The 121,896-nt window shown below is 38.6% G+C and overlaps 2 long non-coding RNA genes across 8 annotated transcripts; one reads left to right on the top strand and one right to left on the bottom strand.

Annotated features, from left to right (window-relative positions):
* Positions 1 to 589: 589 nt before the first annotated feature.
* On the bottom strand, positions 590 to 63,560 carry LOC148116461 (uncharacterized). Of its 7 annotated transcripts, none has more exons than XR_015729538.1 (8): positions 61,004 to 61,495; positions 60,805 to 60,870; positions 55,480 to 55,783; positions 54,434 to 54,499; positions 21,790 to 23,579; positions 19,367 to 19,467; positions 3,975 to 4,082; positions 590 to 3,614 (listed from the first exon to the last, which is right to left on the bottom strand). It is a non-coding gene; the product is annotated as an uncharacterized LOC148116461 (long non-coding RNA). The 7 variants fall into 7 exon arrangements; XR_015729541.1 differs by lacking the exon at positions 19,367 to 19,467 and having other exon boundaries at positions 590 to 2,228; positions 3,405 to 3,614; positions 61,004 to 61,493; XR_015729536.1 differs by lacking the exons at positions 19,367 to 19,467; positions 61,004 to 61,495 and adding an exon at positions 63,528 to 63,560.
* A 1,309-nt stretch (positions 63,561 to 64,869) lies between these two features.
* On the top strand, positions 64,870 to 74,951 carry LOC148116460 (uncharacterized). The gene is made up of 3 exons (XR_015729533.1): positions 64,870 to 64,944; positions 65,342 to 65,514; positions 73,584 to 74,951. It is a non-coding gene; the product is annotated as an uncharacterized LOC148116460 (long non-coding RNA).
* Positions 74,952 to 121,896: the final 46,945 nt, after the last annotated feature.

Below are 121,896 nucleotides of genomic sequence, written 5' to 3'. Positions count from 1 at the left end.
TAACATATTTAATACTCCTTCTTCCTCCTTTCCCCACAACAATAACCCTGTGAGGTGAGGTGAACTGAGAGAGAGAGTTACTGGGCCAAGATCACCCAGTTGGATTTTATGGCTAAGGTAGAGCTAAAACTCACAGATTTGTTTTTCAGGTTCTGTTAGGGAAATGTTCTTTTATGAGCATTTGAGGAGGAAGTTCAGGAAAGGCTAGAGTGAGTTTTCTCATGATTCTCTTGAGATTCAAGTTTGTGAAACGGGACTAGCAAAATGACCTCACGGTGTAACCTACTTATTTTTATCCATTCCAACATGAATTCATGTCTAGTGAGTTAACCTGATGAAAACAGTTTAGAAGAACACAAGGCAGCCATTATCATCAAGAAGATAAAGAAGAGGAAATCAAACTAATTAACTAATTAACTAACACAATCCTACTGTGGAAGAAAATATAATCTAGAATGGAATCATTAGGAATCCCCAGTATTAACACAAAATTATGTTCTCCTGTGAAATTAAATCAATCTTTTTATTCTCTCATATAGGCAATTTCTGTAAAATATACCAGGTAGAAGGCAACATCAAAACACCATACTCTGAAAAAACTCTGTTTATTTCAAAAACATTTTTTAAAATCAATATTACTTTTCAACTGTTTATATCATTTGAAATTAATGTGACATAAGCAAACTAGCATGGTGCAGTTCGGCCTGTTTATTGAAAGAAAGAACCAAAGAGAAGACTAAACCAAACCAAACATAAAAGTACATAAAAATGCAAAGAAAGAACAAGGCAGTCACATAAAATTATGTATTATGTGACCACATGTCAAACTTATATTGAAATGGCTTCATTGGTAAATGGAAAACCAAAGCTAGACTCAATGCTCAGATTTGCAGCCTTATGCAAAAAAACTCTGATTTGTTGGAAAATATGATCCCGTCTCGCACCAGAGTTTTTGGAACATTTTCATATGAGGGTTTTGAATAGTTGGGTCTGGCCACTGAATTCATGAAAGATCCATTCTGTCCTGACACTGGAAGCTTTCAAAAATTAGCAGAACTAATCTCATAGACAAGTGTTGGAGGTGAACCTCTTGGTAGAGCAAAGTGGAAACCTGACTAAAGCACAATACTGAAAATGTCTTGATGAAAGGGAATATCTGGTTTTGCAAATAACTGCTGCCAAACTGTTTTCCATGTCTGGCGCTGGTGGGTTGTTCAAGCCAACTTTTTTTAAATTTTCCCCACTGCTGGCTGAAAACCAAGAAGCTATACCACTTACAAGAAAAGCTATGCCAGAACTCTAAACATTAATGAAAGATGTATATACATTTTTATTCTGAAGAGTGACATAATGTTTATAGAAAGGTACTTGTTTAGCGTCCTTCCCACAGACTGAAACAGTGGCTCCACATCATTATAACATTGGGAAACAGAGTGCTGATGGAATATATATTTATTAACCACATACTAGAGTGTGATATAGGAGAATTGTTCTGAGGTTTTGCAAAATCAGCTTAAGACTTTGCCCATTACTCACTCACTTGTATAGTTACTGAATATATTAATATATCAGCCTTCAAAGGTTGCAGGTTGGCCCATTCTAGGAATTTTGGGAGGAGAAAATTGGTTGCTTTTGATACTGATCAACTTCAGAAACTTTTCTCCCTTCTGTTCAATTGTGTCCAATTCTTGGAGATTGCCTGGACAAGTCCACGCAGTTGTTTTGAAAAGGATTTTCAGGATTGGTTTGCCATTGCCTCCTCCCTGGAGCAGAGAGAAAGTGACTAGTCCAAGGTCACCCAATTTAGGCTTTCTGGGGCTAGAACTCATGGTCTCCTGGTTTCTAATTTGATTGTCCTAATGACTATACCAAACTGGCTCTCTCATACATCATGTATACTTCACGCTTAATCATATATGTGGAACAGAGATTTACTACTTGGTCTGTTGGGACCGCATATATAAATTCAGCATAGAAATATCTATAACTGCTTCCAAACAGCAACATAAAACCTCACTGAATTGCATTGTACAGACATTGTGTATATGCCATAGATAATGAAAGTCCACGTATCATCACTCCAGAAACACTGTAAATCACAAATTATTTTTAGATCACATATCCTTTCCCTATTGCCCCATTCTCACTGGAGAGACAATTGTGTCCTGAATTTTCTCACTGAAATCTCTGTGAAGGACTGCCAAGGTTCTCCATACTTCCGTGTTTTCCTGAAAATAAGACCCTGTCTTATACTTTTTTGAACCCTGAAATAAGCGCTTGGCCTTATTGCCATGCACTCAAAAGCCTGATTGGGCTTATTATCAGGAGATGTCTTATTTTGGGAGAAACAGGGTATTTTTAAAAAACAATTATCTCCAACTGACATTATCAACATTACCCTCTCAGAATCCCCTAACAAATTATACTTTGTCATAATAATATACTTTTATTATTTGGGATCATATCCTGACATGCTGTATAGAATAAAACAGGGGTGTCAAACTCAATTTCATTGAAGGCCACATCAGTTTGACCTGGGTGGGCTGGGGTGGGCATGGCCAGGGTATGTGTGGCCAGTGGCCAGCTCAACGTCACTCATGTCAGTGGTACCTGTGGTGGCCCAAGTGCTCTGCCAGCAAAAATATGCTCCTGAGCTCCGTTTCCAGCTGCAATGGCCTCCTGCAACTCTCTGCCAGTGAAAACGGAGCTCGTGAGGGCCGCATGCAGCCCTCCTGAGCTTTGTTTTCGCTGGCAGAGGCAGCGCAGTCCATTCCTTCACTGGGCGGCTCCATGGGCCAGATCTGAACACCCGGTAGGCCGGATCCAGCCCACAGGCCTTGAGTTTGATACCCCTGGAATAAAGAAATGGCATGCCATATTAATTAAAAACAAGAAAATTATTATATAAGCAAACATGAATAAACATGCTGATTAGAAAGGAACCTGATGCTATAACTCTCCACTTTCTTGTTATTCAAATGTATTCAAATGAACAGAACTACCTTAAGACCAAACTTTCATAAAAATTTCATGAATCAAGTAATGACTCCACTGGCTCTGGAAGGAGTACAAATGAAAATAGAACTTTGAGGGAATGCCTCCACTTTTAATATTGCTATGTACCTTTAGGTTTGCTTTAATGGTAAAGTGTGTTTTTACTAAAAGCTGAGAGTTTAATAAAAGCAAAACAAAGATCTTCTAGGCCAGGAGTGTCAAACTCACATCATCACGGTGGCATCATGTGATGTATCACTACTTTCCCCCCTCGCTAAACCGGGCATGGGCGTGGCCAGCTCGAGATGCATCCAGCCTGCAGGCTGTGAGTTTGACATCCCTGTTCTAGGCTAAGCCAGCAGAGAGATAGGACAGTAACGAATAAAATAGTCTTATCTCTTCCCACTCACCCCAGTGTCCTTTGTCTTGTGAAATTTCATATGCAGAGGATCAATGATACCTCACTTTGTTCTTGTTTATGTCCTTCTGCAGGTTATGAAAAGGGGATGAAAATGAACTGCCAAGCCCTCATCATAGTCTTCCTTCTCAGTCAGATGCACCACTGACAGTAGAAATGAAACGAGTGGAAAGGCTATTTAAAAAGACAGCAGAGGTTTCACCTAATCATAAAAAAAAAATCAGATTTCTTAAGTTAACTGCTTTTATTTAATGTTCTGGGCGACAACATTTTGTGAAATTTCGATTGCACTGAGTCAAAAAGTAGCAACATGAAAGAATTGTATGTACTGTCTTAATATTATGACCATGAGGAACACATGTTTCTTTATTATGAGTAAAAGGTGATGCCTAATAATACCAGAATCAACTGGACTGTCTACAGTTCACTAGATTTCTCTGTCTTTCTCCTCTCCTCTCCTCCTCCTCCGCTCCCTCCCTTCTTCTCTCTTCCCCATTTTACCATAACTTTTCAAAAATAATACTTAAAACTTGGCTTGACTATCAGATAATTCTTTCAATACCTCACTATATAGTTCATCTTGTCCTACAGATGTCGTATTTCTTCAAATAAAGGGATATTTCTTGACCTTATTTCTATTACTTTCAAACTTCAGTTCTGCCTCTTCATCCTTTGGAGATAAAATTAAAAAAAACATAGATGATTAAGAAAAGCAGAATTACCATCAGTGGGAGAACAAATTATCCACAAGTTCTAGAGTGGCAAAGGAAAAGGCCAGCTTTTCTCCCTTTTCAAATAAACTGGTAAAAAAATCACAAAAAAGCTAATCTATCTCTTCAAATGAGTTAATATTATCTGACCAGACAAAGCCATAGTCAGTTGTGAACCATACAAAATCCTCTAATATCTGGAGACCCAAATTTCAAGATAAATGACTCAGGATGTATTTCAGATACCAACCTATAGAATCTTAAATGCCACATGAAGCAATAAGCTATGGAATGCACTATAGAAATAAAATCTAATTTGGGCCAAGTGTTAATTTCTGATGTCCAGTTTGTTCGTGCTGCATATCTTGTAACTTGAAGAGAAAGTAATAACAAACTGAGAATGATGGTCTATCAACCTAATATAAGGAAACTGTTCCAAATTTCTATCACTGTGTTTTCAAATATTCTAAAATGAACTTCGATTTTGTTCTTTAATGAAAAACTTTCAACTTTTGGATATGTTTCTCTTTCTTCACTTAGTAACTAGCAAAACAGATGGCATGTAGAAAATGAGATGTAACTACAGAATATTTTCCCTCTGGAGACAAAACCACTTCTTAGTGCTCACCACTCTTTCAAGGTGACACTTGATATATATATATATATATATATAGATAGATAGATAGATAGATGATAGATAGATAGATAGATAGATAGATAGATAGATAGATAGATATAGATATAGATAGATAGATAGATAGATAGATAGATAGATAGATAGATATAGATATAGATATAGATATATATAGATAGATATAGATAGATATAGATAGATATATTAGATAGATATATTAGATAGATAGATATAGATAGATATATATGAATATCATTCCTTCTGTGTAAGGCACGTATCCCAAATGCTTCCAGGCCACCTGAACAAAACTAAATTCGCATCATTATACTGATCCATTTTTTGTCTGAATGAATCATATCACTTGGAACAGGGCAATAGACAAATTGTTCCACACACAAGTAACACATCCTTAAGAAAGCAAACTGCATTCATACAAAACTTTCTCCCCTGTACTGTTATATCACATGTTTTTGATGCCAAATAATGTATTGGAATTCAACATCAGGAAATCCATTAACATTTTGTAAATGTTCATGAAAAGTTGCAATCAGAATAGCAGGTGGTCTGTTTAATAAATCATTAATAAATAAAAGAACTGTGACTGTCAACCCTTCATCCATGAATGTTTTTAACTTTAGGAGCTGAGAGAAATAGATGATATATTTTAAGGAGACCTAGATCAAAATGAGGTAGTCAATTAATCATAGAAGCAAAAAACCAACAGAAGAATGGTCTTTAACTACAGCTAAAGGGTTTCCACCTCTGCAGCAAATGAGAATAACCAATAGAAGGAAATAATTGGAAGTTTTTTTCAACAGAAAATATAAAAGGCTGGTAGCCTGAAGAATTAACATTGTTGGAGGAATGGAACCCCTGAAGCACTTTCGTTGAATCCAGATGAAGGCAGAAAAGAGGCCCTGCTGTATGAGCCCATTTATAAGAAAGACCTCTTTGAATATTTTCTTATAATTTGGTTCTATAATGCAATCAAAATATCACACGCACTTACACACAATTAACGTTATATTAATTTGATAAGGAAATTCTGATAAATTAGATTTGCCACATGTGACCATCGCTCTTGCCAGAAAGCTCAGCATGAACCAGAACGTGAATGCAAGATGAACATTTCTGAAGGCCTTCTTTTGTGCCCTCTGATTATTTATGGGATTCTTCTGACTTAAATTATGTCTGTGACAATTCAGCTATTAAGCCCTGTCTACTTTTGGAGAATTCATTAATCCTCTGGCAATTTGCCATTGGTAGCTGAGGGTGATAGAACAGGATCAGAATATAAAACTTAAGAGACTGGCCTGGAGACCCTAAAGAATTCTGAATATGAGAGGCTTATGGAGAAGTCAGAAATGGACAAGCTCATATTCGTATTCACACAGCCCTCCATGACCTCACTACCACCATGTTTATCTAACAAAGACAGGTCCTTAAATACTCTATTAAGACAGAAATGCCTTTGAGTTGAGCTCAGTTCCTGGTGAATATACTGTACTGATAAGACTATGCCCTTTTCTTATAAAAAATTCCAAAATGTGTTTTTAGTGTATTACTGCACTACAGTATGTTTTTATTTACTTACTTACTTACTTACTTACTTACTTATTTATTTATTTATTTATTTATTTATTCATTCATTCATTTATTTATTTATTTATTTATTTATTTTTAAATTTGTATACCGCCCTTCTCCCTGAGGACTCAGGGCAGTGAACAGCCAAGTAAAATCATAAACTACAAACATTAAAATACAATTAAAAAGATATATATAAATTTGGCCCCATGATTAAAAACAATAGCAAACAATTAAAAACATTTTAAAAAGTGTTAGGCCAGCCCGGCTTGCTGGAAAAAGAAGGTTTTAAGGGCACGGCGGAAGGCACCAAGGTCTTGGATTCTCCTTATCTCTGGGGGCAGCTGATTCCAGAGGGTAGGTGCCCCCACAGAGAAGGCCCTGCCCCTGGGGGTCACCAGCCTACATTGTTTGGCTGATGGCACCCTGAGGAGGCCCTCTCTGTGGGAGCGCATAGGTCAATTGGAGGCCGTCGGTAGCAGCAGGCAGTCTCGAAGATAACTAGGTCCTATGCCATGGAGCGCTTTAAAGATGATAACCAACACCTTGAAGCGCACCCGGAAGACCACTGGGAGCCAGTGCAGCTCATGCAGGAGAGGTGTTGTATGGGAGCGCCATGCAGCTCCCGTGACTACCTGCGTGGCCACATTCTGGACCAGTTGGAGCCTCCGGGTGCTCTTTAAGGGGAGCCCCATGTAGAGAGCGTTGCAGTAATCCAGGCGAGAGGTGACGAGGGCATGAGGTGCACAGGGAATCCCGATCAAGAAAGGGACGCAACTGGCGGATCAGGCGAACCTGACCAAAAGTCCCCCTGGCAACAGCTGTCAGATGTTCCTCCAAGGACAGCTGCATATCCAGGAGGACTCCCAGATTGCGAGCCCTCTCCGAGGGGGCCAAAGACTCGCCCCCAATAGTCAGTGATGGAATCAACTGACTATATCGGGATGCCGGGAACCACAGCCACTCAGTCTTGGAAGGGTTGAGCTTGAGCCTGTGTCTCCCCATCCAGATCCGCACAGCCTCCAGGCACCGGGACATCACTTCAAGGGCATCATTGGGGTGGCCTGGGGTGGAGATGTACAGCTGGGTGTCATCAGCGTACTGATGGTACTTCACCCCAAAGCCACGGATGATCTCGCCCAGCGGCTTCACATAAATGTTGAACAGAAGAGGCGAGAGGACCGACCCCTGTGGCACTCCACATATAAGAGGCCTCGAAGTCGACCTCTGCCCCCCTGCCAACACGAACTGCGACCGGTCTGAGATAAAGGAGGAGAACCACCATAACACGGTGCCCCTCATCCCCAACTCTTCCAACCGGTGCAGCATGATATCATGGTCGATGGTATCAAAAGCCGCTGAGAGGTCTAACAGGGCCAGAACAGCAACCCCTGTCCCGAGCCCTCCAGAGATCATCTACCAACGCGACCAATGCCGTTTCCATGCTGTGCCCGGGCCTGAAATCCGACTGGAACGGATCTAGATAAGAAATATAAGATAAGAAAAATAAGTTTTATTCAGTTTCGCTTTATTCAGTTTAGGACTAGTCAATAGTCCTAAAATTCCCTGATTATCCTGCATCCAAGTAGTAACTAGGGATAATTGCTTAGCTTCAGACAACCAGCTGACGCTACCTGCTAAGCTAAATAAGGAAAATATTATATTTGAAGGAATATGATTATACAAATTCAGGAATTAAGTTAAATAGTGCTATTATGATTACTGACAAATGTTATTTAATTTTGGTAGAGTTGCAGAACTCAACTTATATAATCATTAATAACTGAAAGTAATAACATGGATTAAAATACACTTAAATACAAGTAGTACAATAGTAAAATTAAATACTTAAAATTAATTTAGTATAAAATTTACTTTGCAAAGAATGCCAAGATTCTTTTAAATTATAAATTTTTAAACTGTTAAAATGACATAAGTTTTTGTAGTGGTTAAAGCCATAAAGCTATAAACCAGAAGACTGTGATTTCTAGCCTTGCCTTGTCTACAGAGCCAGCTGGGTGACCTTGAGCCAGCTACCAACCCCAGGAATATTACCAAGGAGAAGGAATACAGGAGTGGAATACAGAAGAATTCTGGGTTGAATTCTTATCATCTTTAATGGACTTTAATTTCTCCAAAATTAACTAAAAGGCCAATTAAAGAAGTTACATTTATTTCAGTCATTAAATGACAGACTGTGGGAGTTAACACCTAAATCTTTAACACTGAAAAGATCTTCAGAATGTAGCAGAATAGAAGACAATGCTTTTTCATACCCGTTACGAAGCATTTTCACAGTTCTTCTTTGTGTAACTTGTAAAGTGGGCTAGTGGCCATTGCACAATTATTTAAAAGGTAAAATATGTTTTGAGCCCAGTTCTATTCCTAGTTATTTCATGTAGGTTTTGGGCAACAGGATTGCCCCCTTTCTGTAAGAAGTAGAATTAGTCTTGCTTTCTTACATTTACATCAGGGGTGAAATACTCCCGGTTCGGACCGGATCACCCGATCCGGTAGTGATGGCAGCAGGTGGTTCGGAGAACCGGTAGCAAAAATCCCTCCGTCCCCTCCCCCCATGCCCAGCTGAGCTGCACGATCATCAGAGGCTGTTTTTTTTTACTTTTAAAAGCATATTTTCTACAACCTCTTCAGCCAAAAAAATGCTTTTAAAAGCCTCTGACAATCCCAGCTGAGTTGCCTGATCGTCAGAGGCTTTTAAAAGCATTTTTTTCTGCAACCTCTTTGGCCAAAGAAGTTGTAAAAAAAATGCTTTTAAAAGTTAAAAAAAAAAAGTTGGCCATGCCCCCCCAGTCACATTACCCCCCCAAGCCACGTCCACAGAACTGGTAGTAACAAATTTTAGATTTCACCCCTGATTTACATCATTCTGTTTCAATGAAAATCCACCTGGTCTTTCATTGTTCCAGCCTGTCTCCTGTTTTGTGGTAAGAATGAAAAGGTATTTGAGCTGGGGTATAATTCAAATTCTGGATGGTGATGTGACAAATCGGTTTATTCAATCTGCTGGGAAGGCTAATTTGATAGCAGTGGACATTGGAAATTTACAATTTATATGCATATGCCCAAACTTGTTTGTCACTTTCTTTTGAAATACTATAAACTGAACCACTTACAACAGTTTCAGATTGTGATTCCCATCAGGAGGATATCATCTCCTACTTGCTCCATCTCCTACTTCAGCCTCGATCTGCTTCTTTTATTCAGAGGTTACTTGGGAAATGATGGGAGGGGGGTGAGGAGAAGGAAGCAGTCCTTACAGAACAAATAGTCTGATCTTGTCAGCATCCAAAAATCTCACTCATGCATCTAAAATCCACTGCAGATTTTAAAGACTTTACAACATATGAGGGATCCAACTTAGATGTAACTATAGCACATATAAGGGATGCGGTGGCTCAGAGGCTAAGATGCTGAGCTTGTTGATTGAAAGGTTGGCAGTTCAGCAGTTTGAATCTCTAGTGCTGCATAACGGGGTGAGCTCAGTAGTGAAATCTAAAATTTGTTACTACCAGTTCTGTGGGCATGGCTTGGTGGTGGGGTAATGTGACTGGGTGGGCGTGGCCAATTTTTTTTTTACTTTTAAAACCATTTTTTACATGTAAAACCATGTAAAAATGCTTTCAAAAGGCTCTGACGATCCCAGCTGAATTGCCTGATCATCAGAGGGTTTTTATAAAACCCTTTGCCGATCAGGCAACTCAACTGGGATCATCACAGCTTAGATCGTCAGAGCCATTTAAAAGAAAAAAAACTTTTTTTCTTTTAAATGGCTCTGACAATCCCAGCTGAGTTGCCTGATTGGCAGGCAACTCAGCTGGGATCGTCAGAACTTGGCTCGTCAGAGCTTGGCTCGTCAGAGGCTTTTAAAAGAAAAAAAGCCTCTGAGGATCGCGTGGCTCAGCTGGGCATGGGGGGTGGGGGTAGGGATTTTTTCTACTGGTTCTCCGAACTGCCCGCGGCCATCGCTACCTACTTGCCCAAGCCGGTCCGAACCGGGAGCATTTCACCCCTGGGTGAGCTCCTGTTACTTGTCCCAGCTTCTGCCAAGCTAGCAGTTCGAAAGCACATAAAAAATGCAAGTAGAAAAATAGGGACCACCTTTGGTGGGAATGTAACAGCATTCTGTGCGCCTTTGGCATTTAGTCATGCCAGCCACATGATCACGGAGACGTTTTCGAACAGTGCTGGCTCTTCGACTTTGAAACAGAGATGAGCACCGCCACCTAGAGTTGGGAACAACTAGCACATATGTGCGAGGGGAACCTTTACCTTTACCAGCACATATAATCATGGCCAGATCTGACTTCATCAAGAACTGTTGGACCTAGTATATCAGTTTAAGCCAAGCAAAGGTACTTATTTGCCAACTGAGCTTCCAATTGCAAAGTTGAACCTGATTATAATCCTAGAGTACAAGCCAGATTTTCAGAGAGATACTTCTCTGAAATCCTATTCCCATCTTGCTACTTCCTTAATCAGGAACGATTCTGTCTTGTGAGACTTCTTGATCAAGCCTCACTCGCTCTTGAAAGACATTCGTTTCATAATAGACGTTTTGTTTTATTTCAACTTGCTTACCTTTTAATTTCTTTATAGTAATTGAAGTATAGCTAATTTTGCTGGCTACTTTTGAACAACTTCCTTTCCTTTTCCCAAGAATGCCTCGCATATTCAGTAGCTCATGCATATTGTCTGTCTGTGTGTATATGTACAGTAAAATAGTAGCTTTCATGAGAAAGTACCAAGATGGAACTATTACATGGGTATATCAAATCAAGCCCAAATCCTGATAACTATCTGGAGAAAAGCTTGTCTCCAGTACGACTGTATAGCTTTTTCAAAGGCATTCCAATCATTCCCTTTATGCACCCATCCTCCATATTGGTTACTTTCTCATTCTACTTCCCTTAGACTTGCCAACAAACATTATTTTTTTTAGTCTATCATCTCTTCGCATCATCTGCCAAAAGTACATAGTTTGTTGCTTGTTGACCATTCCCTCAAGGAAGCAGCTGGTCTTTATTTGGCTCAGGACTGACTGATTCCTCTTATATATCTCTAGCACATTGTTAATCTCAACCTATTCATCACCTTAAGGAAGCAAAACTATCCATCACATTCATTTTTTCTCCACCAACTTTGATTTCACTAAACATTATTTTTAGGCAACAAAGTGGTGGTCCATATCTTAGTATATTCACCTCATTTTTGATTCTAATTATCTCTGCCAATCTTATCATTCCTTATTATAGTCACCAGGCAGTGTAGGTATCACAAAATAGAGAACTCTCTTTCCTACTCTGAACCATTCTATTTCTCTAAGTTCAGTTCTTATAATAGCTTCTTACTCTTTGTATTGGTTCTCCACAGATTTTCTGGCACATGCATTAGTCTTAATATTTTCCACATTCTGGCATGATCTAAACAATCAAAGGACTTGCTTTCATCCAAAAGCAAAGATTAACTTCTGGGGACTTCTAGGGAACAAATGGCTAACTGAAGACAGCTCTGTGAAAAGTGGAGCCAAGAACTAAGGTGGAGTGAAGAACCAGAGAATAGATCAGGTATTTATAATTCCTTTCTGGACAAGGAAAGGTTGTAATATTGCCCACAAGTGCTCCGAATAATTGTTTCTTGTGAGAAGATCAAAAGATAGTGGTCTCTGGTGGGCTTACAGCTCTGAGAGATGAGAGAATACTCATATTTTTGCTCAAGCCACCTTCAAAAGGACACTGGGTTTTCATTCTTTTCCATAAACTTTCTGAAATTGCTTGTTAACTGCTTTTCAGCTATTAGGAACTTGTCGATTGACATGTCTGAAAATACCAGATTTCAATCCTTAGTGAAACAGTTCCATTCCATAGCACCTTTCCCCTATAATTTTGAAATGCATTCAGCCTGATTTGGTGGCACTTTTGCTTCTGCCATTGTCCCACCAAACATCCCTTTTCACTACAGAATTGTGATCCTGCTATCTCTATAGGAACTAATTCAGCTAATAGCATCTCTGCCTCTTGTGGGAGCTCCTTCAGACACATCTGCTACTCCCTACTTCTCTATGTACACCAAAATGTCCTCTTTTCCCTCTTGCAATACTGATGCTTCTCCCTGTTGCTACTTTTTCTACAAAAAGAGTCTTTCTGTGCAATGAGAGTAGAGTAGTTCATACTAGCAGTGGACCTAGCGATGAAGTGAGGCTATGATGAACTCCCCACTGCCGTTGCCTGAAAATACCTCAAGACTAAATCTTATTTTTGAATGGGCAACTCAGCACATGTGTGCAATAAAAATACACTCTAAGTACCCAGTGTACATATGTTTATTTATTTATTTATAAAATTTGTATGCTGCCCTATCTCCAAGGACTCAGGGCGGCTCACAACAACAATCGACCAAGCAACTGTTAAAATCAACAAATATACACAAAAAATATGAAAAGTTTTAAAATTTTAAAAATATACTATCCCATCAGTCCAGGCTGGGGGACATAAATAGCCAGGTTTTCAATTCACGGCGGAAGGTGCGAAGGTCAGGGGCCAACCAGAGCCCCAAGGGAAGTTGATTCCAAAGGGTGGCCTAAGCCATGAAGGGCTTTATAGGTTAACACCAGCACCTTGAATCTCACCCGGCAGGCAACCGGCAACCAATGCAAGCCGTGCAGGAGAGGTGTAATATGGGAGTATCGGGTCCCTCCCGCAACAACCCGCGCGGCCGCATTCTGTACCAACTGAAGCCTCCGGGTGGTCTTCATGGGCAGCCCCAGGTAGAGAGCATTGCAGTAGTCGATCCGGGAGGTGACTAGCGCATTAGTGACTGTGTGTAAGGCATCTTGGTCCAAGTATGGGCGCAACTGGCGCACCAGGCGAACCTGGGCAAATGCCCCCCTGGTCCTGGCTGTGATATGACCCTCCAAACTCAGCCGTGAATCCAAGAAGACACCCAAGTTGTGCGCCCTGTCTATGGGGGGGGGGCAACACCTCGCCCCCAATAGATAGAATTGGAACTTCTCACTCAGCCCGAGATGCCGGTATTCACAGCCACTCGGTTTTGGCCGGGTTGAGTCGAAGCCTGTTACTCCCCATCCAGAGTACCCCGTACCACTTCCAGGCACCGGGACATCACGTCGACGGCATCACTGGGCTGGTTCGGGGTGGATATAAAAAGCTGGGTATCATATGTTACTATACTACAATCACAAAAGGCCCATTGAAACAGAATAATGAAGAATATAATGTGAGAAATAAATTACTGATACACTTATTAGTGAAAGCACTAAAGACAGTACATAAAATTTGATTCAACTGAAAACAATATAACAACTATGCCCAAAATTCAAGGGGAGGGAAGGAGGAAGCACACTGCTACACAGCTGGATTCGAAGACACAAGGCAGATGAAGAACAACAGAAAATGTCTTTTAAAGAATTCTATAGATCTGTTGGGGTTCAGTGCCATTATTAAATAATTGTTAAATGTTAATTGCAATTGACTAACATGAATGGAAGAGGACAAAGGGCAGAAGGTAAGTGTGAGAATTGACTCCTAGGGATTTCAGAGACATTTCCATGTCATTTTTCTTGGCCACAATATGGAAGTGTTTTGTATCTGCCTTCTTTCAATATGGAAGAAGGAATATTAATATTTGCAAACATGCTGTCTGCCTTTCTGCAGTCCTCTCATATATCATCTCACCATCATTTTATTACTTTTTAATTAGTGATACTCTTTATTAGATCTGGATAAAAGGAATTATGCCTTTTGCTGGACACTCCAGAATATTTTGAAAATTGATCCAATTTTGAGTTAAGGTTCAAGATTTGTCCTAAATATACCTATATGCAAATGCTGCTTTACCTCATTCTTTAAAAAAAAAAAAAAGATGGGTAAGCCATATTGTACATTGTAAATCTTTATACCAATCTTACTAGAAAGACTATTTCTTGTTATCATACCTCTAAAAGGATAATGCAGAATGGGCAATTAAAATGATTGAAGGGCTGAGCAATTACCTTATGAAAAAAAATTAATATATATATGGTTCTAGAGAAAAGCAGTGAGTACCCAGAGGAGTGTGAGGAGTTTCCTTATTCTCTAAAAGTTGTAGAACTAGATGACAGCTAGTAATTCTAAATGACTGAGACTTCAGTACAATAAAAGATTAAAAACAACTTCAAATTCCACAAAATTTATATTAAGGAATAAGGTGTAGAATGCAGTTGAGTGAGAACTTATGACCCCAGGTAATGCTGCTATTTAGAGAGCTGCATTGATTCCTGTAGGCTTCTAAGGCCATTCAAAGTTCTGGCCAGATTCTTTGTGAGACCACCTGCTCCAATTATCTCTGTTTATCCCATGAGATGGGCGTGCTTTGGGTTCCTTCTCTGAAACAATGGCTTCTCTGTTCTAGTGCCTAGCTTATGGACCTGATTTGGATGGCTCTGACCCTGCTGGCCTTCCATAAGACCCTGAAAATTTGTTTGTCCCCTGGGCATTGAGCCAGATCATTGGATGAGCCCATCCAAAATGAAAGACCTTGAATGGAATTTGAAATGGTTGACTCCAGTCTGTTATTCAGTCTATTTTGGGAATTCGTTGTGTTTTGTTTTTAGTGCCTTTGGTTTTTATTATAAGTCACCCAGAGGGACTTTTACAAGTTTGATGATCACATAAATCAATCAATCAAAGGAGGGACTCCAATTTTGATTATTTTATTTCAATTATTTCAGACAAATTAATAAAGCCAAGCTGTATGTGGTTTCAGAGTGGTACTACATTCTTCATCTATTATCATCTATTCATCTATTATCTAAGAGGATGCCATTATGAATTTAATTTTGAGCTCCTTTTTTAAAAAAACTAATGCTTTATTAGGTCTGCTCCAACAGGGTTTTAAAGCAAAGCAGGAAATAAAAAATGCTATAAATATAAGAAGTAAGTTTTACATTCTCCTCTACATATGGGTCATTTAAGGAATTGTTCTTTTTTTATCCTATCGTAAAAGAGATCCAATTTGGTTAAGGGGCTGGACCAGAAACTGGGAGACACTTAGTTCTCACAGAAATCAGCTGGGTGACTTCAGATTTTTAGTCCCACATAACTCACAGGATTGTTGTGGGGAAAATAAGAGGGGTTATGATATCTGCCACTTTGAGTTGTACAAATGAATTCGGGTTATAAATCTAATGAATAAATCAATCTTGTGCAGCACTATTTCTTCTTCGGTGAGAAGATAATCCATTCTTTGTCCATTTGCCAAGGAGTTCGTGAAGGCTATTTTAATCCACCAGAATTCAATTGCCACAGAAAAGGTAGATCAGTCTTCGGCAGTATGGTGATTTCCAGATGTGTTCTGGGAAATGCTGGTGTTGCAATCCCAACATATCCAGAGAGTGTGAGGTTGGTATAAAAGATGGTAATATTATTTATAAGGTCTGTGTGCCAAGCAGCAGAACCAGCTAAGAAAATTGTTTCCTTTAAAATGTATGGTTCTATTTCCTTTCTAGGAAATGACTTGTAACTCTTAATGAGTTTCTAAGGAGACCCTTCCCCTTAGCGGAACCCTAAAGGCATAATATTTGCCTTAAAATGCAATTGTGCAGTGCTGTTTATGTAACACTAAAGCGAATCTCCATGTCTTGTAAAAGAAAGGGATATGAAGTGGAATTGATTTGCTCTAGTCATATAGTTCCACGCTGCAGATAAACAGAGATAGGATTGTTCAAACAAGGCTGGTTCAGTATTGATTCAGTTCCTTCCAGGCACAACACAGAGCTCTTTAGTTAATCTAAATTAGACAAGAGAAGAAGAATATTGAATGGAAGCTACTCAGTCTGTTCTCTTCCGAGCTCCAAAAATCCTCAAAGTCACATTTTCCTGCTCTTCTTAACTGAATAAGGAAATTTAAAACCCATTGGTTTTTTTATCCCTAGTTTTCTGCTACTTTTATGCAAAATCAATGTTTCGCTCCGTTTTATATAATAGGTCCATATATTAAGATAAAGAAAAAATAACTTTGTGGATATAAATGTTTCATGCAAGAGTGTTTTCAGGCCAAATTATTTTAACAATGGAGGACCTAAGAAAACCAGACTAGAGACAGATCATTTTGGAGAAAATCAATCTATATGTTCACTAGGAGTTGACTGTAATTTGATGGCACATAAACAACTAAAAGTTATTTTAATGCTAACCCAGAATCACTATAAAAATCCCAGATTTATATTTTTGGCCAGAATGCTTCTACTGAGGGTTAATTTGAAATACCATTTTCACACTGCTGATTTATATTCAATTTGTTATCAACATCTTTTAAACAAGAATTGTTATTTAGCAAGCCACGTTTTATTACTTGCATATTTGATTTCACAAAAGTTTCCTAAGTTAAAAACTATGTATTCATATTTTATTAAATTTAATTCTGTTATTTTCACTCTTCCTTTCTAACTAGTGAAAATTGTTCTGAATTTTATTGTCACCTTTTACTGTATCTGTCATATCCAATTTGGGCTCATTTGCTGATTTATTAAACATGCTCTTTATTTCTTCATCCAAATCATTAATGAAACTGTTCAAGAGTACATATTCCAAGATTGAATTTAAGAATCCTTCTCTCCTTTGATGGGAAATAATTTATTCCCTTCTCCTTTGATGAAAAATAACTGATGAAATTCATAACATATGAATGTTGGCACCAGCTATGTATTATTGAATTATCATGTCATTAAACCCATAATTACTGATCCCATTAATCCGAATGTACCTAGCCAAATATTTCAGAATTTGAATTGATCTGTATTGATCAACTTGGCAATTTATATAAGAATCAATCTTCTTTTTTGCTATATATTTTTTTAAAAAAAACTTTAAAAAAATCTTTTTATATTACATTAAATTGGGATAAACATGACCCGGATGACAGAATCTCCATAGATATCTATCACTGAAGGCTTTCAAAAATAGATTGGCCATCCATTTGTCCAGAATGGTATAGGATCTCCTGCTTGAGTAGGAGGTTGGACTAGAAGACCTTCAAGGTCCCTTCCAAGTCTGTTATTCTGATATTTTTTAAAAAATATTTCTTTTCAAATAAGCAGTACATTTCTTGAAATTGTTTATCTACTGTAGACAATCGGTGTAGACAATCAGTAGCATTAGTCTGCTGAGCCTGAGTGGCGCAGCAGACTAATGCTACTGTTAAAGGTAGTATTTATCTTCCAGCTGCCTGCAATTACTGCAAGTTCAATTCTCACCAGGCTCAAGGTTGACTCAGCCTTCCATCCTTTCTAAGGTAGGTAAAATGAGAACCCAGTTTGTGGGGGCAATAAGCTGACTTTGTATAAAAATATACAAAAGTATGAAGGCTATTGCTTAACGCCTTGTAAGCTGCTCTGAGTCTCCGGAGAAGGGCGGCATATAAATCAAAATAAAATAAATAATAAAAAAAATCAGTTTGCCATCTCAGTTTATTTTATATTCTTGCTAGACCTGTTTTTGGATTTGAATTATTGAATCATAGGCCATAGCTCCCTGTATTACAGAATATAATTAGCATTTTAATCTGTTTGTTTCTAGGGACATTGTGTTTTCTAATGAACAACATTCCAGTGCATATAGCAATACATGAGTTATACTCTTGTGTTTGCATATTGGGAGAGACAGAAAAATATTTGCAAAGAAAGGGAAAGACATCTCTAAGACACAGAAGGTATCAATTATTACCTTCTTTCTGTAACATTCTCCTGACTGTAGATATCTTTACAATGGATACAAATAAAATGTTCTGTTTCTAATTGCTATATTTAATTTAAAACTACAGTAATTGTGAATAAAATAGGAATTATTTTCATTTTAGAACCTATGGGTAAGGCACCTGGGATAGCATTGATGTTGCTATGTTGCATTGCCAGAACTGTTTGATACAGCAGAAGAGCAATAATGTGCTAAGATAATGACATGACAATGCTCCTGAATATACAAACATTGATATCTCAACTAGACAAATGATTGATGGATGACAAACCCCATTGATTACAAAACTTGAGTCTAACAACAAGAGATCTTATCAACAAAGGCTGAATGCACACACAAATATATAACTCTAAAGTGCCAAGCAACAGAAAAGCAAAGTTAATCATGATGCAGCCACCTTGGTTCACCATTTTGTAAACAGTCTTGGATTTCCCTCGAATGGGCCATACCTGAGGGCAGACTTCCTGGAAAGGAAATGTCTGCTCTTCACATCTGGGACTGATTTCTCTGGAGACACTGAGGGCTGCTACTGTGCTCTTAATGGAAATGCACCTGTGAAAACCTTGAGGTTAGACGAGTAAGTCCTGATCTGATAAATGGAATGTGGATATCCACACTTGTAAAAGAGATAATATATTTTAAGATATTTCTGCCAATCACATTAATTATGTCAAAGAGTGCTGTCATCAGCTATTCCAGAGAGGTGTCTTAAGATTCCCCAGAGAAGGTATTTTCTTCTTCTAATATTTTTATTAGCTCAACTTCTAAGTCTTCCTACTCACTGAATGACTTTGGGTGGCTTACAGATTGTTAAAAAAACAGCAGATCAAGACTAATATGGGATTTAAATGGAAGTAAGATGGGAGATGACTCCTATGTCAGTTTAGCTATTCCATGCATCTGATGAAGTAAAACTGTAGCTCACAAAAGCTAACAAAACTGTTTCGTAGGAAAAGGTGACATCCAATTCCTCCTAACTTTTTATCTGCATAGACTAAGGTGGCTCTACTTCAAAAATGTCTTGGACAAAATTGAATTGACATCTCAATGAATCTAATCAGATGACTCATCTCTGATTATATAACAGTTCATTGACAAAACATTGCACTTTATATATTAATGACAGATGCATTTACATATTAAAGTTAAAGTTATTAAATGCATATTAAACTATCTACTTTTATGTGACAGAACATGATCAACTGAGCAGACTGACATTTGAAAAGAAACTGCCTAGAACAGGGTTGTCAAACTCACATCGTCACATGATGTATTCGGATTCCCCCCCTTCGCTAAACCGGGCATGGGCGTGGCCAGCACATGACACATCCGCGGGCCGGGAGTTTGACAGCCCTGGCCTAGAAAATAAGTACACACTTTGTATCAGGAAAAACAGAGAATATGTTTTAATGGCAGATGAAGAGTATTTTGATTTTGGAATATCAAGCATTTACTTTTGAGGGGATGTATAAGTTGTCTGCAATTTCTTGTCGCGTTAAACTCTAGTTAGGTGTTTATTGTTTGTGGATGAGCATCAAGTTCTGTCTTAAAAGCCTTTTCACCAGCATATCTCATCTTTCTTTAAAAATCAGTCTAGAATTGGATATGTTTGCTTCTTCTCCATGTGATTTTGATTCCACTCATTAAAGTTAATTTGATAAGAGAAAGGAACAGCAAGCAAAGAAATTTAAGACAAAATTGGGTGGAAATAGAAGAAGACATTGTAAATGAACAAAAAAAAAGGGGGGGGGAGAAAAGAGGATACCCAGCTACTTTGTTTATTTTGGGGCTGTGGTTCATATTAAGCTGCAAATATGATTAATTCTATCTATCTTGGCCCTTATTTATGTCTTCTCTGAGTACCATCAACATTTCCAAATTGGTCATTTTTTAAAAAAGGTAATAAGAAAATGCAGAAAGGATGAACACTATCTTTCATTCATGGCAAATGATTAATTAACAGCACCTAATAAGGGAAATTATTTTTTATCCTAAAATGATTAGCAGCTTTATTAATATTCATGGAGGAACTTCCTGTTCTTAAAGTGAATTACAATCTCCTGGCAGACATATTGCGGAGTGCTGGCAACATTTTTGGTTCTGGCAGATTAGGAAACAACTCTAGTTATTTGTTTCCAACTGGTGCATCAAGATGTGCTGGAATCACCATTCTGGAAGTTTGGGGTCAGCTTCGGGGTGGTATTCACTACCAGTTTGCAAATGTGAGTGCTCCACCCACCTCCATGCATGCACAGGGACTTCAGCACATGCACAGATTATTAAAAATGGGATCTGATAACATCTGGGTGAGTGGGCGCAGGGGTGGGTTCCACTTACCTTTACTACTGGTTTGCAATGGGAGCTTCTGCGCATGTGCAGATTGTTCATTATGACGTCCTGGCGTATGGACGGAACCTCCCACCGCTTTTACTACCGGTTCGCAAGAACCAGACAGAACCGGGAGCAACCCACCACTGGGTGGGCGGAGCCCCCTGCAGCCACCGCTACCAGTTCGCCTGAGCCAGATAGAACCGACTGAATACTACCACTGATCAGCATCATTGGAATGCATGATACACTTTTCATGGTGAACTGAACAATGGTTAACTCAGTTAAGCCGGTGTTCTAGCTTTGTAAGACACCTTGAACTATAAACCAACATGCTAGGCTAAAATATAATCATTTCTGTTTAACATTATGATTAGCATGTGTTTTAAATATTTATTTACCTAATTATATGCCACCTATGTCACTATTGAAGCACTCTTGGCTGTAGGTTGTCAATTGATTCACTTAGGTTTAGGTTTAAGTTTATTTGGATTTATATATCACCCTTCTCCCAAAAGACTCAGGGCGGTGAATAGCCAAAGATAAAACACATACAATATAAAATTTAAAACAATTTAAAACATATTAAACAAATTTGGCCCATACTAATTAAAGCACTCCCTTTTTAAAAGCAAATTAAAATTAAGCAATTAAAAAGAGTTAGGCCAGCCCAGCTTGTTGGAATAAAAAAGTCTTGAGGCCACAGCGGAAAGTGCGTAAATCTGGGATTCTCCGTATCTCCGGGGGGAGCTCGTTCCAAAGGGCAGGTGCCCCCACAGAGAAGGCTCTCCCCCTGGGGGCTGCCAGTTGACACTGTTTGACCAACGGCACCCTGAGGAGCCCCTCTCTGTGGGAGCGTACTGGCCGGTGAGAGGCTACCGGTGGCAGAAGGCGGTCTCGTAGGTACCCAGGTCCTAAACCATGGAGTGCTCTAAAGGTGGTAACCAATACCTTGAAGTGCACCCAGAAGACCACCAGGAGCCAGTGCAGCTCGCGCACTTAAACATGCTGGGTGACCAACAGCTTTTTACTACTACTTTATACACCATTTGCTTGAAAAATACCAGTAATCCATTATGCTGAGAGTCATTTCTACACATATTCCTATATTCAGATGGCTTGCCTGGTTTGTGGAAAATACCAGGTTAGGAAAGGCTGAACTAAGATTTAATTTAGGAGGAAAGTTGGGGATGGGGAAAACTGTGTTTGTCTCAGAGGAAGGGTGTGTAACAGCATGCCACAATGGATGAACTTTCTTGATTGCAAGAGAGTTTCCCATCTGAATTCTTCAATAGGCAGGACTGTTTCACTTCAATTGCTCTAGCTGTCAGCCTCTATTTGTGATTCCTCACCTGCTCCGGCACCCACTGAAAACTTTTTTTTTTCTCATGATGCTGGAAAGTTCTGTTTCCTCTCATCCAGAAAGAAGGAAGATGTTTTGAGTCAATGTTTTTCCTGTTATGTTATGGCAGCAATCAGTGCTTTTGTGTCCTCCCTCCTCTCCCAGTCCTCTCTGGAGGAGAAAGAAGACTTTATCATGAAAGGTGTAACAGATGGAAAGAAATGCTTTTTATATCCCATTTCTAGACTGGTGGGGGACTCACAGGGCTGCAGTAGATGTTTTAATTTAAATTGGAATTGTACTGTTAGGTCTTCATACACAAGAAGCTAAATCTGATTACTGCATTCACTCCTTTTCTTGATCCCATAATTCGCTGAAGTAATGATTTTATGGTCATATAACACCATGAGCCAAACCAAAATTAATTCCATGCTTACACGGCTTTAAAAAATAATAATCATTGTAATGCCTTTAATTGACTTAATTAAGCATACTGTTTGATTGTGGCTTTTTACTAACTTCTTATTACTACAATCTTATTCACACTTGTGTGGGAATAAGCCCATTAGACCAAGTGAGGCTCATTTCTTATAAAAAAACACACATTTAAATAACAAGGACAAGTATTCCTTGAAGTAAATTGGAAATGTTAAATAACAGTGTAAAACATAATGGTAAAAACAACATATTATTCAGTTATAAACCAGTAAAAAAAAGTTGCAAAATAATTTCTAAAAAAGCCTTCAGATTATGGCTTTGATATAATTCTAGCATAGGCTCAATGGCAATTGAGCCATTGAGCCGAAAAATGTTCGTCTGCAAACTATGGAGGGGATGTAACATCAGAAAATTTATTTACAGTGGTCAAAAGCTTGAGGTGATCAATAACTATATCGCTAGAAATTGCTCCAGCACATAGTAATAATGCCAAATTCCAGATTAGGCAGTATCTAAACAAGATTGATGTTCTGCTGGAAAATTAATACTCGAAAGATAAATTCAGATTTATCAGAAGTGTTTGAGAACCTCATTGTAATGCAGTCACTTTGAGACATAGAATGGCATTCATGATTTTCTTTCAAAAAGCAGCATAATGTCAGGAATGGATACCATGCCACAAAGACAGTGAGGTTTTGTGTTTAGCATCATTATTTTGACGGTTTGCATTGCATACTGACTATAAATTACCCAACTACATTTTGTTTTAGATTATTGTGTGAACCTAGGCAGTGTGATTTATGTTTGTTTGGCAAGCAACCTAGAAAATTAAGTTACTTGATGTTTAACCATGGGTAGGTGGGCCGTGCAGACATAGTTTATAGAATTCTCTGGCTCACTCAACAACAATCTGGAGTTGAATCAGTGGTGGGATTCAGCCAGTTCGCACCACTTCGGGAGAACCGGTTGTTAACTTTCTGATCAGTTTGGCAAACTGGTTGTTGGAAGAAATCATTAGAGCAGAGACCGGTTGTTAAATTACTTGAATCCCACCACTGAGTTGAATCCACAGCTATGACAGATTATCACATAACCATTGTTAGATTATTCAGTCTTTAAATCATTTTCTTCTTCTCAGTGTATGGGCCCATAGGTTTTCTTGGAAAAACAATACAGCAAAAGCAAACAATTGCAGAAATTATAAAAGCTAGCCAAAGCTCTCTTATCTTTTACTAAGTGGATGTTAGAATTCTCCTGAATTAGGCTTCTCAGACGTTTTAGCGATATGGTGCCACTTCCAAGAAGGTTGTGTCATAGCTAATTAGAGTTCTTCAGATATTGGCCTCCATCTCCATAGTCCGCCTGCGTCAAGTAGGAGTGGAAATGAGAGAGATAACACATTAGATATGTATAGTAATAGCACTTAGACTTATAAACAGTTTCATAGTACTTTATAGCCCTCTCTAAGCGATTTATAGACTCAGCATATTGCCCCAACAATCTGGATCTTCATTTTACCGACCTCGGAAGGATGGAAGTCTGAGTCATCCTTAAGCCAGTCAGGATTGAATTTCTGGCAGCGAGAAGTTAGTTAGCCTGCAATACTGCATTCTAATCACCATGCCAGCATGGTGCCTTTATGTTATATGCTGCTTTCCCTGCTACATACTTGCCTATGTGACATCAAATCAGTGTTGACTCTTAGCAGCCACATAGATTGTTTTTCTACACAACAATCTGTTCTTAACCTGGTTCTTCAAGTCTTCCAATAATGTGCTCACTGCCAGTATAATAAAGTCCAACCTCTTTACTGCCGATCATGCTTTTATTCTCTTTTCTTTTATCTTTTCAGCATTCTCTGGACAGCTAGGCCTTTGCATATGTGTCTAAATCTCAGATACTAATATTTAGAGACTAATATAAATAAAACCATGTGATGCCACCCATGTAAACCACCCAGAAACATTGACTGAGTTAGGTGGTTATAGAAATTGATTTAATGAATGAATGAATGAATATTAAAACAAAGGCTACATCATTTACCACTGTCATCAAATACCAATTCAGCAAATCAATCTATAAATATCTAAATAAATATAATTTTTGCCTTCTAATACAGGTAGTTCTTGACTTACACCAGTTTGTTTAGTGACCATTCAAAGTTACAACAGCACTGAAAAAAGTGACTTATAACCAATTTTCACCCTTATGACCATTGCAGCATCCCCATGGTCACATGATCAAAATTCAGATGCTTGACAACTGACCCATATTTATGATGGTTATAGTGTCCCAGGGTCACGTGATCACCTTTTGCAACCTTCTGACGAGCAAAATCAATGAGAAAAACCAGATTTACTTAACAACCATGTTACTAACTCAACAACTCCAATGATTCACTTAATTGTGGCAAGAAAGGATATAAACTGAGGCAAAACTCACTTAACAAATGTCTCACTTAGCAACAGAAATGTTGGGCTCAATTGTGGTCGTAAATAAAAAATTACCTGTACAAGGATAAAAAAAGAAAGAGCTATCTAACATCCTTTAGTAGAACTTCCCTTCCAATTCTTAGAAGCAGCCACAGGGAAAACATTCTAGTCTAATAACAGGGAGCCAGGATGCCTTCTAAATCAGGGGTCTCCATCCTTGGAAACTTTAAGCCTGGCGGACTTCAACTCCCAGAATTCCCCAGCCAGCAAAGCCAAGGTTGGAGACCCCTGTTCTAAATAGAAGTAATTCCAGTGAAGACATTGGTAGACATTTCCCCATAACATCTGTGTAGGAAAGTTCTCTTCCCCTGCTATTATCGTCTTGAATAATCCATCCTTATAAAATTAAGCAAGGTTCTTCCTACATTCTTTCATGCTCCTTCAAAGAGAAGAAAATATTTTTGCAAGCATAGCTAAGGATAATTATAGAATCAATATGAGAATGACTTTTTCCCCTTGCCATTGTTCAATGTGATACACAGCACATCCTCTGGAACTGGCAAAGCAACAGGAATTACCAAAAGCCCAGCTGTTGCAAGATCAGGAAAGGAGCCCCAGACCTTCTGCTAGTTAGTACATGTTCTTATGACTCCATATGGCAGGTGAACCATTATCGCTTGCCCATTGACTTAATGTTTTACAAGAGACAGGGGTCTGTTTCCCATTAGCCCTAGCATACAATGAAAATTAACTCATTTATGTCACTGTGAATAGGCTGGGGGCCACATCTGAGTTATATTTTTGGGAAACATGCAGATGGAACATAGATCAGAGCCTTGCAACTCCTAATGCATGTTTGATCAGAAGTAAAATGACTACAATACAACTTCCTAAAGGAAATGAGTGGAGAGTTTCATTTAGTTTCACTTTCTTTATAAATTGGTGAGAAAAAGAGAATTTAACCTGGGGAATACAGTATAGCCTTGAAGCCTGGTGGTTAATGAGTCAGTAATTTTGTCAGCAATTTTTTTAAAATGGGAATATCATTACCCTCTTCAACAAGCTTCCCTTTGCATAGGGGCTGAAGCAAAAGGAGAGCAAGGCTTCATAACTCATGAGCTTGTGATGTTTATCTCGACAAAGCAAAGTTCAGACACTGACCAGAAACTTTTCAAAGAAAAATCTTATGAGGGTGAGAAGAATAGGTGTAAAGTTCTACTCCTCCAAGGTGTTTAGCTTTGTCAAGAGAATTCTAGTGATAGTCACTGTGTTCCTACAACAAGGTTAAACAGGCCAGGTAAAGGCTGAAATATTACATTTGCAGCGTGCAAAACCTGGTTAGTGTTAAGTATGGTTATTTTTTTCTGACTTAAAATTTTATGCTAATCCCAACTATTTTTTAGTTCAAGGTATCATGCCAAGCATCATGGGAAAAAAATAAAATTGTAACTGTTTGCTACTTCCTAGTGAACATCTAGATTTTGGCAGCCCCCATCTAGTAACTCTAAACCATGGCTTGGATAGATGTTCAATAAGTTAATTAATAAAATATTAAGCAGTACAGTTCTGCAGTGTTTGGAATGTGCCAGTTATCATTTATTCATAGCACTACTCTTATTTCATTTATCAGATACCAACTTCTAAAATAGGATGTCCAAATATCTTGGATGTTTCCTATACAATAAAATCATATTCCCAGTGTATTTGCCGCGGGTAATCTGCAGTAAAATGGGTGATTGTAACTGTATTATTGAAGAATATTTTTTAAAGAAAGGTGAACATTCCTGTGTATCTAGGATCCAAACCCCTGTGCCTATTTACCTGAAAGATGGCAAGTTTTACTTTCTCAAAACTATACTTTGCCTACAAAGTGCATTTAGTCCCACTAAAGGTTAAAATACACAAATTGGATTTATCACAGTAGTCAGTAGGCAACATAAAGCTTCCAGTTTCTAAACCTTGCTTGGAGACATTTGAATCAGATTAGATGGATTGATTCCAAGTTCAGTGTGAGTCACATTAAGTTATTTTTCAAAAAGCCACATTAGAATCTGAGCTGGATAATGTGGTCATTGTACCCCCTAACGATTATGAGTTTTTAATGATAAAGGAGATGCTATAAACATACACAACTTTTTTATTATATAGATAAATACGTAATATCAGTTGAGAAGTACATTGATTTTATGTAGAAATAGAAGTATTGATTAATTTACTGTATATATCACTGATCATAGTTAATGAATAAAATTGCATTGTCACAATTTTTCTCTGAACAAACTATTCTCATGCCAAGTATTAAATTTTAATGCAGAAATTGCATGCACCTAGTGTTATTTTATTGCAGCAATATATTTAGCTGCCTTAACAACAAAATGGTGCTTGTAAAATGTACATCAGCCAAATTCTCTTCACAAAGAGAGGGTAAAAACCGATACAAACTGGTTTTGATTTGGATTAACAAAGAACAAGCCACACTTCCCTTGCACAGGGCCAAGTTTCCCATTACTAAAGGGATGAAACATCTCTATACGAATTAGTGGTTGGCTGAAGAACTGAAATTTGTAACTTGGAACAAGTCCCTAACTGTTGCATAAAAATGATATGGTTTTACTTCAAAGAATGACTAAGAGTGTTAAGATTTGCAAAGAAATCAACAAATCAAAATAGAGGGAGAATAGTAACCAGTGAGGCCTGGATGCATGTTTCAACTCATCTTGCTTCTGAAGCCTTGCTGCTTCAGCATATATAATCAGTGATAAAGTTATTTTATCTGTTGGGTCATCCCTTCAGGTTTAAACAACATCTACTTCAGCACTATAGTGGTCATTTGGTTTATGGAAAACTCGCTGCAGAAAATAGATGGAAATACCATTCTCCGTAATACGGTTTGTTGCACATTTAGCCAGACATTTAGACTGGGTTTGGCAATTGTATTCACCTATCAAGTCCTTCCCAAAGATTTGGGATAGGCAGATATTGTTGTTTCATGGTGTCTCTATATTATTATTATTATGGTTGGTCAGAGAATATTTTTTTTAACCTGTCAATATTGATGCTTGGTGATCCCTTGGACAAGTCCCTACAGTTTTCTTGGCAAGTTTTCAGAAGTGGTTTTTCCATTTACTGGTTTCTAGGCCTGAGTGAGACTGGTCCAATTGTCCTTTGTGTCTAAGGCTGTCTCCCATTTTCTAGCCTTAACCAGTACACCACCACTATACCACCACTATACCACTATACCATCTGGCTGTCCTCCATAATCTAGCTCCAGGAAAATTCCCTGATTCAACTTAGTTCAAAGATGAAAGGCTGTCTGATACAACTGAGTTACTGATATGCTTTCAGCACTGACAAACCAGTTTTTTGGGATGTGAGTACTACAACTCCTCAACAGTCTGTCAATCATAACTATTAGTCTATAGCAACAGCACTTAGACTTATATACTGCTTCATAGAATAGAATAGAAAAGAATTCTTTATTGGCCACGTGTGAATTGGACACACAAGGAATTTGTCTTGGTGCATACGCTCTCAGTGTACATAAAAGAAAAGATATGTTCATCAAGAATCACAAGGTACAACACTTAATGATAGTCATAGGGAACAAATAAGCAATCAAATCATATTAGGAAACAGTCAATATAAATCGATAGGATACCAGCAACAAGGTTACAGTCATACAGTCATAAGCGGGAGGAGATGGGTGATAGGAACGATGAGAAGATTAATAGTAATGCAGACTTAATAACTAGTTTGATAGTGTTGAGGGAATTATTTGTTTAGCAGAGTGATGGCGTTCAGGAAAAAACTGTTCTTGTGTCTAGTTGTTCTGGTGTACAGTACTCTATAGCATCATTTTGAGGGTAGGAGTTGAAACAGTTTATGTCCAGGATGCTAGGGGTCTGTAAATATTTTCACAGCCCTCTTTTTGACTTGTGCAGTATACAGAACCTCAATGGAAGGCAGGTTGATAGTAATTGTTTTTTATGGCAGTTCTAATTATACTCTGAAGTCTATGTCTGTCTTGTTGGGTTGCAGAACCAAACCAAACAGTTATAGATAATGCTTTGCATCCCTCTCTAAGTGGTTTACAGAGTCAGAATATTGCACCCAAAAATCTGGTCCTCATTTTACCAACCTCAGAAGGATGGAAGGCAGAATCAACCTTGAGCTAGTGAAAATCAAACTGTTGGCAGTCGGCAGAATTAGACTGCAATAGTGCATTCTAACCACTGCACCACCATGGCTCTTGCAGCTTCTCCAATTATCTGAATGGCAAATATTATCACAAGGAGTACTGGTGGCTTCTGAAAGCCACCATACAATGCTCATAAGTGAATGGCTGAATAATAGAAATGTATCTAAGTTGTTTGTCCACCTGTTATAACACAACTTTCTCAGGCAATTTATAACAGTATAAAAAAAGATAATATGACATACACTAATGTAAAGAGACACAAACTACACCAACAAAGCACAAGAAAGTGTCTAATAATGGCCACAGGTGGTCAAATGTCAAAGGAAAAAAGTGCTCCAAACAAAGAATTTTCAGCATGTTACTGAATTGTAAAAAAAATTTCTTTTGAGTATTTATACTTGGTTCTACAATTTGGAGGACTGTTTGTTAGTCTTCCTGTTTACAAGTAACAAAACACAGAAAAAAAAAAAGATGGGGATGGAAAAGATAAATGTGATAACATGAGGGCTGGTTCTTAATGTTAGGGTGCCTGACACAATTATGCCAGCTGTTAACAACAGTGAGGGGAATTGGCAGGTCCTTGTAACCTGCTACGCAGTGGTGAAATCCAATTTTTTTTCCTACTGGTTCTATGGGCGTGGCTTGGTGGGTGTGGTGTGGCTTGGTGGGGGTGACTTGGTGGGGGTGGATACTGCAAAATCTCCATTCCCACCCCATTCTGGGGCCAGCCAGAGGTGGTATTTGCCAATTATCCGAACTACTCAACATTTCTGCTACCATTTCTCCAGAACCTGTCAGAACCTGCTGCTATACTTTCTCTTGTATAGGGCAGTGGGTACAAATAGGAGTAATGTCTTTATTATCAAGGATATCAGATCTAAAAAAGAGATAGCTGTAGAGAACTATGAAGATAATATGAGATGTTTTGAGGCAATCCATGCTAAATATTAAAGTGATGGGGTTGTATAAAGTCCCTTCAGTAGCTTATGATACAATAGAGAGGATAGGGATGATTGGAGTAAGAAAAAAGATTGCATGAATACTCTGTAGTTGTGAATTTAGACCACTGTTTTCTGTCAGGAATTTCCAGAAGTCTGACTACTATGGATGAGGTAAATTTTAATAAAAACTCAATAAATTTAACCTTTACAACAGAACCCATTACTTTCTTCAATGATTTTATATGATATCAAAAATCATATCTGCTGGATATGGAATTGATTTAGAGAAATGGCAAAAATTGTGGTCGCAAAATTATAAAATGACAATGTCAACTGCATATAAAGAAAATTTGTATAATGTTTTACAGGTGGCATCTACTCCCGATGAGAATAGCCAGAATGTTCAAGAATAAATCTGAAAAATGTTGGAAATATCATCAGATACCGGGTTCATATTACCATATGTGGTGGACATGTGCAGAAGCCAAAAGATACTGACTAAAATCCACACATGGTTAGAAAAAATGACAAAAAAAAAAAAAAAACCACATAGATTTTAAACCAGAGATTTTTTTATTGGGGATTATACCTGAAATATATAATAAAGAATTGAGATATCTGACTGTGAATATATTAACAGTGGCTAGGATTGTGTGTGCTAAAAATTGGAAAAATGAGAAAATACCAACGCAGGATGAAGTTATTAAGAAAATAATGGAATGTGCTGAAATGAGCAAATTGACATTTGAAATTAGAGAACAAGAAGATAAACAATATTATAAGATATGGGACCTATTTTATCAATGGTTAGATAAAAAATATGAAATGAAATATGGTAGAGACTTTCACAATACAAGAATTGTAGAACTATGTGAAATATAACATACAGAGGTATTATTATTGGATAGATTCAGGAGGATGAAATGAATGTTATAATAAAAATTAACTCAAATCTTAGAATATTTTGAATGATAATGAGGGAAGAAATAGCCATAGTCAAATAAACGATTAATGAGAATAACAATATATAGATATATATTAGGTCAATGATATGAGAAGCTAGGTAAACTGTAAATTGTAAGCTATGAATTTGTTGAATGACGCACAAAAGACTTGTAACCAACCGACACACTGTTTGCAATTGAAGATGGTTTTATGTATGTTTGTTTAAAAATAAAAAATATTTTCAAAAAAAAATCATATCTGCTGGCAACTGCTATGAATCTTTAAAAGAGTCTGAATTTCAAACTCAGATGATGACAGCTGATTTTAGGGTGGGTTTGAAAGACTGATTGTTCCTTTACCACATGCCTTTTTCTCTTCTGAAGGCCAATTACTGCTTACTGTTCATGGTATATGTGTGGCTATCTCTCCTGCATTGAAATAATTATTCAGCTGCAGAATGGCAGTTCCCCTGCTAGAAATGGGACTTGTAAATTTTTTTCTGTGTTCAGTCAAATACACACATTAAGTACATATATTTCTCTGATCTGCACAGTCTACCCCTGTCACAAATTTGGGACACTTTTTAAACCAAATTACAGTTTCCTGAATATCAAAGGAAGAAAAAGAAGAAGAAAAACAAAGCAAAGTAAAACCCATCACTTTTGTTTTGTATGAAATTTCTTGTATTTCTCCAGACCACAATTTAGAGCTGACTACTGCAGGTCCAAGATTTGTGCCTGAATAATATCATTTTGATAGCCTAAGAGGCTCTGTGTCTCCTTTTGTTAGACTAGCGAGGGTCAGCTTACCATTTGCAGGTCTTCGGGGGTGGGGGTGGGAGTGGAAAGAGAGCAAGAGATGCAATTTGGGACTATCAAAGTGAATGACTGTAGCTTTTAAGGAGCTGGGTTTAGGAGAGATTGTTTCCAGGTGACTCTTGACTAACTCAAGATTCTGTCTCTTATAGAGCAAATCAGTCTGGTGGGGATTTAAGAGAACAAGATGAAAGGGATGGACCAGTGTCTTGTGTTAGTACTGGACTATAGGTGAAGTAGCTTAGGAGGAACCTGTAACATAATTGGAACAATTATCTCTTTCCCCCAATCTCTCTTACAATTATATAATAGGAATACCACCAGGAAACTTATATCAAATCAGCACTCTCCCTTCCTTTAGAAAAGAGCTGCTGAAAGAATACAATCAGAAGCACTTTTAAGGGATCTCTTGCATGTATATAAATCATGATAGATAAATGTTTTAAAGAATGCTTTATGATGCTTGAAGACAGCCTCCTTCAACCAAGCGTTCCTTAGATATATTAAATTATACTTCCTTTATCCCTAATCAGTGAGGTCAATGTAGGTACTGAAATTATGAGCTTTGGAATCCAGCAAACCAGGGAACGCCAGATTGGGAAACTGACTCTAAAGAGTAATAGAATTGTTTCAAATGATTTCATTCCGTAAGACACATTGTCATTTTAAAGCATGAGAATATGGAGAAACTAATTTATTGTTTGCAACTGTCTTTACAGCAAAAATAGACAGATACCTTAAGCCTGCTCAGGCTTTCTCAGGGAAAGATTCAGATCAAGTAAAGCAAGCTGAAGTAACAAGAAAATATATTCTGAGATGTCTTAAAAGCTACACTGTAAAAATAATCAGGTTCTGGTGGCAACCATTCCAGGGCCTAAATAACTCTAATGCCAAAGATGTTTGGTCTCTTAGCAAGAGCCTTGATAGTATAGTGGTCTACGCACCCTGTTATTAACACAGCTGCCTGCAATTTACTGCTGGTTCGAATCTTTCCAAGGCTCAAGGTTGACTCAGCCTTCCATCCTTTCTAAGGTAGGTGAAATGAGGACCCAGTTTGTGGGGGCAGTAAGCTGACTTTGTATAAATATACAAAAGTATGAAGGCTATTGCTTAACGCATTGTAAGTCGCCCTGAGTCTCCGGAGAAGGGCGGCATATAAATCTAATTAAAAAAAAAAAAAGAATATGTGAACCCCCCTCTCTCTCATTAGACTCTGTATCAGAGTACTGGAAGGTAGCCAACATCTCACCAATTTTTAAAAAGGAATCATGGGAAATTCCAGGAGGTTATGAGTCAGTCAGGAAAAAATATTCTTTTCAGGCGATTGGTAAAATGGTGAAAAAAAAACCTAGTCAAAATACAACACTGGTTACAAGATTTAACAAACTGCCAAATTGAATTAATTCTGGAAACATTTCTCCTGGGTATACTAAAAACCAAATATGATTAAAAAAAAAAACCAAGTTATTTGATTCTGCATATACTCACAGCAGCAAGAATTGCATTTGCGCAATATTGGAAAGACCACAACTTACCACCAGAGGGATTGATTATTCAAAAAATATTCAAATGTGCTGAAATGAATAAACTAACCTTAGAATTAAAAGAAAAAGAGGATTCAGAATACTATGCGGTGTGGGATAAATGGTATGGGTGGATAGATAATAGAAATAAAAATAGGTAATGTTTATAAGGAAGCTGAAGATGTATATATATATATATATATATATATATATATATATATATATATATATGTATATAATGTAGATTCCATATGAACTGTTAATCCAATTTTTTTTTTTAAAAAAAAATGACACTGTCTGCTTGGTTATGTATTAGAGTTTTGAAAAAGAAAATTACAATAAAAACAATTTTAAAAAAATCTAGTCACTTAGAGGGAGGGAAAAAGGAACTGCAAGCAAAAGCAAATTCTGTCCCAACCTTTTAGCAACAATACTTTTTAATGTGTCCATAAGTGAGCTTGATTTAGGGTTAAGCAGAAAACTGACTAAGTTAATTAGCCAGAATAAAAATGCCATCATTATAATACCTTTATACAAATCCACACTATGGCTATACATGGAATACACTGTACAGTTCTAGTTGTCAAACATGAAAAAGAATGTCATGGAATTGGAACAAGTACAAAATAGACAACCAAAATGATTGGGGAATTTGAACGGAAATTTGAACCCCATCAGAAAATAAAATGGGAACTCTTTAGCACGGGAAAAAGGCAAATAAAGTAGTAATGATCAAAATGTATTAAAACACAAATGGCATGGGAAAAGTGGACAGGGAGAAGTAGGGTTTTTTTCTTCTTCTCTCAAAATATTAAAACCACAGGCCATCCAATGAAGCTGACTGGGAAAAGATTTAAAACAGACCAAAGGAAGTACTTTTTCACCCACACGTAATTAACCTGTGGAATTTATTACCACATAATGTGGAGATGCCCACTAACTTGGATGGCTTTAAAAGGGAATTGAATAAAGTCATGTACTGTCAAGGACACTTTGTCTTGAAGTCTAATTGTTACCTCTGGGGTGATGGCAGCACGCCTTCAAATGCCAATTATAGGGAAGAGTGGTGGGAGTGTAATATGTCTCCATCTCCTACTTTTGAGCGTCCCAGCAACATTTGGTTAGCCACATGAAAAAGAAAATGCTGAGCTAAGATGGGACTTGGTTTGATCTTGAATGGCTGGTCTTATGTTCTTAAATGTTAATGTTAATTGGGGAGTTTAAGGTTTATTCCTTGTCATGGGCACATCATTACATGGCAGAATAAGGGTTTCTACTAAGGTCTATACCAAAGTGGATAATGTATCCCCGGAAGCTGATATACCTTAATGCTTTCTTATTACATGGCTATTAGTAAATATTTGGTGTTAAGGGTTTGGTTGGCAAAGAGAATAATGGAAATCATGTGTAATCCATCATGCTGGTGCTCAGTATCATCTACCTGGCATTTCTCTGCCTGCCCTTGTCAATATATTAACATTTTTCAAGCTACAGCACTGCTGGTCAGCAGCTGAAACACCGATGGTGATGTTGTTTGTGTTGCAAGCACTGAGGACAATCATGAGGCTTATTTGTCCAACTTGAAGGTTACCTGTAGTAATTAGGCTTCAAATGATTTTTTTCATCTAAGAACTGAAGCAGAATCTAGAAACTATTTCAGCTAGTGCTTGGGAACATAGACCAATGAAACTAAGGTATTGATCTAGCTTTCATTTCTCTTAAATTCATTTCCAGTTAGGATTACTGGCTTTTAACATACCAATTATGGACAACCAAGCCATTCACAGAATGAGTGGGATATAATGGATATAATGTAAAGCTTGAACAATGGGAGAATATGTGGAAGAAAGATCTAAAATTTACATTAAATTATAACTGAAAAGAAAATGTCTGTAAAATGATGCATCATTCGTATTTAACTCCAGACAAGTTGTCAAGAATGTATAAAGGCATTTCAATTAAATGTTGGAATTGTAAATGTAAAGAAATGAGCTTTTTATCATTTATGGTGGACGTGTGATAAAGCGAAGAAATATTGGAGTACGATTCATACCTTAATACAGAAAATTTTTAAAAGTGAATATAAACAGAAAACCAGAGAGTTTTCTTTTGGGTTTAATGGGTTTTTCTAGGTTGGACTACTGTAACACCCTCTACATGGGGCTGCCCTTGGGATGCGTCCGGAGGCTCCAACTAGTCCAGAACGCAGCCGCGTGGGTAGTTACGGGGGCGTCTGGATACTCCCGTGTAACACCTCTCCTGTGTGAGCTGCACTGGCTGCCGGTGGCGCTCCAGATACATTTCAAGGTGCTGGTGCTCACCTATAAAGCCCTTCATGGCTTAGGCCCGGGGTACTTGCAGGACCATCTCCAGCCGCTCTCCCACCGTCCTGTGCACTCTCACAGAGTTGGCCTCCTCAGGGTACCGTCGGCCAAACAATGTCGGCTGATGGCCCCCAGGAGGAGAACATTCTCTGTGGGAGCCCTGACCCTCTGGAATGGATTGCCCACCGAGCTCAGGACAGCCCCTGACCTTCTTTCCTTTCGTTATGAGCTGAAGACGTGGCTCTTTCGTCAATTCAACTGATCCGTTTGGGGGTACACTGTCATAATTTTAAACTGTTTTTAATAGGGTCTCTGATTTTAATTTTATTTCATTGTGATTTGTATTGGAATTTGTCATTTTGTAAGCCGCCTTGAGTCCCCAGGGAGAAAGGCGGCATATAAATCGCAATAATAAATAAATAAATAAATAATAATGGAAAAAGACTTGGAAAAACATTTGGAACATTGATGTTATGCATATTGATGGCAGCAAGACTACTCTACGCACAGAAATGGAAGGTAACCTCGATCCCCACAATGGACAAATGGCTGCAAAACCTGATGGAGTTAGCAGAGATGGCTAAATTGACTGCTTTGATCAAAGAAAAAATTACAAATACTTTTATTTCTTCTTGGAAACCGCTTCTGGACTTTATGCTTGAGGTGGAAAAAAATTGAAACATTGATTTTGGGTTTTACCAATTAGATGGATTTGTTGTTATAGAAATGTTTAGTTACATGCATCTGATACAGTGGTGGTATTCAGCCAGTTCGGGCAAACCAGTAGGGGCGACTGCAGGATGCCCCGCCCACCCATGCAGACATCCCATTTTTTGACGTTTTTGAGGCTCTGTGCATGCACAGAAAATGGTGCGTGCATGCATGCACATTTGCAAACCAGTAGGGAAGGTAAGTGAATACCACCCCTGATCTGATAGAATAATAGTTCCATGCCTAATAGAAACTATTATGTAAAAGTAAAACGTTGAGGTTTGATGTTAATGCCTCATTCTACTGCACCGAAGGGAGTTGGAAGTCAATGCCTTTTCTTTCTTTTTCTACTTTTCTTTCCCCCATCTTTCTCTTTCCCTTTTCATTTCCTCTCTTTTCTATTATTTACTTTTGTATTTTCTTTGTATGTTTCATTATAAACTAATACAAATCGTTAATAAAAAAAAGGATTACTGTCTTTTAACATCCCAATTATGGACAACCAAGCCATTTACAGAATGAGTGGAACATCAAGCAGAAGAATACTTGAGTAATCTGCTCTTTGTGAATTGCTGCTGCCCAGAATGACTACATCTGCCCCGTCAGAAGGCAGAAGTTAGCTGTTCCTCAGATTTTGTACTTCTCCAAATGTCATAAAGCTTCAGGATCAGAAAATACATATTTCAATAGAACTGGCATATGCATTTAAGACATACTAATACACTTATGGAATTTCAGGTAGAATAATTAGAATCATGGAAAAGATGTGTGTTGAAACTAGCAAGCGGTTGAAATTAGACTTGACTTAATGTAGGCCTGGGAAGACTTATTTGCAAGTCTTTTCATAGCCATGAAACTTGTACAAAAATTTGGAATGATCATTATGGATAATGAGGTGGCAAGGAAAAAAAAAGATTATATCCTAGGGTTGGGCAATACTTTGTATTTGATTACCGAAAGTTCTCCTCTATATGAATGTAGTACCTGTCAGGAACTCTTGAAAATGTCTAGTGAGGGCAATCTTTGCAATCAAAGGAAAAGATATGGTTGCTTAATGGATTTCCAGACATGTGATATGTTTGGAATCCTAACTTAGTTTTGATATTATATCTGAAAGATTCTATACTTTATCATAGTGTTGCTCTCTAGATTTTATAAGCTACAGAAATCTACAATTTGACACAGTGATCAGCTAAATATTGATAACCTCTGTTAGTAATATGCTTTGGTTTGTTTAATATAGATAAAGGCACTAAGATATTAACAGTCCGTAATAAAAATTCACAAATGACATCAGGGAGGCTACTCATACTTGAGTATTACCATTTTTAGGTAAGGATAGCCAGCCTATTTTCTATTGAAATCTGCTTTCCCAGACGAACAATGTGTTAGGGCTGTATTGCATATCAGTGTTGGGTCTGAAGAAAACAGATAAGTTTAGAGCAAATTTTATCACTGCTCCCCTTGTTTCTTTTTCTGACATCCACTTTTCTCACACTTTTTGGCATTCTTTTTTTCTCTTCTTCTTTGCAAAGCAAACTATTAGAAAAGGATATAGATTAGTGATCTATTAGTGATCCTTTTCTGGACTGAGTGGCCAAAGCCCATGTGAGCAAATGCGCACACGTGTGCCCGAATCCCCAAAATGCAATGCGTGTGCATCACGCACGCATGTGCCCCACTCCGCGTATGTGTGCACACACCCACATGCAGCCCTGCGCATGTGCACACGGCACCCCTGCATGCATCCTGCACCCCATGGGGCACGCGCCCCTCCCCCTGCACATGCACACGCACCCCTGCATGCATCCTGCACCCCATGCATGCGAGTGCGCCCCCCGCACACACCCCACCCCCTGCGCATGCACGGCAAAAACCCGAAGACCAGCTGGCCGGTGGGAGGCACGCGCGCATGTGCGACAGAGCTGAACTGGGGTGATGGCTTGCATGCCCACAAAGAGGGCACTGCATGCCACCTCTGGCACGCGTGCCATAGGTTCACCATCATGGATATAGATAGTTCTTTCTAAACTTGTAAACTGCTTATTTGCAAAAAAACTTTGAGCATAGCTTGAAGGCCACAAATAGCTCCATGACTACAGGTTGCCCATCCATTTTAATACAAATTCTTTTCATGTACTTCTCATATTTCCGGATTCAAGGAGCAATGGCAATGGTCTGCTTTGTATCTTAGTCCTTTTCAGTTTGCTTCTAGGAATGACAGCTGTTTTTTTACGTCATAAATAAAGATACCTGTTCAAGCAACCTCCACAGACATTTTACATACATATTATGTTATAGTGGCTGTTTTGTAATTGTTTTTGCTGCAGCTCATACTTGAGGTTTATTCTCCCTTTTATGCAATATTGTATGCATTCACCTCTACCCCAGTATGATTAAACTGCAGAAGACTTGATTGATTATAGTATCCAAGCGAGCTTCAAGGGTTGGCATTTGCTTGGTTTTAAAATTCAGAGTTAAGTCCTATGCATAAAAGATGAACGTTCTCACCTCTCACCACCCTCCAGAACGGTACTTAAATTGTATAAGGCACAGAAAGGACAGTCTTGACCAAAATACAAAAAAAAGTGTGAGGCAGATTCTGCTATGTCACAAACTGATCTTTCACAGATGCTGAAAAGTTAGGAAGTGCAATTATGGGGAAATTGCACTAAGGCAAACAAGTACATGCCAAGGGCTGCCAGTTCCCATTATTTACCTGAACCTACTGATTGTGGCAGACACACAACATCTGTATGTGCTTTGTGGGGGAAAATATTCTCAAAAATGGCAATTGGATGAAGAAAAAGGAGATGAGAATGAGTTGTTTTCAAAAAATAGAAGGTACCTCTATCGCAAAAGGAGCTGTTGATGGACTTAAACTAAAACTGTACAGTGAATGACCACCTAGGTTAACATGGCTCAACAGCCCACCATTGTTGTCTTCTTGGTGCTGTTCTTGACAAGCCCTGTTTCTTCTTCTGCACAAAAAGGCTCATAATGTACTGTATGCTTGAAAGGCTATGTTTGACTTGGTTCATAGCAAGGTGTACTTCTATTTGATAGCAGCAATAAGTATGCCAACATGATAAGGGTTTATCAAAAGTCATGTAATGTAGTCTTAAAAGAATTCTAATGCCATTTGTGAACACTGAGATTTTTGAGAATTCCCCATTTCTAGAACTGAAAGTATTTCCCCCTCAATGGCTGTAAGAATGGCTATGCTTTATTTTTAACTGCCCTTGAAATAGTTTTGGATCTGCAGTGCTTGGTATGCACAACTGCATAGTCGGTACAATGCAGCTCCGGAGCCAAATACGGCTCTTTGGGCCCTCTGCTGTGGTTCCCTGTTAGGTGATCCCACCACTGGCTGGTCCCACCCCTCGCCCTCCCCTCCCAGTCACTCCTCGCCTGGCCTGAGAAGGTAAGGGCGACGGTGGGGGATGGAGAAGCTGCCAAGGCAGAGACAGGGAGATACAGAGAGAGGGGGAGAGAGAGAGACATAGAGAGTTATAGAGAGAGGGGGAGAGAGGGAGGGAGGAAGGGAAGGGAGAGAGAGAGTTGTCAGGATTTTGTGGTTCCTGGTGTTTTTTAACAACAGGTTCTCTGCCCTAATGACCGGCTGAGTAGGTGTGGCTAGGGGGGTTATGTGACTGATGGAAGTGAGTTGGCCACACCCACCCAGGTTTTGTGGCTCCTGGTGTTTTCTTTTCTGTGGGAAATGGGTCCAAATGGCTCATTGAGTATTTAAGGTTGCAGATCCCTGGTATAATGCATCTGTCGCATATGTAAATTCAATACCGATGGAAATAAATATATACACTGAACTAGAATCGATCCACTCTACAGTCATGATAAATAGCATGTTCATGTTGATTGACATGAACATCATTACAACATAATTTTGAAGAATTGTACTTTAAATAAGTAAATAAAACTATATAAAATAATTCTGCAGAAAAATATATATTTTAGATTTTTTTAAAAAAGCATTTTGTTTAACTACTCACTTTATCTGTGTATCATAAATATATAATTTGTAAGTTGGAAGGGGTACCTTTGAGTCAGTGTTGACTTTTGGTGACTGTCTGGACTGGTCCTTACAGTTTTCTTAATATGATTTTGGAAGTGGTTTGCCATTGCTTCCTTCTTAGAGCTGAGAGAGTGGCTGGCCCAAAGTTACCTAGTTGGCTTTGCGCCTAAGCTGAGACTAGAACTCCCAGTTTCTGTCTGATGCTTTAATCACTACACCAAACTGACCTCTAATTTATAAGCTCATAATGTATAAAAAAATGCATCACTGGAATCATTGCTATTTTGGGACTTTTTTTTTTAGTAATTTCATTCATTCTTGTTTACGTGCCTCCCATCTCAAAATGGATTGTTTTCATCTTGTCACTGTAATGCCGTCTTATGTACAGTAAGATGTAGCAGAATAGAAATTCTGTTCAGAACATCACATATATCCCCTATGTACATTTAAGAAGCATACCCAAAAGTACTAATTCCAACTTTATTGTAAATTTACATTAACAAAATCTTGCAAGTCTGAAGTACACCTCTCCTTCCTTGCCGTTACAATTCATCTGAATAACAGAGTTGGAAGGGAACTTGGGGGTCTTCTAGTCCAACCTCCTGCTCAGGCAGGAAACCCTACACCATTTCAGACAAATGGTTATCCAATCTCTTCTTAAAAAGCTCCAGTGTTGGAGCACCCACAACTTCTGGAGGCAAGTCATCCCACTGATTAATTTTTCTAATTGTCAGGAAATGTCTCCTTAGCAATAGCAATAGCACTTAGACTTATATATTGTTTCATAGTCCTTTACAGCCCTCTCTAAGTTTACAGGGTCAGCATATTGCCCCCAACAATCTGGATCCTCATTTTACCGACCTTGGAAGAATGGAAGGCTGAATCAACCTTGAGGCAGTGAAACTTGAACTGCCAATCTGCAGGCAGCCGGCAGCCAGCAGAAGTAGCCTGCAGTACTGCAGTCTAACCACTGCACCACCATAGCTCATTCTCCTTAGTTCTAGGTTGCTTCTCTCCTTATTAATTTCCATCCATTGCTTCTTTTTCTGCCTTCAGAATAAGAATAGCTTGACTCCCTGCAACAAACTAGGGAGGTTCCCTTCTGAGACATTTGCCATGCCCCCATTTCTTCTGTAGTCTCAGCTGCTGCTTGTCTCACTGTTTTTTAGTCTGTGACTCTTCCTTTCTCTCAAGATCATTCTTACATACCAGGGGCGGGTTTCAAAACCTGTCGCTACTAGTTTGCTCATGGCTGCGTGTGCGCTCGCTTGTGCGACACTTCTGCACATGCACAGAAGCATCCGGGTGGAGCCTGCCACCGCTGCCGCTACCGGTTCATCTGAACCGGGGTGAACTGGTAGCAACCCACCACTGCTATATTCCATTACACTGCTGGGATAATTTGCTTATTTGAGTGACTTTTTGCCTAAGGTGAGACTGAAACTCATGGTCTCCCAGTTTTTAGCTTCTTGTCTTAACCCCTACACCAAGTCAGCTGTTACTTAATAATACCCTGTATTTTATGGACACTATCTCTGAAGGCATGGATGATCCCTACTCTATAAACATTCTGAAAACTAGCCGAAGCAGTCTTGTTCCACCAGGCAATTAGTAGTTTAATTAAATGGTGCATATGATATGTTCAGGTTTTTTTTACTGATGATTATTATCTGGATATACTTTTTAATGTCTCCTTTTCCCCCCTTTTGTTGTATGCAGCCCATTGTACGTTGGGATTGGAGTGCACTCTAAATATTACAAACTAAATAAAATACAATTTAATATATGCAGATTTTAATAATAATTAGTAACAATATTTTATTGAATTTATCCACTCTACAGTCATGATAAATAGCAATGTTTATCAATGTTTATAGCAACAAATAGCAAACCTGACTCTCAGAAATTCTTTATAGTTAGTTTAAACAACATTTAAGAGATTTCTCATGTTCTCAAGACATGGTAAGGTTATCTCCTAGCAAAGTAAGTCTTCACAAATGAATATTAACTTAGGGATAGCTTATGGATATACTGTATGGGTGTATATTTTGTGTAAGGATTGCAGGACTCCCTCTACAGGGCAATTCGCCTGCATGTTGCACGCCCATTGTTTGACCTCAATCCAATTTGTTTTTTAGGATTAAAATGAAAGTTCTTAGCACTGGATAGGAAGAAGTTATCGCAGCTACTGTACGTATATATTCTCTACTTTGCTAACGATAGTAGTCCTGCTGTTGGTTACAAATTGTCAATTTGCTCTTGGAAGGGCTTGCTTTGACAGGATATTTTCTTCTCCTTCACTTGGCTAAAGCATTTGTGGAATTTTGTTAATGCAACCATCATTTCCCTTCACAAAGAAGTAAGCAAAGGATGGATGTCAAGTGAGAATTAATTCTCATTGACACGGCACCCTCTGTCACTGAATTGGACATAGATTTCCTCTACAGCATAGTTCCAAAAAGGTTGGTAGGTCTCCTGAATAAGCAAAAGAAAATAGGGGAAGATGATACCTTCTTCTTTAGACAAGCAATCAAAAGAAGAGTAAAAAGACAGCTGAGCTAATAATGCTTTTTTTCTTTGTCCCTGCTGATGAAATTACCAGAACATCATTTGTCTGCACCTACATCAAAAATATTTTTGAGAATGGGGAGTCATTCCCCTTCCTGTTGTTATGCTGATTCGGCATGAAAAAGGAGCAGACTAGTCAGGTTATGCCTATATGGGAGATGATGTCAATGTTCTTTCAGCTGTGCTGGAACTATAAGTGGAAAAGGAGCTGCTGTACAGCTGTAAAGGGGGCCTCTATAGCTGTCCAAATTCACAAATCCTATAGCCCCCTCTAAAAGACTATCATATACATTTTCCTAGGAGCCATTCCAAACAGGCAATATTTAGTTGTTTGTTTAGATATTTAGTAATATTACAAAATTTATATTAAGATTATATGTATTATGGTCGATCAAGTTAAATATATGTACTTGTTTAAAACGATGCTTCCATTTCAAAGTGTGAAAAGTGTTTTTCTGGATTGGGATGCTTGAAAATGATATCCTACAGATACTACTGATACCCCACTGATATCAGGTACCACTGATATACCAGATACCACTGATTTATCAGATACCACTGATATCCCACTGATATCAGGAACCACGAGTCAATGAAGAATTGCAGAGTTGTAGCCAGTGGTGGGATTCAATTTTTTTAACAACCGGTTCTGTGGGTGTGGCTTAGTTGGGGTGTGGCTAGCTGGTCATATGATTGGGTGGGCGTGGCTAGCTGGTCATGTGACTGGGTGGCCGTGGCTAGCTGGTCATGTGACTGGGTGGGCGTGGCTATCTGCATAGGGACTACAGAGGGCTGAAAAAAGTCATTTCTGACTCGCACTTTTGACCGGTCCTCGCACTTATGACCATCCTCACATTTATGCCCGTTGCGGCATTCTTAACAACCATGTCACTCATTTCACAACTGCTTCTCTTCACCATGGTGACAAGATAGGGCAAAAATGTAAAATGTGAGGACAGTCGTAAGTTCGAGGACTGGTCAAAAGTGCGAGGACCAGTCAGAAATAATTTTTTCAGCCCTCTGAGTAGTCCATATGCATAAAAGGATACAGGAATAGAGAGGGATGAAGGAAGGGAAGGGAAATTAGAGTAGGAGGGAGGGTAAGAGAGGGAGGAAGAGAGGAGGAGAAGGAGAAAGGAAGAGGAAGTAGGGAGGAGAAGAAGAAGGGGAGGAAGAGAAAGTAAGAAGGAAAGAAAAGAGAGAGGTGGTAGGTTTGAGGAGAAAGATTGCTGTACAATAAAAAAGATGAAAGGGAAGAAAGCCAACCCCAAACAAATATAAAGATATTAAGATAAAGAATGAATTGTTAAACTTTAAAGAATAAAAGAGAACAAATATGAATAAATAACAATAATTAGAAACACACATACAAACATACAATGTATTTTCTTTGAACAGAGTATTTGGCCGGTTCACAAATTTAAACAGTGTTTAGTCATTTCAATTAAATTTACAATTTCTATATTTCCTTTTTGCCATATTTATTCCTCATCTATTTTTGTAAAAAACCAATATTACTCTTCATCTTCATTTCTAATCTTAATCAAATTCAATTTTTCCCTTCTATTCTATATTATACCCCTTACCATTGTCATCTATTTTTATATCCATCCTCACATTAGTTAATTATGTAATATTACAGTTGTTTAATATAAATTCAACATTTTAATATAAATCAATTAATTATATAACTACCTTTTTTTGTATATTAATCAATATGAACATGAATATTCCAATTATTTCCATGCAATCCAATTTCTTACAAATCAATTAATTATATTTACCAATAATAATAAACCAAATAATTTCCCCCATATATTCCTCCAAACCACAACTTAACCATTTCTGCTTTCAACACAATATACAATTAATAGTATCTCAATTATTACAATTCCCTAGTTAAATAGAGCTTTTTTTCTTTTGTGTTTTAAAATCTTGAACTCTCATCTTTTCCCCTAAATTTCCCATTGTTTGCACCTACCTTTTTTGGTGAGGAAAAAGAAAAGAAATCTGCCTGCCTAATTTCCCAACGTTGCAACAACAGCAAAGCCAACAGCCTGCTTTACTCTCTGTTTCGTTTTTCAGCATAGCTAGGGGAAAAAAATCTGCTCCAGGACTCTTTGCAAGCAAGCAGCAGAGCCCTGAGCAAAACAGCTGAGACCAAATCAGCTGAGAGTCGGGAGCCGATCTAAGCAAGGGCTAATTAGCCTATGCTGAAGCTCCGCGGGCCAATAAAATTACAAAAAAACACCGAACCCTTTGTTAAATTGCTGGCTTGCCCGCCCCTCGCTCACCACTATTTATTGGCAATAAATAGTGGTGTGGAGGGGCGGGGCAAGGGGCGGGGCAAGCCAGCAATTTAACAAAGGGTTCGGCCGAACCCCCTAGAACCGGCAGAATCCCACCACTGGTTGTAGCCCTCTTAGAAGTGCTTTGAGGGGCTTCCCTACCTTGATAGTAGACACATCTCTTTGTTTATTATTTTAGTTTTTTATTTTCTTTTATTTTTTCTTTCATTTTTAACAGTAAAAGGAAGTTTAAAAGATTCCAATGATTTGCAGAGTATTTTTTTTTTACAAGATTAGAATAGGAAATAAGGTTTTACAGTACAACATCAAGATGAAAAAATGGAAGCTTCAACATTAACGTTAGGGGGAACCTACTGAACAATTAGTGCATGGTATTTGTGAAGGGGTTGCATTGTAAAAAATTGCTTTTAATTAATAATAAGCATATCAAGGATGTAACTGTATATATTACAAACTAGGATTGTGCCATACTTTTGCTTTGAAGAAAAAAGGGGGTTCAGATGTAACCCTACTAGCAAAAAAGGGCATCTCTTTCTGATACCAGTTGCTGCTGTTTTGCTCATCGATTCAGCAAAATCCTGGTCAAACCAATGCTTATGGTTTAAGAAGGATTGACAGGTGCTACAGGTGCCCTCCCCTTATACTTTTCTTTTGAACTTGAACTGTTACATTGCTCATCACCAAGAAATGTTTTAACTAAATAAAGATGCAAAGATCTATAAAGGAAACATGGAAAAATTGGTGGAAAAGAATCAGGTTTTTTTTATTTTCTGAAAAGTTGAAATAAGCGAGGGAAAATTCATTGTATTTTTTTTTTTATTTAAAACATGGATTAAAAAAAGAATTTAAGTTGCTTTCACATTTCTGAAAAGTTTGGATCTTTAGACTGAAAGTTGATACAACAAATGGAATAGGATGAAATATTTCAGGGAATGAATTTTACCCCTTGTTTTCTCTTGGAAAAAAAACCCTGATTACAATGCATTGTGTGCCTAAAACCCTACTATATCAAAACAACATCACAGGTTGCCTAGAATTGTCATTGTTGTTGTCAGCCATTCAATCTTGTCTGACCCTCGGCCACTCTATGGAACAGCACTTCCCATGCCCCTTTGTCTTGCACCGCCTCCTTCAGATCCACCATGTCCATGCCTAGAATATTCATGATAATGCCTAGAATAGGAAACATTAAGTTATTACTCGTGGAAAAAAAAATTGCACGTGGACCAGATAGATATTGATATACCAACTGATAGAATATATAGTGCAGTAAACAGAAAGTAAATCTAAATTTAAAGGACAGGGCCCAAACACTTGATGATTAATAGCTGTGAACTCATCAAACACAACAGAGCTGGATTTTATTCTAGCACAGCTAAATTTATCTAACTCACTATTCACTAACACCACAGTCTATCATCCTGGACTTATTTTACCTCCCTGTATTGCTGCCTATGTTTATGATGATGTTCTGGGGTGACTGCAGCCTGTTCATTCTGATTAGTTTCCTGTATGAAAGGTGAGAGAAAGATTTGCAAGGCAGTTGCGACTAGTAGGAAGAAGGACAACTGAGGGATGAACAAGGACAGCATCAATTTTAAATACTTAGATCCTTTTTTTTTTGCCCCCAGCAGCTCAGAAATCCTCAGGGCTGTTGGAATGATGGAATATTTATAATGTTTGTTCGACTTTGCATAGCAGATTCACTATGTATTGCTTTGAAATAATAAAAAAATGGTTGCATACTTGGAGGGAAGTTTATTACTTTCCCTTGGGAAAGCACTTCCCCATATGTAGAATTCTGCAAGGGCTTCACAGCAACCAAAACGTGTGGGGCACTTGTGGTGGTATCCTTTAAAAACATCCTACTTTTTCCAAACCTGCTTTGGTAAGCGGCTGCTGCTCATGCTGTGAATACACGCAGATAATCCACTACCATGTGCCCACAGAGAGGCAATTTGGATGGAGCAAATACCACAACTATGTTGCCTTAATTAAAGGGGCTCCAGGATAGATCTTGCACAGAGCTTATGAAAGCTTTGGGTTGCTGTTTGTCCCTGTCTTAATTAACTATATTTTGCAAGAATAAAGAAGTATAAAGCTGGAGGGGAGGAGGGAGAGGAGGAGAGGCAGGGGAAGGAGGTTGCAAGTTGCAGTTTGTGACAACTGTCAGGATTCACAAAGTCACTGTATTTCTGTCTTTTTATGCTTAGATGTTATATGCTAGTCACATATCTTTTGTAGCCAGGAATCTTTAAAATCAATACTTTGGGATCAATGAATGAAACAGTTTGCTTGCATGTTTTGAAGCTGCTGGAAAATGATATTCACTACAAGAAGAGAAACCACTGTTGTATATTTTGCTAGAGACCATTGACAAATCAAACGTTACCAGCCTGGCTGGTGTATTAAACGTCTACAAGAGAGACGGCAAGTGAAACAAGAAAGATAAGAGATAAGAACCATGGACTATCTGGATCTCAGGGCTGTTTGTCTTTCGTCTGCTGCACTTTTGACCCGTGCCACCCTCCCTGAGAAGAGGCAGGTTTTTTTTACTCTTGTTTTGGGGGGCTGAACCTTGGAAGGCCTCCATCCAACCTGTCAAAATCTCTGCCTTGGCCAGAGGAAACTCGGCACAGCTTTACAGGGGCGCCTGGTGCTCTCCAAGTGGATTGGAAGTGACATTGACTCCTCCATGAATGAAACAGGAAACAAACAGCACATTGAGTCCAGAGTGTTGTCGCTTTCCCCCCCTGCCTGTGCAGACTGTCATCACAGATACCCCCAGGGTAAGCACAGACGGCAGACATCTGTAATGGGTAATTCCAGCGCATGTTCTAATGCACAGTTTTATTTATGATAAAAAAAATCACTACATCATTCAAAATCTGTTCTTCTTCTTCCTCTTCCTCTTCCTCTTCCTCTTCCTCTTCTTCTTCTTCTTCTTCTTCTTCTTCTTCTTCTTCTTCTTCTTCTTCTTCTTCTTCTTCTTCTTCTTCTTCTTCTTCTCCTCCTCCTCCTCCTCCTCCTCCTCCTCCTCCTCCTCCTCCTCCTCCTCCTCCTCCTCCTCCTCTCCATCTATTTCCCAACTTAAATCACAATTAAATTCTTTAAAAAACAGATCTAGCTCTCTTTCAAGAGTCTATACATAAGGACTTGTATAAAACTTGATGTTCACTTTGAAAAATGCTGGTCAGATTCTCATTGACACAGTACAGTTCACTGATGGTAAACTGGCTCAATGCCTCTGCAGAAACTTAGTGTGTCCATTCAGTACTGTATAAGCCAAAAAGACCATTGATGGCACTGCTTAAGGACCTTCCTAAAATAGCTTAAAGCAGTAACAAATTATTGGCAACCTCATCAACCATATCATTGAGACAGTTTTCTTTTTGTTGTTCGTTGCGAAGTCGTGTCCAACATATCGTGACCCCATGGACAATGTTCCTCCAGGCCTTCCATCCTCTGGAGTCTATTTAAGTTCACGCCTACTGCTTCAGTGACTCCATCCAGCCACCTCATTCTCTGTCATCCCTTTCTTCTTTTGCCCTCAATCTTTCCCAGCATTAGGCTCTTCTCCAGTGAGTCCTTCCTTCTTCATTAAGTGGCCAAAGTATTTGAGTTTCATCTTCAGGATCTGGCCTTCTAAAGAGCAGTCAGGGTTGATCTCCTCTAGGACTGACCGGTTTGATCGCCTTGCAGTCCTAGCTAACATCATAAATGCTCATCAGTATTTTATGTATCTCTTCTAATTATTATATGAAATACTCATTTAGTGACTGCCTCACTAAATGAGCAATTGTTGATAATGTTGACATTGATGAAAAAGTAACCAAAGTACTCATTTACAACCTTCACAATATCTATCAGTCACACATTCGTCATTACAGCCAGTCAGTACCATTGTTCTATATCTGACCTATTTTTTTATTCCCCTTGAACACATGAAAGGATTAAACTTTGGTGAGAAATATTTACTGTATTATATCTTTTGGTGAGATAAAATGTCTATCCCGCCCACTCTAAAAAAAAAAAAAAACTTTAAGTGGGATAGAAGATAGACATTTTAAAATAAAGCCAATACTGCTTTGCTTCTTTTTAAATTTGTCACAGTGAAGGGTAACAAAGCCCTCTGATTAACAAGAAGGTTAGGGAATGGAATGCTTGATCCCTTAAGTTTGTGCATTCATCTTCTTGCATAATTAAATCTGAGCAGATGATTCCTTTTAACTATTCAGAATCTTCTACCATGTTCTTTAGCTCCAGCTGAAAGCCATACACATTGGCAACAAAGCTGAAACAGGGAAGAGAAAGAAGGGCAATGGGCTAACCGCAGAAAATTGTCTGGTTTTAATGCTCTATTTATTCATTCCAAAAGAATGCAAACTCGGATGATATTCAGAATCAAGACAACATTTTGACATTTAATAGCTGTTCTAGAAGTGGGAATTCTACTGGGATCCACACAAGCAACCCTGAAGGATTTGTCTTTCTGTTTTGCATTTGCTATTTACAAATCTGTCTATTTATACAAAAATATGTGTTTTCCCCCACTCCCCTGAAAGTCTATTTTACAAAAATAGTCACAGTGTTTGGCCTTCAAAGTAGCCATGCATTGTTTTACACCATAAGACAAAACAAAGTGAGTAAATTTGTTTTTGCATTTTTATTTGTTTGTTCTAAACTGGATTCTAGACTTTATATATATATATATCATTTCTGCTGAAAATCCTCACCTTGAATCTACTATATAAACCATAATTTTCAGGAGAAAATAGTTTTGTGAGCATGTCACAAGTCTGAAAAAAATCCACAGCCTAGACCGAACACTATAAACAGATAATTAATGATCCTCAAATTACTGGCAGCATTTGTTAGTGAAAACTTTATGGTTAAAATGTTTAGGAAGACTACTATAAAATACTATACAGTGTCCTTCTGTATAGAAGACGTGTGAAGGATTTCTTTTTCTGAAATGTTATTGAACATCAAGATTTATTTAATTCTTCCTAAACTTTAATTAATCTGATTGTAAAACCTAGTGTAATCCTTGATTCCACTTTTGCATTTATTCTTCTGCCCAAGTTTCCTCTTTTGTCCTCTTTTCCTTTTGCTTATTTCTCCTAGTTTGTCCTTTGACTGATTCTCCACCCTTTACTGCTATCATCCCTGGTCATGACTTCCAGGATCATGGCATATTTGGGACTATTCCCGATGGCTCAGCCAACTACTTTTTAAAGCTACTCTGTGAGCCCTACACAGAAACAAGAGGGATTCCACCTTATATAACTGCCTTTATTCAGCCTTCATGCCCATTTGGCTTATCTTTACACCAGGGGTGAAATGCTCCCGGTTCGGACTGGATCACCCGATCCGGTAGCGATGGAGGAGGGTGGTTTGGAGAACTGATAGCAAAAATCCCTCCCCCCCGCCCAATTGCCCGGCTGAGCCGCGCAATCATCAGAGGCTTTTTTTTAATTTTTAAAAGCATTTTTTCTACAACCTCTTTGGTGGAAGAGATTATAGAAAAAATGTTTTTAAAAGGAAAAAAAGCCTCTGCCGATCAGGCAAATCAGCTGGGATCATCAGAGGCTTTAAAAGCATTTTTTTACAACCTCTTCAACTGAAGAGGTTGTAGAAAAAATGGTTTTAAAAGTAAAAAAAAAAAAGTTGGCCATGCCCACTTAGTCATATTACCCCCCACCACCACCAAGCCACGCCCACAAAACCGGTAGTAACAAATTTTACATTTCACCATTGCTTTACACTCTATGAGTGAGAAGCTGGGGGCGGGAATACACTTGCTGCACTGTCAACCATTTCTTTTTCTTGCTAAGGATAATTTACAACACTTGTTATATTCATTATAATTTATTAAATATATATGCTGCCTGACTTCCAGCAACTCTGGGCTGTTTATAAATTGTTAAAAACATTTAAAAACAAGGGACAGTGTAAAAAAATAAATAAAGTTTCACAGCTTTCTTCAAATTGATATTCTTTGTCTGTGTTGGAACTTCTTTGTCCCCATTTTAGAAGATGAACTCTAACTCACCTGGAGGCTGAGAAAGAATGAAAGATGAAGCCAAGAAGAATCAAATTCCCAGCTTCCAAACATTAACAATCAAGTTTTACATATATCTGGATAAACCGGTAATGTCCAATAGGCTCTCACTGTAACTGGCCACTGTCTGGCACAAGTACCTGAATTGAATACTGTGATAAGATCAATCAATCAATCAATCAATCAATCAATCAAAATACAGCTGGAAGGAATCTTGGAGGACTTCTAGTCCAATCCCCTGCTCAAGCTGGAGATCCTGTACCATTTGAGATAGATGGCTGCCCAGTCTTTTCTTAAAAACCTTCAGTGATGAAGCCTCTATGTTAGGTTGATTGGTCTGTAGTTTCCTGGGTCTGTTTTTTTTTTTTTCCTTTCTTGTTTTGAAAATGAGAACCACATCAGCTGTAGTCCAATCCTCTGGTAGTTCCTTGGTGCTCCAGGATTTTCTAAAGATACGGTACAATGGTTCTGAGATAACATCTGCCAGCTCCTTCAGAACTCTGGGATGTAATCCAATGATTTATATTCATCAAGACCAGACAGGTGTTCTCTTACCATTTTCTTTCTTATTTTAATTTTTAATTTTTATTTCTAGTCCGTCTTTTATAGTTATGTTTTGGTAGGTTAGACTATAGTTTCTTTTTAGGTGAACACTGATGCAAAGAATGAGTTAAGCAGCTCTGCTTTCTCTCTACTACCTATTACTTCCTTACCATCTTCTCTCTTTAGTGGACCGACTGTTGTTGTTTTTTTTTTTTTTACTTTTTTCTTGTTATTTATATTATATTAAGTTATTTATATCATAATAAAAGTTATTTAGAAAATAACATTTTGCTACAAAACAGCACATTGCAGAATTGGAAAACTTTGTGCATCTACCGGTACTTTTGGCTTTTAGTAATTTTTGCCACAAATTTATTCAATGGCTTTGCCAGCGGGGCGATTTTTGGCCAGTCACTCTTTTTCAACCCAATTACCTGGCAGGGTTGTTGTTGTGCAGGAAAATAGGATGAGGAAAGAGTGTATGTTCACCTACTTGAGTTATTTATAAAAATAGTAAAGGTGGAATATAAATAATAAATAAATAAATAAATTTATTTAAAATGTTTTTTATTTACTTGTCCAAAATAGCTTAAGGTAATACAAAATATTTTTTTTAAAAAAAATCCTGTATTTTTTATCACCTACAATTTTTTTAAAAAATTTAAAACCGCAAAATATTATTAAGAGCCTGAATGAAATGAGAATTTAGTAAAAGTTATTTTACTAAACTTTACATTTAGGCAATATGAGGTTTATAAAGGAAATCAGCAACTTTGTGAATGGTGATTTCATGGAATCTCAATTAAGAAAAAAAATTGTAACATCTATTGTCACATCTACTGCTGTACTAATTATAAGATGCTGGAATGTTAAATAAGAAATTAAATAGATTTTGGAATAACATGAAAATTTGGCTTTGGTTGGTAAAATATAGTAGCTGCAGAATAAAACATTCTTGGTAAGAAAATGCGTTGCTTATAAGCATATCTTTTTAAAAATTAAGTAGAAATCCAGTACAGATATACCTGGATTCATAATACTGTCATTGACTTGCAAGAAAAGATAAGAAGACCAAGAAGCAAGAACTCATTAAGTCATGCAAAAATACTGGGGACAACTATTCAATGGGAATAAATATAAGAAATGTATAACTAGAAGAAATAGAAAATGGGAGATGTTGATTGCTTGAAGTGAAGAAGACTTAAGATATCCATCAGTGAAAGTTAAAAAGAGTGCAAAAGCCAATATTCTCTTCAAAAGTAAAAGAACAACAAGCAAACAAAATATAAGATCATGTCAATAGGCAATGCAAATAGGCAAAAAAGAAGTTTAAGTAATAACAGACTCAGCTTCCTAGGCTCAAAAATTCAGAGATAGTAACATGAAAAGGTAATATCTGCCATTTGGGAAAAGGACTGTGACAAATGTATATAAAAGTTTAAAATGCAGAAATATATGTATAATGTCAAGGTTATTATCTTCTCAGTTCTGTGAAATGTGTGGATTATCAGAAAGGCTGAGCAAAGATGAAAGATGGCTTTGAGCTGTGATGTTGTAAAAATGGTTGAGAACACTTTGGGCTACAAGAACAAATCATCCAATCGTAAATGAAATAAAATCAGACTGTGATGCTTGGAAAAATCAAAGGCAATAAAAATGAGGCTACAGACGACAATGTGGCTAGATATTGGTGAGACAAACATATGTTTAAAATAACTCAAGCCATTAGTACTGACAAGTCTGGTGAAATGATCAGGTCATTCTGGACAATTGCACAATGCAGCCTCATGTTGCTTCCAGCTGTTTCTCCAGCCAACTTCAGAAATTCTAGTCCAGACTGCAGTGGGAAGGCAACAAAACTTATGTTTATTGTGGATTTGGCTACTACAAGACCTCATTGGTCATTCCACTGCTTCTTATCCTTCCCATCCATGAAGCAAAGGCAAGTCAAGAAACAACAGAATGACTGTCTGGTGGACTCCTTCTCTGATGAGAGGGACTTTTGGAATGTTCTGCCTTTACCACAGAATATTTTTTTGGCTAAGTCTACTAAGTTTCACATGCATTACTGAAAAAAAATCCCTTGGAATTTGGTTGTCTTATATATGGACTTGGGGAAAAAGCACAGTAAAAGTTTTTAGAATGCTGCTAGTATTTTTTTCTCAAAAATAAAACTTGCAATAAGTGAGTTCTGGTAACTGTATAAAATATTTTTAATTTATTCAATTTATATGGACACCCATCTCAAATAATTTCCACATCACTGTTGTTAATTGCTCCTGCATTTTGCTCAGTGTTCTTTGATATAACTGAACAATTTTGATGACATTCCTACTTAGGGATATTCCAATCCATTCATTAATGATGTATTTTAACTAATACAATTAACACTGAAATGCCATATAATTATTTGCAAATTGATAGCAGGGTCACAGACTCATGATTTCTCGGATGCTGACTATTGTGGAGTTAATCCTAAAACAACTACTATGTCAGAAATTGCAAGCAAGGAGATAAAAGCTGATTCCATTATTAAGCAAAGTTATGTCACTGTTTGGGCCACACTTGAAGAGGGTAAACATTCTGTTACTTATAAATAATAATGGAAATATATTTGAACTGGAACAGGGTTCCTCGAGAATATTTAGAGAATAAAACACATGTCTTAATAGCAAAAGTTCATCTGCAAATTTTGTGGATCTTTCTAGGTGAAATTGTCACATATAAATGCCTAACTCCAATACCACCTCCTACTTGGTAGAGTAAGGGTTAACACCCACACCCTCACCTTTCCCACAACTCCTCCTTACCTTTAGCCACGTCTCCCTAGTACTTAAGCGACATACACGAGGTACTGGGGTGCACTGCAACTTCACCTGTAAGAGAGAAAAGTTGATTCAATAAATATGATTGGAACATACCATTGATTCTGAGTATTTCTTGGGCTAGATCTTCGTATTTTAACAAAATGGTAGCAGAGGATGGTTATTAGCCCAGATACTCCAAGGTATGTCTGAACACATCAAGCTGCAAGAAACCAAAAGGAGAGCAATCACACGAGCCTTCGCGAAGAAGATGGGAGCTCAATTATCGCCCACAGGCAGCAACCAAAAGGAAACTCCAACTAAAGACAAACATGATCCCGAACCAAGCACTCCAACCGAAATCGAGGAGAGAAGAACCGAGAGAGAAACCTACACAGAGGCCATCTCTAACAAGGAAGATGACCTCAGAAGAAACCTGCTAAAGCTGATAGAATCTACCCCAACTGACCAGGACCTCGTCGCGAACCTCCGAAGCCTAATCAAGGACTGTGGAGCAGTGACCGGAGAAAATGAACCAGAACTGAAGTGAGCAAGCACCAACCCGGTAAGAGACATGCCAACTTACCCCATTCCCACCGAGGAGGTCGAGCCAGATTTCACGCCCTTTTTGCGGTGGCCATCTTGGACAGTGACATCACTAGAGATGGCCAACCAATCACCAATGGGGACCCGGAATTCAAACCCACCGGCGGGAAACGAGGCCTACTCATGAGTAGATGGGGCGGACACCACCAACAATGGGGAAGAACGCGACGCCGACCCCAATGAATTGCCTACCGAACTAGACATTGACAGGGCCATACGAACTTTAACCGCAGCCTTCGGCCCAAATCTAAAAATACCCAAGCTATACCCGGACACCCCGGAGAAGTCTGGGGGAACAACCAACGCGTGAAGAACCTCGGCCGGAGCATACCCAAGGGATGCAACCACCACCACAAGGGCCCCGACTCCAACACAATACTCATGGGCCCACCCTACACTGCAAACGACACCTGTGCCGGATCCCGGAAAACAGACCGGACACTCACCAACCCAGCAGACATCGGCGAGCCATCTGGAACTCTTGATGACCGAAGACTTCGACCTGGGCCCAGTCAACAGACTGAACGCTGGACCAGATCACCTGGACCTCCGCCCGACGACCGCAGGCCTTACGGATCCCACAAGGTTCCCGAGGGACATCCCGATGACTCAGACAACGAAGGGCTCCCAAGGTGAAACCAAGACTTCATACAGACGAGTGGGGACTTCACCCAGGAGCTATGGCAGCGAGCTCCTTCCCCGGCGACTGCAGAGCGAAAATGATCCTTGAGCATGCACAGAACCAACCACCTAGGAAAGAAGAAAAAAACATAGAAGCATGCCTGTTTAAACTACCGGCCAGCATACCAGTGCCATATTGCGAGTTCCCTTACATCCTAAACCATGGACAGTGCCCACCTGTAAGTAATCTCTCACACAACACTGGGACTTTACCAATAGACTTTCCAAAACTAAAATTGGATGGGACGAATCTCCTAGAATGGAACCAACAGCTCCAGGTCATTTTCTTAAAGGAGAATATATTATTTTTAATTACTGACCCCCCAGAAAAACCTTGGACATTTGAAATAGACTGTTTACACCATAAAGCATATTACCTATTGATAGCCAGCATATACCCCAGCATTAGTCACCACCTGACAGTGCCAGAATTGATACATAAACTGTTTAGCCTATTTTATAGCAAGAGTAGGGCAACCACACTAGGATTTCTAGGGATTCCACTCTGCCAGGCTTAAAGCAGAGGTATCTATGAGTGAACATTTACTCACACTCAATACCACTAGGGCTGAATTACTGCAGAGGGGGAAAATCATAACTGAAGAAAGTATGAAAAGCAGTTATCAATTCCCTGGACCCAAGCTGGGACAATTTCGTATCGCAACTAGACAGCCTCAGCATAGAACACCTATCTATTGAAAATCTAACAAATAGACTAATAGCTGAGGACAACTTAAGAAAAGACCGATCACAGTCCCACAGAGATCACAGAACTGACAGGAGGTTAGGTTCCCTAGACAGGAGCAGCAGCACACCCGAATGCTACCTATGTGGCTCCAGGAATCACTACAAGAGAGATTGCCCCAGAAACATCTGAGGTAGGGAACACAGCCAGTGCAAGGACAGACTAGGGTACAGACAGAGACATTTATTTATTTTTTATTTATATTTGAATTTATGTATCGCCCTTCTCCCCCTAGGGACTCAGGGCGGTGAACAGCCGAAATTAAAATACATACAATATAAAAGTTAAGATAGCTAAAATAAATTAAATCAATCGGCCCCCAATTTAAAACCACAAAGCTATACAATTAAAACTAACCCATAAAAAAAAACTAATTAGGCTAGGCCGGCTTGCTGAAATAGAAACGTCTTCAGGGCCTTACAGAAAGTGCGGAGATCCGGGATCAGTCTTATTCTGGGAGGATGCCCCCACAGAGAAGGCTCTCTCCCTGGGGGGCCACCAGCCGACATTGTTTGACCGATGGCACCCTGAGGAGGCCCTCTCTGTGAGAGCATATTGGCTGGTGGGAGTTATCGGTAGCAGAAGGCGGTCTCATAAATACCCTGGCCCTAAGCCATGGAGCGCTTTAAAGGTGAGAACCAACACCTTGAAGCACACCTGGAAGACCACCGGGAGCCAGTGCACTCGCGCAGGAGAGGTGTTATATGGGAGCGCCATGTCGCTCCTGTAATCACCCGCACGGCCGCATTCTGGACCAGTTGGAGCCTACGGGTGCTCCTCAAGGGGAGCCCCATGTAGAGAGCATTACCATAGTCCAGGCGCATTCCCCAGAATGCGGATTCAGGTGCAGGGACTCTCCCAACCCCAACAGCAGAAGAGATCACAGATATAGCTCCCGGGATAGCCACTCAGGCTCACTCTAGGGTTTTGAGGACGGGGGCACGACAACAAACGAGTAAAGAAAGAGAACATTTGGCTGTTAGACTCAGATGCAACCAACCACACCACCTACAACACCAACTTACTCTCCTCATTCACAGAGGAAAACTTCATGATTAAAATAGTGAACGAAAACAACGTCAGAGTGGGGGGGGGAAGGGAAACATAAACATACCAGAGATTGGAGAAATAGAGGGGGTCTTATTCGTGCCAGAGATCCCATACAACATACTGGCCGCCATGCAGCTAAGCAAGGACACAGACATCAAAGTCACTTTCAAGGCAAGACAGGCACACATGGTCAAGAATGGAAAGGACATAGGGGAGGTTATAATTAGTGATGGCCTGCCATACTTCAAAGCAGGCAACATTAATCACCTAAGCATAAACACTAACTCAGCGGCAGAGCAGGAACAGACGTCTTCCGAAGACGATAGAGAGAACAATGATGAAGTAGAGGGGGACAGCCACCAAGAGACAAGGGGCAGCTAACATAACCACGAGCCCATTGACGACAACAAACTCTAGTTAGGTAAACCCGTACATGACAACTGTGTAACACCTCCTACACAGGAAGCTAGGCCACATTAGTTTTCCTGTTGTACAAAAGATGACAAAATGTACTGATGTTTTAAGAGTAAAGAATTGTGAAAACTATCTCGAGTGCTCAATCTGTAAATGTTCCAAACTGAAAACAAAACCGAGACCAAAGAAGTCAGTATGCACAACCGACTCTATTTTTCAATTAATACATATGGACCTAGTGGGGCCTCTAAAACCTTCTATCAAATACAAAAAAAGATTCTTCCTAACTATCGTAGATGACTACAGCCGCTATGGCTTTGTATACACCATCAACCATAAAAATGAGGTGTATCAAAAATACAGGGAATTTTACAAAAGGGTAGAGGTCCAACACAACACAAAAATAAAACAAATAATGACTGACCGAGGTTCTGAGTTCCTATCAAGGGACTTCTCAAGGTGGTTAAGGGAACATGGGGTACTGCATTATACATCCTCGCTGTTCTCCGCATTCCAGAACGGAGTAGTAGGACGAAAAAACAGCACATTACAAACTATGATGAGGTGCGTCCTGGAAGATGCGGGACTAGGGCAATCCTTCTGGTCAGAAGCACTTCTCTATTGCAACTACACACTTAACAGGTTGTGGTCTAGCATAATAAACACAACTCCCTACGAGCTAATGTATAGGAGGAAACCCAACATAGCCCACTTACACATGTTTGGGGTCACAGCCGACATACATATCCCCAAACAACTAAGGAGAAAGGGAGATAAAGTGTCTAGGAGGCTTAGGTTTATGCGATACGAGCCAGGGACCAAAGGGTACAGATTCATCGACAATCAAAATAGGTTCATAATATCTAGATCAGCTGATTTCCACGAGCACTCTAACTGGTTGAGAATACATTTAAATGAAGTGTTCCACACACACAAACTAACAAATAGCCAACAGGGCACAGACACCAAGGAGGACAGGGAATACCAAAAAATCAAGCCTAGGCATCAAGATGTCAGCATCAGTGAGTGGAAGGAGAATCACCCAACACTAAAACTAGACGCCCTCACTGCAAAGGAAGCCAGGTACCTACACGAATCAGTCATGCCACCAGACAGACCATCAGGACAAACAGGAACAAAAAGCCCAACAAATTCAAAGACTTCATCATGTCCATACATACAGACAGCCTAACACCAAACACATGAAGAAGTGCTTAAATTACCCCAGGGGGAGAGAACAAAGTGGGAACAAGCTATGAAGAAGGAAATGAATAGCCTCAAAGAACTAGATGTATACACAACTTCTGAGGTTCCAGATGGTAAAACCCCAATTGGAACTAAATGGATATACAAGATCAAAACTCTGGATGACAATGAAACACTATACAAGGCAAGGCTAGTGGCACAGGGGTTTGCACAAAAATATCCAGAAGACTACACTGACACATACTCCCCCACCGTCAGAGCTGAAAATGTCAAAAGTGCTTTAGTAATAGCCTCCATTTTAGGGCTCGAGGTGTACCAATTTGATGTGCAGACCACATACTTACATGCCAAGCTCAACAAAAGGATCTATGTTAAGGCACCACCAAGCATAAAGCCACAGGAAGGTAACACATGGTTTCTGAACAAAAGCCTGTACGGGCTCAAACAATCAGGGAAGAGGTGGTATGAATGCTTGGCCAAAATCCTTAGAGCAATGGGCTTCACAGCCACATCTGCAGACATGTGCTTCTTCATAAGGAGAGAGAAGGACTCTGTCGAATATGTCCTCGTTTATGTGGATGACATATTGTACATAGGCAAACAGAAACACAAGTGTGACACATTTGCCGAGGAAATGAGTAAACATTTCTCCCTGAAAACTCTAGGCAAGATAAACAAGTACTTAGAGGTTCACATCGTACAAACTGAAAAAGGCTTCCGACTGTCACACAAAGAAAAAATCTTGGACCTGCTAGGAAAATGCAACATGAGTGACGCCAAGCCCTGCAATACCCCCATGCAACCTGAATTCCTGAAAAACATGCATAACGAGGATGAACCATTTACAGACAACAAGCTATACCGGCCAACCATAGGATCCCTACTATACTTTGCAAACTGGACAAGGCCAGACATTGCTCTACCTGTGAACCTACTATCCAGTATGTCAGCAAACCCACAACCTACCATTGGGAGGCAGTAAAGAGACTCCTCAGATATCTAAAATACAGCTCCAACGCATACCTAGGGCTTGAGCCAGAAACCTCCAAAGAAGCCAAACTCTCCTGCTACGCAGATGCTGACTGGGCAGGAGACGTGAAAAGCAGGAAAAGCACATCTGGCTACATCTGCTTTCTCAACAGCAGCCCTGTCCATTGGTACACCGGCAAACAGAACTTAGTTGCTACATCTACCACCGAAGCTGAGTTCGTGTGTATGTCTAAGGCCACAAATAACCTAACCTGGTTTGATGACTTACTGTCCAGCATTTGGACTGAGCCCTCATACCCCATCATCATCCACGAGGACAACAAAGCAGCTATCGAGATATCCAAGGCAGACGCAGTGGGTCAAACATCAAGACATATAGATATTAAACATAAGCACGAAAGACAACTCTCCAACATTGGATTTATTAGAGCTGCCCACTGTGAAACAGAGGAACAGATAGCTGATATACTCATGAAACCTCTACAGAACAAACAACACACTTACCTAAGATCCAAATTAGGCGTATGCTTGTAATATGTCTTTACTTGTGAATCCCACACCGACCCAGCTAGTTAGGCATTTAGAGGGGGTTTTGTCACATATAAATGCCTAACTCCAATACCACCTCCTACTTGGTACAGTAAGGGTTAACACCCACACCCTCACCTTTCCCACAATTCCTCACCTTTAGCCACGCCTCCCTAGTACTTAAGCGACATACATGAGGTACTGGGGTGCACTGCAACTTCACCTGTAAGAGAGAAAAGTTGATTCAATAAATATGATTGGAACATACCATTGATTCTGAGTATTTCTTGGGCTAGATCCTTGTATCTTAACAGAAATGAACTACAGGTTTTTTCTTTGCAATGGCAGCAACTTACCCTCTTCTCATGTGTAGTTGACTTGTGGTAACTTTCAGCAATTACTTACAAGGAAAAGCAATGTTAGGAAAGAATGTAGTATATTTTTAGATGATTTTAATACAATTAAGCAGCTGGAAACAGGGAGAAAAGCCAACACCATGTGATCTCACAGCTTTCCATGGACCACCAGTTAACACTTTGCAGACCTCTGTAGAAGGAGTGGTAGCTTCACTAATCATAAATTCTACCCTTTGATTATTTCAGATTCTTAAAAAAGCTATGTAAATGAGTTCTTATACCAGAACTTTCAAAACCAAAGAAAGAGAGAGAATAGTTGGTAGACAATTCATACACTCCTGGGCATGCTATCTCTTGCTTGAGATAAGATACAGGCATCATTATTAATTATTAATAGAATCCTTGCTTGGCAATTATATTCTTAACTCTGTGGTAAAACTCCCCACATATTTGAGATAATATATGGGTGGAGCATCTTCGTTAGGCATGCTTTGAATTGGCAGGGGTGTCTTGCTGACACATTTATCCTGTAGACACTCTTCTAGAGCAGACTTTTCTATTCACTCATCTTCTGCATGTGGCAGTCGCAACAAAATATTCTGGGAGGTAGCAATCGCAACACATCTGGAAGGCACCGAGTTGGGGAGAGCTGTTTTATAGCCCGATGGTATAGAAATTGAATCATTAAATTGTGATTTTGATTCTATTTTCAGTTCCTTGGTGTATGTGTATGGATGTGCATCTCTCTCTCTCTCTCTCTCTCTCTCTCTCTCTCTCTCTCTCTCTCTCTCTCTCTCTCTCTCTGTCTTCAGTTTGGTTCTAATTAAGTGTGTGTGTGTGAGAGAGAGAGAGAGAGAGAGAGAAAGAGAGAGAGAGATGGAAGAAAAGAAGAAATAGAATTTTTAAAATAAATCTTAGAAGGACTAAACTATAAAATTACATCATTTGATTGATTTGACCAAAATCATGCCCACTCTAGCTAACCTCACTAGGCAGAGACATACGAGAGCAGGCAGTTCCTAAATTAGAGAGGACTTTTTCTCAGAAAATAGGAAGTAGGGCAGGCACAGAATTTGTCTGTTGGGCCTAGTAAGTGGTAGAAGAATAAGAATGCTCTGAATAGCTGGGTGAAATGGGCAATAAAGACAGACATTCTTGATAACTGATTTTTTAAAATTTCTCCATCAACTCAAGGAAACCTAAAAATTGCACTTGTCTTTTTTAATAACCATTTTAAACTGATAACCGATGCTTAATTCGTAACTGATAATTATTGTAAGATCTTTTTCATCACTATTCTTGTCAATGTAGGCATCTCTCATTTTTTAACTGTGCACTTTTTGGCTCCTGAAAACATAGTTTTTCTCTGATAAATTTCATCCCATTGTTTTAAACCTATCACAATAGGTTTAAATAAAGAGCCCTGGTAGCGCAGCAGACTAAAGCACTGTTATTAACATCAGCTGCCTGCAATTACTGCAAGTTCAAATCTCACCAGGCTCAAGGTCAACTCAGCCTTCCATCCTTTCTAAGATAGGTAAAATGAGGACCCAGATTGTGGGGGCAATAAACTGACTTTGTATAAAATATACAAAAGTATGAAGGCTATTGCTTAACGCATTGTAAGCCGCCCTGAGTCTCCGGAGAAGGGCGGCATATAAATCAAATAAAAAAAAAAATCATTTTGAATTTTATTTCTGACTTCCTGTTTATAAACTGTTTCACTGTATTTGATTATCTGCAAATTCAGTAAGATTCTTTCCAGCTCCACATCCAAATAATTGGATTAAAAAAAGGATTAATTTCATGACACCATAATCAATACCTCTGTCCAATTTTAATGAAGAACCGCTGATGAGTTTTCTTTTGAAACTGCTATGAGTTTATATCTTGCAATCTAGCCAATACTAGTGTCCTAATTAGAATGCCATGGAAACTTCAGAGTCAAATAACCAGAAATAGTAAAACCAAATAAGCAAAATCATAATTCCAGTCCAGGTGAAGTTCAAATGAAACTGAATTTCTTAGCTTCAGGAGAAAAAGAGAAAGTATAATTGAAATCAGCAAATATAAACATTTCCAACATGGACATTTAACCATGCCAGGGCCGGATTTTCCTATAGGCTAACTAGGCTTCAGCCTAGGGCCTCAAGACCAAGAGGGGCCTACATTCAAATTGTTAACAAAATTAAAATTACACTTTCACTATAGGTGAAAGGGCCTCATAAGTGGAATAGCCTAGGGCCTCTTTTCATCTAAATCCGGCCCTGCACAGTGCTACAGATATTTCCAAAAATTCTATGAGATGGTTATGTTGGGAGGTTGTGACTGGTTCGGTGTCACATGTCATGAAAGTGGGGTCTACAATCTATATTTTCACATCACACTAATTCTTCTAAAATCCTCCATCCAAGCTTGAGGTCTTCCATCCCCATACCATTTTTAGACATGCTGAATTTTGAACTCCAATCTTCTGCAATCTAGAGCTTACTTTTATACATAAATTGTTATATAGGGGGCTTACCCATGCCATCAGTATTTCTTTCCTCATTGTAAGTAGTTATTTTCAAGTGTGAAGGAAGCAACAGAAATGTTCCAATTTTGTAATGAAATAACTTTCTGTGGTTCATTTGTTTGAATGAATTAACTTTTCTCTCCTTTGTGTCCCTAGTGTTTCCTTAGTAAACCTTTTAATTAGACAGGCTACTGATGTAAATCTAATTTACATCAGCAGGAAGAAATATTTGTCACATTCCAAAATGACCCTTAATATGAAACAGCAAAATGACTTAATTTTCACCCATAAAAATTGTTAAGGCAAAAGAAAACAACCAGGCAAATAATTTCAATCCTTGCTTTCTTTTATTTTTTGTAACTCTTCCTGCCCCACTTTGAATACCATGGTTTCTAAATATATGCTGCTTCTAATTGCAAATCCCACTATGTAGGTAATGCAACACTGAAATTGGATGGCTAATTAGATTTTACTACATTATATTATAATACCTAAATAAAATCAGAGTGAGGACAACGTTTCATGTATCATAACTGTGAACAGATGAAAAAATGGATGCATGTTCCTGTTCCTGAAATAATTTGCTTTCACCTGTACAAGCACATATACCTCCCAACTTAATAGGACTGTGTAAATTATTCACAAAATGTTCAAAAATGTGCAGAAACACATATGCAGCACTGTTTTTGGAACTATTAACGCAGCTGAATCTTTTCCTGAGCTACTTCAGAATCTGTTCCCAGCTGTCTTCATATGCATGTATGCACAGCCAGTTCATTTCACATTTTCCCATTGTTTTTGAATAATTAAAGTAGCCACATTGTTTTCCACCCTAAGACTGCTGCTTTGGAAATAGCTCCTGGATATCTTCATAGGTACATACCTATGAAGATATCCAGGAGCTATTTCCAAAGCATGGAAAAATCCAAAGGAAAGCAATACACATATGCAGAGGCAGCCAGCAGCAACTTTCGAAGCAGGAGTGCCTCTCCATGAAAGCCTGGAAAAAGATGCAGCTGCTTTCACCATTCCAAAACAGAGCTTCAGGCGTGTTTCTGCATCTTTTTGGAGGGAGCTGCAAAATCCTATCATTTTGATGAGCAAACCATCTTGGAAGAATCCTACTTGTGAGAAGGGGAGGAGGAAGATGTTCCCAGAACTACAGAGAAGTCTGCACCATGTGGCTCACAGACCACAGAGAGCAAAAGTTATTTATCATTATGAAGCTGGGACAAATAATGAATTAAAACAAATATCTGTTATGGAAAAGGGGAGGGGGAGGTTTTTATCCTCTGGCTATTTAATGATGATTTCAATGAAAAAGTCATGGTGGCCTTCAAAAATACTGGATGTGTTATTTAAATTATAGACAGGAATTCTAGCCAACTAATGCTTCTCAAAAATGCTAGAATAAAGTACTATTGTGGTAAGAAATTTACTGAGCTGTCTAAGCTCATCTTTCCAGAGAAAGCTGTTGTTCCTTTAAGAAGGTAGACCTTGTGAAATGACCAAAGAATTGAAATGTAGGGATATTTTAAGAGAGAAAATACTGGAATCACCTCAGTTGTGAATCACATTATTTGCCATGGAAATAATGGGATTTATGGCTGAAATCATTCTAGTTTGTTAAATAGAGTTTAGGTTGACAAGACAGTGCCTTTTAATTCTGTAAACTTTATTTTTGTCTCCAAGAATATCTTTGAGTGGTAGAAGGAAAATATTGCTATGCTTTGAATTTTAAAATAATGTATAAGATAGAACTGCCTACCAATAAGTTAATAAAGATTAACTCATTTTCAAATCTGTTCCTACTCCCTTTTAAGAATCAGGATCTTGGAAAACAGGGCATCCCTGGCTTGTGCAATAAGACCTGGAAAAACCAAGGTTTCTTACTTCCAGCTGACCTGCTTTCCATGGAAAATGGCCAGATTCATTTGGCAGCCTCTCCAAGAACCAAGCAGTACCTCTAAGAAGCAGGAAGCATTTCTATTCAGAGGTATGATTCCATCTCTTTATTTGTCAAATTTACTGTGTATCAATGTGTTACAATGGGCTCTTCAATCAGAGATGGTAGTGGGTGAGATGTGGTACATGAAAAGTCTTTCCTGAATAACCCCAAAAAAACAAATGTATCCTGTTTCTTTGGAGCTCTCTCTCTCTTTCTCCCTCCCTCCCCCCTCCCTCTCCCCTCTCTCTCCTGCCGATCAGGAATCAAGTTAGTCAAAGGGGTGGTATGTGATTAATACTGCCACATAACAGCACACTTCTGGTCTTATTTATTTATTTATTAGATTTATATTGTCTTCTTCAACTGCTCTCCGTTATGTGAGGTTGATCTGCAATTCTTATATGCCCACCTAAGTTCCTTCATTTGTGCAGCTGCCACCAGACTGCTATGAATGAATCCTTCCTTGGGTCTCTTCTTCCTATTCTTTCTCAACTTTCCATGTTCACAGTATTAAATATGACCAAATAATTCTTTTAATAAGGGGATCTGATAAATCCCAGAAATTTAATAAAGGTCTGCTCCAAGTTTATTCCACACAACTGAGTATCATTATTGGTTGGATGATAGCACATTTATGCTTGATAGACCAATGGCCTAATGTGATATAGGTCCCATTCCTAAATAAGTATAGGAAGGTGGGGATTTTTTTTCCCCTGTCTAGAATGTATTCTTGGAATAATCTGACGGCAGCTGCAATACAGCTCTTTTTGTGCCTTAGAGTCAGTGTTGACTCTGACAACGACCTGGCCAGGTCCTTGCAGGTTTCTTGGCAAGATTTCAGAGGTTGTTTGCCATTGCTTCCTTCCTAGAGCTGAAAGAGATAGATTGGTCCAGGGTCACCCAACTGGCATTTTGCCTAAGGTGGGGGAAATTCAGGGTCTTCTGGGTTTTAACCTATAGAACCCTAAACCAAACTGGCTGTTGCAAGATGGCAATAAATGGTGGAAAAAAGTCATTGGTGGAATAAAGTAGATGTTTGTACATTTTGTTTCCAGAGAGTCTTTGAAATTAGCCAAGGATGATGAGGTTGAAGGCCGCAGGATGCCCTGTGCATAAAACTACAACATGATGGTGAAAATGAAAGCTTTTATGTATAGATGGTTCCCTCCCTTCCCTTAGTAAGGAAAGATCATTCAACAAGTTGAAGTCAAAATAGAATTGTAGCCAGCTTACCCAACTTGGCAAGGGCTTCAGCGGTTCTTTGTGACGTGGCCCAGAGCTCATTTCTTCAAATCCAATTAAATTTAAATCTTAGCTTCCAATACATTTGCTATTTGTCACTTTATAATATTGCTGCAAGAAATTAATCCAGATCCTGAATCTTGCTTAAGCAGTGGCTGTTTGGGGTCTTTCCTTTCCCCTTGATTATTGTTCATTGGTAGCAACCAGAACCGCTGCATGTGACTATTGCCCATGTACGCCAAAAGTTTCGCTGTGACTGCTCTTGTAAAATGAATATTTACAAAATAAAATAATACAAATAAATTAAATAATACAAATACATTAAATTAAAAGCAGAGAGAATCCTAATAAGCTCTAACTCAACTTGCATGTGTAAGACTTGAATTCAGCGATCTATGCAAACCACAAAAGTCTTTTGTCATTTACAGTGCAATTCTCAGGTTTGTAGAACTAAGCCAGAACAAAACATTTCTGGGTTAATGCTCAACTCAAGAGCCAACTCAAGGTAGGAAACCTGAATGTGAATGTTGAATCCTTGCCAAATTCATTTTAGCAAGGATGGGAAAGGCTTGTTTTTATTCCCCTTCTCCTCTCTGGCCCCAAAATTGCTTTGCGTCAGTTTGTATTTCCCTATGTTGTCTTCTACCATAATCAGGTCAGTAAACCTGATTATGGAAAAAAACTCATTTTGTATAATACAGTGAATCATAAAGCAGCCAAATGGCCCTCAAAGACACATCAGACAGTAGTGACAACAAACAATAAAAAAATTATCAAGTTCTGAATTCTGTGGACAAGCCTCCAGGTTTGTCATTGACTTATTTCAGTGTGTTATCTGAAAATAACTTAGAAGTGATTAGTAATTTCTCCAGGAACGGTTGCAAGAACTCTTGTTCTCCTTTTGCTCTCTTCCTCGTTCCTGCTTGGAGGGTTAGCAAAATTAGGGATGCCATCTCTGGGCTGGAAAATCTGGATAATCATTATGTGACAGTACAGAGAAGCTGAAAACTCTCTTAGCTGTCAAGACTTAGTAGTCTTCCAGATTTTGGCAGTTAAGACATGGTAAGCCCAAGAAAGAAAAACTTTCAGACAGCTCAGTCTTCTGAACCCTTCAAGATTTGTCATAGAGTTCATAAAATATTAGTTCTCCCCCCACTTATGAAATTCCATAAGGATTCCTTCCATGACATAAGAGCAGAGGTGGGTTTCAGCAGGTTCTGACCAATTCTGGAGAACTGGTAACGGAAATTTTGAGTAGTTCAGAGAACCGGTAAATACCACCTCTGACTGGCTCTGCCCCATCTATTCTCTGCCTCCCGAGTCTTAGCTGATTGGGAGGAAATGGGGATTTTGCAGTAACCTTCCCCTGGAGTGGGGAGGGAATGGAGATTTTACAGTATCCACCAAGCCATGCCCACAGAACCGGTAGTAAAAAAATTTGAATCCCACCATTGCATAAGAGCCATGATAATTCAATGATGTACTTGTATTTGTAGAGTCAAATAGATATGATAACTATCCTCTAACCTTTTTTATACAAAGAAATTTTGGAATATTGTCCTTTCCAAGAATAAATTCAACAACACCAGATGACTCAACAATTTTTTTTGTACACTTAACAGAACTCTATGGCTTTCTCATTTTATTTATTCAAGTTTGTTATAGCTGTTCAACTCCCATGGACTTTGGGTGGCATACAAAACCAAACCAAACAAAAATCCATAAAAGTAGATAAATCTAGAACCATACATACAGCCCAGACCAAAATGATCTAAAAATGACACAAATCAAATAAAACAGAATAGCCTTCCCTCCAAAACAATGCATCAATCCAAGGCCTGGGGTTTAAGCCAAATTTTAAGAACTTTCTGAAACCCTGGAAGAGAGGGCACCATTCTTATCTCTGGGGGATGCTGTTCCAGAGAATGGGGGGGGGGCTGTGACAGAGAATGCATGCTTCCTCAAAGTGACAGCATTTAATGGAGGGGATTTGGAGCACACTCACTGTGCTGAAATGTATCAGGCAGGTAGAAATGATTAGATATATTCTATTTTGTTTATTTTAATTTTACTATTTTGGTGCTAATTGCAGAACATTAACAGTAGAAATCTAAGAACTGAGTGAATCTCTAACTTTTTCCTAATAAATATGGGCACGGATAATATCGGTTTTTCCATTTCCCTTCTCTTTTGTTTTACTGAGATATAGGCTATCACTTATTATATTTAGTCAATGACTATAGCTAACTCAGACTGACAGGTTTTATAAATATGTAAGATCATCTTAAGCCTTTCTTTTAGAATCCACCCATTTCCTGAAAGGACAGGGCAGAAAAACAACTTGCTACCAAACTAGGAGGAGCATTTCCCTCCTTTGAGATCCAATTTTGCTAACAAGAAGGACTTTAAGATGATGGGAAGTCCTGTAGCATTTTCCTTCAAAGGAAAGAGAATATGTTAGCCCAGGGTGAGATTCTAGGTACCGGAGTGATCATGGCCTGCAGCACTTGGCCTCCTGTTTATCGTGGCTTTGATGCTAAAGCAGAACTAATGCAAGAGGTCCATGATCCGAGCACATCTGACTTTCATTAAAGGCTTGTTTCCTTTCAGGGAGAGTAGAATTGGGCTGCAAGGTAGTTCAGCACCCATGTTGCGGACTAGGCCGGTGCACAAGTAATGGCAAGAAGAAAAACTTCCTATGCAATAAAAAGAAGATCATGAGAGAGGAGTAAAGGGTTTTTTTTAGGCATGTTAGGAAAGAAAAAGAGTTGTTTTGAGCCCTAGATTTTGTATGAGATTACCATGGTATTTCCACAGTAGGTCAAGAGGAACATCTCAATAGAGAGGGGTTATCTGGAGCTCAGCAAGGCATTATCATTCTTCAATACATTTAAATTTGTGGGAGAATTTTCCGAAGTGATTGTGCTTTCTGGGAATTTGAGGAGTTGTAGTCCCAGAGGAAGGCAATTAATTGTGAGTCCATACTTTTAACATATAGGACTTAAGTTATAGTCCAGCTATCCAGAATTTGACTGAATGAATAGAATAGGCTAAAACTAATGGTTCTAGTATGGTACATAAATCTCTTTAGTTAGTCAGCTAGTCTTTGGCCCTTTACTTACTTACATTTTACTTAGGTTTTAAATGTCTTTCCAATCCAGAAGCACTGTGAGTGGCTTACATTCCCCTACTACTCTAGATTTTCCAAAACAAAAACATTACAGCTACAATTGCAATTGCAGAAATTCCAGTATCTGAGAGAAACCATTTTTAGTAGCTTTCATAAAAACCAACAGGGCGGGGCCAATATGATTTTGGTTAGCAAAAAAATACATATGATGCTCTCCATTTTTCTTGCTCCTTAGAAACTTCCTGCAGACTGCCACCCTTCTCATTACTGTTGTGATTGGTATGCCTTGTCCTGTCCCTTCCATTTTGAAAGTTGCTCCTTCATATTGACTGGTTCATAACCTTTGCTTCCTGTCTTTGTATGTATATATATACATGCATGTGTGCATGCATGCATGCATGCATACATACATACATACATATAATCTCTCTCTCTCTCCCTCTCCCTCTCTCTCTCTCTCTCTCTCTCAATTCTTTGTATATATATCAATGACACCAGAGTGCAAATTGTGCCCAAATCTTGTGTCCTTTTTTGGAAATGGTGCAAAGTAATCAGTTGGCTCAAGTGAATCAGCCCTTGAAGGAGAAAAACTGTTTCTCTTGCTCTGATAAATTGAACAGACTGTTCACTGTCCTTGCATGGCAAAATCCATTCTTTGTGGCAATGCTCTTATTTTTCCCAACAGTAGGGCTCATCAGAAGCTTTCTCAGAGATAGCCACATCCATCAGAAAGTGCTGATCATCTTTCTTTTAAAGTCAGTTGAAGGATATATTCAATGCCAAGGCTAGGGAAACTGCATTTTCAAATATCATTGAAAAGTATGTGCATAGTGTAAATAGGGGATTCTCCTTTTCTGGCTCAAGCATGCTTTGAGAAGGAAAAGGTAGAAATAGCCTTAGGGTTTTAAAAGTAAGTGGGTCTTCTGGAGTCTCTTGACATAAAAGATAATATCAAGCATTAACACACACACACACCCCAAAAAATCATACCTACAATCAAAAACTACCCAGAATTGCTGAGAATCATATAAATGTAATAAATTACACTTGGTTGCATAGCCAACCAGATATTTAGACTGAATTTGGCATTTTATCCACCTATGGAGTCCTTTCCAAGGACCTGGGATAGGCAGATATTGTTGTTTGATGGTGTTGAAGGTATTGTCAAAGATGTAAGCAGTTTTGAATGAAGCTGCCTTTTGCCATTGACTGATGGTAATTTTGTCAGTATTGATGGTGTTCAATACTGACCAGGTGTTTTGGGACTGGACTCAAGGTGCCTATTATTATTGGTACTAACTTTGCTCTTATTATTATGGTTGGTCACATGGTCTGTCAGATGTTTAGACTGGATTTGGCATTTTTATCCACTTATCGTGTCCCCCTCCCCCTCCTCCCTCCTCCTCCTCCTCCTCCTCCTCCTCCTCCTCCTCCTCCTCCTCCTCCTCCTCCTCCTCCTCCTCCTCCTCCTCCTCCTCCTCCTCCTCCTCCTCCTCTTCTTCTTCTTCTTCTTCTTCTTCTTCTTCTTCTTCTTCTTCTTCTTCTTCTTCTTCTTCTTCTTCTTCTTCTTCTTCTTCTTCTTCTTCTTCTTCTTCTTCTTCTTCTTCTTCTTCTATGGCTAAATGAATCATAGTTCATTATGACCACTTTTTAATGCAATAGGAGTGGCGGGAAAGTATATTACCTTAATGCCACATTCTCAGAGCACGAAAATAAGTCATGACCAAAACTAGCCATGTGCTAACTCCTTCTCCTGCTCTTACTGTACACAGAAATGGACAAAAATATCAAAGAAATGTGTTTACCATGGTACCTATTAATTAATAATAGGACTCAATGGAGATGGCTCATTTCAACTCAAAATGGATGTTTTCTGACCCAAGCTGCCTTAAGCCTTCAGAATAGATGTTCTCCAGAGCTTTATTCCATTCTAGTAACAGCCTCAGCTCAGATTGGCTGCAATTCCTGACATGCCCCCTTTGCCCCAATGGATCCTCTGGTTGACCATTTCATCCTGGGCTGCTGGGCTGCTCTGATCTCTGGGAAGCAATGGTTGATTTCTGATAATGTTGCAGTTGCTCCACCGATGACTGTTAAGTCAATGAACTATTCTCCCACTAAAACGTCTGGCTGCATTTAATCATTACATCTCTCATTGGGCACTCTTTTAGTCTCTGCCTAGGCTAGGTAAAGCAGCTCCCCTTGCCTTCCTGATCTCCATCTAGTGTCCACAGTGCAATTAGTCCTCAATTTACAACCACAATCGAGCCCAAATTTTCTGTCACTAAGCGAGACAGTTATTAAGTGAGTTTTGCCCTCTTTCTCCACTTTTCTTGCCACCATTATTAAGTGAATCGCTGCAAGTTATTAAGTTAGTTGTTAAGCAAATCTAGCTTCCCCATTGACTTTGCTTGTCAGAAGCTCACAAAATTTGATCACATGGCCCCAGGACCCTGCAACCGTCATAAATATGAACCAGTTGCCAAGTGTCTGAATTTTGATCATGTGACCATGGGGGAATGCTGCAACAGCCAATAAGTGTGAGAAACAGCCCTAAGTCACTTTTTTTCAGTGCTGTTGTAGCTTGTTTATTGTTTATAGTCAATAAACAAATGGTTGTAGGTTTGATAACGGTAACAGAATTGGAAGGGACCTTAGAGGTCACCTAGTCCAACTCCCTGCTCATGCAAGAGACCTGTACTAGGGATTAGAACTGTTGAACTGCCGACCTTTCTGATTGATAAGCTCAGTGTCTTAGCCATTGAGCCACCTAGTCAGGTTATATGGACCAGTGGTGAAATCTAAAATTTGTTACTACCAGTTCTGTGGGCGTGGCTTGGTGGGGGGGAGGTAATGTGACTGGGTGGGCGTGGCCAATTTAAAAAAAACTTTTAAAACCATTTTTTCTACAACCTCTTCAGCGAAGGGGTTGTAAAAAAATGCTTTCAAAAGGCTCTGACGATCCCAGTTGAGTTGCCTGATCATCAGAGGCTTTTTTTCTTTTAAATGCCTCTGACGATCAGGCAACTCAGCTTGGATCTTCAGGCATCGTCTTGGATCCTCAGCTTGGATTGTCAAACTCAGCTTGACGATCAGGCAACTCATCTGGGATTGTCAGAGGCATAAATGCTTCTGACGATCCAAGCTGAGTTGCCTGATCATCAGAGGCTTTTTTTCTTTTAAATGCCTCTGAGAATCCAAGCTGAGTTGCCTGATTGGCAGAGGCTTTTTAAAAAAGCCTCTGCCAATCAGGCAACTCAGCTTGGATCCTCAGAGGCATTTAAAAGAAAAAAAGCCTCTGAGGATCGCGCAGCTCAGCTGGGCATGGCGGGGGGCAGGGATTTTTGCTACCGGTCCTCTGAACCACCCATCCATCGCTACTGGATTGGGCGATCCAGTCCGAACCAGGGGCATTTCACCCCTGATATGGACTACCCGTACTGCAAAACTTCTCTTTGCTTTAATTTTTGTAACACAGGGCAATGTGGGAATGTTGCTACTTTGTTTGCAAGATCCTGAACAATCAATCTTCTCCCATTAAGAAAAAGTACACGTTTTCTTGATGCCTGACCTCTTCCATCCCTGCCAGTTACCTCCTTGGGATGCCATTGAAAAAGAGGGAATATTAGTTGTTGCTTGAAGGCAGTAGAACTGGTGGTTCTTCCTGAAGCGGTGCTTGCTTTAAAACATATTTAGCCAGATACAGTGATTCACCTAAGTCTTAACATGCTTCTATCCTTGCCAGGTTGTTCTGCCCCAGCTACGGACCCCAAAGAACGCAGCACACACAAAGTCCGTTCAAACCTTAATTTACTGAATAAACCAGTCTTTTACAACGGCTGTTAATTAATTGCATTAACAGCTGCCAAGAATTCAAAAAATAATAACTGAAAACTTACTATGGTTGGCAGAATGCCCAGAAACAATTTGCAGGAAGCTGATAAGATAAGCAAGACAAGACATGAAGGTATGTGAATAAAGTTGTTCCCTGCAAATTGCTTCAGTCGGCATTCCTCCTTAAATAGGCTAAGGGAGTGGCCAATTAGCCCCAAGCCTTACTCTCGAAGAGACCTCCTCCTGAGGAGCCACTCCTGCCTTTTGGAAGCTCTGCGCGCCTGTGCATCGAGAAGAGGCTCCTCCTCTTCATCCTCTTCACTTAAAGGAGCTTCTGGAGGTTCTGAAGGCCCTGGCTGAATCCCTGCCTCTGGCACCACATCTTCTCCAGCCTCCTCATTGTCCGACTAGAATGCCAGCTGCACAGGCCGCATACGGGCCACAACACAGGTTCTTTCCATTTGTCTACGTGAAGGTTGCAGCTCTTGAGTGATGGGAATACTTGCCGATGGAGCTTTTGCCTCTCTTGAAATGAATAGAGAAATTTGCATAGGCCAAAGCTGAACAGAGCTTAATAACAGAAATTAAGGTGCATTCAACTGAAACTCGAAATGGACGAATAATAAATTAGAAATCTTGAAAGACATGAACTTGTAAAGGAAATGATATCAGGGAAGCAAGTAAAAAATGGACAGGATACAGGGACTTTTATGTCTACCTAGAGAGAGAATTCAGGATGAATAGATAATGGAGTGATAAAAAGTAGATATTTCAGTAAGTGGTGCCTATTTAAATCTGATCCCAGCTTTTTTCTTCTTTCTGAATAAGAAGAAGTGAGATACTCAGGTTGCCTTCAAGATATAAATAGATACATGCACAGACATTCACAAATATACATCCATATTTATCCCCCTTTCATGGTTTTAGTTACAATGGTTTAATGACTCTTATCAGTAGAACCAAAACCATAAATAAATTAAAGTAAGTAAAAGGTACAACACCTCATAAAGCAGCGGCAACTGGCACATGGAAAGTTACTGGAATCATGTCTTTCATCTATCGTCATTAAAGCATTAACTTCACCCAGTCTAAGATTGGGCTCTTTATGCCAGATGGGCCAACTGAAACTTCTCATCTCACTTTTCACAAGGGAGCACACAGGCAGTATAGAAGGCTTAGTGGAAGAAGGCAGGTAGATGGTTTCCACTTCTAAACCATCAAGTTATCAAGATGCACTAAACCTCTCAATTTGGTTTCAAAATAACAGAGAAGCTGTGTGTGAGAGAGAGATAGGAAGGGAGAGGGAGAGGGGGGACGGGGAGGGGGAGGGAGGGAGGGAGAGAGAGCGAGAGAAGAAAGTAAACCAAGAACTTGGATCCATTTTAAATATTCTCATCAATTAACAGAGGAGAGCTATGGATTCACTGGCAGCCTTAGAAAATCTGAGATCCCTCACTTTATGCCAGAAATTACTCTTCAATAGATTCTGTAGTAACTTCAGGGAAAACCACTGGATAATGTAAAGACTGTATTTAGTTGTTAGGGCAATAGAGTATACAAGAAGGATTAAAAAATAAGCAAGATATGATGGAGAATATTATTCAAGTCCTGGTCTTTTTGTTCGTGATGAAATCTTAGAACGAGAGTAAATAAAATATTTCATTCTCTCACTGGCACACATTAAAAATGGAATTCTGTTTCATTCCACTCTCAAAAGAAAATATGCTAATACTCATACGCAGACACACACAGACATATATACATGCTGAATATATACATATATATACATCAGTAGTGGGTTTCAATTTTCTTTGCTACTGGTTCGTTATTGGGAGTGCGCGGGTGCGTGTGCTCACTTTGCGAGCGCGCAGCACTTCTGCGCATGCGCAGAGCATTTTTGATGACATTCAGGTGGGTGGGCGGAGCCTCCCGCCACCACTGCTACCGGTTTGCCTGAACCGGGGCAAACCAGTAGCAACCCACCACTGATATATATGTGCGCTGTCTCTCTCTCTTTTTCTCTCTCACACATACATATCACTGTCAATTTTGAATACATAGCAGAAAGAGGAAACTTGGGAGTTCACAAGGTTGATACTACATGGAACCAAGCTGTGATGGAGTCTAGATGTTCTGCTCTAATACCACAAAGCCTCCTTCCTGAAGGTGACAAGGAAAACTGGTCTTGGAGAGGATGTGTAGCATCCCAGACAATACTGCAGACCCTGATCAAACAGCGCTTATATGCCATGTCTATATATGTGTATAATAGGGTGTATGTGGTCTGATACACCATTTATTCTTAGGTTTTACCAATGCCATTGGTGGGCATGCCTGAAAGATGATAAACTGGAGGCTAAGAATGCGAAGAATGGTTGCAGGAATTGGATATGTCTAGACCAGGGGTGTCAAACTCACAGGCTGCGGGCCGGATGCGTCATGCGCTGGCCATGCCCACCCCCAGTTTAGCAAAGGGGGGAAAAGTTGCAACATTTCACGTGACGACAATTCAACACTACGAGTTTGATACCCCTGGTCTGGTCTAGACTAATGAAAAGAAGCACTAGAGGAGACAGGATAGCAGTGTTCCAATATTTGAGGGGCTCCTACAAAGATGAGGAAATCAAACTATTTTCCAAAGCATCAAAATGCAAGACAAGAAACAATGGATGAAAACTAACCAAGGAGAGAAGCAACCTAGAACTAAGGAGAAATTTCCTAATGGTGAGAGCAATCAACCAATGAACAGCTTTCCTTCAGAAGTTGTGGGTGCTTCATCACAGGAGGCTTTCAAAAAGAGACTAGGCAACCATTTATCTGAAATGGCATAGAGTCTCCTGCTTGCGCAGGGAGTTGGACTAGAAGACCTCTAAGGTCCCTTCCAACAGTGTTACTGTTAAATGTTAAACTCTATTCTATCTATTATGTTCTAAACCAGTTTCTGCATGTTTCTTGTAGACTTTTTGTAAAAGAGTATTGTATTGTTCTTCCCTAATATGGAAAGAAAGATAGGTAACCTTTAATTACACCTCCAACAATTAGTTGAGAGACTCACTGAAGTGAGATATCTTGCAGTTTGGGATGTATTGTGTTGATTCTTATATGTCAGTCTAACCCTGATGGAGAATGAATACATGCATGCATATGTATAGAGATGTAAGAGCCAAAACATATGTGCCACTAATAATCAACCTGAGAACAATGGATCATGCATTCCAGATGTTAATGCACAAGACCAAAAGGACACTCTTGAATTAGATCACATGTAAACATTGATGAAAAAAGAAGACTTAAAAGGAAAAAGCTATTTTGCGATTAGAGAAACAAAATGTGTGATCTCTATACAGCAAAGATATCATATTTTAGAGGAAGAATTCACATGCAATAATAGTAATAATTGGATAGGTTTCTTAAGCCTGACATATTCACTATTTATAATAATTTCATAAAAATCTTGTTGTGTGATATGCATTTGTTTCTGCATAGTGATTTTGATGATGCTACTTCAATGAATACTGAGTTTTTCCAAGGTAAATTGCTGATAAATTGGATGCTACTTTGTGAATGTATCTTACCCAAGAGAATCAAATTCCAATAAAAGAGAATATTTGCAGCTCAGGGTTGAACTGAGGGGTCCTTGGTGTTCTATCAGCTTGGTTGTTTTCTTGCAGATGTTACATTACCCAAACTAGGTACCATCATCAGTGCTAGTCCTCTCAGAATTAAATTCATTTTATACAGTATGTTCCTTTCTTTCTTTCTCTTCATTCATTTAGAACAGGTTTCCCCCTTTACTTTCTTTCTCTCCACCCCTCTCCCAGTCATGCTAGAACATAATATGGACTTTTATGGTTATGGGGCAAGATAACAAGGTCCAAAACAGGTTGTGAGACACTGAAAGCTACAAGGGAAGGCTGGAGGCTAGGAGAGTGAGCTTCCTGAAGAATAATCTAATCCCCTTCAGATGAGAATCTTTAACCTCTTTGACCTATGAGCCATGAATCGCCTATTAACAGCCTGTTCTCTCTACATACTTTGCTTTATTATCGATTTAGCAGCGCAGAGGAAGGATTCTTTTCTACCTTTTCTTCAGCTGCATTTCATCTGCTCAGACTTCAGCAGAGGAATTAGTCATAAGCAATGCGAGCTCCTCTTTGTGGCCAATAGAGGGAATGACAAGTTTTGAAAGTTGATTGGATGATAAGAATTCCTCCGAAATGTGCAAGGAAAAATGATGTTGAACACACACACACACACACATACACACACACCATAAATGCAAATGCTTTTTAATTCTTTTGCAAGATCTCATCGGGACCATTACCTACTATTGTTGAAAAAGTGATAGATTCAACAGATTGTGTATGAACTAGGTTAAAGTTAGCTCAACCCAGAAAGGGCAATCACCGTCCCCTGCTTTAATTCAGTGCTGACATAATATATTTCCTAAAATCTTAGAAGAATAAATTGATAACTTTTAGGAGTTTCATAGTTCACTCCTGCCTCCCCCAGGTTTCTCTCAACTAGATGGCCCCTGACTGCACTGGCTCTGGATTGTGCAATGTGAAACCATAGATTGAAGAAGTATTATTTAGTTCCTCTCGCCATCCATACCCTGAATTTTCATTATTAATCAGTCATTCTTTTTTTTCAACAGTACTTCTTTTCCAATTACTTCTTCCTCAACATATAATGATTTTTTTTCCTGAAGCTATTATTAGTTTATGGCAAATTTGGGAGCATCTTTTTTCTTAAATTTCAGTTAGATTGACCTTCTTGCAATACTCACTATAGTTTCTTTTTCTGAGTTTCTTTGAACCCCATGTTGAACCCCACTTAGGAATTTGCTTTTATTTTGTCCAATGCCTGTCCTCTGCTCATAACTCATCTTCACTTGGAGTTGCCTCTTTTTGTCTTGGAAAGCATACATTTGAGGCTTTTCTAGAATATCAGAAATGGCCAGGAACAGCTGAGACAATGGGCCATCTGTGACCATCCAGATGTTGGATTTCATCTTCTTCTTGAGCAGTGATCAATCTGATGGGAGCCGAAGTCCAGCAAAATCTAGAGGGGCATGGGTTCCTCATTTCTGCATTAGGGTATGAGGAAGTGACAGAATGAGACTTTGCTCATTCTTAAGAAATAGAAGGCAGCTGTAATATCTTCCTGTGACCTGTTCAGAAGATGTTCTTCTCACAACATTGGATTCTGCAACTTCTGCCAACAAAGCAAAATATGCCAGTCCTATGTGTGCAGGGGCTCAACTGAACCAAAAGAATGAAGTATGTCTTTGTAAGGTACCATTTTTTGATTGAGGCAATGGATAGCACTATTAAAAACATTGAGAGAAAAAGAGAGAGAAAAGTCCGAATTTGTAAACTGAACACTAAAGATATGTTTTATTAGGGAAGGGGACTGTTGATTTGTGTGCAAGTTTCTTCCACGTCTGGATTTTGATTCCTGTTTTTCTGAGCAGAACTACATCAGCGCAGCTGGCTTTGTAAACACAGCCAGTATTTGGGAAGCAAATCACACATGCTTTGTGTTCCTTTGGGCAAGCTCCTTGCACACAATACTTAAGAGGCCTCCTGCATCTCCTCTCATGATGCAAAGACGTTTAGCATGGAGAGTGTCTGCTGAATGTTACATTGAGCTGATATTTCCTGTGTGATTGCCAGTTTTCCACATACGATTTAGCAAACTGGTCTTATTTAAGCCCCCACAGAATATAAATAAACAGCTGACTTTTTGTTTAGTTTATTGTCATAGTGAGATCTATCCTCCCTGACCTGTTTTTGTTGTTTTGTGTGGTTACTTCACCCAATAGGCAGATGGGGTTAAGAATTATTTCGCCCCCTATGTACTATATTTATTGTGCATTGATATTTGTAGATCAGATTAAATGTATATTGACAATATATATTTAAATATTTATTTTTTAATTAATTCAATGATTGAACCCAATATTCTTCTGGAGAAAGGAATTGCATCTTCTTAATGACCTCATATTTTCTGTAGGAATACAATATACAGAATAATTATACTGAAAGCAGACTTAAGAAAATATTAAGAGTTGCTCCTGGTTAATATTACTGACAACAGTCATACATACTGTGATCTTATGTGGAAGCAGGAAATTACGTAAAGTACTTGCCTAATAAAGTACTTACCTGGAACGGATTGTACACACATCCCAATAAATATGTCACCTTTAGCTTTAGATGTGTGTGAATGTATATATCGGTATGTGTGGCAGAAGCCACACTTCATAAAAGAGATTAGGCTAGGACAATGTATATATTAATTAAATAAATATTCATTAAAAGTAATTGCTTATAAGATTATCCATATTTACATAATTAATAGATTTGCATCTATACTGTTTATGCATTTATTTTTTCTCTTATACTTAGATCATTCATACCATGAAAAACAGAAATAAACCTTCTCTCTCTCTCTCTCTTGCATCCTCTCTGTCTCTGTCTCTCACATACACCAACACAAAAACACATTCCTTCCAGAATCAGCCAAAAGAGAGAGAGAGAGAGGAAAAAATAGGAAGAAATAGAATAGCCGCAAAGAAGGACTGAGACTGCTGTGTAAAGGAAAAATTGAGCAGACAGGATAGAGATGAGAAGAGGTAAGCGGACAGAGGAGTGATGGAAAGAGGGATTGCAATAGTTAAATTAACCAATAGTTAAATTAATAAGAGCCTATAGTACAGTGGACTAAAGCACTGTTATTAACATCTGCTGCTTGCAATTACTGCAAGTTCAAATCTCATCAGGCTCAAGGTTGACTCAGCCTTCCATCCTTTCAAAGGTAGGTGAAATGAGGACCCAGATTGTGGGGGCAATAAGCTGACTTTGTATAAATATACAAAAGTATGAAGGCTATTGCTTAACGCATTGTAAGCCGCCCTGAGTCTCTGGAGAAGGGCGGCATATAAATTAAAGCAAAAGCAAAAAAAAAAAAAAAAACCAGCTAAAGAGACTTCCCAATCATTAGCTAATTTGCAAAGGCATATTCACTTTGCAAGACTGAGGTGTGCAGCCTTTGGTATTGCTTGAGCCTTCTTGCATTTTCAGCAGCTAATTTTCAAGGAGGAATTTCTATGTGGGTGGGTGGGGGGAATATGCAAAACTCCAGGGCATTGCATTCTCCTCTGGATCAAATTCCCTCCTAGCCTCTGCTGTTCTTAGAATACTTCATTGGTTATTGGAATACTTCATGGTTCCTGGAATGCTTCATTGGTTATTGGAATTCAAATACATTGGTGCGATTCTGGATTGGCAGAACTATATTGTTCTGAGCTGGATTTGGCATCTTCTAAAATATGCCAAATCCAGCCCAGAGCAATATGATTCTGGAGAAGGATTGCCATGGCCAACAGGGGGAGAGTTTTATACCGTCAGTAGATACGGTATATAATATTAATAGAATGGAGAAGATGGCATAAATCTGTGAGAGATCTAAAACATTATATAATTGTTCATTTACATATATTAGTGCAGTGTGTACGAAAACATGTGCAAATGAAACCTCATTTTACTAGGCTAATTTGTTTCTATTATTGATTTACTAAATGTATCAGTAAATCAAAATATATTCAATGTAATATAATTTTACATTATATATCTTTGTTTAAAAAGAACATTATAGCAGGTTTTTTTTAAAAAAACATGAAGTTAAAATCACATCATATTCCTAAAGAAACAATTTTTCAGCCTCAATCTCACATATTCCAAAACTAAAATATGAATGCAACAATTTGCTTGGATGCATTTGCAAAATAGTTTTATTTGCGTTTTCTGCACATAGAATATTTTTATGTACCAAACAAATCCAGTATCCTCAACTTTACACAAATTTAATTCCCTCTCAGTAAGAAGCAGCTTACCTATAAAATATAATGAAATTGCAGTTGATCAAATAGGGGTAAAATGAATCTGGGGACCAAGGAGAGGCTGTGGATCTGAGAAGGAGGGTCCAAGTTAACAGTGGTATATTAAGTCCCATTACCCATATGGTCATGATTATAATAATAAACTTGAGTTATAGCTAATGACAAGTCTAAGTTTTATTTTTATATACTGTAACTCTGAGAGAGAGTGGGGGGGAAAGAGAGAGAGAGAGAGAGAGAGAGAGAGAGAGAGAGAGAGAGAGAGAGAGAGAGAGAGAGAATTATAGTTTTTAAGCACAGCAATTACATTCAAGAATAAGGGAGAAAATTATCAGTTCATTATATAATTTCAGTCCAGCTATCCCTAAACAAGCTGTAACTTTACTTTTTCTCTTAAAAACTCTCTCTGTATCCCATTTCTTAGCTGAGTTCTGATTTCAACATTCTGAAGAATGACAACATAACTAATTTACAGCCACAGCAATGTAGGCAGAGTAGTTTTTATCATATTTCAAAAATTACTGATTGTCTCTATAGAATACAGTCAAATGAAGATGTACATTACACCCTCAAAAATATTAAAAAAAAGAAAACACCGACTCATTTGATTCTTCCCATTCTATCAATGAATTGCACCATTTAATGAATCTGAAAATTAACAAATACTTACTATATAAAAAACATGCTCATAATTTTAATATTACCCGTTTGTTATTTTGTAATATATAGTTTAAATGATTAGTACATTTACAAAGGTACGGAATATTAAAGTTCTAAATAAAAGTTCAGATTTTAATATTTCTGTTTGTTTTTCATTGTAATAAATATGATTCAAGACATTACCTACCATCTTCTGGGATCTCAAATAAATGATCTAAAATTACAAAACCATGAAACTTTTCTAACAGCTCAGTTATCAGTATCAGAAGTCAGACTGGGGTCTGAAGTGTAAGAGAATAATAATAGCTAATGGAACTGATTGTATAGTCCAGGGGTCTGCAACCTTAAATACTCAGAGCCATTTGGACCCGTTTCCCACAGAAAAGAAAACACCAGGAGCCACAAAACCCTTCCCGTGCCTAACTATTTCTTGAGCAGCCACAAAACTAGCATATGCAGTTGAATTAAACATTCTGTTTTCTTCAGAAACTTTTCTTTTCTTGGATTTATCCATGGTTGGCCTACCAGGGGTTGAAAAGCTCAATAAATCGTGTGCTGGTGAGTGTCGCACATTGGCGGTTGTGATTCATATTTTGAGTGACAGGGAGCCACAGCAGAGGGGTGAAAGAGCCATATGCGGCTCCAGAGCCGCAGGTTGCTGACCCCTGGTATAGCCATTCCATGAGAGGACCACGACAATGATAGGAGCATTAAGCGTATCAATTGGCATATTTTACCAGAATTTTTCATATTCCATTAGTGATTACTTGAATTGGTTCCCCATCCTGCAGAGCGAAGCAGCCACCGTAGATGAAATTGTACCCAGCATACCTACAGTTCAACAGAACTATAAATCTCTGATGTGTGTTCATCACTCTATTTTAGCTCAGAAGTTCAGTCTGAGTTAGTTCTTCCCTTAGTGTTGTCCCTAAAACAGGATCAGTGATAGAACTCCATGCTAGAGGAACATGTGTTTGATATGTATGCTTTTGATGCCATCAGCATGTAGGACTGGGCAGAGAAGACCCTTTTCCTGAAATCCTGCAGATCAGATCAAAGCAAATCAGTGAATACTGTGGCATTGTCTGGATTAGGCACTGATCTGAATCAGTATAAAGCACTTTCTCATGGAACATTCTGAAAGTATTCTTAAGAATTTCTTTGTTTTGCTTTTCTTTTCATGGCCAAAACTGCCTCTCATTATCAGACACACATGGGACAGTTTTGTGCTTTTCCAGGGAATTGCATTTTCCAAACTGTTTTTTTTTTTTTTAATATTTCTGTCATTAAAGTGGGCTCTTCCTCACAGCCTCCTGAATGTTGAGACTGGCAACTCTTATCACTAAGCAAATCGCTATGGTTGGGAAGTGAGACATCGCGTGACTGCAAGTTGTGATTTCAGGGCCAGCTTCTCCATTCACTCTGCTTGGTGGAAGCCAGCTGTGAAGCATGAGCCAGTAGTGCCTATTGGTTGAAAAATGCTTAGATTTTGATTACGAGACCATGGGATACTGTGACAGGTGTAAGTATGAGAATCAATCATAAAGTTATTTTTTTCAACACTGAAAAAGAGGAGCTGAGTGAGGACTACATGAATTATTGTAATTTTGCTTATGCAATTCATCTCTTTCATCTATCTTCATAGACTCTAAGAGGCTTGCAGGTACTAAAATAATGAGAGTAAAATATGCTTTATAACTTACAGAACAATATTCACACATTGACGAGAAAATGCTTCCCCTGTTGTCTACTTTTACGGCATATCAAGAATGAAACCTTCACACAAAATTGCTGCCCTCAAACTAATATGGAGCAGTTTCAAGGTGGCAATTGATGGATTCTCTGCTGTCCCTTCTCCTCCCACCCAGCATCACCAACTGGCAGGAAAACCAACTACCAGCCACTTTCTTGAATATGTGGTAGAGCAGGGTTGATTACTTGAGCTGTCATTTTTATTATATATTTGATTTTTCCTTAGTTTTATGAGTTCATTGTGTGCTTATCATGGCAAGAAGGAAGACCACCCAGTGAGTGTATCACTCGGCAAGCTGGATGTTGCTCTGCCTGAATGAAACTGGAGAGCAGCTGGTCTCATCCTTACATTCAAATTTACTGCCCCTGCCTAGCGATTATCTCCTTACAGCCTCTGAACTGACAGGAGCCACATTTGAACAGGCTGAGCTGGAAAGAAGTGCCCAAACTTCCTCCCCATCAGCCAAACCCAAATGGCACTGGAAATCACACTTTTTTGAAGTTCTAATTTGGGAGGAAGGACATCCCACAAATGAAAGTAAATACTTTTGCGCAATCAGAGAGCAGAGCTCCCACAAGAGTAGGAAGTGTTAAAAAGTGTTTATTTGTTTTGCATTAATGGGAATATTAATCTGAGTCTTGGAAGGCCCATAACCAATCCCAATATGTTTCACCAAAATCAGAAGAAATATGCTACATAAGCCAGGTGTCTAGGTTCTCAGACAAAATGGCTATGGAGGAGCAGACGCTTGTAACTGGACGCAAGAGGACAATTTCAAAGCTGATCTGCCAGCTAACTGGTGACTGGATGATCACCAATCTCGAAGGCCCCTCCTTATGTACCTTCAAATATTCTCATGGGGACTCTTGGATCTGATTAGAAGAGAAAACATTTTATGTCAGCTTCAGGCTGCCTCAGCAGCAGAATGACATTGAGATGGAGATGTTATGAAGACATGTTTTGTTTTGTTTTTACAAAACGTTAGTGGAATATTTTTGGGCCATGGCAAGCAGGGCATATGGATGAGGCCAGAGTGTCCCTGATCATGCCTACAACATTGTCTCCTGTAGTTAATTTTGTTTACGCTGCTTGTGAAAAAAGGTAGATGCTGTGAAACATACGCAGCAGCCCTTTTCTTTGTTCAATGTGTAAAACAACTTTTATTTTTAAAATTGACCCAAAGATGGTAAATCATGTACAACTTACACTATTGGGAAGCAATTGTTTGTAAAAAGTAAAAATAAATATTTGCAACATGACTTCTGAAGATGTGGAGGAAAAAAACATTACCCAAGAAGAGTGTGGGATAAATTATTTTACAATTGCCTACTGATAAACATTAATTGAACAATAATCAGGTTTATGCAGCCCAATCTTAAACATATTTGTTCAGGAATAAATGTTCCAGAGCAATCAAATCAGCCTTTCCTAATCTGGGTCTTTTTCAGCTTTTAACTCCTATCATTGTTGTATCCCTACATACTTGGCTGAGAAGTTGTTACTTAAACCACTTGGAAAGATCCCAGTAGAGGAAAAAGCTATCCCAGTAAATCTATTTAAGATTGCACCACTGTTAACTAAATTTCTGTTGATTGCCTAAACTGTCAGTAAAATCTTTCATGGGGCAAGAAGCTGAAACTGAATATTTCATTCTACGTCTAATCTAGTTGGTTTAATAAATGATTGTTCAAGGCAATTTGACACTGGTTGGGTTATCAAATTCTGGCTGAATTACAATTCCATCTTTTGCCTTTTGTTTGTCATTCTTTTTAAAGACGGAAAAAAAATACACCATGAGCAAACAATAGGTCTTTGTAAAGCATATCACAAATATTGGAACTTGGAAATTATCACCTATAAGGGCAAACTAGAGAAGGGTATGTGAGTTTGGTATTTTTGGTATTCACTGTTTTTCCCTTCAGGGATCTCAAAACGTGTTTCTAATTAAAAACAAAGAAGGATGAGGATTGGGAAAATCAGGAGGGATAAAATATTTACCATTAATACTCTGCAGAAAATGCACCCACCCCTAAAAATTCTAGCAGAGGGGAGTTTAAGATCAAGCAAGATAGCATGAAATTCTATCCATCACTGCTCAGTGTATTTCTTCCAACATACATTTAGTTCTTCCATATTTAAGATGCTCCAGCTGCCTTCTGTTGCCTTATATTGTCTTTGAAAACAAAAATGCAGATTTCGTCTCAGGACACCTGAATCCTGATTCTTTCCCCCAAGGCCTTTGCTGTTGTTCCATTCTCACTTTTTTGTGACAGCAAGAGAATCCCAGACTTTGAAAGAACCTGCTGTTGACCGTCTAGAAGACTGAATGATAGAATCTTGAAGATATAAATAAGAACAATTTGGTAAAAACAGCTTTGGAAAATGCCAGCCAAATACTCTTTCCCCTCCACTCTAGTGCCCTAAAAAGTTGAAAATAAATAAAACAACTTGTGTAACCCATGTGTTCATTGTAACAATAAAAAGAACAGCTGTGGAACAGGGACTTTAAAAGGCTTCTCCACCACAAAGATGAATGCTTTGCTTGAGCGCTGTTGGATTCCCTTACAAGGGGTTAAGTATGAGTAATTGGGTGCTAGAAGTGTTTGCTCACAACAAGATGCAATGTGCACCAGCTCCAGGGCTAGAAAACATGTAATGATGGTTTCTGCGTAATTTATTGTTTCTCTTGCTTATTAACTTGGCTTCATCAGAAGTCTCCAGATCCTGCATATGAATGTCTTTGAACTGGAACCCTGGGCAATGTGACACAGAGTTTTGATGTGTGCTCTGCAGCTCCTGTAGGATTCTTGCTCTTTGCTCCAAGCAACTAAACTGTCTAGAGATGGATAAATCATTCTCTGTTTCTTGGAACAACTTTGATTTTTATGGATTATATCTGTCATTGCAGGTTCTGAATAAGTATAAGCTTACCATCTTTTAACAACCAGAGCAGGCTTTCACTGGCTTTGAAACATGGGAAGTTGGAGACTTGTGATTTGCCCCATCATGTCTGCCAGAAAGGATGTTGACCTGGAGACTGGCCACAAGCAAGGAATAAATAAAGCTTGATTGCTCTATTTTAGCCGTAAGAATGACATCCAGGGTGGGTTCTACTTACTGGTTCGCAACGGTTGAAAAATGATGACCACAGAAAATCAAAGTTCAGTTCTCAGGAGACAAATTAAACAATGTCTCAGCATCATCAACTTTTGTAAGGAAAATTGCTATTAAGAAGTATTATTTTCTTCAAAATTTCTGAAGTGCCAGTGCCTTAACTAGGATAGCAAGGGGTTTTTATAAGCTTCCACTACTGAGAGCTGATGAAATACAATTTGACCTCTGTAAATCAGATCTCCTGAAAAGTAGATGTTGGATAGCAGTAAAAGATAACTATTACCTTACAGTGGGATGATGGTGAAGCACAAAAAGAACTGGCCAGATAGTCATGGGAACAGACTGTAAACAGACATCTAAAAGGAATTCATACTAGCACTATGCAAATTGCACTAGAGATATTTGCCAGACCGCCTCATGTTGAAAATGTTATCTGATAGTAAACAGTTTGAAAACATGACTCTTTTTCACAATATGCTTACATAAATGTCCATACTATAACCGCCATTTAATAATTTCAAATATAAAAATGTCATTGTATGATTCAAATGAGATTGCAATTTCAAGTAATCTGCCCATACTGTATTCATAATTATTTATAATCTCATTTGAATATATGATGGCATTTTTAATATTTGAAATTATTAGTGTTATAGTGTGGTTATTTATGTAAGCATAATTGTGAAAAAGAATCATGTTTTCAAACTGTTTACTATCAGTAAAACAGTTGTGAAAAAAGTCATTGTTTGGACTATATCCAATCCATAGTTTAACCTATATAAGTCATTAAGAAACTACAGGGTAACATTTTCACTGAGTTCTACTTTGAGCAAAAGCCAATACGACAGGGCTATAACTTTGGTGTATTCTAAATATGGTAAGAAGCCACTCAAATTCATGGCAATTTACTGTATTCCAAGGATTTGGCAGTGATGCTGACAAGCACAACTGGATACCCCCAAATACATCACTAAGTCTTCCAAACACTGCTTGAAATTTACACTGAAATATATCCAAGTTGGAACTCTGTTGGGCTGGAAAAGGATGGTAAAAGTAGCAGCAAATATGTTAACTTAGGTGGAATCTTCTCTATTAATATTAACAGAAATGCATGCATTTTTTAGTTTAATAACAAAATCTCCAGAATATTTTTATTTATATATTTTTTTAAATAGAAGACAAAGTGGAAAAAAAAAAAAACCTCTCACCTTCTCAATATGGGTAACTATTTAATTTCTGATTTCCATCTTATTTTTTCTCCAACTGATTTATAGACCTATTGATATAAAGTTAAGAAATCGTTCTCTAAATGTTTATATTTACCTTGCTGCCTAATATATATGGAAGCTATTCTTGCTTGAATTTAAATTTCTATTGTGTATGTATGTATGTAAGTGTATGTATATGTATATGTGCATAGGTATAGGTATAGGTATACATATACACATACACTATTAATGTAGCTGTTCCTGCATATTCTCTAAGTTTCAGTACCCAGTCAGATATAGTCAGTACTAGCGTTTCCTCCTATGATATGCAAAGTTTATTTATTGATATGTTCTGGAATTATACCTAAATCTTTTAAAAATGTGGTTTCAGTTCAACTTTGATTCCTGAGAGTCTTGAAATAGTACTGATTGTATAATTCCAATATTTGGGGGGGGGGGGGTGGAGGGTGTTGCATGGCTACCAAATATGGTAGAATGATTCCTCTGTCTTGTGGGATTTCGTATATACTATATTAGGGGTGGCCAAATGTGGCCCTTTTACAACCTGTGGACTTCAACTCCCAGAATTCCTGAGACAGCCAAGCTGTCTCAGGAATTCTGGGAGTTGAAGTCCACAGGTTGTAAAAGGGCCATATTTGCCCACCCCTGTTCTATATGGCTTATCTATTTTGACAATTATTAACAGGTTTGTATACCATATGTACAACATACCAGTTCTCTCTCAAACCACAGTTTGGGTTAAATTTATACTCCTGTTCCAGAGTTCTTCCCATTGTTGTATTAGAACTATTTCTTTGAAGTTTTGCATCCAATTTATGTTTTTATTTATTCTGTTTTGGTACCATACTTAACTACACAGTTTTTTTAAAAATATATGGGGTCTTGATTATTCATTGCAAATTCAAATTCTGATTTTTTTTTCTTAATGTCCCTTCCTCATTGTAGAGGTCAGACTATGTTTCCAACCATTTGTAGCTACATCAGCCATGGTATGACCTGGGCTTTGCTAAGTAATTCTTGCTGTGGTGTTCATTTGTTCATGGTGTTTGAGCGGACCATGTTTGCATATGTAAATTGCACTTTTGTTACTGTATCTCTAACCAGAGAAGCATTTAGAGAAGAAGCTAATGGTGGAATTGTTGAGCTTATTATTTTCCATAATTTTTATCAAGCTTTGACTTATAATGTGTCCTTTTAGGGTTTATTCTCTTGTATCTATATCTATGGTCCCCATTAACTATACCAGCTCCTTCCAATATTGGCATCCTACTGTTGGGGATTTAATTTTCTATGTTAAAGAGCTTCATCTATATTACAGTCTGAAATTTGGAAGAGAAAGCACTATAATATTTCTTCATGAGCACCAGCCAAACAGCTAAATGTTCCTATCATGTTTTCTACAAATCTTGTGCCGTTGGCAGAAATTGGATTGTGCTGTAGAGACTCTTATCAATGAAGAACAAATAGGGGATGTCTACCATTTGGAAAGGAACCTTCAATGAATCTACAAGAGAAGATTCTTTGAGCAAAAATGATTTCACCAGAACTAGTGTTCTTGTTTAATGATGGATTTGCTGTAGAGACTCTTAACTTTTTCAGAAGAGTTATTTTCAACAGCATCCTCTGCTATTCATAGCAATGTCATATGTCCTACACATGTGCTAAATCCCTAGGATTGCATCCCAGGGAGACAGATGCGTGGCATGCAAAGATGTCTTCAGTCATGTCTTGGAATAGTTTATATATCAGTTTGGGTTTAATGCACCAAGGACTTGAATGTTCCTGTCATACTCCTGACATTTGGCCTCATCTATCTCTTTTCATCTCCAGAGGGCTGGGACTAGTAAGGCCATCCTAAAGATACAGTTCAATGCTAATTATAACAACTTTCTTATGGTTTTCTGCAAATCACACAAAGCACATTTTTAATGGAGTACCCTGGTAACCTAATCTCCCTCCCAGGTGAAATATCTTGAATGGCCTCTGGAATAGAACATTCCATTAGAAGAATATCTCCAAACTTAAATGCACCTCTGCAGGGCAGAATGACAGACGTATTAAAGGCTTTGATTGTGACTCCTTGCATCCAGATGCCTCTTCCTTTCTAAGCCCGGCCAAGAACTGGCTCAGCATGGAGTTTCTCCCCTGTTTCCTAAAGATGTCAGTCAAATGCAGATCCTTGAAAGTTCAAGCGTGGCCAAAAGGAAGCAGATTTCAAAACACCCCCTTCCCTCCTACTCCCCATCACATTCTATCTCTCTCCTCTTGGTCTTTCATTTCTTCCCTTCCCCTGCAATCATCAAAGGAAGAAAGGAAAAAAGTTTGGAGAGTCATCAAATTATAATCTGTCACTCCTGTGATATTAATGAAGGCAACTCTCACTCAACTCCTCTGCTTCCCTAGGGATCAGCTGCTCTAGATGAGTATTGCAGGTTTGTGAGGAGGTTGGGGGAGAATTCCTTAGTTTTTCCTGGCAATATTGGATTATACTTCAGGCCACTGCCAGATTTTCAAAGATGTTAGAAGATTAATAGCTTTCTTTCACTTACAGCCATATTGCATTAATGAATAGAGGAGATGATGTTCTTTCTTATGATACTTACATATAGATCTTATGTATGTCATTCCAATTAAACAGACCACTGGTTTATTTTTTTGATCTGTTTCTGTATTAAATGGTGCTCTATGTATGGATCCCAAGTTTCTCTCTGCCTGAAGGAACTTTCATGGTGACCTGCAGAGAGATGTAGGCTACATCATGACCTATTCTTCATTTCTTGGACAGGATTTATTGGAAAACATAGAGTGACCCTTGTTTTTTGTTTTTTGTTTATCCTGGAGCAATGTTTTTCACCTTTGGCAACTTTAAGATTTATGGATTTCAACTCTCAGAATTCCCAGCCAAGTTTGAAAAAAAAAAACAATTATTGTTCATAACTTCTATGAACTGGAAATTTGAGGGGGGAAAAACCCAGGAAGTTGTGTTATGATAAATTGGTTCATCCATCTAGTTGGTTAGTTGTACCCTTGCTTTCTCCAACTTGCTGCCTTCTGGAAGGACTGGGATTACAGCTCCCATAATCCCTCACAGTCATGTTAATAATATTGAGTTATTTATGCCTTGTTACAGGAATAGACATGTCAGTAAATCATTCTTATTTTTATATATATATATATATATATATATATATATATATATATATATATATATATATATATATATATATATATATATATATATATATATATATATATATATATATATATATAGTCTAAAATATACAAAAGTATAAAGTCTATTGCTTAACGCATTGTAAGCCACCCTGAGTCTCCGGAGAAGGGCGGCATATAAATCAAATTATATATATATATATATATGTATCTTTCGGTAATATGTTTTATTTCCATGGCAAAAGGAGGAACTGGACATGCTTGTGAAATGTTATGTATACTGTAGCTACATTATCTTTTCCAATATTTAAAGGGGTATTCTCGAAACTCAGTGATGGGTGTAGGAAATTTATCCCCTCTCTCTTCCCCAGTGCAGTCAACTTGCTGTATCCCACCTGGAAGATTAGATCAGGTAAACTGATAGTTGCCTTAGAAAAACTTGGTTTTCGGTGGTGACCTAGGTGGCCTTGGCTGATCTCAGAAAAATAAACATGACAGATAGTAGTAGATTCATCTGAATATCATTGGAGGTCTGGAATTTTGCAGAACATGAAAGTGTGGTGGTTAACGAAAGTTTTATATAAACCAGATTGAACTATCAATACAAATTGCTAAAAGCAAAATGTCTGCTTAGTCTTTATCAATTCCCTTTGGCCCCTTTAAACATGTTAAAAGCATTCTCTAGTCAGGCAGCATTGGTCGAGTGAAGTAACAGTCACACAAAGGCAGAATGCAGATATTTTTATTTATTTTATTTTATTTTATTTTAATTTGTATACCGCCCTTCTCCCAAAAGGGACTCAGGGCGGTGAACAGCCAAAATTAAAATACATACAATACAAAAGTTAAGATAATTAAAAGAGATTAAATCAATCAACGTATTAAATGTAACAAGAAAGTATAGTTTAATGCAAGGCAATATTTGCAAAATATATTCAGACGACGGTTTCAGATCCTGTTTTGCTAGCAGGAATGAATTTCGACAGGAACAAACTTCAGCTATATAAATTGGTGTTTAGCGTTGAGTCTTAATCTGGTCTACATCTGAAGAAATGTAACATTTTTAATAAACAAACTCCTTGGATGAGCAAAATTGTGAGCGTCTGCAAAAAACCAACAAAATAAAAAACAACTGTTCTGAGGTTTTGTTCCCATTATCATTTGATGTGTGTGTGTGTGTGTGTGTACCCACACTCATTGAAGATTATATATGCCGTCAACAAGATTCTTTCTTTATTTCTTTCTCTCTTTTTTAAGCAATATAGGCAGTCCCAAGAGTGTTCTGTTTTAAGAGGAAGAATTCCGGAATAGTGAAAAAATCTTGCTGCCAGCATTTTTAATATATTCCTTATTATATAAGACAGTTCAGCTGACAGCCTTCTGAATTATGTGGTTAGCTGGCTACAGGCACGTATCATTATTCTATATTAATAATATGTGAACATTATTTTGCTGGACACAATTCTCTAATATAGCTTTACAGAATATCCTTTTCTCTAACGTTTCTCTGAAGCCCTAGTTGGGTTTGTTCCCAGTCACCTAAAATTTAGTACTGATTGGGAGGAAAGAGGATAGTTTGTTTGTTTTTGGATTCTAATTTGTTACAATGAGATGCTGTAATAATTGTGGCTTGTGACCACGTTTAGAATAAGAAGAAACAGCAAAACTAAATTCTGGGTTTGGGAAAAAAACTTTTTAGTAAGATAATATCTGGCTTTACTCATGACGCCAAGCCATTATTTACCTTAGCCCTAGTTTGGTGAATAAGACCGTAATGACCTGGCTCACCAAAATGCTAAGCCATAAAGTATGACTTTCAAATTATAATGGAGGCTGAGAGCAAGGGAGTAAATCAGAGGTTATACTGTGTATAGTTCTATATATCTATCTGTATCTATATGTATCTATCAGGGGTGAAATGCTCCTGGATTGGACTGGATCGCCCGATCTGGTAGCGATTTTTCCCTGTGGTTCGGCGATCTGGTAGCGATCTCCACCCGGGTGTCATTATTTCCTGGTTTTATCCAGGAAGTAATGTTTTTTTATCTTATGCGCGTGCACGTACGCTTCCGAACCGGTAAGGAAAGTAAGTAGATTTCCCCCCTGGTATCTATATGTATGTATATGTGTATGCATATGCATACGCATAAGCATACGCATACGCATACGCATACGCATCTCTATCTCTATCTCTATCTCTATCTCTATCTCTATCTCTATCTCTATCTCTATCTCTATCTCTATCTCTATCTATCTCTATCTATCTATCTATATTGTTGTGGTCCGCCAGCAGCCTGCGGAGCTGGTAGTGGAGTTGGACAGTGAGGAGGCTGGGGAGGAACATGGGCCAGTCCTGGAGTCTGGGGAAGGCTCGGACAAGGGCTCTGCATCGGAGGCAGAGATGGGGCCAGGGCCATCTGGGAGTTATGCGTGGACTCCGGAGCCTCCAGAGCCGGACATCAGAGAGGCAGAGGAACAGGAAGAGCTTGTTCCTAGTGCACGCATGTGCAGAGCTGCCAGAAGGCAAGAACAGTTAAAACTAAAGGGACGACTTGGGAGTAAGGCCTGGAGATGATTGGCCCCTCCCATAAGGCTTAAAAGAGGAGCAAAGGCACATGGACCCTTTGCAGGAAAGCAACGTTGTTAATTCTGTTCCCAGTCAGCATCTCTGTTTGATTCTGGACTCCGTGTGGCTTTGCCAAGTAGTCTTTGGCAGCGTGTCAAGGGAGATAAAGGTTGATGTCTCAAAGGACTTTTCCCGAAGGACTTTTTGCAACTAATTGGGACTCAGCTGTGAATGAATGTAATTCACAGCTATTGCAGTAAAAGAGGTTTTTGGGACTACTTGTGTGTTTTAATCACTCAGGAAACCTAGGTCACAACATATATATCCTATCTATCTATCTATCTATCTATCTATCTATCTATCTATCTATCTATCTATCTATCTATCTATCTATCTATCTATCTATCTATCTATCTATCTACCTTGTTTCCCCAAAAATAAGACCCTTTCTTATATTTTTGGAACCCCGAAATAAGTGTTTGGCCCTATTTTTGGGGAGGTCTTATTATTTTGGGGCACATTGAGCAAGACGGGGCTCTTCTTGCCATCTTACCTGATTTCCAGCTCTGTCTCCCTAACCCTAACCAGAGGAAATGGCAGGGACCAGCTGCGCATGAGTTTAAATATTTTTGGGGAGGGCTTATTTCCAGGGGGAGGGGCTGATAGCAATAGCCCTTTTTTCAGTTAAACAAAGCAATTACATTTTTGCAGATAAAGCCTGCTAAATTCTTAGAGGCTAGAACAATCAAGAGTCTATTTGGACTAGTATCAAGGGATAATTTCCAGTAAACCTGAACTTCTTTATTTTCCCATTTTTCTTTCTGCCCCAAGTTGCCCAGTAAAGTTTAACAAGCAGTGTTTTAGCTATTTGATGTATATCTGCTTGTAGACAATATCATCTGTTCCTGAATTGTGCCATTCCAAAGTGGTGTGTAATAGCAACATTTTTAGAAGTTGCTTCTGAATTCTTCAGCTTGAATCCTTTTAAAACCTTTATATTCTTTCTTTGTTCTTAGTTGAAAAATGTTGAATAGTATATACTTTCTTTTCATTTTATGGAGGATGAAATGATCCTCCTAGCATATTATGGTGGTGGAGTAACTTAAATGTATTATATTTATAACTTATAAATATTTAGGATATGAAAGTTCTTTGAAAACAACCAATAAATACATACATTGGAATCAATATTTTAGTAGGTTAGCTATTTAAATTTTTTGATAAATATCTGTTATAACTTACCCTATTGAGGTAAAACCCAATGTTGATTTTCCATCCTTAATGGGGATAGGAAGATGCTATTTGACCTTCCTTTCTTTTCTTCAAAATTTGCTCTCTGGAGCAATAGAGGAACCATCTACAATTTTGATGACATAGGAGTAATAGCCTCTTCCCATTGCTTGAAATAATTCCATCAGCTGGGGGCCTATATTTATTTCTTCTATTGCAATGAAGGTGCTTTCAATATTTTCCATTTCCACTTTGGAATGAAACAGCACTATTCCCTTGGAAGTGGATGACTTCTAATGATAAAATAATTCACATTTATTTCCATTTCTGTTTTCTGCTGCTCGTCTTTTATTTGTTGCAGATTTTTGGAGCTACTTTTTCCATTATAGCTTCTACTTTGGGGGCTTAGTTACATGGACCTGATTAGTAGGCATATTGTGGCTGGGGAATACCATAAATGCTGCGAAAAGGTGGCTATATGTGCACTATGAGACATTGGCACTAGCTGACAAAAAACATAGAAGAGACTATTTGTACTTCAGGCTTAATTGTGGAGTCCTGGGTTCTCTCTGAGCTTGGTTGGCTCATTTTTTTTTATTATTATTATTTATATGCCGTCCTTCTCCGGAGACTCAGGGCGGCTTACAGTGCGTTAAGCAATAGCCTTCATACTTTTGTATATTTATATAAAGTAAGCTTATTGCCCCCACAAACTGGGTCCTCAATTTACCTACCTTAGAAAGGATGGAAGGCTGAGTCAACCTTGAGCCTGGCGAGATTCGATCTTACTTTAATTGCAGACAGCTGGTGTTAAATTACAGTGCTTCTGTCTGTTGAGCTATCCAGGCTCATGAAGACATTTCATTACCCAACATCTTCAGTGCTAGAAGGGAGTGGGGGCTTGCTCTCTGTTTATTTGCAGTAAGTTGCCCTATCAGACCTAGTGGAAGTGTAGTTCCTTATTTATTTATTTATTTATTTATTTATTTATTCATTCATTCATTCATTCATTCATTCATTCATTCATTCATTCATTCATTCGATTTATAGATTTATAAAGATTTAAAGATTTATAAATCTTCTCCGGAGACTCGGGGCGGCTTACAATGCTAAGCAATAGCCTTCATACTTTTGTATATACCTGCTTAGTAGGGCTTTTTGGGGGCCCCTGAGCAGTGTTCTATTTTATACAGTCAGCTTATTGCCCCCACAAACCAGGTCCTCATTTTACCTACTTCAAAAGGATGGAAGGCTGAGTCAATCTTGAGCCTGGTGAGAATTGAACTCGCAGTAATTGCAGGCAGCTGGCAGCTAAGTGCTACTTTAACAGCAGCAGTTTAGTCTGCTGCACCACCAAGGCTCCTAACTGATTAGGCTGTTATTTACTGCTTGGTGATTTGTCTGAGTGGATAATTCCTTGATTAGAGTATTGTTTGATTCCTGCTGTCAATCCCTGCTTATCTGGTTGTTAATTGCTGGCGAAAAAGTGTTCTAATCTTTTGTTTCCTTTTTAGCTTTTTGATTGTTTTGGTTGAGTGATATATAAATGTTGTTTACATACCGGTAAATTTATATTGTTATATACATGTTTGTTGATGGGTGATTTGTCTAAGTTTCCAAGCTTCCAGAAATTACCTAGTGGTTTTGGATTTAGTATAATCTATTCAGGTTCTGAACTAAAATTATGGTTAAGTCTGTCCATGAGTTGTGAAATGAAAGAGTTTTCATCATGTCTTCTGACTGCTAGTAGATTCATGGATATATTCTGCTAGTCTTCTGCCTGTTTATCCTATATAGCAGCTGTTATTGTCCTTAAACTGTCTGTTGTAGAGAATTTTTTTTTTCTTTTCTTCTGAGGCTCCTGGATCTTTTGGTTTCTTGAGAATCCTCATAGATGTTTACTAGGATATTTTGGAGGGCTTTAGTTGGTTTTTGTGCTACGGTGATGCCTTGTGCTTGTAATAATCTGTTGGTGGTTTCTGATGTATGGCAGTCTTATCTTTTCCATAGCTTGTGTTGGTTGTACAGCTGTGGATTGGATAATCAGGTACTTTTTGAAAAAGTTGTGTGGATATTCATTTTATTGGAAGATGTTGTATAGGAAACTTACTGGTTTTCTAGCTTGCTATAGTATATTTGTGCTCAGCTGAATAATGTTCTTACATATTACTTCTTGTAGGAAGTTGGGTTCTTACTTTGGTAATGGAACACTTGGTTAGACTTGTGTTTACAATAGACTTGTGTTTCTAATTTGCTGACATTTCCTGCGATAAACAGAATATCCAGGAAGAGTAGTGTATTGTTGTTTTCTTTTTCACTTGAGAATGTTATAATAAAAGTACAATAATGAAAAAACTAAAAAGGAAAAAGAAAGACTACAACATCTCAATACCAGCAATCAACAATCAGGTAAACAATGATTAACATATGTCAATCAAACAGTAAATAATACCCCAAGCAAGGAGTTGCCAGCTCAGACAATTAAGCAGTAAACAACAGCCTAGTGAAGGAACTATCAAAGAGAAAACATCACCCCCACCAACACAGACAGGCAAACTACTGTATGTAAACAGAGCAAACCCTCTTCCCTTCTAGCATTGAAGAGATCACCTAACCAACCAAGCTCCATAAAAAGCAACGTCAGTGGTGGTATTCAGCTGGTAGTGGCGACTTTGGGTGGGCCCGCCACCCTCCAACTGCCCCGGCATAATACTGTCCTATTTAGCCACATTTTTGAGGCTGGGCACATGCGCAGAAGGCATGCACGCGAGCAAAGTGTATGCGTGGAAGGTGCACACACGTGATGATCCGGTGGTAAGAATATGTGCAACCCACCTCTGAGCAACATGTACCAGGACCCCCATCAATTTTGAAAGATTTCTTTTATCCTTATCAAAAGAAGCATCCCTATGGTTCTGAGTGCCTTAACAGTTCTGGAGCTGTTATAATAGCTAAATATAATATTTACCTGATGCTGCAGATGTTCTAGCTGCAAAGAATGACACCCACATTGATGGCAACGAATCTCCAGCCATCAATTTACCACACACACCATAATTTAGGGAGACCTCCAGTGTGTTACACCCAAAATGCTGGCACTGAGCCCCGACTCCTTTCGATTTGTACCATAATCTGCATATTTAACACTTCATTGCAGATCCTAGCCAAGCCGTAAATCCCTTCTGGGAGCAGAAATATGAATGCTTCAATTGGCACACTGCATCAACAGCTTGAAGTACTTCTGTTGACCAGAGTAGTTGCAAACTGCCCTTCCTTATTTCCAGACATATAGTTGTACAGTGAGTAAAGATAGAAGTGACAGCTCTGTGCCCTACTGTTTTGTCTTCCAAGGTTTAGCAGTTGCACTGAGCAATCCTATCTGGGATAAAGCCAAGCATCAACCATGCAGGGCAATTGTCTCCTTTTTGGTGTTAATTTCTCCAGAAGCTGACTAAAACATATTGATATAGAGTTCAGCTGTTTAATAATACATGAAAAAGAAAGCGAGGAAATATTTCCAAACCACCAATATTTTCTGGATTAAGGCATAGACATCCAATTGTTAACATCCAATTGAATATTTCAGGTTTTGGCCACTAGTTATTGGTTTTATGGTAGTGAGTTTCAGCTGCTCATACTTTACATTATATCATTTGCAACATGTTGGGTGCTCAAAAAGCACTGCATTGTTTGATGCTGTCCTATCTTAACCCGTTAGTTCATTTTGCTGTTATTTGCTTGCAGACATTTCATTACCTGGCTATGTAATATCATAAGGGTGCGGTTTTTTCCTTGATCGTTCCTTGATTAGGATATTGTTTTTTGCTTGTTTGCCTGGTGTTAATCCCTGCTTATCTGGGTGTTGATGGCTGGTAAAGAGGTCTTTTGGTCTTCTTGTTTCCTTTTTAGATTTTTAATTGTTTTTTTCTAATGGCATGTAAGTATTGTTTATGTGTCTGTTGATGGCTGATTGGTCTGAATACTAAGCTCCGAAGAATTTCTATTTTTTGGGATTTAGCTTGGCTTCGGATGCTCAGTTTCCCAGTTGAAACTTTGGTTGAGTCTGTTCATGTGTTGTGAGATTTAAGGAGTTTTCTTTATGTCTTCTCACTGCTTGATGGTGTTCATGGATGTGCTCTGCTAATTTTCTGCTGAAATTTCCTACATAGTTGAATCCGTATTTGTGTGTTTCTTTTGCATTGCCCTGCCTTGGCACCAAGTTGCCCCATAGATCTTCTGATGGCATGCCCATGAAAGGAAAGACTTGATAAACCTTTGTCCTTGAAGTGTTGCAATTGTTTTCTACATGCCAAAGAAATTGCCGTCACAATGATTATCCTTCTCAATTTCGGGCTTCTCTCAAATAATGCTTATTATCAACAAGCTGATTTTTGTATGGCCATTTCCATAGTTAGTTGTTTATATAAAAGAGCAACATTCTCAAGCAGTGCAACATTGGAGTACAGGCTTCCTAGATCTATCTCTCTGGGCTCAGTGGTGGGTTCTAACTGGCTTTACTACCCGTTTTCTTTGTGCACGTGCTTTGCGCGCAATCGCCTCTTCGGTCATGCGCTTCACGCGCATAACGAATCTGCCCAGCTGAGGTGCGGCAATCCATTCTGCTGCACCTCTCTGCTGGGGTAAAAAAGAAGAAATAAAAGGTAGGAATACCGCGGGGGCGGGCGGGAGGGCCCAGCTCCCGAAGAAAGAGAACCGGTTCGGTGACATAATAGCATCACTGCTACTGGCTCGGCCGAACCGGGCCGAACTGAGAGGAACCCACCACTGTCTGGGCTGGATCCACTCCAGGAGAAGCAAATTCCTACAAATGACCAGTCTGTCAATGTATGCGTCAGTGGTTAAATACAACTAGTTGAGGACGACTATCATTGAGTCCAAAATTTCCACTGCTAAGCCATACAGTTGCTAGGTGTGTTTCCCCCCATTTTATGACCTTTCTTGCCACAGTTGTTAAGTGAATCTCTGCAGTTATTAAGTGAATCATTTCATCATTAAATGAATCCAGCTTCCCCCATTGATTTTGCTTGTCAGAAGGTCACAAAAGTTGATCACCACAAGAGTCATAAATACATGCCAGTTGCTAGATGTCCAAATGTTGATTATGTGACTATGGGATGTGACTGATGCAATGGTTGTAAAATGTGAAAACAATTATAAGTGACTTTTTCATGTGCTGTTGTAACTCTGAATGGTCATTAAACAAATGATTTTAAGTCAAAGACTACCTGTAGTTTGTCATAATATTATCAGCATCTGAAGTTTGGCATTTCAAATTCCCTAACCATACTCTACCCTTCTGCATAGGTAACTGTATTTGTCAATCTAGGCCATAAAAATTTATGCCATAAATATTTCTTAGACATAAGATACCACAATGCTCTTCAGCTTTTCATAAACCTTATCTTCTTATCAGATTCCCTGCAATTATTTTAGTCTCTTGGTTGACTTATCAAACGTTTCACATGCTTTGTCTTCTTTAGGTCACATATTTATTCTTTCTTTTTCTCAGATGAATTTGCTTTTTCTGCTTCAGAATGAGCCTCCCATTTCGGCTTTCTGAAAATGTTCCAAATCAAGCTATTCTCCCCCGCCCTTTTTGGGCAGAAAATGAAGCGTCCCTTTCAATCTCCCTCCATCATATTTTAAAGGAAAGAGGAAAAATGCAGACTTTGCTTCAATTAGTCTTTTTCAGCTGGCAAAAGAATTCAGTCAACTAAACAAAATGTTGCTTGGACCATGACAATAAAGACGGGAATGTAGGGAAATTGAGAAATGAGGATGTCATCATATGAAAGATATCCATGATTTATGGCAAAGACAGTAGGGATTGTACGTAAGAATATTATTAGCTTCAATTAGGGAAAATAACTTTTTTTTTTAAATGAAAACCATGTTTATGAGCTCTTTACACTCCATGCAAAGTTTAATGTAAATTTGCAACCAGCTGAAATGAATAGAATATTTTATGCGGGTGGCCTTTAAGAAGCATTGGCACGAATAATATCTATTGTGGTCTCTGATCTTCTCACTCTTGATTATTTTTCAGGTGTTTTACAAGAAATTCCAACTGTTACTTGTCCTGTTGCTTGGGGCCCCAATGTGGGAGTACCACACTGGAGGTGGTTGACCATCCAAAAGCAGCTCCAGTGTCCTCCCCCCGCATTCTGCTCCTTTCCTGCCCATCTTTTAGCTTCAGTTATAATTTGTATTTTTATTATTTTATTACAATTTTATACATTTGTATGTGTGTGTATTATCTATATCTATATCTATGGGAATGCAGTGGCTCAGTGGCTAAGGCACTGAGCTTGTCAATCAGAAAGGTTGGCAGTTTGGCGGTTTGAATCCCTAGTGCCACATAATGGGGTGAGCTCCCGTTACTTGTCCCAGCTTCTGCCAACCTAGCAGTTCGAAAGCACGTATAAAATGCAAGTAGAAAAATAGGGACCACCTTTGGTGGGAAGGTAACAGTGCTCTCTGTGCGCCATCGGTGTATAGTCATGCCGGCCACATGACCACAGAGATGTTTCCGGACAGCGCTGGCTCTTCGGCTTAGAAACGGAGATAACCACTGCCCCCTAGAGTCAGGAACGAGTAGCACGTATGTGCAAGGAGAACCTTTACCTTTACCTTTACATCTATATCTAATCTATATCTATCTATCTCTCTCTCTGTGTGTATGCAAATGCATATAGACTATATGTATATTTTATTGCAATTTTACACATTTGTATATATATGGCAGCTTACAACATCCATATATATACAAACAAACATAATAGGAGTAGCACTTAGACTTATAAACTGTCCCGAAGTGTTTATGGCACTCTCTGGGGTGTACAATGTCAGTATATTTCCCCCAACAATCTGGGTCCTCATTGGAAGAATGGAAGGCTGAGTTAACCTTGAGCCGGTCAGGATCAAACTCCTGGCTGTGGGCAGAGTTAGTCTGCAATATTACATTATAACCATTATGCCACCAGGGCTGTTTAATAATTAAAATAAATAAACTTTTCCTCTGCCATTCACTGTCTGCTTCCTCTCAATATGATAAACTGGCAGTTTTATCATATACATTTTAATAATTGATTGAAAATTAATTTTCATAGGAAGCCCAAAAGCAAAAGCAAAAAAAAAAAAAAAAGGAACAAAAAGAAGATTTAAAAAAATTAGGAAATTAGAATACGGAATGGAAGAGGATATGAGATTAATATTCAGTGGCTCATCTCCTTTGCTGTGTTCCAGTTGTTACTGACTCTAGTTTTTAACTTCATATATAATTGGGGGAAGCTATGCCAAAATGTCTGAAATGTGGTTTATGCATTTAAAATAAAAGCTACTGAAGCCAAACTGGAGATGGTAACGAATGATAGCAATAGTAATAATTTTTATCCCTATCCAAAAGAGCACATATCCCATTAAAAACAACAGGGACAGATTGCAAATACAGATCTGAAACTCTTGTCATTCGTTCTTAGCTGTATATTTTTCAAAGAAAGCCTTTTCTTATTTAAGGTGATTCTTTTTATTATATGGAGAGGTAGTAGGTTGAGAAAAATGGCATGATTCCAGCTTGCCAAGATGCTTCCTCCTAATGTCCTGTGGCACTTTGCCTTACCCAGGAATTAAAGCAGGGGTGGGCTGCTGGGGGCTCACAGGGGTTTGGGGGAACCTCTAGCTAAGATTCTGTGCAGTTCGGAGAATCCCCAAATCCCACTCATGGCTGGCCCCTCCCCTCCCAGGAGTCCCCACACGGCCTGTTTTGGATGGCGCATGCGGAGGCTTGGGGAGGGTGAAAAATGGGCATACTGGAAGTTCGGGAGGGCCCGTTTCCATCTCCCAGAGGGCCACCAGAGCCTGGGGAAGCCATTTTCACTCTCCCAGAGGCTTGAGGAAAACCTCCAAAGCCCGGGGAGGCACCCCCACCCCCACCATGGTGCAGGAGGCTGACTAGGCCACGCCCACCATGGCCATGCTCACCCAGCAACCAGGCAGAGAACCCCTTGCTAAAACTTTTGGAGCCTACCCCTGGATTAAAGTGAAATTGATTCATTACGACTGGTCCCCTCTGTAAACAAGGTTTCTCTGTGTATACTTTGCATGCAGAAAAGCCTTTCTCTCTATTAAAAATAGGAGGGTAGAGCCGAGGATTTTGTTCAGTATCTGTATGACAAAATCACTCAGATTCGGGAAGATTTGGACTCCGACTGGGTAGTCTCAGGGGGAGAGACAGGGGCAGGTCTTGAGAATGTTATCTGGGATGAGTTTGATCCTGTGACCCCTGAGGACGTGGACAGGATTCTGGGTAGACTGAACGCGACCACTTGTTTATTGGACCCAAGTCCTTCCTGGTTAGTACTGGCTTCCCGGGAAGTGACACGAGGCTGGCTCCAGGGGATTATAAACGCTTCGCTGAGTGAGGGTGACTTTCCCGCCGCCTTGAAAGAGGCGGTGGTGAGGCCTCTCCTCAAGAAGCCTTCCCTGGACCCGGCAATGTTGGTAAATTATCGTCCGGTCTCCAACCTTCACTTTGTTGCGAAGGTTGTTGAGAGTGTGGTCGCGCAACAGCTCCCCCAGCACCTGGATGAAACGACGTATCTGGATCCGTTCCAGTCGGGCTTCAGGCCCGGGTATAGCACGGAAACGGCATTGGTCGCGTTGGTTGATGATCTCTGGAGGGCTCGGGACAGGGGGTGCTCCTCTGTCCTGGTCCTGTTAGATCTCTCAGCGGCTTTTGATACGATCGACCATGGTATCATGCTGCACCGGTTGGAAGAGTTGGGGGTGGGAGGCACTGTGTTGCGGTGGTTCTCCTCCTTTCTCTCTGACTGGTCGCAGTCTGTGTTGACAGGGGGACAGAGGTCGACCCCGAGGCCCCTCATATGTGGGGTGCCGCAAGGGTCGGTCCTCTCGCCTCTCCTGTTCAACATTTATGTGAAGTCGCTGGGCGAGATCATCCGTGGTTTCGGGGTGGAGTACCATCAGTACGCTGACGACACCCAGCTGTACATCTCCACCCCGGATCACCCCAACGATGCCCTTGAAGTGATGTCCCGGTGCCTGGAGGCCGTACGGATCTGGATGGGGAGGAACAGGCTCAGGCTCAACCCATCCAAGACTGAGTGGCTGTGGTTTCCGACGTCCCGATATAGTCAGTTGACGCCATCACTGACTATTGGGGGCGAATCATTGGCCCCCACGGAGAGGGCTCACAACTTGGGCGTCCTCCTGGATTCACGGCTGTCTTTAGAAGAGCACTTGACGGCCGTGACTGGGAGGATTTTTCATCAGGTTCGTCTGATTCGCCAGTTGCGTCCCTTTCTGGATCGGGACTCGTTACGTACGGTCACTCATGCCCTTGTCACCTCCCGCCTGGACTATTGCAATGCTCTCTACATGGGGCTCCCCTTGAGGAGCACCCGGAGGCTCCAACTGGCGCAGAGTGCGGCCGCGCAGGTGGTAATGGGAGCGACATGGCGTTCCCATGTAACACCCCTCCTGCGCGAGCTGCACTGGCTCCCGGTGGTCTTCCGAGTGCGCTTCAAGGTTCTGGTTACCATCTTTAAAGCGCTCCATGGCTTAGGACCCGGGTACTTGCGGGACCGCCTACTACCACCAATAGCCTCCCACCGGCCGGTACGCTCCCATAGAGAGGGGCTCCTCCGGGTGCCGTCAGCCAAACAATGCCAACTGGCGGCCCCCTAGGGGAGAGCCTTCTCTGTGGGGGCACCTACTATCTGGAACGAGCTCCCCCCAGAGATACGGAGGATCCCGGATCTGCGCACCTTCCGCCGTGCCTTAAAGACCTTACTATTTCACCAGGCTGGCCTGGCCTAATTTTCCCCCTCTTTTATAAAAGATTTTTAAAATTTTAAATATCTTTTAGTATTTTATATATTCAATTTTAAATTGGTTTTAAAAGTTTGGGGTTTTAAATTTGTCAGGGCCAAAATTATTTAATTTGATTTTATTCTATTTTTAAATTTTGTATTGTATGTGTTTTTATTGTTTGGCTGTGCACCGCCCTGAGTCCTTCGGGAGTAGGGCAGTATAGAAATCTAATAAAATAAATAAATAAATAAATAAATAAAAATCACAGTTTTCAGAGGAGAAAGATGGTTCACCTTGTTAATATACTCTGAAAGGTCATTTGAAGCTCTGCAAACTTCTTTTAGGTAGCAGTTCTACTAACAGCTGTTCATTAGTTGCTAGGCTTCCCATTCAACTACATGGCATGGTATGTGTTATTCTGGAAGCGCAGCAACCCATTCTGATCCCTAGAGTTTGCATCAGTGGTGGGTTGCTCCCGGTTCTGTCTGGTTCTATAGAACTGGTAGTAAAAGCGGTGGGAGGCTCCGCCCCTCAGGACCTCATAATTGATGATCTGTGCGTGCGCATGTGTGCTGCCATTGCGAACTGGTAGTAAAGGTAAGTACAACCCACTCCTGGTTTGCATCTGAAAAAATTTAGTGCCTGCTGTCTAGCACAGGGAAAACTTAAGTACTTAATGGTGCCTTTAGCTTTTCCAGCTTTTTTTTTTTAACCAAAAGTGGGCACCATTTTCTAGGATGATTAAATACCAAGAGGATAAAATTTCATAGCAATTGATGCTAAATTGATGTACATTCCTTTGAATTCAAGTAGCCGTAACTTTTTTTTTTTTTTTTTTTTTTTGCTTTTCTCCCAGAGCTTAAAGAATATTACAGGACATTATGAGGAGGTGATTTATGCCAAGGTTCATAGAATCTGACGGTTTCAAGCAGCTTGGCATTTTGGCTGCCACAATCTCATCTTGCACAGCATTCCGAAAACTGATCAGTAATCTTTTGCTAGCAAAATTTGAGTTGTACGCTCAATTCCCACTTTCTCCAATTTACACTACGCATGCATGGGCAGACTTACCCACATGCACACATAAAAAAAAAAACACAAGAAAACTAAGGCACTATGGTATCTGTGAGAATGAACAAGGGAAGTCATGCATGAAAAAAGTTGTGCAATTTCAATCTGTTTCTGCTCATCCAGGGACATTAGGCACAGTGGATATGTTCCAGGTCCCTTTGATTAAATTGTGTCACTTTTGGGACCTAGGAGGTGTGCCTTCTCTGTTATGGTCCCTGTCCTCTGGAACACCATTCCCCCACAGATCTGTATGGCTCCCACTTTGATGACATTCTCCCAGATCTTGTAGAAGGATGGGTTGTGTGACCTCTCCTGATTGCTTTTTCTTATAGTGCATGTTTTTTTCTGGATATGCATCATTCTTTTCAATTTTTACAAACCTCTCTTACTTTTAATTTAGAAGCTGTCCGAGCCAGAGTGGCATAGGAGGCTAATACCTCCTACTGAGGCAGCATTTAACATCCAGCTGCCTGCAATTACTGCGAGTTCAATTCTCACCAGGCTCAAGGTCGACTCAGCCTTCCATCCTTTCTAAGGTAGGTAAATTGAGGACCCAGTTTGTGGGGGCAATAAGCTGACTTTGTAAAAATATACAAAAGTATGAAGGCTATTGCTTAACGCACTGTAAGCCGCCCTGAGTCTCCGGAGAAGGGCAGCATATAAATTAAAAAAAAAAAAAAACCATCTGGAATTTGATGGCCTCTAAATAAACAACAAATAAATACTGTCTGCACCCCTCCCCAAAACTTGGAACAGAATATATTGCAAAAAGAAGAGAAGGAAGAAAAACAGAGTAAAGAAGAATGGAAAGTTGGATAAAGAAGCACACTGAAGGAGAATCAAAAATAATGTGTGTGTCCATCAAGTGCACACACACACACACACACACACACAGAGAGAGAGAGAGAGAGAGAGAGAGAGAGAGAGAGAGAGAGAGAGAGAGAGAGAGAGAGAGCGCCTAGGAAGACATCAATGTGATATGCACCAAATATAGACTTAGTTCTCCTTCCCTCTTCTGCTGTTACCACCCATCCGATTACAACCAGGGCATCTAGTCATAAATGGCAATTGGATTATGTGGCATCCTTATTAGCAATAGCATTTAGACTTATACATCGCTTCATAGTGTTTTACAGTGGTTTATGGAGTCAGCATAAGTGGTTTATGGAGTCAGCATCAGTGGTTAAGTGGTTTATGGAGTCAGCATATTGTCGCCAATAATTTTACCAACCTCGGAAGGATGGAAGACTGAGTCAACCTTGAGCCAGTCAGGATCGAACTCCTGGCAGTGAGCAGAGTTCGACTGCAATATTGCTTATTCATCCCAAATCCAATATTCTTCTTTCCTATCTTCCTCACTAGGTTGCTTCCTTCTTTGCTTTCTCTCCTCCCATTAAGATTTTCTGTACAGAAGTGCCTCTGTTGTGGCAACAGCATGGTTATATAATAGACAAATAGGCAACATCGCTGGTTCAAAATGATGGCAAAGCTGTTAAAAGAGTATATTCATGTGGTTCCTGAAGCCCCAGCAGCTGGCATTTCAGTCTAGCAGGGGTGGCAGGCAATGGAAATTAACACTGGATTTATCCCTGAAGGAAAAATTCTCTCTCAACTTTTGGATCCAGTATTTCCTATGGTCCTTTAGATGTTTTTACAGAAGCCACACAATTGCAAAACCTGTCTACATCCAGCTCAGTAATAACTGAAGATCCTTGCTGAATACAAACCTTGGCGATGCTATCAAATGATTTGGGACTTGGAAGATGAGCCAATGATGGTTGGATTTGCTGGGACAGTTAGACTACTGAGATTAGAACCAAGGGCAAGTTTTCTCACTTTTAGCTGGTCCTTTAGAAATCTTACGGAAGGATTAAAGATGGCTTTCCCTGTAACTATGCCTATAATGGGAGATGAAAGGCAATCCAAAACCATGAGCTACATCAGCACAACTGATTCAGCTGGAGGAGAAAGCCTTGCATTTCAAAGTTTCCACAAGCATCAGTTGCTCTTTAACCAGAGTTGTGCTTGCCAGGCATCATCCCTGTTCCTTTTCCATTGTGGGAACTGAGCCTTTCAAACTATTTTGACTGTAACCAAGGAATTAGGGAGATGGATGAAGGCAGCCGAACGTGTGACAGTTTCCTAAAGAATCACAGATGGAGAGCAGGCTGTAGGACAAGAATCATCCAGGCACATCTTGGGCAGAATTCAGCAGGAAAAAAAAATGACATGGGAAGAACTTGCTTCTCTGCCTGAATCCTGAGAAATAAAATAGCCTTAACTCTTCCTTTTGCCCAGACTGGGACAAGTTTTATACAGGGTTCCCCCCCCCATCCCTGATTCAACCCATAAATATTTACAGCATTTTCCTTAACCTTGTGCTCTCCAGATGGGAGAACAACTCCCAGAATTCCTGACCACAATTTAGTGTCCCTTTATATTTATATTTTTAAACACCCCACTTTAAAGAATCACCCATCCCTGGACTCCAGATTGTGATAGTTCCCAAGTGAGTCAATGCCTCAGAAATTTGCAAGATGAGGGGAGAGCCTTCTTGGTGGTTCCCATCCTTCTTGAATTGATACATGGGAATGTTCCGATCCAGCTGAGCAGAAGGTTTGTAGAAACAGTGTGAAATGCAATAAATGCTGCTCAGGGGCCTCTGCTGATGGCAAGGGTGTGTGTGGCTGCTAACTGCTTCACCACATCTGAAGACCTATACTTAGCAGCCTCTGTGCAATGAGGAAAAATGAACAGCAGTTTGTAATTGTTTGGTATATTTGAAGTACAGAAGTACAAAAGAAGGAGAGGAGAAAAGCAATGCTTAAGGTGATCCAAGTGAAAGAAACCAAGGTGGTGTAGAAAAAAAAAAAAAGCAGGCGTAGAGCCTGGATCAAAGGAAGAAATTCTGTGCAGGAGAGCAACAATCACAGTTGCCTCTGGAACTCTTCCTTCCTTCTTATAGCATCAAATTTAGTTCACTTCAATGCTTTCATAAACAAGTGGGACTTGTAGAAACTCAAAAGCACCTGTATTTATGCCCTGCATCAACTTCTAAGATTAATTATTAGGCCATTATTAATTTCATTCACTTCAGTTGATAAAGTCCATAGACAATTTCTTGGTACCTGGTTCTTTCACCTGAGCTGGACTCAAATCCCACCTATACTTGTACAGCCTGTGAACATATTCCCTGATGCTCACCAAGTTGTCATTCCGCAAACAGCTAGAAAACACCTAGTTGACTCTATTGGTTCTAGAGCAAAGATTGGCAGCCTGCAATCTGTGGGCTACAGGTGACTCTGTTTTGCAGTTCTGTGAATTTCTCAAAATTATAGACTGAAATTTGGTGTGAGCCATTGAACAAGGGTAATACACGTTCTTAACAGATTTCAATAGGAAATAAATAATATTGTATCTGTCTCCAATAGATACAGATACTGTCTCCAAAATTATCTCCCTCCCTCATGATAATGCCATAGTTAACATTCACTGCACCCTTCAATTGCCAAGAAAGTAGTAATAATAGTAAAGGAGTAATTGTAACTGTAGTAATGCTACTGTATTTGTTCTCCTGAAAAAAATGACCCCTCTTCCCTTGAGGGTTTGTTTGTTTGTTTTTAAAACTTGCATGCTGCCCATCTCACCGAAGGATTCTGAAATACAACCAAACTCATCCTCTAGACCACTTAAGTCCCTTGAATTTAATAGATCCATGCCCTTAACTCTGCATTGGATTATAACTTTTGACAGCCATGTAATATTTAGAGGGCTCTAACTGGGAGTATGGAGATGTGGTGGCTCAGTGACTAAGACGCTGAGCTTGTTGATCGAAAGGTTGGCAGTTCAGCGGTTCGAATACCTAGTGCTGCGTAACAGGGTGAGCTCCTGTTACTTGTCCCAGCTTCTGCCATCCTAGCAGTTTGAAAGCACGTAAAAAATGCAAGTAGAAAAAAATAGGGATCACCTTTAGTGGGAAGGTAACAGTGTTCCGTGCGCCTTTGGCATTTAGTCATGCTGGCCACATGATCATGGAGATGTCTTCGGACAGCGCTGGCTCTTCGGCTTTGAAACAGAGATGAGCACCTCCCCCTAGAGTTGGGAACGACTAGCACATATGTGCGAAGGGAACCTTTACCTTAACTGGGAGTAGGATGATCCTGGCCCTGTTGGTGTTTCATAAAACTGTATGAATAAATACTTGGTTATATGCTCAAGCCTGGAGGGACCAAGGCTATTAAGGGCCCTGTTTCTTGACTAAATTAAGATCTATGGCAGTAGTTTTACTGGGAAAACATATATATTTATTTTGACTTGTTTTAATTGTTTTATGTCTCTGTGATGTATACTGCTCAGAATCACTTACTGAATAGGCAGCTAAAAAAAAAATCAAACAAAGAAACAAATAAATAAAATTCCCTATATCACTGAGACAGAATAGTTCCATATGGAATGAATGAAGTGGCAATTCTCATAAATTCTAGAAAATTAAGTCCTTGCTTGATTGTGAATGGCTTAGGAGGCCACAACGTAAGGGTTTCAAACTGAGCAAGTAAAAATTGACTACAGAACATGACAATATCAGGTAAGAGCATTGATAAACACATGGTGAAAAACAGAACCATTACTTGATTGGCACAGTTCTGCCTTAACATTTACTCCAAAGATCTATCACTCAACACGTGTCTGGTTACCTGCCTGAAAAGATAAAATGAATAGCAGAAATGAGAAATGTTTATATTTTAATGTTTGAACACATTTTAAATTTCCATGTCTGCTACTATTTGGTTTTACTAGCGTCTGAAACCAGGACAATTTTCAGATGTTTAAAACAACCTTTCTTTGAAGTTGAGCAGTTCAGCTTGAAATATTTCAACATGTCATGATGCAAGTTCCTCATTTCAGTAAATGCTCTTTTAGCATCAGGGGCCTTTGGTCTTCTGTGAATGGCTAAATATTAAGCAAATGCACATGGTTGGATGAAAAGTGAGAATATGGAAGCAAATAAAACTAGCTCATTCCTCTCTTTTGTTGGGGGTCTTGCCTTACTGAATGTCCCAGGTTTCAGCTGCCATAGCAGCTTTCCAAGGGGCAAGTTAGCTTCTCAAATATCTTTGCATAGAACCAGAACCAGAGAATATAGAGGGAAGGCACTGAGAGAAGATTACAAATGAGGACCCAGTTTGTGGGGGCAATAAGCTGACTTTGTATAAAATATACAAAAGAATGAAGGCTATTGCTTAACGCATTGTAAGCTGCCCCGAGTCTCCGGAGAAGGGCGGCATATAAATCAAATTAAAAAAAAAAAAACCATTTATTTTTCCTTCAGCATGAAGTGCGGTAGAAGGTATGACATTTTTTAATTGACACAAGATCTGGGGCAACTATCCTGTGCCTCATTCTCAATATTATGACGTCAGTGGAAGAGAAAAAAATAAAGATCAAACATTTTCTTTACTTTTATATTTAAATAATAAAAAGCCACAAGCTAAAAAGATGCAGAATTAAAAATACTATAAAGCTATAATAAAATAGAAAAAAAATTAGTAATATATATATATATATATATATATATATATATACATACATACATATATATATACTATACACACACACACACACACACATACATACATACATATACACACACATATGGAATCTATAGATATATACAGTATATACATATATATATATAATATAAAATATTGCTAAGAATTTATTTATACATATATACATTTATATACATACACATACACACATACATTATCATCTATAGAAAAATATAAATATATTGATCATATTTCTTGTGTATGTTCAGAATGACATTTCAGTTTAATCTGTTACATTGTCAGTATAGACATTAAATGACAAGTACAATTTCCTTCAGCATAAGATTTTTAAAAATCCCTTATTGTTACTTTTTTTTTTTTAAAGCAAAAGTGATTTCCTACACATTGAAATTCTAGGAATCTCATTAAGTAGGAGGAAATCACATTGAAATTCTAGGAATCTCATTTAACAGTAACGCTTCTGGCATAATATAACACCAAGAAGTGAACCAATATTTTATGTAATAATGCATACAGAATAGATTATGAAAGTTTGTTAATTTTTTTCGAAGATGTTAAACCAAAATGAGAAATTTGGGGGGAGAAATCCCCCCAAAATATATATGTAATATATCCTATCTTGCCTACAACTGCACCAATAGAGCCTAGAAGAATCAAAATTAATGTGGTACATTTCTAATGTAGACTTTCACACCCCCTATAGGTCATCTTCATGATAAATTTCTGATGGCTTGTTAAACTTTAAAAGGGCTTGAATGAGACTCATTATATTCAGAACTCAGGTCATTCTCTCAAGATAATTTATGAATATATGAAACTGCAAAATATGTTTGCTCATAAATCATGGAAATATTCACCATTCTAGGTCTGAGTCAAATGTATTATTTCAGCAATGCTTTTGAACCTTTCAGAAGCTGCATCATGAAGCAACATGCGTTCCAATTTCCAGAATTAAATAAAACTGTTGTTTTTTTTAAAATTTACTTCACACTGAGTGATTGTCTCCTCAGTATTTCTAGTAATGGGAAATTGTCTCCTGGTGCTATGAGGAAATTTCTGGCAACACAATATCACTGTAAATTGCTCTTGCTTTATACAGGCCTACACTATTCTTCAAAAGTGGTTAATGTCTTTCATAGATGTGACTCCAAACATCACTCACTTGAAACCTGGTTAGTACTTGTGACTATTCGAGGGTCTGGGAATGGGGAAAATGATGCTTTAGAACAGGGTGTTCAACTTTTACAACTTTAAGTCTTGTGGACTTTAACTCTTGAATGGCTGGGGAATTCTGGGAGTTGAAGTCCACAAGTCTTCAAAGTTGCCAAGGTTGGATACCCCTGTTTTAGAAGCATTCTTAGAGGTATTCTGGTACTGAGGTATTGTCAAAAGTGGTAGCTACAATTGAATGATTGATACTAGTGGTGGGTTTCTACCGGTTCACCCCGGTTCGGGCGAAACAGTAGCGGCGGTGGTGGCAGGAGGCTCCGTCCACTCGCCCGGAGGTCATGACTGATGCTCTGTGCATGCACAGAAGGTTCTGCACACACACGTGCTCACAGTTCTGAACCAGTAGCGAAGGTAAGTGAAACCCACTACCGATTGATACCTTATCACTTTTTACATATAGAACTTTCATCACGTGATCTGCTGCCATCCTCTATGGACATTCTCTGCACTCTTAGAGGGAAAATTAAAAGTGTTCTATTCACCATTAGAATTTGGATTCTGTCAGTGACCAGAGGGTGTGTTCTGTGTGATTGCTATATGTTGTCTGATAGAAATTCTAAACCTAGCGGGTTAGACCAACAAAAAAGTCATTTGCTGACCCAACTCAGTGAACCTGAGAGTCCCATTTGCAAGGCCAACATTTTAGCCACACCATTCTACTACAAATACCAATCAGTTGTTATAATTCATTCTGTGATTTTACAAACAGGATTCCTAACCATAGTTATATATCATTCTGTTTCTGCTCATCACTAGAATAAAGTTTCAAAATGAATGCAAGGTATGCTTGTTATTACATAGTTTTTTATTACATAGCTGTCTTATTGTTAGTTGCACAAACACTTTCTTAAAAGGCAGGACAAAAATTAGATAGATAAATAAATAGATTAAGCCACTTTGGTCTGGTGATTAAATCACCAAGCTAGAAATGAGTTCTAGTCCTGCCTTAGGCATGAAAGTTGACTGGGTGACCTTGGATTAGTCACTCTCTCTCAACCCAATTTACCTCACAATAATAACAATTACAGCCTGAGATGGGCTTCCAGTTTGGAGTTGATTTCCCAGCTCAATATATATGACACACACACACACGCACACACACACACATTGTATTTGTATATGTATGCATATACTTAGTGGGTGTATATTGCAACTGATTAGAAACAGACCTGTATGAATTATTGTAAAGGTTATTCTAGTGTTTTCTAATATAGTAACATGTAGACAGTGTAAACAGTGTCTACCCAATTTCCTTACTTTCTTAAAGGGGAAAATGTTTAAGATAACATTTGAGATTACATAGTGACACCCAGTGAAACTTGAGCAAATTGCAGCTACTTGTATAATTTGCTTTTTTTAAAAAAAACTCAGCTATACAGTACATAAACTTAAAGCTTTTCAATCTGTCCAAAACAACACAGCAAGGGATAAGAACAGATGTGGAAAAGGCAGACTTTATACTCAAAGGAATAGCTTATAGTGATAAATATATTTATAGTATTGAAATATTTTAATCATTAACTGGGAAAACATTAAGATCAAAAGATAATGAGATAGATTGAGAGAGAAAAAAGTTTCTGGGCAGAATTCCAATAACCTCTCTTTTGCAATCAGATAAGCGCTCCTCACTGAAGAATGAAACATGTTTTTTCTCTATTTTTTTTTCTTCTATTGATATGATTATAAATATTTTAACACATGTGCAAGTTAAATTTGTCCAGAAGGTGGCATACATTGCTGTCTGGAAAATAATTGTATTATAGTACTGACCAACTTTAAAATATTCCAGTTGTCCATGGGGTGGACAGTAAAACCAGAGGAATCAACCAAATGCTTTAGTTAGCATGCACAGCACATAAAGATACCTGTATTGGTAGGGAATAAGTACAAATTCCTAGAGGCAGGATAAGGCTTAAGATGGGAAAACAAGAACGAGCAGATGAGTTCTATCAAAGCCTTCCCATTTCAATCCCTTTTTGCTTTGAATAGTAAACACAAATGATCACAGTTGAAAAAACTGTGTGAACAAAAGGCTTTAGGTAAGAATAAGTAAACTCTAGCATTTATTGATCTTACTCTACCCTCCCATGATATTATGAGGAGCTATGAAGTACTACAGAATCTACACCTTACAAGAGCCACACCTCAGTTCCATGTCTTTCTGGATAAACACAGAAAAGGAGATAAAATCTGCAGTAATGATTAAAGAAAAAAAAGTTTTTTTTTTCCAGAATGCTCATGAAAGTTTTGTAATGATTTACTGTCAGATCCATCTGTAGGAGCCTAAGTCTTTAGTGACTATATCAGAATTTATGATATTAAAGCATCTCTACTGGGAACTTCCTGGGGAAAAACCCAGAAGTAAATAACTCAAAAATACAAGAAAAGGAAGCCCTGTGGCTTTTAAAATCTCTGTCGGAAATATTAACGTAATAGATCATCTGCAGATTTTTATTGAGCATATAGTTGGATGGTTATTAATGCAGTGAGGGGAAATCCAGTGCTAAAATTGAAAATATATTTTCTTCCATTATCCAACAAAAAAAAAATTACACAGTGTAATAAATATTAACACTTTTATTACTGCTATTCATTGACAAGGATTTATGTGTATAAGCTGTAGTTTTCCATCCACTGAAGTCTCATTCCTTCATAGAACATAGAATAACAGATTTGGAAGGGACCTTAGAGGTTTTCAAGTCCAACACCCTGCTCCTACCATGCTGGTCAAATGGTTTTCCAGTCTATTTTTGAAAACTCCAGTGATGGAACACTCACAATTCCAGGGGGCAAACTATTCTACTGATTAAGAGTTCTCACTGTTGGAAAATTTATCCTTATTTCTAGGTTGGTTCACTCTTTAACAAGCTTCCACCCATTACTTCATGTCATGCTCTTTCATGCTTTGGTGAGTAAGTCAATCTACGCTTCTCTGTGACAACCTTTCAAGTACTGGAAGACAGTTATCATGTGTGTCCCCTCCCCCAATTCTTCCCTTTGATAGGTTAGACATACTTAGCTCCCTCAACCATTCCAGGCCCTATTATCATCTTTGATGTTCTTTTATACACACTTTCTAGGATCTCATCTTTTTTTATATATATCATGGGGACCCAAAACTGTATGCTGTATTCCAAGTGTGACCTCATTTGTGCAGCATAAAGCAGCATTATCAGTTCTCATGATCCTGATGTTATCCTTCTGTTGATGAAGCCCAGGACTGTATTGGCTTTTTTGGCAGCTGCAGCACATTTCTGGCTCATACTTAAATGGTGATCCATTAGGACACTTAGATCTCTCTCACAGTTACTACTGTTCAGCCAGGTACCATCTATTCTGCACCTATGCATTTGGTTTTTCCTGCCTAAGTGCAGAACCTTATTTTTCTCATCACTGAACTGCATCTTATTGGATAGGGCCCAATGTTCAAGTCTATGATCTGAATCTTGAGTATATTTTCCAAAGTGTTAGCAATTTTCCCCAGCTTGGTGTCAACTGCAAACCTGTTGAGTTCCCCATCTAGCTCCTCATCTAGATCATTTATGAAAATGTTGAAGAGTACTGGGCTTCCCTCCATGTAGAGGTAATTGAGAACTATGTACTAAGTGTGGTTGGTCAGCCAATTGTGAATCCATCTGGTGGTGATGCTGTCTATCCCCCTATTTTACCAAGAAATAAGCAGTGGTCTACTTTGTCAAATGCCTTATTGAAATCTATTTAAACTATGTCCACAGCATTTCTCTGATCCACTAATTTTAGATACTTTATCAAAGAAGGCAATAAGGTTTGTCTGGCATAATCTGTTTTTAACAAACCAATACTGGATTCTAGTAATAAACTTGCTTGTTTCTAGGTGCTTCATTTATATCGGGTCAGAGATAAATTTATTAGAATACTGGAACAGCCTCAGTTTCTGACTCATAGCTGTTCTACAGGATCCAGTTTTTAACAAAAAATTGGAATGAGATGAAGAAGAATTAGATGAATTTCTGCCTTACAGAGGCAGAAATTAATGAAGTCTATGAATCAATAAATGATTTGCAAAATTAAGAAATGTACCAAGGAATATTCTTGTGCACTTTGCCAGAAAGAAAACCAGGGATCAGGTTTTGCAGCAACATTTTGCTATCAGACTGAAAATTAATGATACAATGTAATTGTACTTAAACAAATCTTGACAAGAACACTGGGCAGACAAAAACAGTACATTGTTTTTTAATGAGAAGTTCAAACAGAAAAAGATACCATTTTGATGATAAATTGGAAGGAGTGATCTTCACTTTTAAACAGCAGAGATTCAGATTGAACTCAATCCAACAAGCAAAAGAATTTCTAAAAAAGTTTAAAGGGCAGAAATGGAAATGGAAATGATAAAGGACTCTAAATAAGACTCACAATGAGAAACTGAGAAGAAGATCACCATGTTGGGTGCTAGAATTTTCTAAGATGTCTAAGTTTTTGATGTAAATAAAGATTTTAATGCCTAATTTTTAAAATGTGGAATATAAATAGAGCAAATGCTCCTCAAAAAGAAGAAAATTATTCCATTATTTTTAAAACATTGAAACAAGATATAGTTTGTTTGCAATAAATGCATATTAGAAAAAAGGATACAAAATATATGGTCTGCAAATATTTAACTGAGGAATTTATTTCAGCATGAATCAAAAAAGAGAAATGGAGTTGTTTTCTATATAAACCCCCATTAGAACCAGAATTAATACTATCTGATTATGGCAGATTTGTCATGGATGAAACTACTCTTGCATGGGATCAAGACTTTGATAATGGGAATTTATACTCTAAACAAGGATAAAGAAACATTTCATAAATGCCTTATGCATAAAGTAATGGACTTATCAGATGAAAATTGGAGTTTAATGGGAGACTGAAAAGAAGTAATTTGTCCACCAAATAGAATTTATGAGAAAGACATCAAAATAACACCAGGTAAATTACCCACCATTATTTAATATAATGGACCATTTTAGAGCTTTTAGATATATGGAGATTAAAAAATGGTAATGCAAAAGAATATACTTATTTTTCTGGAAGACATAGGCCTTCCCCAAAAATTTATATGTTTTGGATATCCAAAAGTTTGGGTACAAGTCTTCTTAAAATGGAAATACTGCCAAAGGTCTTTTCAAACCCCAATCCAGTGATTTTAGTATTTAAAAGAAAAATCAGTTCCTTCAGATGAAAATTAAATGATATATTGTTATAGAAAGTAAAGGTAATGGAAGATTGCAAAATGTACTTGAAATAATTTTTTGATAACCATCTTAATAAAGACACAGACATTAGGGTGGTTTGGGACATATGTAGAACATTCATGAGAGAACATTTTATGCAACATAATAGCAAGCTCAAATGAAAAAGAGGCAAGGAAAAAACAGAAGTGATTTTAAACGAGATAAAAAAAGAAAGAAGAATTGAAGAAATTCCAAGAAAAGAAAATAATTTCACGTTAAACTCCTACAATGGCAATTATCCATGTTAACAATAAAAAAGTGGAAAGGAAAACAAACTTGAAAAAGAAAAGAAATTTTTATTTGTAAATAATCAAGGGAATGATTGGCATATAAGTGGAAGAAACAAAAAGAGATTAAAAAATTACATTTACAAGATGGATATAGCATAATAGGAGATAAATATACCCCAAAGTCAACATTATTGTAAATTACGTAAAGGAGAAGACATTCACTGCAAAGGTTGATGAATATTCAAAGAAAAAAACAAAACAAAAATCACAATAAAACAGAAACAATTTAGGAATTGAACCCTACCTTTGTGAAGCCATAATAGAGATAGAAATAGGGAAAATGTCTGGACCAGATAATTAATCAGTCTCATTATAAATATTTTAAATTATTACATCCGCTGTAAAAATTATGAATTTTATTTTACACACTGGAAATATACCAGACAGTTGAATATAAACTAATATACTATTAATACTTAAGGGAAGTTAAGATCTTACTTCGCCAAAAAGCTAAGGTACCCAGGTCCATGGAGACCGTCTTCTGCCACCAGTAGCCTCCCACCGGCCAGTCCGCTCCCACAGAGAGGGTCTCCTCAGGGTGCCATCGGCCAAATTATGTCGGCTGGCAATACCCAGGGGAAGGGTCTTCTCTGTGGGAGCCCCTGCCCTTTGGAATGAACTGCCCCCAGAAATGCGTAAGATCTCCAATCTCCGTATATTTCGCTGTGCCCTCAAAACCTTGTTGTTCCGCCAGGCCGGGCTATCAATGTAAAGATTTTAATTGGTTTTAAATATGGGATTTTAAATTTGGGGTTTTATAATTGAGCCAATTATTTAATAATTTTAATTATTTTTAAATTTTGTCTGTCTTTGTGCTTTTAATTAGGCTGTACACCGCCCTGAGTCCTTCGGGAGAAGGGCGGTATAGAAATAAAATAATAATAATAATAATAATAATAATAATAATAATAATAATAATAATAATAATAATAATAATAATATAGCCCAATATCATTATTAAATAATGACAATAAGTTATTTATGATGATTTTAGCTGAGAGGATGAAAATAGTACTACAGGACTTTATTGGTGGAATTAGTGTGTGTTTTTACTCAAAAGAGATAAGGAGAATCCAAGACCTTAGCGCCTTCCGCCGTGCCCTTAAAACCCACTTTTTCCAGCAAGCCGGGCTGGCTTAAGAAGAAATTTTAAATGTTTTAATTGGTTTGTATTTTTAATTTTGGGCCAAATTTATATATATTTTAATTGTTTTTAATATTTGTATTGCATGTTTTTTAATTCTGGCTGTACACCGCCCTGAGTTTTCAGGGAGAAGGGTGGTATATAAATTTAAAATAAATAAATAAATAAAATAAAAAGATAATTGAGAGACAATAGTAGAAATATATTGGATAGTTTGGAATACCTAGAACAATACAATATATCACAAGCTGTATTGATTTTTTTTTCATGCAAAAAAGGCCATTGACAATTTGAACTGGACACTCTTGTATAAATTTTTGGAAGATATGAACATTGGTAAGGGTTTTATTAAATGAGTAAAATCAATTTACACCCCACACAGGGCACAGAGAATTGTAAATGAACAATCAACAAATTTTATGAAATATAGAAATGGACACTGTTATTCATATTAGTTTTGAAAGTATTGAGCAGAGACCTAAGACCTAAGATGAAAGAATTGTTGAAATGAGAATTAAAAAGGAAACATATACATGATAGGTATTTGCTGAATATTTAGTCATAATTTTGGAAGATCCTTCAGAAGTAATAGAAATATTAATGGAAAAACTAAAGTATTTTGGTATATTAGCTGGTTTTATAATTAATAACCAAAAGATAAAGAGGTTAACAAAATACATGAAAAAACCCTAAAATGAAACTAATATAAAATCCCCTCATTTTAAGTCTGAAAAAAGTAAAACATTTGGCTATTACCATGCCAAATATTAATTGCCTATTATTTGAAAATAATTATGTCAAGACATGGAATGAAATTAAGAAACACATGTTAAGATGGGAGAAATTAAAATTGTCATTATTGGGGAGAATATATGTGATAAAAATGAATCTATTGTCTTGAATAAAGTTTTTGTTTCAAAGAATATTTATTTTGACAACTGATTCACCATTTAGGCAATAGCAGTAAGATATATCTAGGTTTGCATGGCAAGAGGACCAACCAAGGATTAGATATAAAGTCTTGCAAGATGCAAAGGAATAAAAAGGACTGGGATTGCCTGATTTAAATTTTATTTTGCAGCTTGGTTAATAGTGAAGCATGTTAAGAGTGCAGGCTGAAATGCAGCACACATTTGGAGTGTCATCCCTGATGTAAAACCGCTTCTGGATACTACCGTTTCAAACTGTAAATAAATACAGTATATAGCCTGTTAAAACAAATAGTGAATTGTTTTTAGACTGCTCTGAGCTGCATATATCTAGATGTGGGGTCCTTGGTTTTTTCTGATCTTGGTTGCTTTCTTGCAACTAGGTAATATCTTCAGTAGATATCTAGATGCCCATTAAAGTAAAGGTAAAGATTCCCCTCGCACATATGTGCTAGTCGTTCCCGACTCTAGGGGGCGGTGCTCATCTCTGTTTCAAAGCTGAAGAGCCAGCGCTGTCTGAAGATGTCTCCATGGTCATGCATGACTAAACGCCAAAGGCACATGTTATGTTATTACCTTCCCACCAAAGGTGGTCCCTATTTTTCTACTTGCATTTTTTATGTGCTTTTGAATTGCTAGGTTGGCAGAAGCTGGGACAAGTAACGGGAGCTGATCCCGTTATGCAGGACTAGGGATTCAAACTGCTGAACTGCCGATCTTTCGATCGACAAGCTCAGCGTCTTAGCCACTGAGCCACTACATCCCTTAGATGCCCATTAGATGGCAGCAAAAATTTAGAGCAAGCTATTTGATATGACCTACTGGTGCTCATCATTTTTGCAGCCCATTTAGTGTTAGCAAAATGTTTGGGGACAAGTTTTCAGCAACCATAGACAGATGAAATTGAAACATTTTTCTTTTCTTTTCAGTTTTCAAAAAGTAGAAATTCATCAGGCAGTCTGTTCTGATTTAAAGAAAACATTGTCTGTTTAGTGCCTACTGATTGTGCAGCTGTTGAAAGCATGGGAAGACTGCCAGATGACAGCTGGCAATTCTAACTTAAACATGCATTTAATGGTAGCACAACCAGCCAGGCATTTGCCTGTTTGAGTAACAACTGAACAGCTTGGTTTTGTCTCCAAAAGGTGGAATCATCCTTTAAGTCAGGGCTGTCAAACTTGCGGCCCGCGGGCCGGATGTGTCATGCGCTGGCCACGCCCACACCTGGTTTAGCGAAGGGGAAAAAAGTCCCAATAT

This window comes from Pantherophis guttatus, chromosome 1 (assembly GCF_059756535.1).
Source record: "Pantherophis guttatus breed Tessera chromosome 1, ASM5975653v1, whole genome shotgun sequence".
In the NCBI taxonomy this organism is placed as follows: Eukaryota; Metazoa; Chordata; class Lepidosauria; order Squamata; family Colubridae; genus Pantherophis; species Pantherophis guttatus.
The sequence above is the reverse complement of the archived record's forward strand: the minus strand, read 5'-3'. Positions and strand labels throughout refer to the sequence as shown.